The sequence below is a fragment of the Schistocerca americana genome, chromosome 7 (assembly GCF_021461395.2).
Source record: "Schistocerca americana isolate TAMUIC-IGC-003095 chromosome 7, iqSchAmer2.1, whole genome shotgun sequence".
Taxonomy (NCBI): domain Eukaryota; kingdom Metazoa; phylum Arthropoda; class Insecta; order Orthoptera; family Acrididae; genus Schistocerca; species Schistocerca americana.
The window spans coordinates 290,921,365-291,065,543 of NC_060125.1; the positions used below are offsets into that span (position 1 = coordinate 290,921,365).

Genomic DNA, 144,179 nt, shown 5'->3' on the forward strand with positions numbered 1-144,179 from the left:
CTCTGCTTAGTAAGGTAACGAGCCTTAGCATGGAGACACTTAAAAGCGAGGAGGGTGGTCTGTGAAGGGTGTCACTTAGATAGAAACACACGCCATTGATAAGGGTGTGGAATCATTAGATCTGAATGTATTGTCCTCAGTACCCCAGTACACTTGATTTAGGGACTTCTAGAATTAATAGGAGAGGTGCAAAATACAAACAAGAGTAACATGCTTCATCGCAATTTCTTTAAATGTGGAATAATTGGAGAGCTCTGGTACTTCCCAATGACTGCTGACAAGCATAGGTGAGGAAACAAGAGACGTGAAGATGATAGCGATACCGAACCTACCCTCTGTCAGTAACTGTAAGGCGGCTTGTGAAGTGCTGGTTTAGATGTACAGAGTGGTCCATTACATGTAACAAATATGTCTAACATTTAAGATAGTAAAATATTAAAGATCTGACCCTACTATTGTGACAACGGATATGGCAACAGTTCTCACATGAAATGGAGTGTGATTGCCACCTAACTGCAACGTCATTGCCTGGAAAGGAGAATAATGTCTCTGCATTTACCATCCATTTTTCACCTTTCCGAGTCGGTGAAGAACAATGATAGATACCAGCAACCTCATTTTGGGGGAACATTAAGTGACAAGTGTGTGGATCCATGAACAGAAGCACAACAATGAAAATACGAGACATGCGATCGATACATTTCACGGACAGTTCTGTGAAGAGCCACCAAGTTGTCAGCCTTTGAGCACGTGGGAGAAGAAAGCTTTTCACCTACAATTTGCTTTTGATACCCCTTGCTCTTGTTGTTTATCAGCCAAAATGGAAACGTGCTGAAGTCAGTATGTCAATAACTTGTGTGAAGTACCTGTTGCATGTGATCAAAAAGTAAGTCCCAAATGTAGAAACAAATTCTATTTCCAATTTCTTGGCACAGTTAGTGCTGAAGTAGAGTACTGTAGGACCAGTAGGAGTCAAAGCTTACAATAAGAAAAATTTTCAAGCCTGGCAAAACTGAATTAAATGCAAACACTGAAATATTACAAATCTGCTGGTCGTTCACTAGATTGCTGGCATGTCATCTTATGGATGGACACATTGCTGGATCTAGGATGAGAATGTTGGCTGAGACAGCAGTGACAGCATCATGCCAGAGGGAACTGATTGGAGAAACGCAAAATCACTCTGCCTGCTCCAGGGAGCTCACCGAGTGATTTGGCAGCTCACAGCGTGTACACCAGCCTAAGTACAGCTCTTGGTGCCACTATACAGTCCGTCTAGTTTCCTGTCACACGTCCAGCACAGAAAAGAAGTCCGCGGGACTCGGAATACCTACTAGGGCTTTGGCCGCCATCTGTTTGCCGTGTACAGCAAGGCAGCTCTCTACTGTTGGCTATAAGAAAGCTAGCTGCCCACGTACTGTGGAACTTCAATTTTACATCCTCTGATTTAATGTTTTTCACATTTCTATGCCATAAATTCGTAGCCCCTGTGAAAACCCGTAAAATCAATTCTAAGAATTACCTGATTTTATGTTTCTTCCTCATAAGATTTACTCAGTTCTACGTCCTTACTTGACATCTCATTCGATTTTGGCCCATTTTCTTCCTAATGACATTTGATGTGACTGAATGAGTTGTAAGTGGCACTAAAGACAGATGGTTTGCACCATGGGTGGCAGCTGAGTTAAGGGAACATTTTAGGCTGTTGTGAAGAGGGGAGATGTGAGAGAGGAAATGCTATCTTAATCCACGAGTAGCACTGTCAACAGACTCTGCAACATTTAGCTTCATCGTGCAAGCGTGATGGGTCGAGTAGGTTTCATACTACTTTTTGCAGGAACTGACATGATCATAGAGCCAGCACTGTGAGGGCGACCAGGAATGAGGCTATCTATTTGTCGATCGCTACAGTGTGAAGTTGATGTTCATGGATGTCTTAGTCATAGGAAAATCACAGTTGCAGCAAGTACTCTTTAGGGGAATATGTGTCTGTATGCACAACATGTGAAATATTTGTGACGTGAAATATTTGTGACATGGAAGGATGTCAATGAATTGCTCGTTGTTTACTGGCAGCAATTTAAGCTGTAATCTTAAGTTACTGCCCAACGACACACTGAAATCACAACACATTTGGAAATAAACAGCCAAATATTTATTTCATCCTTTATCCTCTAATCAGACAGAAAAGTTAAATAACATCAAATATTGCAGAACATACTGTATTACAACCACAACAAAGTTTCAGAATGTAAAAACAACACTGGTAAGAGTGGAAGGAGAAAGAAAAAAGAAAAAAAAATAGCATGCAGAAAGTTGTGAACGTGTAATCCCAAACTCAGCTAACTACGATGTTATCCATTACACTGCATCTTACTCATCTGAATTTTGTATTGTGCATTAGCTGTCATAAAATCTCTTGAAGTCTTATGTCACGTATTTTATTAATTGATATTTAATGGTAAGAGTGACTTATCTATAATATAGTTCACTCCACCCATGGTCTAGGGATAGTGTCTGATTAGTAATCAACATGTCCTCCGTTCAGGGTTCAAAACCCGACACCACTTAAATTTTGATTAATAATCAGCACTGGCGGCGGAAGACTTCCGGCATAAAAAGTCACCATGATTCTTGTCAGAGAGGGCAGAGGAGCAGACAGAGGTTCAGACCACTCTCTTGTCCTTGGGGTAGGAAACTGCCTCTAAAGGCAAAACAATGAGCAATGATCAATGGCATGAGGATGCAGAAGGCAATGGAAACCACTGCAGGAAATGAAAATAACATGTATCCACAGGACATGTGGCCTGTAATTGAGGAAGTGTGATGACGATCACTCCATTGGCAACCGACTCCAGAATAGTCCCCCATTTGGATCTCTGGGAGGGGACGGATAAAGGGGAAATGACCAGGAGTAGAAGACTCAGTAACCAACTAAAAGATACTGTTTAAGTTCTCAGGAAATGCAGGGAAGCTAAGAAAATGGCTGCACAAAAAATGTGAAGAAATCAAAAAGGATATAGAGGTGATAACATTAAGAGTGGAACAGTAATTCTACTGTTGGATGCAGAGGAGAGCAGATAGGTGGAAAGAGTACATAGAAGGCCCCTATGAGGAAGATTTGTCTGATGGGATAGTAGAAGAAACAGGAGTCGATTGAGAGGAGATAGGGGATCCAAAGAGAGCTTTCGAAGACTTAAGATCTAAATCAGAAGGGATACATAACATTCACTTAGAATTTCTAAAATCGTTGAGGGGAAGTGGTAACAAATTTACTATTCTTGTTGGTATGTAGAACGTACGAGTCTGGCGACATACCACCTGACTCTTAGAGAAATATCATCCACACAATTCTGAAGACTGCAAAAGCTGACAAGTAAGAGAGTTATCACACAGTCAGCTTAACAGTTCATGCATCCAAGTTGCTAACAATAATAATATACAGAAGAATGGAAAAGAAAATTGAGAATGTGTTAGTGGTGATCAGTTTGGCTTCAGGAAAGGTTAAGGCACCAGAGAGGCAATTCTGACATTGCAGTTGATAATGGAAGCAAGACTAAAGAAACATGAACACACCTTCATATGATTTGTCGACCTGGAAAAAGTGTTTGACAACCTAAAATTCTAAGGAAAATAGCAGTAAGATATAGGGAGAGATGGGTAATGTAAAATATGTACGAGAGCCAAGAGGGAATAACAAGAGTGGACAGCCAAGAACAGAGTGCTCAGATGAGAAAGGGTGCAAAACAGGGATGCAATCTTTCGCCCCTACTTATTATTCAATCTATATATCTAAGAGGCAATGATGGAAATAAAAGAAAGGTTCAGAAATGTAATTAAAATTCAAGTTGAAATGACATCAATGATACAATTTGCTGATGACATTGCTACCCTGAGAAAAGTTAAGAAGAATTATATGACATACTGAAGGGAATGAACAGTCTAATGAGTACAGAATATGGATTGAGAGTAAATCAAAGAAAGATGAAGGTAATGATAAGTACTGAAATATCGACTGCCAATTACAGCTGTGTATGTTCATATTATGGAGCTTTTAATGTATTCCTCGATTTGGCATTGCCTTTCATGTTGCCTTAAGTCTGGACCGCACAAAAACGTAAAATAGTGGTGCCACTGTAACTTGGGTGAATTGTAGGTTTCTGGCAGAGTAAGCATAAGCCAATGATATTGCAGTGTTCACTCTCTAAGTCGATCGAAAAGTGTGCTGCAGAACTTAATTAAAAGAAGCACAATGGAACTCTGCACAAAAACAAATTTAGGCCTACCAGCATTCTGACCAATGGAAATCAGTGCACTAACGGATGATGACTTGAACACCTGGAGGTGTATCAAGTTGTGCAAGGATAATGATGATCAATATATGGACTTCTAGACAAAGAACTAAGGGTTATTCAAGTTAAAATAAAATAATCTTACATGAAACGGGACTTTCTGTCCATCTTGTAGATGGAGGTTTTTGGTTCTTTGTGTGTGTGTGTGTGTGTGTGTGTGTGTGTGTGTGTGTGTGTGTGTGTGTGTGTCTCCATTATTAAACCCCTGCACTATATACGTGAGTTACTATCTATACTTGTCTCATTGCAAAAATTTACAACAGAATAACCATTTGTCATAATAAGTTACATTCGATACCGTTATGTAGGTTAGTGTTACTAGATTTTTTAAGACCGCTTACATTAGTAAACCTCAACTTGTGCTCCCTTCACAGCTCTGAGAATGTTGAGGCAGTATTCCAGTTCCCACCACGTGTTTCGTAACATGCGTTCTGTCACAGTGCCCACAGCAGCTTGTATCCTATAGCCTTCAGTTTGTCAATGTCAGCAACTGGTGTGATGAATACTCTGTCCTTGATATAACCCGAGAAAAAAAGTCAAGGAGCGTAATGTCTCCAGAGTGAGGTGGCCAGGGTGTTGGATTGTTCCTTCCAATCCATCGATACGAACATTACTCCCGTCCCCAGAAATAACGCCCCTTGACTTTTTTTTTATGGGGCTATATCAAGGACAGAGTCTTTGTCATACCAGTTGCTGACATCGACGAACTGAAGGCTAGGATACAAGCTGCTGCAGGTACTGTGACAGAATACACGTTACGAAACACCTGACGGGAACTGGAACACTGCCTCAACATTCTCTGGGCTACCAAGGGAGCACACGCTGAGGTTTACTAACTTAAGTGGTCTTTTAAAAAAAAAACTAACCTATGTAACAGCTTCAAATGTAAATTATTATATCAAACGGTTATTCTGTAATAAATTGTTAGAATTGGGACAAGTTTTTGTGCTCACTCTGTACTTCTGTTTTGTCTCGAAAACCAGGGGCAATAAATGCAGGGAAGTGTTGCACTGTACTGCATGGCAGCCAGAGCAACTCCTCGACCAAAATATCAACAGAAAGGTGAACGAAACACACTGACTGCATTATAAAAATTCCAAATTCAATATTATCAGGTTTCTTTTCAAGGGATCATCAATTATTTTCGTTTTCATTTAAAGGATTTAAAGCAATGTGTATGGGAAAAATTTCATCAGAAAATCATCTTTCCAAATCCCATTCCTTTTTTTCTAGAACACTGACCTACTGAATTGTGAGCAAAAATTATAAATGATGTAAGTGTGAAGCATGTATCAAATCCATGTTGGGAATAAATATTATTTTGTATTGCTTCACAGTAACAATTATCGTAAAACATAAAAAGCTACTATTTCCTGGTTTATTACAATTAATTTGCTCCATCTGCAGTTTATGTAGAAATGCCTGCTTTAGGTAACTCAATTCTAGATCACGTTCAGTGAACCTGAAATAGTGGGAATGATTATGGAAGTGACAGTAGTAAATTGTTAAGTTTATAATTTATGCAACTGTAACTTAGAATTACCAGTCATGGAGACAAAATGCACAAGACAGCATCATTATACTTAAATTTCTTCTTGTTTTATTGTCCAACTTGAAATGGGAACAGGCATTAAGCTAAAAAATTCAGTAACAACAAAAATGTTGACCATTGTTTGCAACAAATAAAGTGAACACAGCACAACATGTATTACAAGGTAGCAAACTCAAGTTTTTTTATTCGTAGGTCATTAAGGTTTCATTCCATTACCACACTTGTTTTATAGTTGTTAATAATGATTACATTCACAAATCCAGAGAGGACAAAATTACAACTCACTGCATCATGTAACGAATAGTTAAGCACCAGTGTTTGAAGAGTGGATGCACTGAAACTCGAATGTAGTCTTTTTAATAGAAAACTGGATTGTACGGTCTGTGCTGTAGCATTTCTTTCTGGTAACTCTGGCATCTCTGGAGCCAGACTCGGACAAACAACACAATTATAACTACTATGTTTATTATGTTTTGTTGCGTCACTGCCCAAATTCAACAACGAAAACTGTTCATGCAACACGATGTAGTCAGACAATGACAATCTGATATAACACAGAAAGCATATTGTTATTATTATTATTATTATTATTATTATTATTATTATTATTATTATTATTATTATTAATGTTGTTATGCTTGTTCAGACAGTCTCCTTCAAACTTTAGCATTACTTTCTTATGCTGAAACTTTAGTCTTGAATGAGTTGTAGCACAATAGCAGAGTTTTATAATATTCAGTAGATCTTACTCATGTAGATATATATACATAATGACCATTATCTACAATGTATCCACAGAATGAACTGAAAATATGATCAATGGAATGAAATTAATTGAAATGTGTCAGTGAATATACATTCCTGCAACTACACACTACATTTCTGAGAACACCAACAGAAGGTATTACAAGACGAGACAATTCAAATTCACATATGATCAACAGAAAAGTTCACTATTACACATACATACTCATCCACATGAGAACATTTATTTACAAAATATCTCTCCAAAACATAACTTTATATAATGATAATTTAGTAGTACCGAATTAGATAAAACTGAAAAAATAGGTGGAGAGGTACAAGAGAAAACAGGAATTTATGTTACATACATACACTTTGAGGATTCATACAGTAAGATTATACATACATAACAAAACTGTTAACTGAATATAGAACATGCAGGAATTTCCACAGACTCCATCTTCACCTCAGCACGACTCTCAGGAGGTGGTGTTTCTTCAAGCGTCTCATTGAATGACAGGTAATGACGAGGTAGTCTTAAAGGATTGTAGCCTTGTAATTCTAAAAGAAAATCTTCCTGTTCATGTGATGCCTGCTGAGAAAAACACGAATAAGTACTTTTAACACACTGCAATGTTGCCAAATAGAAATTGGATATTGTTTCTTACCATTTGTTTTTTACCCGGATACTTTCGAACTCTACCTGATGGTGGGTAATTAATTCTTGCTACATTCCTCAAGACATCCGATCTCTCTGCCATTGGTGATGTCGTAACAAGTTTTGACAACTGATCTATTGTTTTGTTGAAGAACTCCACCGTTTCTTTATTAAGTTGCTTCCCAGGCAGACCACAAAACATATAATATAAGGTTTCATACAGACTTCTGGGAAAACAAAAACAACCAATAGAGAATGTTAGTGATACAATGCACAAAGCAACTGTCACATTAACTATCAAGAACACTTTTCCATTAGCATGAAAACTCTAAAGCCATCAAGTACTGAAGCTGTAACATGATGCTACTTAAAGACACAGAACCAAGGAACAAATTAATAATATTTATTTCTGCTTTTATATTGCCAAAGTCAAGAACGTATTATGGCTCCAGTTAAACTGCGTATTTAACTGAATGTAGGGCTACAAAAGAATACAGGTGACAAGATACTGACAGCTACAAACCTCTGTTTCCAAAGCTTGCATAATCAACTGAGCTGCCATAACAATGTAATAACAGAGAAAAAAGCTATAATTACCAGAACTCAGGAAACAAAACTTTGAGCTCTATGGCCAATGGGGAGGAATGTAACAGAAGTGGAATGGGTAAATTTGAAACATGGGATGGTGAAACCAGCAGAGAACAAACTACACAGAAACTTGGGACCTGGTAGAAATCCTTGGATGGCACACAATATACTGAATTTGATCGATTACAGAAGATGATATAAAAATGCAGCAAAAGAGCAGCAAAATCGGAAAGGTGGATCACAAGAAAGTGCAAAATGGCATACCTATTTGGAACTGTTAAAGAGCTAATGCAAGTGATATGGTCCTACTCAAGTCTGGATTTATCGTTAAGTAGGAATGGGAGTGGGAGGGCTAGGCCAAGTTCAGGGGGATCGAGCAATACAGGCTCCAACTGTGATAGCGAAAGGCGCGCCTCAGAATAGGCAACTCTCTCAAGCCAAATACAGGGTACAAGATCACGATTGGGTGCGGAACATTGGAAACCAATGTCGGCCCTGATGCTGACTATAAATACCGACGTTTCTTGTCTTCCCAAACCTTAAGTTGGAAGAATATATATATAAAAGGATATACCAAAATTATGGTCACTACACAATCAATACCCAGAATTATTTTACCTTTTAAATATTAACAGACATAGATAAAGGACTACAACAAAATAATCGTTGAAGCAACAAGTAGCAGGTGTTACTAACAACCGTAATACTTAGTCGCCAGACCTGCTGCGACCCAGCATACACATACATTAAAAATAAGGAAGTTTAAACAATACGGAAACAAGATGGCGCTATGGTTGGCCTGCTAGATGGCACTGCCATAGGTCAAACGGATATCAACTGCGTTTTTTTTTTTAAATAGGAACCCCCATTTTTTATTACATATTCGTGTAGTACGTAAAGAAATATGAATGTTTTAGTTGGACCACTTTTTTAGCTTTGTGATAGATGGCGCTGTAATAGTCACAAACGTGTAAGTACATGGTATCACGTAACATTCTGTCAGTACGAACGGCATTTGCTTCGTGATACATTACCCATGTTAAAGTGGAGTGTTTACCAATTGCGGAAAATATCGATATCGTGTTGATGTATGGCTATTCTGATCAAAATGCCCAACGGGCGTGTGCCATGTACACTGCTCGGTATCCTGGATGACATTATCCAAGTGTCCGGACCGTTCGCTGCATTAGTTACATTATTTAAGGAAACAGGAAGTGTTCACCCACATGTGAAACATCAACCATGACATGCAACAAATGATGATGCCCAAGTAGGTGTTTTAGCTGCTGTTGCGGCTGATCCGCACATCAATAGCAGACAAATTGCACGAGAATCCGGAATCTCAAAAATGTCGGTGTTGAGAATGCTACATCAACATCGATTGCACCCGTATCATATTTCTGTGCTCCAGGAATTGCATGGCGACGACTTTGTACGTCGTGTACAGTTCTGACACTGGCCACAAGGGAAATTAAAGGACGATGACAGATTTTTTGCACATGTTCTGTTCAGTGATGAAGCACCATTCATCAACAACGCTAACGTAAACCGGCATAATATGCACTATTGGGCAACGGAAAATCCACAATAGCTGCGACAAGTTGAACATCAGCGACCTTGGCGGGTTAATGTATGGTGCGGCATTATGGGAGGAAGGATAATTAGCCCCCATTTTATCAATGGCAGTCTAAATGGTGCAATGTATGCTGATTTCCTACGTAATGTTCTACCGATGTTACTACAAGATGTTTCCTGCACGACAGAATGGCGATGTACTTCCAACATGATGTATGTCCTGCCCATAGCTCACGTGCGGTTGAAGTGGTATTGAATAGCATATTTCATGACAGGTGGATTGGTCGCCGAAGCACCATACCATGGCCCGCACATTCACCGGATTTCTTTCTGTGGGGAAAGTTGAAGGATATTTGCTATCGTGATCGCCTGACAACATGCGTCAGCGCATTGTCAATGCATGTGCGAACATTAAGGAAGATGAACTACTTGCTGTTGAGAGGAATGTCGTTACACATACTGCCAAATGCACTGAGGTTGACGGACATCAATATGAGCATTTATTGCATTAATGTGGTATTTACAGGTAATCACACTGTAACAGCATGCGTTCTCAGAAATGATAAGTCTACAAAGGTACATGTATCACATTGGAACAACGGAAATAAAATGTTCAAACGTACCTACGTTCTGTATTTTAATTTAAAAAACCTACCTGTTACCAACTGTTCCTCTAAAATTGTAAGCCATATGTTTGTGACTATTACAGCGTCATCAATCACAAATAAAAAAAAGTGGCCCAACTAAAACATTCATATTTCTTTACGTACTACACATATATGTGATAAAAAATGGGGGTTCATGCAGTTGATATCTGTCTGACCTATGGCAACGCCATCTGGCAGACCAACCATAACGCCATGTGGTTTCCCCCTTGAAGCTAGACAAGTTTCGTTTGACACTTATTTCGTGATATATTTGGCCCGGTCACGATCAATGGACCAGCCAATAATCACAGAGCAATGACGTATTTGGTTATAACAGTAATTTCATTGAACACTCAACGTCACTCTGTCTGAAGGCTCCTCTCTTGTTGCTTGCCGTTAAACTGTCATTCAACGGTGCACGTTTACAACTACAGGAAAATTCGGGGGACACTACACGAAAGCCACGACATGAACCTGCAGATGCGAACTTACAAATCAAGCTGACAATATACAGGGTGTTACAAAAAGGTACGGTCAAACTTTCAGGAAACACTCCTCACACACAAAGGAAGAAAATATGTTATGTGGACATGTGTCCGGAAACGCTTACTTTCCACGTTAGAAGTCATTTTATTACTTCTCTTCAAATCACATTAATCATGGAATGGAAACACACAGCAACAGAACGTACCAGCGTGACTTCAAACACTTTGTTACAGGAAATGTTCAAAATGTCCATCATTAGCGAGGATACATGCGTCCACCCTCCATCGCATGGAATCCCTGATGCGCTGATGCAGCCCTGGAGAATGGCGTATTGTATCACAGCTGTCCACAATACGAGCACGAAGAGTCTCTACGTTTGGTACCAGAGTTGCGTAGACAAGAGCTTTCAGATGCCCCCATAAATGAAAGTCTAGAGGGTTGAGGTCAGGAGAGCGTGGAGACCATGGAATTGGTCCGCCTCTACCAATCCGTCGGTCACCGAATCTGTTGTTGAGAAGCGTACGAACACTTCGACTGAAATGTGCAGGAGCTCCATCCTGCATGAACCACATGTTGTGTCGTACTTGTTAAGGCACATGTTCTAGCAGCACAGGTAGAGTATCCCGTATGAAATCATGATAACTTGCTCCATTGAGCGTAGGTGGAAGAACGAAACTAAAATGAGCTCTAACATGGAAATTAAGTGTTTCCGGACACATGTCCACACAACATCTTTTCTTTATTTGTGCGTGAGGAATGTTTCCTGACCTGGGGGTTGGTGAGGCCAATTTTCAGGGCGTCAAAGGTGGCTTGTTCGCTCTCTCCCCAAATAAAGCTCACCCCTTTCTTGGGTAAGTTGTTAAATAGGGCAGCCTGCTGAGTGAAATTTGGGACAATCTTCCTGAAATAATTGGCCATCCCAATGAAACTTGCAACGCCCTTCTTACTGGTGTGTAGGGGAAAAGGTAGTAATTTTGCCAAGTTATTAATAATCACAGAGCAATGATGTATTTGGTTGTAACAGTAATTTCAACTGTACGCTCATTGAACACTCAACGTTGCTCTGTTGAAAGGCTCCTCTTGTTGCTTGCGTTAAACAAATTGTCATTCAACAGTCTACGTTAACAACAACAGGAAAATTTGGGGAACACTACAAGAAAGCCGCAAGATGTGAACTTGCGTATCAAGTTAACAATATACCATTTCACGGTGAACACACACATGCAACCACAGGCAGATTCAAACTGTCCTATGGTGAGCCGGTGCAACCTTGCGGGCAGCAAAATAAATAGCAAACAACCGCCACATACTAGCAACCAATGCAGCCATCCATGGGGGCCACCTCAGACCAACTGCCCGTACACTAGTACGTCCTCTCTCTCCGAAAGCCGCCAGCAATCACATGCTAAGCACCGTGACCCCCCCCCCCCCCCCTCTCATGATGCACCAGAGGAAGGAGAACACAGTTCTGCAAGGTTTAAAAACTATCAAGAGGAAAGATGTATGCCATCTATATGAAAAATAAAGACAAATGTGAACATAAAGAAGTCAGATGGCAACCCAGTAGACACAAAAAAGGCTTAAATAATATAACAAGGACTATCAGTTATTGACAAAATTATTTAATTGGACAGATCAAAAATCTACTCATCAAGTGGCAGCAGAAGGCACACATAAAAGACGGTTGTATTTGCCTAGCTTTCGGAGCCACTTGCTGCTCCTTCAGACAGAAGAGTTGAAGGGAAAGGAAAATGGGGTGAAGGGGAAGGGCTGGAGAGGTCTAGGAAAGGGGGTAGATTTCGGAAAAGTGACCCAGAACTGCGGGCCAGGGGAGTATTACTGTATGGGATGAGGAGGAACGAATTATTGTTGGGGACTGCATCAGACGAGATTTGAAAACCTGTGAGCTTAAAAGTGGAAGACAGGGCTATATGCAGACAGAGATTATTGCTTTAAACATCATGCACGAGTTAATAAGAGTGAAAAGCTAAGTGCATTGTACATAACAGAGGTGGGAGGGGGCAATGAAAAATAGACGGGAAAGACAATGAAAGAGGTAGAAAACTAAAACAGAGTGACGCAAGTAGTTGAACAGTGAAGAAATGTTGAGACAGAAGAAATTAACGTAAATTAAGGCCAGGTGGGTGGTGAGAACCAAGGACATGTTGTAGTGTTAGATCCCACCTGGGGAGTTCTGAGAAACTGGTGTCTGGGGAAGAATCCAGACAATGTGTTTGGGGAAACAGCTGTGGAGGTCACAAATGTTACGTTGTAGAGCATGCTCTGCAACTGGATATTGAGAGTTGCCAGTATACACCCTCTGCCTATACCCATTCATCCTAACTGGTATTTTGGTGGTAGTCATGCCGACGTAAAAAAAAAAAAATGGTTCAAATGGCTCCGAGCACTATGGGACTTAACATCTGAGGTCATCAGTCCCCTAGAACTTAGAACTACTTAAACCTAACTAACTTAAGGGCATTACACACATCCATGCTCGATGCAGGATTCGAACCTGCGACCGTAGCGGTCGCGCAGTTCCAGACTGAAGCACCTAGAACCGCTCGGCCACACCGGCCGGTGCCGATGTAGAAGGCCGAACAGTATTTACGTAACAGCTGGTATATGACGTGTTGCTTCGCAGGTGGCTTTCCCTTTCATAGTATATGTTTTGCCACTTACAGGGCTGTTATCAGTTGTGGTGGGAGGGTGCACAGGGTAAGACTTGCTGTGGGGAAGGTCATAGGCCTAGGAGCCATAGGGTAAGGGATGGGTGTAGAAGGAGCATAGGGTCCGACAACAAGATTGCGGAGATTGGGAAGGGCGACAGAAAGCTATTCTAGGTGTGGTGGGCAAAATTTCAGGTATAATGGATCTCATTTCAGAGCATGATTTTACCAAGTCATGGCCTTGTTGAAGTCGCTGATTAATACATTCCAGACCAGGATAACACTGAGTCATCAGTGGTGTGCTCCGACGTTGTTTTTTGGAGAGATTTGCAGTACCAGGACTGGATGTGAAGGCCCAGGAAATATGCATTTTAAGTAGGCTGGTGGGGTAACCATGTGCAGTGAAGTCTGAAGTGAGAATCTTAGAGTCTGCATCCAAACAAATACATTTGCCTCAGATGCCAAGGCTCTATGGGAGGGAACATTTGATATGGAAAGGACGGCAACTGTCAAAATGTTAGTACTGCTGTTTGTTGATAGGTTTAACGTGAATGGAAGTGTGTTGCTGGCCTTTGGTGAGGATGAGAACAACATCAAGTAAAGCGGTATGGGATTCGGAATAGGACCATGTGAAATTTAATTGGGAGAAGGTATTCAGAGATTCCAGGAATTTTAGCACATCAGCCTCACCATGAGCCCATATGGTACATATGTTATCAATGTATCTAAACCAAACCAGGGTTTGAAGGCTTATGAATCCCAGGAAAGCACCCTCCAAGTGACCCATGAAAAGGATGGCATAGGAAGGAGCCATCCTGGTTCCCACTGTCGTACCTCTGACCTGCTTATATGTACGCCACTCTAAGGTAAAGTAGTTGTTGGTAAGTATAAAATTTATTAACGTGAGTAGGAAGGTTCTTATAGGTTTGAAATCAGGTGGGTAGTGACTGGGGAAATGTTCAGCAGTAGACATACTATGTACTTGGGGGATGTTGATAAAGAGGGAGGCGACATCAATAGCGACAAGCAAGGTGTGTAGTGGGAGTGGGATGGCCACAGATTTCAGATGATCTAGGAAATGGTTGGTTGGTTGGTTTGGGTTGAAGGGACCAAACAGCAAGGTCATCAGTCCCTTGTTTCAAATGTGGTCCATTCCGATAGTGTGATATCTCAGTGAAGTCAGAATGATAAAAGGGAAAAGGCTAAAAAATGTTAAAAGGTAGTCATGTTGTCAATGGTCAAACAAAATGAGGTAAGTCAGCAAGAGAGAGAACCCAATGCTATGATAGAAGCAGGAAATATCCCAACTCTGAAGCAGCAGAAGCAAGACCACCTCCGACTTAAAAGGTGCGATCGCTAGAATGTAGAAGTGCTTATGGGAAAAGGAGACTAACCAATCCTAAAAAATGATAAAAACAGAGTAAAAGGGGGAGAAAAGAAGAACGCGGTCAGGGAGGGGAGTCGGTAATCTCCAAATATTGCTTACAGTGAGAGATACGCCAACACTCACTGCCCTGCCCAAACACCAGAGTGAGATTAAAAACCTTAAAACAGAGAATAAAAACCACTTTCCCAGAGGAATCCGAGAACCAGGTCAACCATCTGGGAATTGTCAGCCAAATCACAGGTAAAGTGTGGGGGAGCCAAAAGAAGGGGGCATTCAACCAAAATGTGGGCTACTGACTGGAAGGCTCCACAACCACAAAGTGGGGGGTGGCTCATCACACAAAAGAAAACCATGGGTCAGCCTGGTATGGCCAATGCGGAGACGACACAGTGTGGTCGAGGCCTTTCGGGAGAGGCGAAAGGAAGAACGCCATGGGCCCGTTGTCACCTTAATCGCACGAAGTTTATTAGACAAGGAAGTAGCCTCCCAAGAGTTGGCCCATGGGTGTGCAAAGTGGGACTTGATGTGAAGCTGTAAATCTGCTGCAGGAGGGGTTACAGAAAACGGGGGGTAAGTGACTGCTCCCCCTGGCAAACAATCAGCGAGCTCATTACCCGGGATACCCGCATGGCCAGGGACCCAGAGGAAGTCAACGGAACAAGCAACACAGTGAATATCAGCGAGATGGTCATGGATGGCAGAGACCAAGGGATGGCGCGAAAAACACTGGTCAATAGCCAGAAGACCACTCATTGAGTCTGTGCATAACAAAACGCGGTTGTGTTGGGACTGTTTAATAAAGGTAAGGGCCTGGGAAATTGCCATCAATTCTGCAATAAACACCCCACATTTAAGTGGCAGCAGATGATTTTCAGTTCGAACAGAGGACGTGAAGGCATATCCCACATGATCAGCAGATTTAGAGCCATCAGAGTAAAAAACAACAGCATCCTGAAACTCCCATAAAATTCAACGGAAAAAGGAACGGAACACCATCAGGGGGATGGAATCTTTCGGACCTTGGTGGAGATCCATCCTAATTCGAGGCCGAGGAACTAAGCAAGGGTGGGTGGAGGGGAGGGAGTGACGAAGACAGGACAAAGAAGGAAGCTGAAAATCACGGCAAAGAGACGCAAGGCGCAGCCCAACTGGTAAACCCGCCCGAGGGCGGGAATCAGGTGGGCAACGTCCATGGTCTTGGAACAGGATAGAATAGGAAGGATGAGTGGGAGAGGAACGGACAGAGAGCGCATAAGACACCAGAAGCTGGGACCACCGAACAGAAAGAGGGGGGCAGATTCCACCTTCAACCAGGAGACTATCAACAGGGCTAGTAGGGAAGGCACCGGTGACCAAACGGATACCACGATGGTGGACTGGATCCAGAACGTGCAGTGTGGAAGGAGCAGCCAAACCATAAACTTGACAACCATAGTCCAAGCGAGACAGAACTAGAGCACGATGAAGACAGAGAAGGAGGGAGCGGTCCGCACCCCAAGAGGCGTGGGCAAGGAAGCGAACGACATTGAATTCACGGAAACATCCTGCCTTCAGGAGTCTGATATGGGGCAGCCAAGTGAGCTTGTTGTCGAAAAGAAGACCCAGGGAACGAAACTGTGGGACCACAGGCAATTGTTGTGCATCGAGATAGAGCTCTGGATCAGGGTGGATCGTAGTACGGCGACAGAAGTGGACCACTCGCGATTTTAAAGGAGAGAATTGAAACCCGTGTGAGAGGGTCCATGCAGAGGCATGCTGTATAGCTCCCTGGAGCTGCCGCTCTGCAGAGGGCATCGAAGAGGAACTAACCCAAATGCAGAAATCATCCACATACAGGGCAGGGGCGACCAAAGGACCGACATAGGCCACAAGTCCATCGATAGCAATGAGGAGAAGGACACTCAAGACAGAGCCCTGTGGGATGCCAGTCTTCTGGGTCTGTGGAGAACTAAAATCAGTACTATGAATGACCGATGGAACAGGAACTGGAGGACAAAAGTCAGGAGTGCGCCCCAAAGACCCCACTGATGAAGTGTAAGTAAGATGTGATGGCACCAGGCCGTGTCATAAGCATTGCATAGGTCAAAAAATACTGCAACCAAATGGCGGCGCTGGGAAAAAGCCTGCCGAACTGCGGATTCCAAGTGAAGTAAATGATCGATTGAAGACCGTCCCTCTCGGAAGCCACACTGGTAAGGGCACAATAGATCCCGAGATTCGAGGACCCAATTGAGCCGATGGGCTACCATCCGTTCAAGTAACTTGCAAACAACATTTGTCCGACTAATTGGCCGATATCGGTCAACATATGGGGGATTCTTACCAGGTTTAAGGACAGGAACCACAATGCTATCCCTCCACTGAAAAGGGAAGTCACCCTGGAGCCAAATACGGCTAAACACCCGGAGAAGACGTTGCCGTTGTGGAGCACTGAGATGTTGAAGCAGTTGGTTATGAATGGAATCTGGGCCAGGGGCCGTATCATGAGAAGAAGATAGAGCAGAAAGAAATTCCCATTCAGTAAAAGGTTCGTTGTAAGATTCTGACTGACAAGGGGTAAAACATAAGGTTGAAGCTTCGGCCCGCTGTTTCTGGCGAAGGAAAGCAGCCGGATAGGAGGCCGATGCTGATGCCATTGCAAAATGGGTCACAAGATGTTCCGCAAGAACTAACGGGTCCGTACAAAGGCCATCTAGGAGGTAAAGGCCTGGGAGGGTGGACTGCCGATGGAAACCTTGGAGAGAGCGAAGTGTAGCCCATACCCGTGACATAGGGACAATAGAACCAAGGGAAGAAACAAATCATTCCCAACATATCCGTTTGCTCTGTTTGATTAAATAACAGGCTTTAGCACGAAGGTGTTTAAAAGTAATAAGGCTGGCAAAGGATGGGTGCCTCTTAAGGTGTTGCAAAGCTCAACGGCGATTACGGATGGCAATGGCAATGGCCGTACTTCACCACGGGACTTGCCGGCGACGAAATGGTCAAGATGAGCGCAGTACAGCAAGGCTAGCAGTGTGAACAATCGCGTCAGACCCGTCACGTAGGACGTCATCAATACAACCCAACAAAGAGGGAGAAAACACGACCTGTGCGGTGTATAGAGGCCAATCGGCGCGTTGTAAAGACCAACGAGGTAACCTGTCCATCAGGGAGTGGTAAGAAAGAGAGAGAATCAACAGGAAATGATCACAAAGGTCATCGTGTAGCGACCAGTGTAATGAAGGGAGGAAGGGGGAAGAAAGAGAAAGATCAATGGCAGAAAAGGTACCATGACCGGCACTGAAATGAGTAAGGGAGCCATCATTAAGAAGGCACAAGTCGTGGTGTGTAATAAACTGATCTAAGAGAAGGCCTCGTCTAGATGGAAATGCACTGCCCCACAAGGGATGATGAGCATTAAAATCCCCAAGAAGGAGGAAGTTGCCGAAGAAGGGCAGTTAAGGCAGCAGGTGTAAGAGCCCTGTCTAGAGGGAGATAAAGATTGCAAACCGTGACCTCAGAGTCCAGGTGGACCCTAACAGCAACCACTTCCAATGTAGTTTGAAGAGGAATCCACGTGCTAGCAATGTCTGTACGGACCAATGTACAAACGCCACCAGAAGCCCGCAGAGGTCCGACCCGATTTCGACAGAAAACACGGAACCCACGGAGGGTCGGGGAGTGAGCATCAGTAAAATGAGATTCCTGGGGAACCACACAAGCTGCAGAGTAAAACGAAATAAGGGATTTCAATTCCGGAAGGTGATGGTAGTATCCATTACAATTCCATTGGATAACCACAGAATGATGATTTAAATGGGGGCTGAACAGGCTAAAGCCAGTCGTACCGCCGGGTCACCACCCGTCACCGACAAGGAGGGAGCGACATCCATGAACGGCAGGTCAGAATCTGGTTCTGAAGCCGGGGATGGGACCTCTGGTGACACCAGAGGCTCTTTGTCCCGGCACTTATGATTCTTCTTCTTTTCAGGTTGAGATCGAGGAGGGCTGTGTGGCATAAAGGAGCCAGCAGCAGCAAGATCCGGAACAGAAAGAGATCGGGCGACCTGGGGGCCGACAGGCCGCAGTTTTCGCGGTCGTCGCGTGGCAGCAGACCTTTGGCCTGGAAGATGCCGGGAAGGGGCATCCCGGGAGGGGCGCCCTTGACCGGCAGATGCCGAAGGAGTGGAACATTTCTCCGGCTGGGGAGGGGGAGCAGTGCCCGGAGAAGGTGTGGGAGTTGTAGGGGAGGGGTGGAGGAGAGGGGAGGAAGGGGTGAAGAAGTAACTAAAGCATAACTAGACATCACGGACATGGGGTGAAGATGTGTATACTTCTTACGAGCCTCTGTGTAGGTTAAACGATCAAGGGACTTATACTCCTGTATCTTCTTTTCCTTCTTATATACTGGGCAATCTGGTGAACGTGGAGAATGATTGCCATGACAATTAACACACACACAGGAGGGGGAACACAGGGACTCCCCTCATGGAGTGGACATCCACAGTCACCACAGAAAGGGGCCTGCGAACAGTGAGAAGACGTGTCCAAAACGCAAGTACTTAAAACACCGCAGAGGAGGTGGGATGTACAGCTTCACATCACATCGATAAACCATAATCTTTACTTTCTCAGGGAGGGTATGTGGTGTCACTGCCAGACACCACACTTGCTAGGTGGTAGTTTTAAATCGGCCGCGGTCCATTAGTACATGTCGGACCCTCGTGTCGCCACTGTGTGATCGCAGACCGAGCGCCACCACAAGGCAGGTTTCGAGATACGGGATAGCACTCGGCCCAGTTGTACGGACGACTTTGCTAGCGACTACATGGATGAAGCATTGCTCATTAGCCGAGCCAATAGTTAGAATAGCCTTCAGCTAAGTCAATGGCTACGACCTAGCAAGGCGCCATTAGTAACATTGCATGTATCTAAAGAGTCTCATTGTATCGCCAAAATCTCCAGATGTACCAAAAGGATGGATTAAAGTTAAGTATTCCCGAAGCTACGTACTTTTCTTTATAGCCTTCATTACGTATCCTGTTTCAGACCTCACGCATCCAGGCTTTAGCTTAGCGCGTGCCTTTCGGCTTCCTCTCATTGTGTCTAGGCTGTCTTGCCTAGACACAACAGGGTATCCCCTTCAAAGGCCAGGATAAAGGCACCAGTATCAATGTGATTGTCCTTAGGACCCTTCTGAACACGCCGAACAAAGTGAACACCCCACCGTCTGAGATTGTCCCGAAGTTCCTCATCAGTTTGAAGGATGAGGTCCCTGTGAAAAATCACACCTTGAACCATATTTAGAGACTGGTGGGGGGTAATGGACACAGGAATGGTGCCAAGATGGGTACAAGCACGAAGGGCCGCAGACTGGGCAGCTGAAGCAGTTTTGATCAGCAACGAAGCCAAGCGCATCTTGCTCAGGGAGTCCACTTCGCCAAACTTGTCTTCAATGTGCCCCACAAAGAATAAAGGTTTGGTATTGGTGAAAGTATCCCCATCAGTCCTGGTGCAAACTAGATAGGGGGGAAAGGCTTTGCCCCTAGCCGACTGGCCTGACCCTCTTCCCAGGGGGTAGCCATGGAAAGGAAGGCTGAAGGGGCAGGAGAAGCAGCACTAGAAGCATCAGTTCCACGCAGAGACGGCCGCAAAAGAACGGCCAGAGTTCTGGACCCGTATGCGTTTCATTTGCATAGCGTCCGCCCTGATACCACCCACTTCGATCAGGGGCTCTCCTCACTGGCGCCACCCAGCCACAGCAAGGGCCATCTGGCACAGCGGCCATTGCTGGGAGTTCTGATGCTCCAGGATGACGAGCAACCATTCCAAGGCTTGCATGAGGTGGTCACAGCTCAGGTATCAGAAGTGTGATCCCTGTGTGTTCAGGGGGCTCAACCAAAAGGGTACATAGCGACCCCACCACACGGGCTGGCTACCGTGCTGGCTATGCACCCTAGCATCAGACAACAACATGAAAGAAAAGGTGGCATGAACTAGGAGGGCACACGTCGGAGGCACTAGGTAAGGTGCTCTTCCCCAAATGGCTCACACTAAGGAAGAGAAATTTAGTAATGGAGGTCAAACCCCAGAAGGGGACCAGGGAGCGCCAAAAGGAGGTGATTACGCAACAAAGCTAAACTGCAAAACCAACAGAACCAGGAGGATAGCAGGGGCCATCATAAGCAAGGACAGCACGAGAGGGAGAGGAGAGGGCGAGGGGGAAGGAGCAAGGAGGGGAATGGGAAGGAAATGCAGCCCTGGAAAGAAGGAAGGCTGCAATAGCTCGGGGCCCCGTGCTCGCCACGCACGTATCCACAAAAGAGTTGTGGACCCCCCCCCCCCCCCCCCCCGGGGGAGGGGGGGGGGGGGGAGGTTGGTATCTTTTATGTAGGAGAAGAGTCTTTGTACTATGAGTTGTGGGTGTTGATCAACTAAGGCAGATACACGTTCGGTGGGTGCTTTGAAACCAGCAACTATGGGACGACCAGTATTAACGGATTTGTGGATCTTAGTAAGAAGGTAAAAGATGGGGGTTCGTGGTTTGGGTGGGGTGAGAAGTTTTACGGATTGAAGTGTTGATCCTTGTGAGGGGCCTGAGGTTTTAAGGAGGGACTGCAGGTCAGTTTTAACCACAGCGATGGGATCTTGATGGCAGACGCTGTATGTAGTGCCGTAGTCCTTCACTCATATACCCCTTTCGATCACGTACTATAGTGGTAGATCCTTTGTCTGCTGGGAGGATAATGATGGAGTCATCAGATTTTAGGGAACATAGTGCCTGGAGTTCTGCAGAAGACAGGTTGTATGGACCTGAGGAAGGGTTGTGAAGCAATGCTGGATGTGAGCAATTCTTCGAAAGAATAATTTTGAGGTGGTAGTTGTGGAAGAAGTTGGGATTGTGGTCTGAACTGTTAAATACAGAGTTCAATGTCAGGTTCGCTGTTAGAAAGGTTTTGGGATCGAGTTGCAAAGTGATATTTCCAATGGATATTACGTGAGAAGGAAAGTAGGTCCTTCACCAAAGCTATATGATCAAATGTAGGTTTAGGGCTGCAAGTTGTTTGCTTTGTTTTGCTTTAGAGTGCAGAAACATCTGGGGTCGTAAGAGTCCCAGTCAAAATTATACAACAGGAAGACAGAGGAGTTAAACAACGACTATAGGTCAGTCCCAATTGCCAAAAGAGAAGACAGCTAAAAACGGGTGTGGAGAAAGGGCTAAAGAGACATCTTACAGAAATGGAGGTCCAAAACTAAAAATTAAATGGCCTTAGCCATATTTCTTTGTCGGATAAAAAGTAAAACGCAGTTGACATCCTTCACGTCGTTTGCTAAAATAGCCAATAACTCAGATGGCAAACCCGAGGAGGAACGTGAACGGTTAAAAAAATGGGCATTCCATCAGGAACTGGCTGACAGTTAAAACTTGGGTGCAATGTGGACGAAGTGGTAGGGTAGCGCCACTTATCAAGTGACGATGGCTAAGAAGGCAATGCCCAATATGCAACCTAGTTAAAATGAACTCCTCCCGGCGAGAGGGCCAAGCCACTGGGAGAGGCTTAATGAGCCAGAGCTTATTCCCATGAAGGGAGGACCATTGGCGATGCCAAAGAGATACTATTTCCTGACAGACAGCAACACAGATATCATTGGAGGGAATATAGGAACTAGCAGGCTGAGGTACGAGGACTGCAGCCTTGGCAGCAGCGTCAGCAGCCTTGTTTCCTGGCAGACTTACATGACCAGGAACCCACATAAACGGTACAGTAGCCCCAGCAAGAGGGAGCAAGTGACAGTTTTCCTGGATCCGTTACACTAAGGGATGGGCGTGTACAGCGTACATAGACTTTAAAGGGTGATGAGCGAGTCTGAGCAGAGGACACAATGGAAAAAACTGTGTCGCGAGATGTACCCCCATGCTCTGATACAGGGCGAAGAGCTCAGGTGTAAATACTGACAAGGGAACCTCCCCATCGCACCCCCCTCAGATTTAGTTATAAGTTGGCACAATGGATAGGCCTTGAAAAACTGAACACAGATCAATTGAGAAAACAGGAAGAAGTTGTGTGGAACTGTGAAAAAAATAAGCAAAATATACAAACTGAGTAGTTCATGGGAAGATATCCAATATCAAGGACATTTGGAACGCAGGAGCGCTGTGGTCTCGTGGCAACGTGAGCAGCTGCGGAACGAAAGGTCCTTGGTTCAAATCTCCCATAGAGTGAAAATTTTAATTTTTTATTTTCAGTTTATGTGACAAACTCTTATGTTTTCATCACTTTTTTGGGAGTGATTATCACATCCACAAGAAAACCTAAATCGGGCAGGGTAGAAGAATCTTTGTACCCATTCGCCAAGTGTACAAGTTAGGTGGGTCAACAATATATTCCTGTCATGTGACGCACATGCCATCACCAGTGTCGTATAGAATATATCAGACATGTTTTCCTGTGGAGGAATCGGTTGACCTATGACCTTGCGATTAAATGTTTTCGGTTCCCATTGGAGAGGCACGTCCTTTCGTCTACTAATCGCACGGTTTTGCGATGCGGTCACAAAACAAAGACACTAAACTTATTACAGTGAACAGAGACGTCAGTGAACGAACGGACAGATAATAACTATGCAAAAATAAAGAAAGTAAAATTTTCACTCGAGGGAAGACTTGAACCAGGGACCTCTCGTTCTGCAGCTGCTCACGTTACCACTGGACCACGCCGCTCCTGCGCTTACATTGTCATGATGTTGCCTATGTGGTCCATGGACTACTCAGTTTGTATATTTTGCTTATTTTTTCACAGTTCCACACAACTTCTTCCTGTTTTCTCAATTGATCTGCGTTCAGTTTATCAAGGCCTATCCACTGTGCCAACTTATAACTAAATCTGAGGGGGGTGCGATGGGGAGGTTCCCTTGTGAGCAGTGTGCCGAAGTTGATAGCGAAAGACACAGGCACCAATGACAAAGGCACATCTGACCGCACAGTCTGCCCGTTACCCATCAGTGTACACAAAGGTATTATTGCGAAGTTCCATGCAAAGGTTGTGAAACTGAAGGCAACAGAGCGTGGCTGGAATTGTGTCCTTAGGAAGTGAATGAAGGTCAAGGTTAACATGGGCCGGTTCACGAAGCCAAGGTGGTGAAGGGTTCAGACCCACCAGGAAAGTTGCAGGTAGTGTGAAGTTAAGTCGCCATAACAAGTGCCGAAAATGGACTCCAGGAGGTAACAAAGAAGATGGACATGCCCCATACTGGTGATCAAAGGAATCATCGAAGAAGAAGGCATATGATGGGTAGCCACGCATGGCAGACATACAGCATGCATACTTGCTGAGGAGAAAGTCACGGCGATAGGACAGTGATAGTTCAGGAGCTTCAGCATACAGACTCAACCGCGCTAGTGTAAAAGGTGTCAGTGGCCAAATGGATACCACAATGGTGGATAGTGTTTGGACGGCATAAGAGGGATGGATGTGCAGACGCATAAACAAAGCACCCATAGTCAAGTTCTGAATGAACAAGCGACCAGTACAAATGGAGAAGTGTGTTTCGATCGGCACCCCCAGGAAGCACCATTGAGGACACATAGGACATTGAAGAACAGCGTACAGCAGGCTTACAGGTAGACACGTGGGAAGACCAAGAGCGTATCCTATTGAGCATGAGCCACAGGAATTTCGTAGTTTCGACAAATGGAAGGGCAACAGGCCCAAGATGTAGAGATGGGGGAGAAACCATTTGCACAGCCAGAAATTCATACAGACAGTTTTGCCAGTGGAAAAATGAAAGCCATTGTCAATGTTCCAAGAGGAAAGACGATCAAGACATTGCTGAAGACGCTGTTCAGTGTGACACATCTGCAGAGAACTGCAATAGACAGCAAAATCGTCAACAAAAAAGGAGACTGAGATGCCTGGTGGTAGACAGGCCAGTATCAGGTTAATGGTGATAGCAAAGAGGACAACGCTCAGGACGGAATGCTGAGGCACACCGTTTTCTGAAAAGGCAGAACCCATACGCACCCTGAAAACTCTGTCTTTTAAAAATTCCTGAAGGAAACAGGGCAGACGGCCATGGAAGCCCCACATGTAAAGAGTACAGACGATAACAGTTCTCCAGCAGATGTCACAGGCCTTCTCCAAATCGAAAAACACGGTCACAGTCTCTGATTTCTGCAGAAAACCGCTCATGACATGGTTGGACAAAGTAACGAGATGATCAACTGCAGAACGCCACGCTCAAAATCCACACTACGCATTCATTAGTAAACTGCAAGACTTGAGCCACCATACCAGCCGGGGCATGAATCATGTGATCCATCACCTTGCACACACAGCTGGTGAGAGAGATGGGGCAGTAGCTAAAAGGAAGGTTTTTCTCCTTACCAAGTTTAGGAACGAGTATGACAGTGGCTTCATGCCAAAGTCCAGGAAATGTCCTTCTGCCCAGATACAGTTGTATGTACTAAGTAGAAAGAGCTTGCCTGCAAGAGAAAGGTGTTGCAACATCTGCATGTGGACAATGTCTGGCCCTGGGAGGAAGGATCGAGATCTACTGAGAGCATGGTCTAGTTTCCTTATAGTAAAGGCGGCATTGTAGCACTCACAATTCTGAGAAGAGAAGGGTGATAGTGGGAAGAGCTCGAAACTTCCACAAAACGGCGGCCCAATGTGTTGGGGCCAGCAATAGGGTCTACGATAATATCGTCTGCTACTGTCAGGCTAGAAATTGGCGAATAGATCTTGGTCCCTGAGAGCCATCGGAAATTGGCGCACACAAGAGGAAGGGGTGGAACTGTTAAAAGAATTAGCGAATGAAACCCAGCTAGCTTGTTTGCTATCCCGAAGAATATGACAACACTTTGCATGCATCTGTTTCTAATGAATGCCATTTGCCATCGTAGGATGGTGGTTAAAAGCACGGAGAGCATGAGAGTGCGAATTGAGTCGCAGCATGCCTCAGTCCACCAAGTGACTGGGACACAGCGTGGTACAGACGAAGTGCGAGGAATGAAATGTTCTGCAGCAGTAAGGATAACGTTTGTGACATATTACACCTGGTCATCACAACTGGGGAAATCTCATTTTTCGAAGGTCGCCAGGGAGAAGTAAAGCCATCAGACAGCCTTAGTAAGCTGCCATTTGGGTGTGTACGCAGGTGAAGTATGTCAGCATGTGGGAAATGGTTGCTAATGTAGGCATCAGAAAGAATGGACCACTCAAGACGATGGGCAAGCTGGGCAGTGCCGAAGGATTGGTCCAAATGTGAATAGCTGTGCGAGGAGTCAGTAAAAAAAGTGAGTGCTCCAGTGCTAAGGCAGAAAAGGTCAAGTAGATTAAGAAGATCAGCCAAGAGTTTCTGGGAAAACCCCAAAGGGGGATGATGTGCATTAAAGTCACCGAGTAGCAGAAATGGAGGGGGGGGGGGGGCGGCATAGCTGCTCATTAAGCTGAATTAAGTCTGCCCTAGTGACACTGAATGATGAAACGATATAACTGGTAGAGAGGGAAAAAGTCAGGTGGGGAAGGAAACGTCTAACTGCAACAGCGTGAAGACGAATAGTCAGGGAGATGGGTTGACTATGAATGTCATCCTGTGTGAGCAGCATGACATCCCCACGAGATGGAATGCCGACCTCATTGGGAAGGCCAAAACGAACCGGGAAGAAATGTGAAAGCTCAAAGCAGTCATGAGGGCGCAATTTTGTTTCCAGAAGAAGAGTCACTGCTACAGGGCACAGAAGCAGGAGGATCTTGCTCCACAGAAGCATTGGCTTGCTTGTGCGGTCAGTCTGTGGAGTCCAACGCTGAAAAATGGTTGGTGGTTCGTACTGCCGACACTGAGGCCGACCAGGCTAAGGTATCATGTGGCAACACCGTCGAAGAGGATCTTCGAGTTAGCGAAGGAGACGTCCGTTTGCCTTTGGTGGTCTCCTTTGAGCCTTTCCGATTAGAGGAAGACTCGGGTGTCATTTGGCTGGAGGGGCGGAGGAAGCCTTCATGGGCGTACTCCTTCCGACCTTTCCAGCCTACCAGTTGTGTAGCTGGTGGCTTCGCTCCTTGAGGCAAGAGTCTGATGGCTCAGTGTCGGCAGTGCGAACCACCAACCATTTTTCAGCGTTGGACTCCACAGACTGACCGCACAAGCAAGCCAATGCTTCTGTGGAGCAACTTGATATTGGGTGAGTTCACAACCTCAGAGCTGAATTTGAGGTCACATATCTGCATGGCCACGTCCTTCATGCAGTGAAGGGTAACTAGAACAGAACTAAAGGTGCCAGATGGAATAATCAGGGTTTGCGACTACCCAATAACTTGGTAAGGCACTTTTTCCTTTACCCGGATCTCTTGGACAGCCCGCTCATCAAGGTACATGGGACGATCCCGAGAGGAGGGGGCATGGCCGCCATTGCGGTTGATACAGTAGGAGAAGGAGGCAGACAATCGTCATCGTGCACATCCCTCCCACAGTTTAAACATTTGGCTGGGTGTCAACAAGATATTCTAGTGTGGTTGAAGTGACGACACTGGTAGCTGTGCATCGGGTTTGGAATGTATGGCTGGATTGTGATAATTTCAAAGCCTGCTTTAATCTTGAACGGAAGTAACACTATCAAACGTGAGAAAAAGATTGCGGGTGGGCACTACGAAGGAATCTATCTTTTTCATCACCTGATGGACGGCAATGACACCCTCATCAGAGAGGTAAGATCGGATTTCAGCCTCGGTTAGACCGTCGAGCAGCCTAGTGTGAGTAACACTATGGGAAGAATTTGAAGTTCTATGGGCCTTGAAACGAACGGGGTAGTCGTGGAGAAGTGAGGCGCAAGCAGTTGTTGTGCTTGAGAATCAGAAGTAGTCTCCAAAAGCAAAGTGCCATCCCATAAATGAGAGCAGGATTTCACAGGATTGGCAATTGCATCAACACCTTTCTAAATAATAAACAGACTTCCCATGGTGAAGGACTGACTGTCTTCAGTGCTTGAGACCACGAGGAACCATGGTGCAGGGGGAAGGGTCTCTGAATCATTAGCGTCTTTACATTTATGTTTCGTAGACGCTGATTGTGAAGATGATTGGCTCATTGCGAGAAAATCCCCCATGATTGCCATCATCTCCAATGGTGCGCTCCTCCTAACTGGGGGACCCCTTCACAAGGGGGCGCACCCGAGTCAGGTGATCGTTCAGACCTAAAGCAAAAGCAAAAGCAAAAGCAAAGAAAAGAAAAGGGAGCGAAAAACGTTGGTGAGATCGTTCTTATGTCAGCGACAGACAATGCAGAACATTGCCAGTAACATCCTGGATGTGTTCCCCAAGGGAGAGGCATAAATAATAGCAAGAGGGTAGATATGCAGCACGGCAGGGAGAAGATGCTGCAAAGATTGGGCCCCTGTGGTAGCCAAGCACGAACCCACCAGAGTGGCGAGCCCCCTGCGGGGGAGGGGGCTCATGATGAGGCAGACCTAAAATTCCTGGAATCTCTGAATACCTTTCCCCATTAAATTTCACATGGCCCTGTTCTGAATCCCAAGTCACTTTCCTTGATGGTTATCTCATCCTCACTGAAGGCCAGCAACACACTTCTGTCCACATTAAAGCTACCAACAAACAACAGTACTTATATTTTGACAGTTGCCGTCCTTCCCGTGTCAAACATTCCCTCCCACACAGCCTTGCCATCCAAGGCAAACATATCTGTTCGGATGCAGATCTTTAGAGCAATACACCACCATTCTCACTTCAGCCTTCACTGCATGAAAGTATCCCACCAGCCTAGTTGAAAAGCAGTTTTCCAGGGCCAACACATCCAATCCTGGTACTGCTAAACCCTCCAAATAACAACTTCTGAGCGCACCATTGGTGACTCCGTATTATCCTGGTCTGGAATGTGTTAATCAGCTACTTCGACAAGGCCAAGACTTCCTAAAATCGTGCCGCGAAATGAGATCCATTCTATCTGAAATTTTGCCCACCATACCTGGAACAGCTTGCCTCACCTTTCCAATCTCTGCAATATTCTTGTCAGACCCTACGCTCCTTCTGCACCAATTTCACTACCCTATGGCTCCTACCCCCGTTGCTGTCCTCACTGAAAGACTTGCCCTATGCACCCTCTTACCACCACCTTTAACAGCCCTGTAATTGGCAAAACATATACTATCAAGCAAAGGGCCACCTGCGAAACAACACATCATTTGCCAGCTGGTGTGTAAACACTGTTCAGCCTTCTACATTGACATGACTACCACCAAATTATCACTTAGGATGAATGGGCATAGGCAAAGGGTGTATAATGCCAACTCTTAATATCCTGTTGCAGAGCATGCTCTACAACGTAACATCTGTGACCTCCGCAACTGTTTCACCACACACATCACCCTTGACTTTAATTTACGTTAATTTCTTCCATCTCAGCATTTCTTCACTGTAACTATTCTTTGCTTCACTCCATTTTAGTTTTCTACATCTTTCACTGTCTTCCCATCTATTTTTCTGCCACCACCCCTCCCACCTCTATTACAGCTTTTCACCCACCTCTGTTACAGCTTTTCACTCTTATGAATTCATGCTTGATGTTTAAGCAGTAATTTTTGTCTGTGTGTCACCCTGTCTTCCCCCTTTAAGCTCTCAGATTTTCAAATCTCTTCCAATGTAGTCCCCAACACTCAGTCTTTCCTTCTCATTCCTACGTTAAGTCTCCTGTGACCTGAGGTCCTGGCTGACTTTACCAGAACCTACGCCCTTTCCTAGTCCTCTTCAGTCCCTTCCTTCCCCTTCAACTCTTCTGCCCGAGGAAGGAGCCACTGGCTCTGAAAGCTTGGCAATTACGACAGTCTTATGTGTGTGTTCCGCCACCGTTTGGTGAGTAGATTTTTTATCTGTCCAATTAAATAAATAAGGCTGAAAGGTGGAAGAAATATACAAAAAAAGCTATGAACAGGAAAGGAAGACAATATTGTAGGAAAGGAAAAGGAATTAGATGAAGATGAGATGGAAGATACAATACTGTGAAAGTAATTTGCTTTTTAACACTGCCATAGAGGTTTCAGAAAACAGTTAGAATTTTTTGATTTTGTTTTGTAGTTTTCTTTTTTTTATAATTAGACTCTAATTTGCAAAGTTAATGATATCCAGTAAATATACACAAATGCTTGGTGCATCAATGTTCTAAGCAACAATGAGTTTTCATGTAAAAATAATGTTCACGGTAAAAACAAGCTGTGCACAGCAATATGTAATGAATGATTGCTGAGTATGTGCAGATAATTTATGAAGCACAGTATACGAATGGAATTTTTTAGAAGAAATACAATATTTCACCACATGAAAAACATCAAATATGTTCATCAGAAAAGTGGTAATTATGGCAGAATAAGAAGTTAATATTACATGAAAATGTTAAAAAATATATGAAAGTCTCTTATAAAACTTTGTTGAAAATTGAGGTACAGAAATTTTCATTGTAGTTACAAAGTTAAATACTATAAATACAGCTAACAGCAACCAGTTGATTTATTGAAGTAAGTGTGTATTCCAAAACCAGTTTCCAAACCTTTTCTGTCTTGTCTTGCAGACTTGCTAGCGGACATACAGTCTTGAAAATAACACTCTTAGATCTCAAAATCCCCGAGAGATTAGTTGGTTTATTACAAATACTTTGTTAATGACACTCTTATCCTGTTTAATGGAACAACAGAAGAAATAGAATGCCTAGCAGGAGAACTTAATTGATTACAACAAAAAATTGAATTCACTGTAAAACATGGAACTCGTTATTGATGGTAGGGATGTAAGAAGATTTAAAAAAAGGCTGTAAAAGCAGCAGCAAAATGGGAATCCAGAGATCTAAAAAGTGAAGTCAGAAAGAAAGTACAAATGACAAATCAGGAATTGTTAGACAACTACTGCAAGGTTCTAAAAAATAAAAAGAGGAAAGATGGATGCCATATGAAATATACAAAAGTGCTATATACTGGAAATGAAGAGAATACTGTAGGAAAGCATGTTCATACACGAATCATTTACGAACAATCGACAGAATCTGGTTTCACTAATACTCCAGACCATGTTAATGTAAAGTTTATGTTCATATAAATATCTGCAATTCTCTGCAAATATTGTAACTTTAATTTGTTTTATTTTTGGACATTCAAGCTAAAATTGGTTCTGATCGAAGTTTTGTCCATACACTGACTGTATCATATGCTAACAAAAACAGTATGTTATATCTTTGTGTTAAGATCTTTGTAACGAGCACCAGTTGTACACCACATGCTGAATGCTGGCTAAGCTTGATGGTAGGGATGTAAGAAGATTTTAAAAAAGGCTGTAAAAGAAGCAGCAAAATGGGAATCCAGATGTCTGGCTAACCAGCGAAAAGTGGGTTACTGAAACAAACTGGCAAGCACAGTGGAAGCTGCCAAGTGGATAGTGATTAAAAAAATCCGAGCATACTATCACACTAAGTACAGAACTCATTTCTGGATAAAAAATCACCATCTAAACATAAGTCATTGTGAAACATCAAAACATTTTTTTATCTTCTTGCCACTGAGCCAGTACCCACCACTATGCAATGGAATCATCATTCAACTTCCTGCACACTAACTGACCATTTCGATGAATGTTACAAAGCTTACATGAAGGCTTACAATACGACACTAAAAGCTGCAAAATTTGTGGGTAACATGACTGCTCTGTTACTGAACAATGGCACATGGCAGATAACTGACAAAGAAACAGGAAAATCTTCAGACAGTAATAGCAGATGTCTGAAGATCAAAGTAAACAAAAAAAAAATAGTTTACACAGTAGTTTGTAGTACTTTAAACAAATATTTTACCAACCTATGCAGACACTGACACAAAATAACAAAAATGATCCTATGCAAGCACTGCACCTGCTTAAAAATGAGCAAGATCCCATCACTAATTCATGTTATTTGTATCCTACAACAGAGCAGGAGACAGAAAGTTATAAAGAAATTTGAAAACTTCCCAATCAAATGAGCTATCAAAATTTTAAAGTTAATAACAAATGAAATGGCCATACCACTTCACTCCCCACTTAATTCATGTTCACCGAATAATATTTTTTCAGATAAAAAAAAAAAAACAACAACAACAACAGAGAGTCTTACAACTACACAAAATGAAGATCCAATGTGCTTTACCAACTACAGACCAACTTACGGCCCATTTTCTCAGAAGTTCTTAAAAAAAATTACATTTATATCAAATATTGGAAAAAATGGCATATTAAATGGTTTGTTTTGTTTTAGGGCACAAAAACAGATAGGGTCATGTGTGCCCAAGTCACAACTGTAGGACACGAAGAGAAAATAGAAGTTGAAATGACTACTCGTTGTGTCCGACTGACGGAAGGAAAGGCAGCTAAAGACAGGGACTTAAGAGAAGGGACCATAAAATACACCATAGAGAAATAGAGGTCCTGAACTAAAGATTAAATTTCCTTCGCCATATTGCTATGACAGATAAAAAGTACAATGTGGTTGACAGCCTGCACATCATTTGCTAAAACCGCCAGTAACTCAGATAGCGAACATAAATGAGAACGTAAGTGGTTAAAAAAGGGTATTTTGCCAAGAAATGGTAAACATTCAGATGTTCAGGGCAATGAACACATAATGGAGGGGGAGCACCACTTAACAAATGGTGATGGCTAAAAAGACAGTGCCCAATATGCAACCTATCTAAAATGATCTCCTAGTAGTGAGAGGGCCAAGAGGAGGTCGTCCAAGCCGATGGGAGAGCCTTAATTCCCTGGAGCTTGTTCCCATGAAGGGAGGACCACCGGTGGTGATGCCAAAGTGACACTGCCTGCTGAGAGGCGGTGAAACAGATCATCAGAGGGGGTGGAAGAAATAGCAGGTCGAGGTATGAGGACTGCATCCTTGGCAACAACATCAGCAGTCTCATTTCCCATCAGACTGACGTGACCAGGAACCCACCTAAACATCACACTGACTCCATCAAGAGTGAGCACGTGACAGCTTTCCTGTACCCATTGCACTAAGGGATGGACAGTGTACAGCACACAGAGGCTCTGATGGGCAATGAGAGAGCCACAGCAGACGATGCAAATGGAAAGCCTGTGTTGCCAGATGTACTGCGTGGCCTTGTGCAGGGTGAAGAGCTCTGCTATAAATACCAAGCAGTGTTCCAGAAGCTGATACCGATAAACATTGGTGCCAATTGTGAAGGCACCCCTGACACCACGGTCAGTCTGAGAGCCATCAGATACTATCGCAAAGTTCTGTACAAAGGTCATGAAACTTACAGCAATAGGGTGTGCCAGGAGTAGTAGCTTTAGGAAGCTAATCAAGGCAGAGGTGTACATGAGTTGCCGCACGAGGCACACCCATCGGGAAAGTGTCAGGAAACAAAGTTAAGCTGCCGGAGCAAGAACTTCAGCCGGTAATGGAGAAGAGGTAGTGCCCCATACTGGTGATCAAAGAAGTCATCAAGAATGGAGGTGTAGGATGGGTAGCCAGGCAGGGCAGACAAGCGGCATGTGTATCTGCCGAGGAGAAAGTCATGGCTGTTTGACAGCGGTCCTTCGTCTGCAGGTGTCTTAGGCTTTCTCCAAACTGAAGAACATGGCCACAGTAGGGTATTTCTGCAAAAAATCATTCATGACATGGGCTGACAAGGTGATGGTCGGGGCATGAATCATACGTTCCCATCACCTTGCACACAGTTGGTCAAAGAAATTTGGAAGTAACTAAAAGAAACATGTCTGCCCTTGCAAGGCTTAGGTATAGGAATGACAGTGGCTTCACACCATCATCAGGGAAATGTGCCCTCTGCCCAGATGTGAGAGTATGATCTAGCTCCTTGATCGTAAACATGGCATTGTAACACTCACGATTTTGAGACTAAGGGGGTATCGCCGAAGTCTCCTCCACTTGTTTCTCATGGAGCACGGCAGGGTGATAGTGGGTGGAGCACGAAATGCCTGCAAAGTAGTGGCCTCAGTTGTTGGAGGTATCAGTAGGGTCCACTATGGCACGATCTGCTACTGTCAAGCTGGAAATTGGGCAACGGACCTTGGTCCCAGACAGCCGTTCGAGGCTGGTCCACATGGCGGAAAATAGTGTGGAACAGAACTAGGAAAGGAAATCCAGCTAGCTTTTCTGCTAGCCCGAAGAATGCGACGACACTAAGCATGCAACTATTTGTAACGAATGCAGTTTGCCACTGTAGATTATGGCTAAACACGCGGAGAGCACTTCTCCGCACACAAATTGCACCACGGCAGACTTCAGCCCACCAAAGGACCAGGACACAATGCACCACGTCAAAGAGGAAGTGTGAGAAATGCAATGTTCTGCGGTGGTAATGATAATGTTTGCAAGATATTCTATCTGGTCATCACAACCGGGGAAATGTTTTTCATCGAAGGCCTCCAGGAAGGAGTAAAGCCTCCAGTCGGCATTAGAAAGCTGCCGTTTGGGTGTGCAAATAAGGGGGATAGGAATCACCAATTGGGTAGCACACGCGGAATGGTCGCTTAAGTACGTGTCAGAATGGACCACTCGAGATCATGGGCAAGCTGAGCAGTGAACAAGGCGAGGTCCAAATGGGAGTATGTGTGGGTGGAATCAGAAAAGAACGTGGGTGTTCCCGTGTTAAGGCAGATGAGATTAAGGTGATTGAGAATGTCAGCCAAGATGGTATCTCTCTGACAGGTTCTGGGGAAGTGTGTTGCCCAACAAGCTGGAACACGTCTGCTCTGATGACAGTGAATGACAGAGGGATACGAGCGGTACAAAGGGAAAAGGTCAAGTAAAGAAGGAGAATGTCGACTGCAACAGCTTTGAGCCCAGTAGTCAGGGAGATGGGTTGACTATTAATGGCATCCCGGAAGAGCAGCACAAATCCCTATGCTGGCCTCGGGGGAAGGTCAAAGCAGACTGGGAAGAAATGTGAGAGCTCAAAGCAGTCATGCAGCTCAGAGCAGTCATTAGTCCTCTTTGTGGGCACTGGAGGAGAATCCTAACGAGCAAAATGGAGGAGGGAGAAAATTAATGGGTGTCATCTCTGTGGCTGCAGAGAGACAGCCTTCGAAGACTCGCTGCTACAGGGTGCAGATAATGGAGGATCCTGCACCACAAGATCTACAGTGGCATCGGCATTCTCCTTGTGCCGATCTGCAGAGTCCAGGGCAGAAAAACAGTTAGCAGTGCGTGCCATTGACACAGAGATCGGCTGGGCAAGGGTGTCACTTGGCGACACTGCCAAAGAGGGTCTCCAGGTCAGCAAAGCGGAAGAACGTTTGACTTCTTGGAGCCTTTCCAGCTGGCACAGAAAGACTCAGATGTTTGTTGGCCAGAGGAAAGTAGGAAGTCTTCGCGTGAGATTCCTTCTGTCCTTCCTGGCCCATCAGTTGTATACCAGGTGACTTCACCCCTTGAGGTGAAAGTTTGGTGGCTTGTTGCACAGCTGGAGGAGGATACGGGGATGATAGCATGACACTGGGCGATTTCACAACCGCAGTGCTGAATTTGATGGCACATATCTGTTTGACCACATCCTTCATGGAGTGAGATGTCGCAAGAACATTACTGTAAGTGCTAGATTGTAGAGGGTTTCTGACTAGCCAACAACTTGCAAGCGACCGGGTAAGGCACTTTTTCCTTCACACACATCTGTACAGCCTGCTCATCGAGATACATGGCACAATCTCGGGAGACGGCGACATGCTCACCACTGGAGTTGATATAGCAGGGAGAAGGAGCTGGACATTCGCCTTCATGGACAGGTTAAACATTTGGCTTGGTGTTGACAGGACATTCGAGTGGGATTGTAATGATGACACTGGTAGTAGTGCATGAGGTTCAGAATGTACGATCGAACTGTGGTAGCTTCACTGCTTCCTTTGATCTTCGACAGATGCACCACTCTATCAAAAATGAGAAAAAGAGTGCTTGTAGGCACTAAGGATGCACCTACTTTTTTTGTCACCCAATGGGCTGCAATTACACACTTATCAGAGGGGTCCATTGAGCAGCCTAGTATAAATAACACCACGGGAAGAATTCAGTGAACAACACATGCCATGTCAGTGCTCTTGGAAGAGAGTTGTGGTGGTACCATGGCTCTGGTGTTGTTCCCGTGTAGTTACTTGCAAAGACAGATAAAAAACAACACACACATCGAGATTTGAGCAGTGATTAAGTACTTCATAAAGAACGGTATGAAAGAAAAGAACATTCATGCCGATTTCCAGATACTAGATATTGATGGTGAAAAAGATGACAGGACCATTGCAAGAAAATTCCTCATGATTGCCAGCATCTCCGATAGCGGGCTCGTTCAAACTGGGGTCCCCTAACAGAAGGGGGCACACCCGCCTTAGGTGACTGTTCACACCACAGGTCACACCTCCGTAACAGGTGACAGAGGGACCAATCAACAACTTGGGAAGGTTGCAGCTCAAGCAATCACCCCTCCCTGGGCCAGGCCTACACCAGGGGGTATGTGCAAACCCTACCCGTCACTCCAGGACTGGGAATTACGCCTTACCCTGTCACCTATTGTGCATCAGACGTGTGGGCTGGCCTTTCAGATAGGGGAAAAAAGATGAACGAAGAACAGTGAAGAGATGTTCTGATATCAGCTACTGAATATGCAGAACATACTTCCAAAACATCCCAGACATGTTCCCCAAGGGAGGGGGAAAAGACTAGCAAGAGGATAGACATGCAGCTTGGACGGCAAAAGATGTTGCAAAGGCTGGAGGGCCATGGTAGCCATGCACGAATCCACCAAAGAGTGGCGAGCCCCATGGGGGGTATTAAATGGTGAGCAATTTGGATTCCAAAAAAGAAAATCAACAGTTTCAGCAGCATTTGGATGTATACCTATTATCTCAGAGGGATTAGATCAAAGCCCAAATCCTCTTGGCCCATTTCGCGACTTGCCGAAAATTTTTTACCTTTCTGACCATGACTTTTGATAAGGAAACTATCAACTATGGAATTAAGGGAACAGCTCTTGGTGTAATTAAATTGTACCAGCAAAATAGAGAAAAACCAGCAGACGTACAATTTGAAAGAAAGAAATATTTAATAGAATTTCAAGAAGTCACAGGACACTAGCAAAGCAATATATTGGTGAGCCGTGCACGGCTCGTGTTTATGCCATTTATTATTTGTCATCTTCTATTACAGTACTGCCTCCTCGTTTTCTTATTCCATTTACTGACGTCACTAACTTCCTGTCTTACTTGCCCATGAGCACCAGCAGCAGCACGTATCGAGAAGTGCCCTGTTGCACCATCTCTGGAGCGATCGATAGTATTTCCGGATCATCGTGTGTGTCAGTTAGTTGGAGACGAACCAGCAGAGCAGTTGGGACGCAGCAGCAGAGAAGTCGGGAACAGAGCGACAGTGAGGTGCGGACAGCCAGTGCTCGCCGACTGCTGGTGACACACATGAACTGATGGAGGGAGGTTGGAGCGGGATGACCGTTGGTTGGTCGTCTCGTGGGCCGACGTATATTTGCTCCTTTCACCATTTCTGGGCCTGGGGAGTTGGTCAGTTGGCGTGAAGCAGTGAGGAAATCTCCGTGGGGCAAGTTTTGGCCGAGGCCGCTGGCGACGTCAATGTGTGATCAGAGTGTGTGGTGCTGTTCACATCGCTACGAGGTCCGTGGCTCACCAGCCCTGGATACGAAAGTTAAGTTTTGGCTTAATCTACAAGTAAGTCACAGCTGCTCACATTGTGTCATTTGGATTTCGTTGTTGGCTGTTGGTACATTCCCACGAGCAACAAGGAGTCTTTTCGAGTTGGCAAATTTTAGCTACCTTCTGGTGGAGTTTAACTGTAATTGGTAATTTTGAATTGAAGTGCACCGGTGGAATCTTCTGCCTTGTGGCCTTTAACGTTTCGGTTACCTGCCCTGGTCGTTGACGTAAATTTAAACAGTGTACTTCCTCATCGTGTTGTTACCATCCAGCACGGTGTGTAGTTTGACAGCTCAATGTATAATTAGTTGTAGGCGCCAATACTTTCAACATTGTTCTATTGAACTCTCTGTTGTGTGCTGGTTGGATGAAGTGGAAGTTATCTTGCCAGTGGGTCTGCTGACTGTCTGTCTGTCTGTCTGTCTGTCGGGTTGTCGTCGAATCAAGAATGGTTGGGCCGAGTGCTTGTCTCACCTAAGTGAGCATTAGTGTTTGAATTCCAGGCTGACCCTCAGTAACTTCTGAGCACCATTGTGTGTACTGCCTTTTCTTATTTGTTCTTGTTGTTTGTATTTGTATGCTTTTATTATGTTTAAATTAAGGTCCTTTTGTCCCTGAAGGCATAAGATTGTTTGGGCCTTCAGCCTAATTAAAGAACTGATTTAAGATGAGGCCTTCTTAATTTTAAATTTCTGATTTTGGTTTGGGTTTTAAGTTATTGGCTTTCAGCCGATTTTTAATTAAAGTGGTCTTGCCCTTAAGGCATGAGATTGTAGGGCGTATTCAGCCGGTTATTAAGTTTCGAAACTTAATTAATTAATTAATTAATTTTTTTTTCCTTAGCTCTTGTAATGTTTGGTCGAATAAATATAGTTCTAAGTTCAAGTGTAACTGACAGCCGCTTATTTTGGCCTCTTCCAGAAGTCAAACTACCTGTCCTGTTCTGCGGGTTTGTCAGGGCGTCTGATTTGGGACCCCCATTGTTTTTGATATACAGGGTGATTATAATTAAACTTTCAAACCCGTGTAGAAATAACACCACTGGTCAGAATGGTGTCAAATTGCAGCATAATATTGTCGGAGAAGGGGGAAAATGTACGGCAGAAGAAAAATAAATAGTTACTAAATGTAGCAACAGATGGCATTGTAAGCATCATAATTTAATAGTGGTCGACTTCAAATGACAAATCATACAACAATGCCTAAGGTGTACATCTGATGTTAAACTTTCTTACTCAGTGTGCACGAGTGTACAGGTGTGATACTGTTACTTACGTAAGCACATCTACCACAGCAAGTCATATATATATCAGATGGGAAACATCAGTTTTTAACTGTCCCGAGGCCAAAAACCGCATAAAAGGCATCAATCACATTGGTTTTTAATTGTCCTGAGGCCAAAAACCACATAAAAAGCAACAATCGAAACCAAATCGGATTATTAATTTCCGTGTGACTGGCGCAAAACATTTTCAATATGCTGTCCACTGTTTACTGCAACACGATGAAACCAAGAAACAGCACGTTCAACTGATTGACGTGTTTCCGGGGTCACGTTCAGAATGTTCACGTTCAGAATGTGCTGCACAACGGTGATAAGTTTGCAGTCTAAACACTGAACAGAACATCTTTCAGATAGCCCCACAGCCAGAAGTCACACGGATTAAGATCAGGTGATCGGGATGGCCAGGCTGTAGGAAAATGGCAGCTGTTAATTCTAGCATTTCCGAAATAGCGCTTCAGCAGCTGCTTAACTGTATTTGCAATGTGGGGAGGTGCACCATCTTGCATAAAAGTGCTGTTGGAGAGTTGGAATAACGTGGTTGCGCAAAAGACACTTATCAGTGACAGTACAGATAACAGGGCCACAAGCACCTGTCTTTTCGAAAAAATATCCCCTGCGATGAATGATGCCATAAACCCGCACCACACCGTGACCTTTTCAGGATGAATTTGTACTGGTTGATTTGTGTGTGGATTTTCCTTTGCCCATATTCGACGTTTCTGTGTATTGACATATCTTGTCAGATGGAAGTGGGCTTCGTCTGTCCACAAAATTTTCCACAGCTAATCACTTTCCACTTCCATGTGAGCAAGAAATTATAAAGCAAAGGTCTATCTTGCTGGCAGGTGAACAGGAAGCAACAGGTGCACATGGGTAATTTTTAATGGATAGCAAAGAAGGATGTTTCGTAGGATTTTATGCGCCATGCTCAGGTATGTCCAATGTTCAGGCAATTCTCCATGCACTACATGTTTGCAAACCACCACTTGTCTCCTCCAGCATTGCTGTGGCCACTGCTTCCACTGATGTCTAATCACTTTGTTCCCTTCCACTACCAGGCTGCACACCAAAAAACACGTCTCTTAGAATTTACAAAACATTTTCTCCAGACCTACGGCAGTCATCGGACAAACGACTTTGTTCAAACCCTCCAATGTCCGGAACTTCTGCAGAGCGACGTGTGCAGTGGTCATTCTTGTAACACAGCTTTACAAGCAGACCATGATACTCCATTGTGACAGTTATGGTGAACATCGCAGACGCGAAAGAAGGAAAAGCCATGGACCCGGCATGTTTGTACCAACTTCAGTGGGTCATGCACATGACAGGTGTTTTCATCTACATATTCTGACACACACAGCACCACCTATTGATCAATTTTCAAACTTTTTTTTTTCCCTTTGGCCATACATTTCCCCCTTCTCCAATAATATTCCATTGCAATTTGACGTCATGCTGAACAGTTGTGGTATTTCTACAGCATTTTGAAAGTTTTAACTTTCATCATAACCACCCTGTATGTAAATGACTTATCTCTTTACATTGAAAACGATTGATTGATTGCCTGATTGAGAGGGTTTGTGTGACCAAACGGCGAGGTCATCAGTTCCGTGATTCCGAAGTGAGTCACAGAAGGAACAGGGCCTGCCAAAAGTGGATGAATCCAGTCAGGGAGTCAAATTATAAAATAATGAACATTAAACACACACAGCAAAAGCATAAAAGGTGAGACCAAATCTAAAAACTGGAAGAAAAGGGGGAGGGAGGCGATCGTGGGGTCACACACCGAGAAGGCTGCGAAAGATGTCCCAACCACAACCAACCTGCCCCTGCTCCGAGACTAAAGGTGAACATTACATCTGTAAATAAAAACTACTTTCACGGAGGAAACCGAGAACCACCTGAACCATCTATGGATCATCTGCTAATATTAAATTTACGGAATTGTGAAGACTATACTTAACACGAAGGGCCGAAAGAAGGGGAAATTCCACCAATATGAGATATCGTCAGTGTGACTCCACATTGTGGGGGTGGGTCCTTCCTTAGGAGGAAACAATGGGTGAGGCAGGTATGACCAATGTGTAAACAGCATAAAACAGAGAACTCCTTAGGAGAGAAGCAGAAGGGAAAGTGCCAAACTGCAGTAGACTCCTTGATTGTGCAGAGCTGATTACTATGAGCAGTAGCACTCCAGATGCCATTTCACTTTTGGGCAAGGAGGGATTTGATGTTTATCTTCATATCCATAGCTGGAATCATGAAAAGAAATGGGGGAGGGGGGGGGGGGGGGGGGTAAGTATCTGCTTCGCTAGCCAAACAGTCAGCCAGTTCATTCCCTGGGATGCCCACATGGCTTGGGACCCAGAAAAATACAGCTGAGTATGCGGCATGCTCTAGGACAGAGAGAAGGTCATGAGTAGCAGAAGCCGAAGGATGCCGAGGATAGCATTGGTCAATAGCCTGCAGGCTGCTCACTGAGTCAGTACGAACTGAAACACTGTAGAGGGAGGCCTGAGAAACGAAATGTTGGGCTCTGTGAATGGCTAGCAGCTCTGCTGTGAACACACTACATGATCCCGGCAATAAATTGTTTTCAAAGCCAGTAGGAGATGTGAAAGCATATCCCACCTTATCGATAGTCTTAGAATCACCAGCGTGAAAGATGGTGGCACCCTGGAACTCTGCAAGGATGGCACAGACAAGATGCCGGAAAACCATAGGAGGGACAGAGACACTAGGACCCTGGAATAGATCAGTCCTAATCTGTGGTCTAGGCACCATGGGGGGGGGGGGGGGGGGGGGTGTATGGGAGCCAAGACACGGGGTGCAGTCCAATGAGTGGAGATGGAGATCTCGACAGAGGGAAGTGAGACGCATGCCAAACGGCAATCTCAACTGTGGGCGGATGTTAGGAGGGAGACATCCCTCAATGGCAAAGAGCACAGGGTACACAGGATGGTCATGGAATTGGCAATTCTGTGAGAAACAAGGAGTTGGCTCTGTCGGATGTGCAGAGGGGGAATCCCTGGTTCTGTGAGGAGACTGTCAACAGGACTAGTGCGAAAGGCACAAATAGCCAGACGCACCCCATGATGATGGACAGGGTCAAGGAGTTTCTAAGTGGAAAGAGCTGCTGAACCACAGACCTGACTACCATAATCTAGTCTGGACAAGACCGGAGCACGGTAATGATGGAGAAGAGTGGAATGATCTGCAACCCAAGATGTGTGGGCCAGGAGGCGAAGAGCATTAAGCTTCCGCGCACACGCACGCACACACACACACACACACACACACACACACACACACACACACACACACACACACACAGTCTTCAGGTGGCAAATGTGGGGCAACGATGTCAGCTTCTTATCAAAAATAATGCCCAAGAAATAGGACTGTGCTACAACATTGAGGAGCTGGTTAACTAAATGAAGTTCTGGATCAGGATGTACTGTGGGTCGATGAAAAAACGCATAACCCATATTTTGGAGGGAGAAAACAAGAAGCCATGGGCAACAGCCCATGCAGAGGCCCATCAGATGGTGCCTTGGAGCTGGTGCTCAGCAGATGCCGCCGAGTGGGAGCTGCACCAGATGCACAAATCGTTGACGTACAACGCCAGGGTAACCAGGGGCCTAACAGAGGTCACAAGCCCATTGATGGCAATGAGGAAGAGTGTGACCCTTAGCACGGAATCCTGTGGGATATCCTTCTCCCGAATCTGAGGGGTGCTTAGTGAAGTGCCAACTTGAACACGTAAAAACTCGCGGATAAAAATCGAAAGGGGACCACAGAAGTCCCAGTCACGGAGGGTAACTAAAATGTGATGGCACCAAGCCATGTCATATGCCTTATGTAGATCAAAGAAGACCACGACAAGGTGGCAGCGATGAGTAAAAGCCTGTCGGATGGCTGATTCTAACTGGAGTAAATGGTCAGTTGGAGAGTGTCCTGCCTGAAAGCCACACTAACACGGGAATGAAAGCCCCCAAGAGTGAGTACCCAACATAATCTGAAACTGACCATCCTTTCGAGCAGTTTATGAAGTACATCCGTCAAGCTAACTGGGCGGTAGTTGTCTGGAGATGTTGGGTTTTTTCCAGGCTTAAGGATGGGGATGACTATAGGGTCATTCCATGTCAGTTCAACCAGGGGCTCCAGCTCATAGTCTCAGATTTGATTGAAATTCAGTACACTAATTCTACCATGTGTACAAAGTATTAGCTTCCCCTGCCAATTAGTTCCAGAATTATGACTTGTGAAAGAAAGTGGCATGACCTGGAAATTGCAACCTGCATCTGGCAGTCTATCTTCAGACCCAACTTCAGGTCTTAATAACTTAGGAGCTATTCCACAAAGTCCAGTGAAATTTTTACAAACCAGTAACACCCATTTAGAGAACACCCTCCATGAATCAAAACACCCACAACATATTCTGAGGGAAAATAAAAAATTCCAAAATGTGATTTTAAAAATGTAATACGTTAAAAGGTACATATGCCTTCTATGCCAAATATAATTCACTAAAAAGGGTACAAATTTTTTTTTGGTAAGCTTGGTATGGCCTAAACACACACAGAACTCATCATGTCCATATCATCACAAAAGCAGAGTTACACGCACACAAAAATACAAAAATTTGAAAAATTACCTGAAAAACATTGACTTTCGAAGTGTGGTAGCACAAAATGGACAAGTGGTATCCAAGCCAAATTTCACAGACTGCGTAAGTAGACAATGATATATATCTCAAAATTTTAGCATGTTATTGCAAGACATTTGTGTAGAATGGAAGTTAACAGATGTATTTAGTGATGTGGCCATTGTCCCACAACACAATTTTGTAAAAACGTATCTTAAATTGTTCTGCCTCTTCTTACCCTCTCCCACAACTGTTTAATCACTAAGCAACAACATATAGACAGATTAACCCAACCTATCATTAATGTTTACTGCACCTTAACTGCTAAAAGCCAGTCAATTGTGCTTCGAACAGAATTTCTCCCACACTTTAGCTACTGCTCTGTATATCGAGTGGCAAACTGTACTGTCTTCTTGACACTGTGGTAGGAACTGGAACTGTCATAAGAATATGTTCAAAAGGAATCCAACACCTGTCTGCCAAACGTGGACAATGAAATGATCTTGCTGGTCCTGCTGGTGCCATGAAGTTCACAAATACATCACCTTCTGCTTCACAGAACTCTGCAACACATCCCAAGTACCATTTGTCGTCATAAACAGCAATAACATAGCAACCTGGTTGTATGTTGCTGCTTTTGCTTCTGAATCCTGAGTCAGACACACTGTGAAGACACATGCTGTGCATGAACCTATAGTTATAACCGGACAGTCTGCTCATCTGCACATTGCTAGAGTCCGCTGGAGAGAAGTGATGATGGCTCCTTGTGCCTGCAACAGTTTTAATGTGTTCTAGTCTTCTTTTTAGCAACTCGACTGATTTCACCTCATCTTTCGAAACATAGAATGATTGTATGTCATAGGTATTTTACTGTACCCACGTAAGTAACTGTAGACGTGTGAGAACGTGACCTTCTGTAGGGTGCTGCAGACTAGCTTGTGATGCCATGCGCTTAATGGTAGCACCAATACCATCACATACATTTTTAACATGACTTGTTGCGAAAAAATTCCATTCTGCGTGAATCTGAAAATCATGGTAATGCACGCATAAATTTTTGAGATTTTTCACAGTTTTTGTACTGACTAGCTGCCCCATCACTGAAGTATTTCGCAAAATGTATGTGAGGCAGCTCGTTTTTCACATATGCCACGACAGTGTGAATGTGGGCATGAACTGCAATGGCATCATGAATTAAACAGTCACTAAAAATGCTCAGGTTCATGACAGACACATCACCTGATTCACCTCTGTAGTAAATCGCAAATGGTTGGAGAGTTGCTTGACTGTTGTCCCATTGATATCCTTGGATGGCATCCTGAACTATAAACGCATAATTTTCAGGAAAGTCTAGTATTTCATATTGTTTCAAATTATCCTTACAAAACTGGGGATAAGTCGATTGTGCTGTTGCTGTGAAGCTGTGTGTGGTCAGTTTGTCCGTTTTTTGACAACACATTTCAACAAAATCATCCACTGTACTTTGCTTTGTTTCAAGACTTGTGCGATCCATGTGTGTCCATTGTTTATAAGAAACAAGTTCATCGTCATCCATAAGGAGTTCACCATAGTTTGTTATTCATGTGTTCTGCAAGACTTGCCTTACCAGGACACTTTTCACACCTGCATATCATGCACTGGTAGGAACTGACGTCACACACTAGCAGCTCCATTGCACCTTTGTAATCCAGACCAGAATCCTTTACAGCAGCAAACATCAGCTTAGCATTATGATGGGTCTCACATACACAAACACTGTGTGTGCCCCCTGCACTTACAGGCACAACCCATTTTAGCCAAAGATTGAAAAAAGATGATAAACCTACTTCGGTATTGGGATACTTTTCCTTGAATTCTACACATAGTTCTGATATGTTGCATAGCAGCTGTCTTTTTTGCATCTGTACACGAACATTTCCTATTTTCACCGTTACACAGTCTCTTTTTTTCCAGGCATTATTCGGCTGTAGTCATTATTTTCATAAAACTCCGACACTAGCACCTTTATTTCTGAACTCAATTGCTTACCTGGAGCCTGCTGAAATTGTGGAAGCACTCCTTGGGTTGCTTTTAATTTCCTAGCTTGCTTTACCATATATGTAAAAACATTGAATTCCTTTGCAGTGTAGTCAATAGACCAGCTGGAAGGTGCAAGGGTAAGAATAGATACTTTTTTCTGGCGTGTGGATACAGCACATTTTTCTTTCAAATCATGCACAATTTTGTCCAAATCAGATAATTTCTGGCACGATTTCTGTTCCTTTGGAGCAGATAGTTCTTCCTCTTCCACTATTAGTGTGTCAGCTACTTTGTGTTTTAATTCCATTTGAGCTTATTGTACTTTTCTTCTACCATAGCTAGGCCTGTCTCTCTTCCCAACTTTGTGTGTCTTCATGGGAGACAAACCAAGAGCAGTCACTGAAGTATTTAATTGCTCATCCACTGTGGTTGTAGGTGGCTGATACTCTTCGTCACTGTCACGTAAATTATCAGAATATTCTTCATTTTTTAGCACCTGGAACATAACTTTTGTCCTGGTTTCATGTTAAGTCTCATGCACTGATTCACTTTCAATACTGATTTTATATCAATTTCTCTGAGGCTACACTTCACTGTCTTCTTATGAATCCGAAATGGATCAAAACAACTTCTTTGTAGGAAAGAATACTTACCCAGAAACACTTTCATATGATGATAACAACCACTAAAGTTTCCTGGAACTGTACTTCTTGTGCCCACAGGGTGTATCCCGGATCTCCATAGGAACAAATCTTGGTCCAATTCATCCAGATCATGCAGTACGAAGCAAATTCCACATTTTGTTCCATATGTTGTTTTATGACATTCAGATGCTTGTGCTCTACCAATACTGCAACTTGTTTGAACAAAAGCACCACTAGTACACTATTCTGCCTCCATACTGACTTTCCACAACAGTACTGACCAGTCTGAACTAGAATCTTAAAAACATGAGTAACCTGTAATTGTTGCTTGTTTCATTTGTTGTTCTTGCCTAACAATGACTCATTCTGTCCCTGAAAACTACCATTGTTTAACTGTCTGTTGCCTAATGGTTCCCAACAATTGCTGTAGCTTTATCTGAAACAAGCTGTCTGCATCATCACTATTACTTGCTAAACCATGTTAAAAGAAACATAACCGAATATATTTCTGTCAACTTTTACTGTACACAAATGCCTTGCAATAACAAGTTGAAATTTTGCCGTATATTATATTATGGTCTACTTATGCAGTGTGTGAAATTGGGCTTGGATATCACTTGTCCCTTATGTGCTACCACACTTAGAAAATCCGTGTTTTTCAGGTAATTTTTCAAGTTTTTATATTTTCGTGTGCATGTAACTCTGTTTGTGTGACATATGGGCAAGATGAATTCTGTGTATGTTTAGGCCACATTAAGCTTACCACAAAAAAATTTATACTCTTTTAGAGTGAATTATATTTGGCATAGAGGGCACTTACAATATGTACCTTTTAACGTATTACTTTTTTTAATCACATTTTGGAATTTTTTATTTTCCCATCTGAAATATGTTGTTGGTGTTTTGATTCATAGAGTGTGTTCTCTAAGTGGATGTTACTGGGTTGTAAAAATGTCACTGGACTGTGCGGAGTAGTTCCAAAGTTATTAAGACCTGAAGTTGGGTCTGGAGATAGATTGTCAGATGCGGGTTGCAATTTCCGGGTCACGCCACCTTCTTTCACAAGCCATAATTCTGGAAGTAATTTGCAGGGGAACTTAAAATTTTGTACGTGAGTGTTCCACAGTTGGTAGCATTGGTGTGCTAAATGTCAGCCAAATCTGAGACTATCAGCTGGAACATTTTCTCAAAATGGTTGAATTGACATGGAATGACCCTATACTACTTTACCATTGTGACAGAGAAGCCCCCGCGAGCCAAATGTGGTTGAAGATCCCGAGGAGCTGTTGCCTCTGGGGAACATTCAAGTGTTGGATCATCTGGTTGTGGATGTAATCTGGTCCTGGCACTGTGTCCCCTGAAGAGCTAAGAGCCTGCACCAACTCCCATTCAGTGAAGGGTGCATTATAGGGCTCAACGTGGTTTGGCACGAAACAGAGGGTGGCCTGTTCAACTCTGCGTTTCTGCTGGAGAAAGATAGTAGGGTAGGAAGAGGACGAGATGCCCACAAAGTGTGTCACGAGGTGTTGTGCGAGGACCAATGGATCAGTACAAAGAGCATTGTGGAGGTTCAGACTCTGGACAGTTGACTGTTAAAGAGTGGCCCTGAAGGCTACAGAGTTTGGACCAAACCCGCGATGAAGAGGCAAACGTCCCCAGGGAGGAAACACAGCGCTCCCAGCATTCCTGTTTACTCTGCTTAATAAGGTAATGAGCCTTAGCATAGAGACGCTTAGAAGGGAGGAGGTTGTTCTGTGAAGGGTGTCGCTTAAATTGCTGCAGCGCCCTTCGGCAATCCTGGACAGTGACCGCAACTGTAACATCCTTGATCCACCACAGTACCGGTCGACAACGAGGGGGCCTGTGGATTGGGAGACATCAGTGCCAGCAGCTTGACGAATAGTGGTAGAGACACCTTGCACAACAACATCAATGAAATTCGAGAGGGAGGTGTCTAAGTTCACAGCAGACGTATATGAAGGTCAACTGGCCCTGCGGAGTGCCCAGCATGCACTGGCGGCAAACAGGAATAATGGAATCACCGAAAAGTGGTCACTGTCACAAAGGTCATCACGGGATGATGAATATAGGAAAGGGAAGAGGGCAGGGAAGGAGATCGTGAGATCGACAGCAGAGAAAGTGCCATGAGCAGCACTGAAGTGGGTATGGGAACAATCACTGACGGGAGACAAATCAAGGTCCGTGGTAAGTTGGTCAATTAGGATATGCCTACCCATTGAAATGACACTCCCCCACAGTGGATGGTGGGCATTGAAGTTCCCAAGAAGGAGAAACGGGGGCAGGAGCTGCTGGATTAAGGTAGACAGTTCAAGGTAAGGATGAGCCTACCTGGAGGGAGGCAGACACTGAAAATGTTGATTGCAGGAGTCTTTTGCACTCTAACCACTATCACCTCCAAGTTTGTATGTAGAGGACCGAGTCACTAATGACATCAGAGTGAACCGAAGTGCAGACTCCACCAGATGCTGCCCTGGGGCCAGCACAGTTCCGACTGAATGCCCGATAACCATGAAACTGGTCATCACGGACATGCATTTCTTGAAGAGCAAGACAGAAGGCAGAATAGGAGGAGACAAGACGTTGCATTTCCGGTTGGTGATGATAGTATCTGTTGCAATTCCACTGGATGATCATGTGACGAGAGTACAAGGTAGACACGAACAAGCCAAGAAGGAGATCAGGTCACTTGGTCAGTAGTTGTCACTGACAAGGATGGGGTGACATCCATAAATAAGATGTAAGACTCAGGGGAGATGGCACCACTCGGGGCACCTTGTCTTTGGATTTATGTTTCTTCTTCTTTTTCTGAGGTGGAGGAGGACAGGCACAGGGGGAGTGCAGACTTCTCCTAGATCATGAACGGAAAGAGAGCAGGTGACCTTGAGGTGTACGGATGGTGCGTCTCATGGCCAAGTGGTGGTACGAGTCTTCTGGCCTCAGAGACACCAGGGAGAGGGGTCCCGCGTGGGAGCCTGTTCACGGGCAGAAGCTGAAGAAGGGGGGCACTTCTTCGGCCAGGGAGGGCGAGCGGCTCCCTGACGGGAGGTCGTAGGAAATTCAGGGGAGGGGGGAGCGGTGGTAAGGACAAGGGAGGAGGAAATGAAGTAACATAGGCAAAAGTTCAAGATAATGAGACTGGATGGTGTCTCCCATACTTTTGGCAAGCCTCAACGTAAGACAGGCGATCCAGGGACTTGTCTTCTTTTCTCTTCTTTTTCTCTCTTGTAAGCCGGGCAATCCGGCGAGTGAGGGGAGTGGCGGTCAGCACAATTGATGCACACAGGTGGCAGAACACAGACTTCCCTCATGGAGTGGGTGGCCAGTCACCAAGCAAAAGGCCCACCATACAGCAGGAAGACATATGCCGAAAAAGTAAGCACCGAAAGCACCGCGTAGGTGGAGGGACGTACGGCTTCATGTCACATCTGTAGCACATAACCTTGACCTTCTCTGGGAGGATATCCCCCTCGAAAGCCAGAATGAAGGTGCCAGTATCAGTGTGGTTGTCTTTGCGACCCTTCTGCACAAGTCGAACCAAATGAACACCAAAGCACTCCAGATTAGCCAGGAATTCCTAATCAGTTTGCAGGATGAGGTCCCTATGAAAAATTACTCCCTGGACCATATTCAAGGATTGGTGAGGAGTGATAGACACCTGGACATTGACAAGACAATCGCAGGCATGAAGAACTGCAGACTGCGTGGTGAAGGAGCATTGATCAATAGGGAGCCCTACCACATCTTACTAAGATAGTGCACTTCACCTAACATGTCCTCGATATTTTCCATGAAAAACAATGGCTTTGTGGCAGTGAATGTGTCCCCATCCATCCTAGTACAGACGAGGTAGCGGGGAAAGGGTTTCATCCCAAGACAGTGAGTCTGGCCCTCCCCCATGATGTAGCCAGGGAAGGGAAGGTTGCCGGGTCATAGAAAGCAGCATTCGATGATCCTTCACCATTTGAAGAGACTGCCATTTAAGAATGGTCAGATTTTTGCAGCTTGATACACTTCATGTGCCAAGCATCCGCCCTGATACCACCATACCAATAACTCCGATCAGGGGCTCTCCCCATGGGCGCCACCCAGCCACAGCAAGGGCCTTATGGCATGGTGGCCGTTGCCAGGAGTCCCAATGCTCCAAGAAGATAAGCAACCACTCCTTGGCACATGGGGAGGGAACAGCTCAGGTATCAGTAGTGTGATCCCTGTGTTGTCAGGTGGCTCAGCCATATGGGTACGTAACAGCACCACCACATGGACTGACTATACGTGCTTGTGACCTAGCAGTCCAGAAGGAAGCTACAGTGGGGAAAGGAGAGGAATCCACTCTGTAGACGCTAGGAAGGGAGTTCTTGCTCACATGGCTCACACTAAAAACTGGAAATTTTGAAGTGGAGGTCAAACCTCAAGTGGGGGCCTAAATAAATCGAAACACCGAGAGAGGAGAAGGAGGTGGCAACAGGGAAGGAGCGAGGATAGGAAGGGAGGGCAGAGTAAAGGAAATGTAGTCAGGGAAGGAAGACTTGGCTGCAATAGCTCGGCGTCCTGTGTGTGTAGCCAGGTAACATTGACAACTGCTGATATTTTGATATGTACACACTCAATCATTTTTGAGTCAAAATAGTATCATGAAAGCAATGGACAAGGGAATTTAAAACTTTGCTTTGCAGTATGCTCTCACAGGCCTGCCCCCCCCCCCCCCCCCCCGCCTCCCCCCTCTGCAGAGTCAGTCAGACAGTGACAACCATCAGCCTGTAGATACAAGTCAGTCCAAGTCTGAGTTTCTATAAATAGTACGTCTCAACATACCATCTACCTTCCTCCTGCCCAGTACAGCAATGAAAGCAAGGCAGCCATCTTTTTCCACATGCATCACGAAATGAATATCCTGGCGGATTGCATTCAGGGGTTCTAAAAAAGTCATTCAAAGTCTCACTCCAATGAGGCCAAACAACAAAAGTAATTTCTACATTTCAACTCTAATCAAGGCGACAAAGAAATACAAATGAAGAGAGAAAGACCACATCGAAGCTTACTAGACCATCAGTCATTTAAACGGTTTCTCTCAAACTGACGAAAGAAATCCATCTCATTCTGAATGTGGTGCTCACACCGACCTGCTATTGGGCTCAACAGAGTACCAGGAGGTCTTTAAGAACTCGGCAGATTTCTTACGCCAATTGAAGGGAATGCGTCTTAATTACTCTGATATTCAAGCAAGTTTTGAGGTTGCGTTTGGGATTTAATTAATGAACCTATTTTGACATGTGTGCCTTCCATTAACCATCAACAGATTGATGGGAAGGCCGTTGTTACCAACCAGATGTAAAAGCTTGAAACCGGAATTTGGTTGCAATAATTACATGTCTGTTGTTTGAAACTGAAACAATATTTTATTCAAAATAATCTCCATTGCTATTTATACATTTTTCTTAACTCTCTGGCAGGCTATGAATGCCACACCAAAAAAGCAGTTTTTCTTTTGATTTGAACCAGTCAGCTAGACATTTTCGTACATTTTCATATGAACTGAACCGTTGTTCAGTGACAGCGTGTCCCAGTGATGCAAATGATAATCGGACGGAGCCAAGTCTGGAGAGTAAGCCACATACCCTAGTGTTTCCAAACTGAACGCCTCAATTGTTTCCCTGACACATTTTGCTGTGTGTGATGGGGCGTTATCATGGAGCAATATAACTGTGTTGCCTTTTTCCATATTCCGGTCTTTTTCACGTAATGCTCGATTTAACTCTATCATTTGCTGTTGGTAGTGATCAGTGCGAACGGTTACACTAGGTTTTAGTATCTCGTAATAGATGAAACCCTTCTGGTCCCACCAAACACAGAGCATTGTCTTCTTTCCAAAGTGATTTGGTCTTGCAGTGGATGTTGTTGGTTTGCTTGGATTCACTCATGATTTACGATGCTTAGGATCCATTTTTCATCACCTGCCACTATTCAATGGAGAAACACCTTTCTTTTGTATATTGCGAGCAGCATTTCGCAAATGGTCTTTCGAGTTGCTTGCTGTCTTCCATTCAATTCATTTTCCCACTTCCTGCACCTCTCCCATAGCTTTCAACCAAAGTGAAAAGGCTTTCAGCATCAGACCCAACTGTTATGCGAGTTCCTGTTGAGTTTGAAAATCATCTCCTACCAATAAGGCCTGCAATTCGTTGTCTTCAAACTTTTTCGATGGTTTCCCATGCTCGTAACTTCTCACATCAAAATCACTAGTTTTGAAATTTTCGGAACACTCAAAACACTGTGTTTTCCCAAGAGCATGTTTGCTGAAAGCTTCGACAAGCATTCTATGCAATTCTGCAGTAGTTTTCTTCAAATGATAACAGAGAACCAATGCTGTCCACAAATCGTGGTTTGTAGACACAAAACTTGACACGTTTACAGATTTGAAACTTTTTTTTTTCGTTTTTTTTTTGTTTTAGGGCGCAAAACTGCTATGGTCATTAGCGCCCGGTCTGTGACTTAGGAAACAGTAAAAAACCGAAAATGGAAACCAGCAGCAATGGGAACGAAGGTCATAAAATTGGAGAAACTAAAAGCAGAAGGAAGGCTTAAAAATCCACTACAGAAAGGGGTTGGTTGTCCCCAAAAAAAGCTTCAAATGACTGACGTCATCTCATTGGCATTAATAAACTCGAGAACGCGATCGGCCGAGCCCGTGTCATCTGCTAAAATTGACGATATATCAGGCGACAGCTGTAGACGGGCGCGTAATGAATTAAGATAGGGGCACTCAATTAATAGGTGTCATACCGTCCACAGCTGAGAGCAGTGGGGACAGAGTGGGGGAGGATCGCCGCTTAAAAGATGTCGATGGCTAAAAAGACAGTGCCCTATCCGGAGTCTAGTTAAAATTACCTCCTCCTGACGACGCGTTCGAGAGGAAGAGGTCCAAGCACAAGGAAGAGCTTTCACTTCCTGCAATTTATTATGGGGGAAGTATCGAGCAATGTGCGTGCCATAAATGAACAACACGACGACATAAAATGCTCCATACATCGGCAAGGGGAATTGATTGAATAGCTGGCCGAAGAAGAGAGACTGCAGCCTTGGCTGCAATATCGGCCGCCTCATTGCCACAGATACCAACGTGTCCCGGGAGCCAGAGGAACGCCACCGAGACGCCCCCCCAGGTGGAGCAAGCGCAGACAGTCCTGAATCCAGTGGACCAGAGGGTGCACAGGGTAAAGAGCTTGGAGACTGAGGAGAGAGCTGAGAGAATCGGAGCACATAAGGTACTGCATCCGCTGATGGCGGCGGATGTAGTGGACAGCCTGGAGAACAGTGTAAAGCTCCACAGTATAAACCGAACACTGGTCGGGAAGCCGAAAGTGATTTGGGGTGTCGCCAACAATATAGCCACACCCTACACCTAACGATGTTTTCGAGCCGTCAGTGTAAATAAATGTGGCGTCCGTCATTTGTGCACATAGAGCAGCAAATTCCCGATGATAAACAAGTGAAGGGGTACAGGGGTACCATCCTTGGGAAATCGACAAAGGTCACGGAGCAGGCAGATCCGGGGACGGAGCCAAGGCAGTGCTGTACCCCAAGTTGTCAAGAAGGTTTAGGAAAGCGGAAGGAAAGAGAATGGAGCAGTTGACGGAAGCGGACTCCCGGTGGTAGTAGGGAGGAGGAGTGGCCTGCATACCCTACATCAAAGGAGACGTCGAAAAAAATGTCATGGGCTGGATTAGCAGGCATGGAAGACAGATGGCTAGCATAATGACTCAGAAGGACTGCTCGCCGATTGGACAGCGGAGGTTCAGCAGTCTCAGCATAAAGGCTTTCCATAGGGCTGGTGTAAAAAGCTCCAGACACTAAACGTAATCCACGGTGGTGGATGGTGTCGAGACGCCAAAGAATAGACGGCCGAGCAGAGGAGTAGACTATTACTCCATAGTCCAATTTCGAGCGCACTAAGGCGCGATTGAGGCGGAGAAGGACCACTCAGTCTGCTCCCCAGGAGGTACCATTCAGGACACGGAGGGTGTTGAGGGATCGCAGACAGCGAGCCGAAAGATAGGAAACGTGGGAGGACCAGCACAGTTTTCTGTCAAATGTAAGACCCAAGAATTTAGCGACGTCTGAAAACGGAAGGTTGACAGGACCTAGATGTAAGGAGGGCGGAAGAAACTCCTTACGTCGCCAAAAATTAACACAAACGATCTTACTGGGAGAAAAACGGAAGCCGGTTTCGATGCTCCAAGAGTGGAGGCGATCGAGACATCCTTGAAGACGTCGTTCAAGAAGGCTGGTCCGTTGAGAGCTGTAGTACATCGCAAAATCGTCCACAAAGAGGGAGCCAGAGACATCGGGAAGGAGACAATCCATAATTGGATTTATGGCAATGGCAAACAGTACAACACTCAGCACGGAGCCCTGGGGTACCCCGTTTTCTTGGGAGAAAGTACAGGAGAGAGTAGTGTTCACCCGCACTCTAAATGTGCGCTCTGCCATAAATTCGCGAAGAAAAAGGGGCAGTTGACCTCGAAAGCCCCAAGAGAACAGTGCGCAGAGGATGCCTGTCCTCCAACAGGTATCGTATGCTCTCTCCAGATCAAAAAATATTGCTACTGTTTGGCATTTCCGGAGAAAATTGTTCATGATGTAAGTGGAGAGAGCAACAAGATGGTCAACTGCAGAACGATGCTTTCGGAATCCGCATTGGGCAGGTGTTAAAAGACTGCGGGATTCCAGCCACCAAGCTAAACGGTAATTCACCATACGCTCCAAAACCTTACAGACACTACTCGTGAGAGAAATGGGGCGATCGCTGGAGAGGAGATGTTTGTCCTTTCCAGGTTTCGGAACAGGAACGATGATAGCTTCCCGCCATCGTCTGGGAAAAGTACTGTCGGTCCAAATTCGATTATAAAGGCGAAGGAGGTAACGCAGACTATGGGTTGATAAATGCAGCAACATTTGGACGTGGATACCATCCGGTCCTGGGGAGGAGGAGCGAGAAGAAGAGAGTGCATGTTGGAGTTCCCGCATGGAGATAACAGTATTGGAGCTTTCGCGATTTTGAGAGGAGAAAGCAAGAGGTCACACTTCCGCTGCACGTTTCTTCGGGAGGAATGCTAGTGGGTAATTTGAAGAGCTCGAAATCTCAGCAAAGTGCTGACCCAATGAGTTAGAAATTGCGACGGGGTCCACTAATGTATCATGCGCGACGGTGAGCCCAGAGACCGGGGAGAAACTAGGCGAGCCTGAAAACCGTCGAAGCCGACTCCAAACTTCCGAGGAGGGAGTGAAGGTGTTAAATGTGCTAATAAAGAATTTCCAGCTTGCCTTCTTGCTATCGGGGATGACACGACGGCATCGCGCACGGAACTGCTTATAGCGGATACAGTTGGCCAAAGTAGGATGGTGGCGGAAAACACGGAGAGCACGTCGCTGCTCACGTATTGCGTCACGGCATGCCTCGTTCCACCAAGGAACTGGAGGGGCGCCAGGGCAATTCGGAGATGCGTGGTACTGAACGTTCCGCAGCTGTAAGAAGAATGTCGGTAATGTGTGTGACCTCATCTTCGACGCTGGGAAAGTGACGGTCATCGAAAGTCGCTAGAGACGAAAAAAGTGTCCAATCGGCTTGGGCAAACTTCCCGCGTCGCAGGCGCATATATGGCAGTTGAGGCTGCAGTCTAAGGACACATGGAAAGTGGTCACTCGAGAGTGTATCATCAAGGGCAAACCACTCGAAGCGCCGAGCTAGCGGAACAGTACCGACCGCAAGGTCCAAATGAGATAAATTTGTCGTGGAGGCAGACAAAAATGTAGGGACCCCAGTGTTGAGGCAAACTAGATCCGCTTAGTGGGAGACGTCTAGCAATAGTGAGCCACGTGGACAAGGATGTGGAGATCCCCGAAGCGGGTGATGGGCATTGAAGTCCCCAACCAGCAAATAGGGGGGTGGAAGATGACCAAGAAGATGAAGGAGATCAGCTCGAGCCATTGGTGTGGACGATGGAATGTATACAGTACAAAGAGAGAACAAGTATCCAGAAAGGGAAAGACGGACGGCGACAGCTTGGAAGGAAGTGTTTAAGTGGATTGGGTGATAATGGAGAGTATCATGGATAAGAATCATGAGTCTTCCATGGGCTGGAGTGCCTTCAACAGAGGGGAGATCATATCGGACGGACTGAAAATGAGGGAGAACAAAGCGGTCATGGGGACGCAGCTTTGTTTTCTGAAGACAGAAAATGACCGGCGAGTAGGATCATAAGAGGATCGACAATTCATCCCGATTGGCTCGAACGCCGCGAATATTCCAGTGGATAATGGACATAGGGTGAACAGAAAATGGAGGAATGTGACCAAGGTTGCTGTTAACTCAACGACTGCTCAGAGCTTGCGACCGACAGCATGGAATGGCATTCAGCCGAAGGCAGAAGATCCTGATCCATAGGTTGTTCAGGAGCAGCTCCTGCCACCAGCGATCGGCCGGTTGATTGGCCGCCAGCAGTGCGCCTCAGCGACACGGAAGACGGCCGTGGGCGATTTCCTCCACGTGGTGCTGTAGATGGGACACACCTTGGCGGAGAAGGAGATGAACTGGTTTCTTTGTAGCCTTCTTGAAAGTATGATGTTTAGATGGAGGAGGAACCGATGGTTGCGAAGTTGGGGTACGTAAAAAATCTTCACGAGTATGCTCTTTTTTTGAAGTCTTGGTGTCTGACTTTTGGGCTCGAGATTTAGCAGAACCCGACGAAGGGTGAGCCAGAGAGTGGGCAGGCGAAAGTGGCGAGGTTGAACGGGCGATCTTTGCGCTGGCCGATCTGACGACTGTGGCACTAAATGCGAGGTCGCAAGTCTGCGTGGCCGCCTCCTTTGTTGGCCGAGGAGAAGCAAGGACAGTGCTGTATTTTCCTGTCTGAGGCACGGTGGGCTGTCGACTGGCGAATAATTTTCGAGCAGCAAAGGTCGACACCTTTTCCTTCACTCTGATTTCCTGGATGAGCTTTTCGTCTTTAAAAACGGGGCAATCTCGAGAGGAAGCAGCGTGGTCACCCATACAGTTGATGCAGCGAGGGGATGGAGGTGGACAAGCACCCTCATGGGCACCCTTGCCACACGTAACACACTTGGCCGGATTGGAACAGGACTGGCTGGTGTGATTGAACCGCTGACACCGATAGCAACGCGTAGGGTTTGGGACGTAAGTGCGAACGGAAATTATCTCATAGCCTGCTTTGATTTTCGATGGGATTTGAACTTTGTCAAATGTCAAGAAGACAGTGCGGGTTGGAATGATGTTCGTGTCAACCCTTTTCATAACTCTATGAACAGCCGTTACGCCCTGGTCAGACAGGAATTTCGTCGTCAGACAATCCATCGAGGGAGCGTGTATAAACGACTCCACACGAGGAATTTAAGGTACGGTGCGGTTCCACCCGGACAGGGAAGGTGTGGAGAAGTGAAGTACACAGCATTTTTGTGCCTGGAGGGCACTGACCATTTGTAACAACAAGGTGCCATTCCGTAATCTGGAACAAGACTTTACAGAACCTGCAATTGCGTTGACACCTTTCTGGATAATGAAAGGGTTGACCGTGGAGAAGTCGTGACCTTCATCAGACCGAGAAACAACAAGGAACTGTGGCAACGGGGGAAGAACTGTCTGTGGCTGAGACTCAATGAACTTACGCTTGTGAGCGGACATAGTGGAAGGTGAGGAAACCATTGCGGAAGAACCCCCATGATTACCGGCGTCTCCGATGGCGCGCTCCTCCCTTGTGGGGGCCCTCTCTGAGGTGATTGTTCACACCTCAGGTCACACCTCCCGACAAACTGACGGAGGGACCAATCGGCACTTTCGAAAGGTATCAGCTCGGGTAATCACTCCTCCCTGGGCCTGGCCGTTACCAGGGGGTGCGTACGTGTCCTACCTGTCTACCCGGGGCGGGGAATTACGCGTTACCCCGTCACCGGCTACGCACAAAAATGCGTGGGTCGACCTTCAGACACGCACAGGGAGGAAGAAAGAGAAAGGGAAAAACAAAGAAAGGGAAAGGAAAGAAGAGAGGTCTCAAACGCCGCAGCAGAGAAAAGGGTAAAGAGAAGAGGTAAGGAAAAGAGAAGGACAAAGGAGGGATGAAGACATACAAGCAGAGAAGGCGAAGAATGCGTTAAATTGACAAGCGTCCGTCTCCAGACGTAGGCACAAACCATACTCCCAGAGGGGGAGAAAGGGAAGGAAAGAGGCGGAGGTGAGGGGAGGGGGGGCGAAGATGGGGGCTAGGGAAGGACGCGGAAAAGGAAGGTATGCAGCCCGGAAAGGAAGGAGGGCCATATTAGCTCGGGGTCCCATGCTCGCTACGCACGTATCCACAAAAGAGTTGTGGACCCCCTGGGGGGAGATTTGAAACAGATACAATGTACGGAACTTTGGTTACTGTCCGTCGACATTCGTCGCAAGTTGTTACAAGAACCGAATGACACTGCAGACGCGGTCTCATGGACCCCACACTGTCAGCTAGCACAATCTATAGGGAAATTCCGGCTTAATACCTTTACACCTGCATTATTGCCAATTTGTCTATGGAAGACTTCAAGGTATGTTAGAGAGTAGGCGGAGCCTTTCAAACCTGTGTGTGTTTCGAGATACGCAGACAATACTTGGCAGTGAGAATATGTATGACATTTTACAACAGCTGAATTCAATCCACCTGAATATTCGTTTCACGGTGGATGTGGAAATGGAAGGTTGCTTTCCATTCCCTGATGTGTTGGACAAGAGGAAGATTGATGGTGTACTGTGGCATACCTTTTATAGGAAGCCTAGTCACACAGTTACACTGATTTGCCAGTTATCATCTGGGTTGGCAAGAACAAGTCCTTCGTACCTTGAGAGAGAGGGAGAGAGAGAGAGAGAGAGAGAGAGAGAGAGAGAGAGAGAGAGAGAGAGAGAGAGAGAGAGAGAGAGAGAGAGAGAGGGGGGGGGGGGGGGAGGGGGGGAGGACTTCAGCAAGATCTGGAACAGAAGAGAGCAGGTGACCTTGGGACGCAGAGACTCTGGGTCCCCCAGTCTAAGTGTGGCAGGGAGGAAGCCCCGTGAGCGGTCCCTTAGTTGGCAGATGCCAAAGAAGAGGGCACTTCTTCAGCTGGGTAGTGTAAATGGCACCCACAAGTGACAGTCTGGGAATCACAAGAGTGGGAGTAGAGGATGGGGGGGGGGGGGGTTGCAGGACTGGCTGGTTGGTTGGTTTGTGGGGTTGGAGGGACCAGGCTACAGAGGCCATCTGTACCTTATTCCATGACCAAGAAACACCCACAAGGAAGAAAAACAAGCAACGGAGATGACAAGGAACGACACAGAACAAGACAGACATAGACAAAGACCAGAAAAGAGAAATTAAAAGCACACTAAAGTGTTACAGTGGTTGGCCGATCATGGAAACAAAAACAACAAAAGGAAAAGCCAACCACCAAAAGAGACATTAAAAACCTCAATCTAAAACCGTAGGCCAAAGGCAAGACTCAACACAAAAAAAGACACAAACCCTCAAATCGAGCGATAAAAGCCCTCGGGTGGAAACAACTCTAAACTAAGCCTGCGATTGCAGTGTCATCTGTTAAAAGTGCTGGGAGCGTATCAGGCAGGGCAAACGTCTGCCTGAGCACAGTTAAAAGCGGACAGGCCAACAGGATGTGGACCACTGTCAACGCTGATCCACAGTGAGGCAGAGGTGGGTTCTTGCGGCGCAATAAATGACCATGCGTCAGCCTGGTGTGGCCAATGTATAGCCAGCAGAGAGCAACTGATTCCTTGCGAGAGGCTTGCAAGGAGGAGCGCGACACACCTGTAGTCTCCTTACTGACCTGAAGATTGTTTGGGGAAGGCAGGGAGCGCCATTCATCACTCCAAGTACCAAGGACTTTTTGCCGCAATACTGACTGGAGATCACATTCCAGAAGGCCAATCTCCAGGGCCGGTGCACTGATAGCCTGCTTGGCCTGCGTGTCATAACATTCATTACCCAGGATGGTGACATGACCTGGGGTCCACACAAAAAAACACAGAGCGGCCACAACGGGCAGGAGTATGTATGGACTCCTAGATAGCCTTCACCAGACTAGAATGAGGAAAACACTGGTTGATAGCTCGGCAACCATTCAGGGAGTCACGAGAGATAACGAAGGACTCACCTGAGCAGGAGCGGATATACTCTAGGGCGCGAGAGATGGCGACACGCTCTGCAGTGAAAACATTGCAGCCATCCAGCAATGAGCATTGTTCAGATCGATCCACAAGAGTAAAAGCATAACCAACTCGACCAGCAACCATCAAACCATCGGTATAGACTACAACAGAGCCGGGAAACTCGACAAGGGTGGAAGGAAAGCGTCGGTGGAGGGCCTCAGGAGGGACCGAGTCTTTTGAGCCTTTTGCCAAATCCAGCTTAAGGTATGGGCGGAGCACACAGAACAGGGGTATATGTAGATTGGCCCGGAAAAGAGGTGGGAGAGGGAAAAACTCAAGCCCAGAGAGAAGAGACCACATGCAAATTGACCAGGGCTGCCATTCCGGAAGATGGATGACCGAGTTGGGGAGCAGGAAACGGTAATTGGGATGCCTGGGAAAGCTACAAACATGCGCAGCATAAGCAGCCAGAAGTTGTTGGCGCCAGGTCCACAACAGAGGGACACCAGCCTCCACAAGTAGGCTGGCGACAGGGCTCATGCCAAAAGCTCCAGTGGCGAGTCGGATCCTGCAGTGAAGGATGGGGTCAAGCAACCGCAATGCGGAAGGCAATGCCAAACTATAAGCCGGGCTCCCATAATCAAGACTGGACTGAATCAATTCGTGATACAGCCGGAGAAGGGTACACCAATCGGCACCCCAGCTAGTGCGACTCAAGCAGCAAAGAGTGTTAACATGGCGCCAGCACATTTGTTTAAGCTGCCGAATATGAGGGAGCCAAGTCAACTGGGCATCAAAAAGTAAGCCAAAAACCGATGCGCCTCCACCATGGCAAGAGGTTCGCTGTCAAGATAAAGCTGTGGTTCAGGGTGAACAGTGCGATGCCGGCAGAAATGCATGACCCAAGTCTTGGCAGCCAAGAACTGGAAGCCGTGCATGACAGCCCAAGACTGCGCCCTGCAGATAGCACCCTGTACCTGCCATTCAGCAACCGCAATGCCAGTGGAGCTATAGTACAGGCAAAAGTCATCAGCATACAAAGAAGCCGATATGGACGTTCCCACAGCTGCAGCTAGCCCACCGATAACTAAAAAGAGGCAGCCACTAAAGACAGAGCCTTGCGGGACCCCATTCTCCTGGACTCGATAGGAACTATGGGAGGGACTGACTTGCACGCAGAAGGAACGAAATGACAGAAGATTTTGAAAAATCGGGAGCGGGCCCCTAAGACCCCACCCATGAAGCATATGGAGGGATGTGATGTTGCCATGTTGTATCGTACGGCTTCCACATGTCAAAAAATACGGCAACCAGATGCTGATGGTGGGCAAAGGCCGTATGGATGGCAGACTTCAGGAAGATCAGATTATCGGTGGCAGAGCGGCCCTTATGGAACCCACTCTGAGACCAAGCCAGAAGGCCCCGAGACTCTAGTAGCCAACTCAACCTCTGGATCACCATGCATTCGAGCAACTTGCACTGAACGATGGTAAGGCTAATGGGAGGTGGGGGGGGGGGGGGGGGGGGTGTAGCTCTACACCACCGGTGGGTTCTTGCCAGGTTACAACACAAGTATGATGATGATGCTTTCCCGCCGTTTTGATGGGGACTCACCTTCAACCCAGATAAAGTTGAAAAGGTCTAGGAGGTGTTGCTGGCTGTCCACCAAGAGGTGTTTAAGCATCTAATAGTGGACATGATCCAGCCTATGAACCATATCAGGGCAAGCGGCTAGTGCACTTTGGAATTCCCACTCAATGAGTGGAGCACTGTACTATTCTGGGTGGTGTGTATGGAGTGAAAGGCTCCGCTGTTCCAATCGCTCTTTCAGGAAGCGGAAGGCCAGCAGGTAATTCATAGAAGCGGAACTTTGAGCGTAATGCTCTGCTAGGAGTTCTGCAATCATGTCCGATTCAGTACAGACTGCCTGATCTTGGTCCAAACCTGCGATGGAGAGGTACGGATACTAATGGTGGAGACATATGTTTCCCAGCACTCCTGCTCCTGTCGGCGAATAAGGCACAGGCTTGGGCATGGAGCCACTTAAAGGTAATGAGGTGTTCAAGTCCTGGGCGCTGCTTATGACGTTGAAGGGCCCGCCTGCAATCTCTAATCGCCTCAGCAATCTCCGGTGATCACCAAGGCACAGTCCTCTGCCGAGGGGACCTGGAAGAACAGGGAATTACAGATTCCGTTGCAGAAATGATGCCGGTGGTTATTGTGTGAACCACCACGTCAATGGCATCATAAGAAAAAGGCTCAATAGTGGCAACGGAGGCAAACAAGTCTCAGTTAGCCTTATTCAAAGCCCATCTGGAGAGGTGCCCACAAGAGTGATGCTACGAAAGCAACAGAAAGATGGGAAAGTGGGATGGATGGTGAAAGGCCAGGGCTGCAGACCATAAGGTCATTGGCTGGGTACGTGCCATGCTCCACATTGAAATGCGTGGGGGGCACCACTATTTAAGAGAGAAAGGTCGAGCTGTGCCAACAAGTTCTCAATGGCAGCACCTCGGCCTGTTGCCACCAATCCACCCCACAGAGGGTTATGGGCTTTAAAGTCATCCAGTAACAGAAAAGGTGGAGGCAGTTGGGCAATCAGCGCAGCCAATAAATGCTGTGGGGCACCACCATCTGGTGGAAGAGGGATACCGCAGACGGTAACAGCCTGTGACGTCCGCACCGTAACAGCGACAGCCTCTAAAGGCTGTTTGCAGAGGCTTACACTCTGCTGTGAAGAGAGTTAAGGACTTAGATGCAGGCTCCACAAGATACTCTCTCATAAGATGCCCGATTCTTATACTAGTCCCGATAGCCACAGAGGGTGGGGCGGTTTGCAATGCCGGAAACTAAGTTTCCTGGAGAGCAATGCAAAAGAAAGGGTGAAGGCTGAGAAGTTGTCGGAGCTCAGCAAGGTGGTGGAAAAAACTGCTGCAATTCCACTGAAGAATGACATCGTCCGCAGCCAAAAACGGCGTGAAGGGACTCAGGAGGCAGATTATGGTGCTGGGTCATCTACTGCCAGTGAAGAGAACCTGAATCAAGGACCACTGAGCCTGAGGTAGAGGCGAGATTCAGGTTGTAAGGGGACGCCAAAATCAGCAAATCGTCCTCAGACGCAGAGTTGGGAAGGACAGGTGGCACAGAGGCAACCGGAACCTCTTCCTTCTTACACAGCTTTGCCTTCTTCTTCTTCTTCTCCTCCTCCTCCTCCTCCTCCTCCTCCTCCTCCCCTGCTGCTTCTTAGGAGCAACATGGGAGGGAGTCACAGAAGGAGGGTCAGGGACAGACTAAGAGCAGGAAGCTCTTCGATCTGCTGCTCATGGCTCCTTGAGCCACTGATTGACGTCAGCTGTCGGGCTGGAGGGTGCCTGCAGGGACAGCCGTTGCCAACAGGGCAACGAAGTCACAGCGTATGATGCAGTCATTGGAATAGGATAAAGGCGTTCTTATTTCCTCTTTGCATCTTAATAGGCGAGCTTGTCCAGGGTTTTGATTTCCATTATTCTCCGCTCCTTATGGAGAACAGGGCAGTAAGGCGAGCAGGGGCAATGGCGCTTCCCACAGTTGACCCAAGTGGGAGGAGGCACACACAGAGCGCCCAGGTGCAGAGGACGACCGCAATCCTGGCAGGTGGCACTGGATGACGTGTGGTCAATCCTCCAGCGCTTGAGGAGGGACGTAAGGTTTCACACTGCAACGGCAAACCATCACCTTGACCTTTGGGGGTAACGAGTCACCCTCAAAAGCCAACATGAAGGCACCAGTAGCAGCCCTGTTATCTTTGGGTCCTATGGTCACGCACCGGATGAAGTGGACACCGCATCGCTCCAAGTTGGCGCGTAGCTCCTCATCCGACTGCAAAAGGAGGTCACGATGGAAAATAATACTGTGGACCATGTTAAGGCTTCTACGAAGTGTAATCGAGTCAGGGATGTCACCCAGCTTGTCACAGGCAAACAGTGCCCTCAACTGGGCTGGGGAGGCCGCCTGGATCAAAATTGACCCGCTACACATTTTAGATAATGCCGCCACTTCCCCAAACCTATGTTCAAGATGGTCAACAAAAAAACTGGGGCTTCGTTGCCTGAAAGGTCTCCTCACCAGTCCTGCTGCAAACGAGGTACTGAGGTGAATATGGCTCTTGAGACCTGGTCATCCAACGGTCCTTCCAAGGCATAGCCATGGAGGGGAAGATCGGGAACCATAGGTCGCAGCATCGAAATCATTCATGACACACATTGAGACTGCTGGGGCCAAGCGACCACCAGCCTGATTTGATTTAACCTGTTTCATTGCGGGTCATCCGCCCTGATGCCACCCAGTCCGACCAGGGGCTCTCCCCACAGGTGCCATCCAGCCTCAGCGAAGGCCACCTGGTGGGATGGCCATTGTCGGGAGTCCTGGTCCCCCAGAAGGATGGGCACCTACTCCTTGGCATATGCGGGGAGGTCTCAGCTCTGGCATCAGCAGTGCAATTCCTGCCTGTGTTGTCAGGGGGCTACCACCAAGAGGGTAAATGACAACCCCACCATGACCAACTGGCTACCGCACTGGATGTCGGGTGCTGAAATGGTCCAGAATTGTCATGGCCGCGAAGGATGGTATGGCGTAGGAGATGAGAAGTAGGCAACCCATAAGACGTTGGGTGCAAAACCCACTACATGACAATAAGTAGTATGCAAGATCTTGGGGCATGATGGAAAAAAAAAAGGGGGAGAGAGAGAGAGAGAGAGAACCACGTAAGGCATCCTTCCCCAAATGGCAAGCACTAGCAACAGAAATTTGGAAAGCATGGAGGTCAAACCCGAGAGGGGACCATTGCAGAAAAGCCGAAATGTTGGAGACTCCGTTTAGTTGGCTCTTACAACAGGCAGGAATACCACAGGCCAATTCTAACCCCCGAACCCGCAGGAGGAGGGGGGGGGGGGGGCAGGACTGAGTTTAGGAGGAGGGAGAAAGGACATAACAGACAAAGTTAGATGCAACAGACACGGGGTGAAGACTGTCATATTTCTCATGAGCCTAAGTGTAGGCTTAACAACCAAGGGACTTACACTCTAATATCTTCTTTTCCTTCTGATAAACCGGGCAATCTGAAGAGTGTGGAGAGTGATGATTGTGACAAAGCACACAGGCAGCACAACACAGCAGCTCCCCTCAAGGAGTAGGTGTCCACATTCACTGCATAGAATGTCTACGGTACAGTGGTAAGCCACGTGCCCACAATGCGAACACTGAAAACCAACACCTAATGGGTGGCAGGATGTACAGCTCCATGAGACATAGATAACTGACAACTCTGATCTCTGGGACACTTCCACTGAAATGCCAAAGGGCACCAGGATTGATGCAATTGTCATTACAACCTTTGTGAATACTCCAAACAAACTGAACATCTTGCAATTCCAGATTGACTCCAAGTTCCTCATCATTTGAAGGATGATATTCCTGTGAAACATAACACCCTGAGCCAATATTCAAAGAGTGGTGAGGAGTAATGGACACAACAGCGTCACCAAGACGGCCACAGACATGAATGGATACAGATTGGGCTCCTGAGGAAGTTTTGATCATCAGTGAACCCAATCTTACTCAGAGTCCACTTCACCCAATTTGCTTTCAATAGTTTTTGCAAAAAATAATGGCTTGATTGTGGTGAAAGTGTACCTGTCAGTCCTGGTGCAGACTAGGTAGCGGGGAAAGGCTTCCACTCCAAGCTGGCAAGCCTGGCTCTCCTCCCAAGGGGCAGCCAGGGAAGGAAACGTTGCAGTATCATAAGACGCAGCATTTAAAGATCCATTCCCAAATAAAGAGATGAATGTAAGAGAATAGTCAGCTTTTGGAAGCTTAATACTTTTCATACAAAGGATCTGCCATGATACCATCCACTTTGATCAGGGGCTCTCCCTGTGGGTGTCACCTAATCAGCCGTCAGACAGCTGCCACTGCTGGGGGTTCTGGTGCTCCAAGATGACAATCAACAACTCCTAGGTACACACGGGATAGTAGAGAGAGAGAGAGAGAGAGAGAGAGAGAGAGAGAGAGAATTAATCTTTCCGGTACTGTTGTACATGTACTTTTTTGGATTCCGTTGCACAGATGACTGACAAAGTTTTGCCTTGAAAAAGGCAAGGCATGCACCTGTTGAAGTATCGGCGGATGTTGACTGCATTCTTGCAAGTTATTTGAACATCGTGTAAGCCAGGAGAAACACAGGTCTTACATAAAACAACACTGTTTATGAAAACTGGATGTAAATGTAGTTCGAAATGAAGTTCTTGGAGCTCACTATTTATATATGTTTACTGGGGAAAGTCCATATTACTACTAAAATGGTTCAAATGGCTCTGAGCACTATGGGACTTAACATCTGAGGTCATCAGTCCCCTAGGACTTAGAACTACTTAAACCTAACTAACCTAAGGACATCACACACATCCAGGCCCAAGGCAGGATTCAAACCTGCAACCATAGATATTAATACCAGAACAAGCTATATTTGTTCCAGCAAACATTAAACTACTATTTCCAGATGATGCTATGTGAATGGCACGCGTCTATTACTGTAATGCTATCACAATCTATGAAACAGAAATATGGGGTCAGTTGTGTGATGCAAAACAGATATTCACACTGCGAATAGTAACCATCAGACAAAAATGAAGACACACATCACCATTTAAAAAAAAAAGCATGAAGTTAAGGAGTTCCACACAAGATAACACAGCTAATCTCTCAAGTAGTACTGCTTAATACGGCACTGTAACTATACAACTATTTTTCCTCTTCATATTTCAAGTATCAGCCTGAATGAGAAATTTAAGCAAACGATAAATAATTGCTTATAGTAAATCCTTTCTATTCAGTTAATGAATAAATAGTAAACAGAGAAAACTGGAAATAGGTATATAGTGTAATACAATTAAAATTTGTATAGACAGATAGGTCGTAATTTCAATGTGTGTTCTTAGGGGTATGGAAATAAAATGTGTGTAGGTAAATACAAAATGTGGAATTGTGTATGATGCTACAGTATTTAAAAATGATATCCTAAGTTAATTAAGAAGTATGTGATTATGATTGTCTAAATTTTACATTGCAAATGTGTACTTGTATCTGGTCCATGTTTGTACATCCAAAGCTAATAATTTATTAATTAATTTAACAACAACCAATTTTGGTGACTCTCCATCCAGAATAATGCGCTATGTCCTCACTACCATGAAATTCTCAACCAAGTCTAAAATTCTGCCTAATACCCCATATCACTGCACTTATGTTAAGAAATGCTGGTGTGGTACCACATCAAATGCTTCAGTAATATGAATATGGCTCTCACTACACCAGAAGAAATGTCCCCTATAAAATCAATAACTTCTATAATTAAACAGCAACAAAGCTAACTAAAGGGTGTGCTTCTGAGTAACAAACGAAGTATTCTTTGCAACCACTCATTTATCAATGGGACATTTCCCAAATGGTTGAAATATGCTGATGTTAAGCCTCTGTTTAAGGAAGAAAAGACAGGAATACTGTTAAACTCCCATTCAATTTCACTTTTGCCAGCAATCTTGAAAATTTTACAAAAGGTAATACATTATTGGTTTCTTAACAATCTGGCAAAAAAAATATATTGTTACAGTCACACCTGAGATTTCTAAAGGGTTCTGGTATTGAGAAGGGCGTCTACGTAAAGCAAGAATAAACTTAATTCATTACACACAGTAAATTAAGGAAAAAACTTAATTCATTGGACACACTAAATCACAATATCTTTTAAGTAGCTTAGAATACTAAAACGTAACAGAAAAAATTACGTAGTCATGGAAAAGATGGATTGCTGCTCACCACATAGATTAGATTAGATTTACTTTCATTCCAATTGACCCTTAGTGAGGAGGTCTTCCAGGATGAAGAACATGTCCGAAAAACAACAATACATGATAAATATTTACAACTAAAACGAATAAGCTAATGTACCATTCCACAAGTCCCAGGTGGAATGATCGTCATTTTTCAATGAACGCTATAGGAAAGAATCATTTTACAAATACTAATGCACTGAATTTAAAATAAAAAAGTTTTTTATGTATTTATAAGGTAATAAATGTGTAATACAACTACTATAATACTTATTTACAATGAACACATTACTGCACTGAAATGGTGCAGAAGTTAGATTGTACTTACACACACACACACACACACACACACACACACACACACACACACAAAAACTAAGTGACTTTAAAGCCTTGTGAAGATTATTCTTATTTCTAGTATTGATTCCATTAATTGAGCTGTTGGTTTGAAAAAGTGATATTTTTAATGACAAATTTCATTAAGGAGTAAATATATTGAGAAGCAGTAGTTAGTATCCCTAGTTCCCTGAACAGGCTTCTGAAGGATGTTCTTGAGTTCACACCACATATAACTCTTACTGCAAGTTTTTTGCCCGGCAAACTTTAGCTTGGCTTGATGAATTACCTCAAAAAATAATCCCATATGACATTATGGAATGAAAGTAAGCATAGTATGCCAGCTTTTTCCTTTTTATATCCCATATGTCTGACAATTCGCATTGCAAATAGAGACCTGTTAAGACACTTCAGCGGTTCTGTGGTGTGCTCCTCCCAGTTGGATTTATTATCAAGCTGTAATCCCAAGAATTTAACACTGTCCACTTCTTCTATCTGCTTATCATATGTTAGGCATATACTCATGGGACACCCCTCACAAGTTCTGAACCGCATGTAGTGTGTTTTTCTCAAAGTTTAGTGACAAAGAATCGGCTAGGAACCAGTGATTAATGTCCACAAATATATTATTAGCTGATCTTTCTAAGACTACACTTGATTTGCTATTTATTGCAATGTTTGTATCATCGGCAAACAAAACTTACATGGCATCTGGTAATGTTACTGATGGAAGAAAGGGTAAGGGCCCAAAATGGAACCTTGTGGGACCCCACATGCAATTAGTTCCCAGTTGGATGATACATGTCTCTTTCCTAATAAAACCCTTTGTTTTCTGCCAGAGATATAAGATTTGAACCATTTTGCAGCATTTCCTGTTACATTGTAATATTCTAATTTCCTTAAAAGGATTTTGTGATTTACACAGTCAAATGCCTTTGACAGATCACAAAATATACCAGTTGCCTGCAATTTTTTGTCTAATGAATTAAGCACATTTTCATTTTCACTGTAAGTGCAGACGACCTTCTCAATATCAGAACCCTTTAGAAATCCAAACTGTGACTTTGATGGTATGTTAATTGAGATAAGATGGTTATAAAGCCGATTGCACATTACTTTTTCTAAAATTTTTGAGAATGCTGGCAACAGTGAAATTGGATGGAAATTTGATGCTATTTCTTTATCTCCCTTCTTAAACAGTGGCTTAACTTCAGCATATTTCAACCATTCAGGAAATATTCCACTGATAAACGACTGGTTACACAGATAGCTTAATATGTTACTTAGCTCATTAATTAACTTTGTTGATATTTCATCATACCCACTAGATGGTTTTGATTTTAAAGATTCTATGGTTGGTTGAGGTTTAAGGGACCAAACAGCAAGGTCATCAGTCCCTTGTTTCAAATATGCGCCATTCCGCTAATGGGACAACTCAGTAAAGTCAGAACAATAAAACGGAAAAAGGGAAAAAATGTAAAAAGGCAGGCATGTTGTCATTGGTGAAAAACAAAATGAGGGAAGTCGGCAAGAGAACGAACCCAACACTATGCTGAAGCAGCATAGGCAAGACCACCTGTGACTTAAAAGGTACAACTGCTATAATGTAGAAAGTACGTATGGGAATAGAAAGACTAACGAAGCCCCGGAGGAAACCGAGAACCAGAGAGACCATCCGGGAATCGTCAGCCAACATCAAAGGTAAAGTGTGGGGGAGCCTGTACTTAGCACGCAGAGCCAAAAGAAGGGGGCATTCAACCAAAATGTGGGCTACTGACTGGAAGGCTCCACAACCACATAGCGGGGGCGGCTCATCACGCAAAAGAAAACCATTAGTCAACGAGTATGGCCAATGCGGAGACAACACAGTATGGTTGAGTCCTTTCGGGAGATGCGAAAGGAAGAACGCCATGGGCCTGGTGTCACCTTAATTGCACGAAGTTTATTAGACAGGGGAGTAGCCTCCCAAGAATTGGCCCATGACTGTGCGAAGTGGGATTTGATGTGAAGCCGTAAATCCGCTGCAGGAGGGGCTACAGAAAACGGGGGTAAGTAACTGCTCCCCCAGCCAAACGATCAGCGAGCTCATTACCCGGGATACCCACATGGCCAGGGACCCAAAGGACGTCAATAGAACAAGCAGCACGGTGAATATCAGCGAGATGGTCATGGATGGCAGAGACCAAGGGATGGCGCGAAAAACACTGGTCAATAGCAAGAAGGCCACTCATCGAGTCCGTGCATAACAAAACGCGGTTGTGTTGGGACTGTTTAATAAAGGTAAGGGCCTGGGAAATTGCCATCAATTCCGCAGTAAACACCCCACATGTAGGTGGCAGCAGATGACTTTCCATTCCAACAGAGGACGTGAAGGCATACCCAACACGATCAGCAGATTTAGAGCCATCAGTGTAAAAAACAACAGCATCCCGAGACGCCCATAAAATTTGGCGGAAAAAGGAACGGAACACCACCGGGGGGATGGAATCTTTCGGACCGCGGCGGAGATCCATCCGAAGTCGAGGCCGAGGAACTAACCAAGGAGGGGTGGAGGGGAGGGAGCGAGGAAGACAGGACAAAGAAGGAAGCTGAAAATCACGGCAAAGAGACGCAAGGCGCAGCCCAACCGGTAAACCCGCCCGAGGGAGGGAGTCGAGTGGGCGACGTCCATGGTCTGGGAACAGGATAGGATAGGAAGGATGAGTGGGAGAGGAACGGATAGTGAGTGCGTAAGACACCAGAAGCTGGGACCGCCGAACAGAAGGGGGGGGGGGGGGGGGGGGAATCCCAGCTTCAACCAGGAGACTATCAACAGGGCTAGTAGGGAAGGCACTGGTGGCCAAACGGATACCACGATGGTGGACTGGATCCAGAACGTGCAGTGTGGAAGGAGCAGCTGAACCATAAACTTGACAACCATAGTCGAAGCGAGACAGAACTAAAGCACGATAAAGACGGAGGAGGAGGGAACGGTCCGCACCCCAAGAGGAGTGGGCAAGGAAGCGAACGACATTGAATTCACGGAAACATCCTACCTTCAGGAGTCTGATATGGGGCAGCCAAGTGACCTTGTTGTCGAAAAGAAGACCCAGGGAACGAAACTGTGTAACCACAGGCAATCGTTGTGCAGCGAGATAGAGCTCTGGATCAGGGTGGATCGTAGTACGGCGACAGAAGTGGACCACTCGCGATTTTAAAGGAGAGAATTGAAACCCGTGTGAGAGGGTCCACGCAGAGGCACGCCATATAGCGACCTGGAGCTGCCGCTCTGCAGATGCCAACGAGGAGGAACTAACCCAAATGCAGAAATCATCCACATACAGGGCAGGGGCGACCAAGGGACCGACAGAGGCTACAAGTCCATCGATAGCAATGAGGAAAAGAAGGACACTCAATACAGAACCCTGTGGGATGCCTGTCTCCTGGGTCCGTGGAGAACTAAAAGCAGTACCAACTCGAACTCTGAATGACCGATGGATCAGGAACTGGGGGCAAAAATCGGGAGTGGGCCCCGAAGACCCCACTGATGAAGGGTAAGTAAAATGTGATGGCGCCAGGCCGTGTCATAGGCCTTGCGAAGGTCAAAAAACACTGCAACCAAATGGCGGCGCTGGGAAAAAGCCTGCCGAACTGCGGATTCCAAGTGAAGTAAATGATCGATTGAAGACCGTCCCTCTCGAAAGCCACACTGGTAAGGCGACAATAGATCCCGCGATTCGAGGACCCAATTGAGCCGACGTGCTACCATCCGTTCAAGTAACTTACAAACAACATTGGCCAAACTAATTGGCCGATAGCTGTCAACAGATAGGGGGTTCTTACCAGGCTTAAGGACAGGAACCACAATGCTATCCCTCCACTGAGAAGGGAAGTCACCCTGGAGCCAGATACGGTTAAACACCCGAAGATGATGTTGCCGTTGTGGAGCACTGAGATGTTGAAGCAGTTGGTTATGAATGGAATCTGGGCCAGGGGCCGTATCATGAGAAGATAGAGCAGAAAGAAATTCCCATTCAGTAAAAGGTTCGTTGTAAGATTCTGACTCACAAGGCATGAAACATAAGGTGGAAGCTTCAGCCAGCTGTTTTTGATGAAGGAAAGCAGCTGGATAGGAGGCTGACGCTGACGCCACTGCAAAATGGGTCGCAAGATGTTCTGCAAGTACTAATGGGTCCGTACAAATGCCATCTGGGAGATGAAGGCCTGGGAGGGTGGACTGCCGATGGAAACCTTGGAGAGAACGAAGTGTAGCCCATACCCATGACAGAGGGACAGTAGAACCAAGGGAAGAAATGAATCGTTCCCAACATACCCGCTTACCCTGTTTGATTAAATAACGGGCTTTAGCACGGAGGCGTTTAAAGGTAGTAAGGCTGGCTACGGATGGGTGCCTCTTAAAGTGTTGCAAAGCTCGACGGCGATGACGGATGGCAATGGCAATGGCCGTACTGCACCACGGGACTTGCCGACGACGAAATGGTCCAGCTGAGTGCGGGACAGCAAGGCTAGCAGCGCGAACAATCGCGTCAGACACGTCACGTAGGACGTCATCAATACAACCCGACAAAGAGGGAGAAAACTCGACCTGTGCAGTGTATAGAGGCCAATCGGCGCAGTGGAAAGACCAAAGAGGTAACCTGTCCCTCGGGAAGCAGGAAGGGAGCCTGATAATCAACGGGAAACGGTCACTATCACAAAGGTCGTCGTGTGGTGACCAGTGTAATGAAGGTAGGAGAGAGGGAGAAGAAAGAGAAAGATCAATGGCAGAAAAGGTACCATGACCGGCACTGAAATGAGTAGGGGAGCCATCATTAAGAAGGCACAGGTCATGGTCTGCAATAAATTGGTCTATAAGAAGACCTCGTCTAGATGGAAAGGCACTGCCCCACAAAGGATGATGAGCATTAAAATCCCCAAGGAGGAGGAAGGGAGGAGGAAGTTGCTGAAGAAGGGTGGTTAAGGCAGCAGGTGTAAGAGTCCTGTCAGGAGGGAGATAAAGATTGCAAACTGTGACTGCAGAGTCTAAGTGGACCCTAACAGCAACCGCTTCCAATGTAGTTTGGAGAGGAATCCACGTGCTAGCAATGCCTGTACGGACCAACGTACAAACGCCACCAGAAGCCCGTATGGGTCCGGCCCAATTTCGATAGAAAACACAGAACCCACGGAGGGTCGGTGAGTGAGCATCAGTAAAATGAGATTCCTGGAGGACCACACAAGCTGCAGAGTAGGACGAAAGAAGGGATTTCAATTCTGGAAGGTGACAATAGTATCCATTACAATTCCATTGGAGAACCACAGAACGATGGTTTAAATGAGGGCTGAACACGCAAAATTCAGTCATACCGCCGGGTCCCCACCCGTCACCGAAAAGGAGGGGGCGACATCCATGAACGGCAGGTCAGAATCTGGTTGTGAAGCCGGGGATGGGACCTCTGGTGACACCAGAGGCTCTTGGTCCCGGCACTTATGTTTCTTCTTCTTTTCAGGCTGAGATCGAGGAGGGCTGTGTGGCATAAAGGAGCCAGCTGCATCAAGATCAGGAACAGAAAGAGACCGGGCGACCTGGGGGCCGACAGACCGCGGCTCTCGCGGTCGTCGCGCGGCAGCAGACCTTTGACCTGGAAGGTGCCGGGAAGGGGCATCCCGGGAGAGGCGCCCCTGACCGGCAGACGCCGAAGGAGTGGGACACTTCTCCGGCTGGGGAGGGGGAGCAGCGCCCATAGGAGAAGGTGTGGGAGCCGCAGGGGAGGGGGGGAGGAGAGGGGTCCAGGATGGGGGTAAGGAAGGGGGAGGAAGGGGTGAAGATGTAACCAAGGCGTAACTAGATGTCATGGACACAGGGTGCAGTTGTGCATATTTCTTACGGGCCTCTGTGTAGGTTAAACGATCGAGGGACTTATACTCCTGTATCTTTTTTTCTTTCTTATATACTGGGCAATTTGGTGAACATGGAGAATGACTACCATGACAATTTACACATACAGGAGGGGGAACACAGGGACTCCCCTCACAGAGTGGACGTCCACTGTCACCACAGAGAGGGGCCTGGGAACAGCGAGAAGACATGTGGCCAAAACGCAAGCACTTAAAACACCTCATAGGAGGTGGGATGTACGGCTTCACATCACAGTGATAGACCATAATCTTAACTTTCTCAGGGAGGGTATCCCCTTCAAAGGCCAGGATAAAGGCACCAGCATCAATACGATTATCCTTAGGACCCTTCTGAACACGCCGAACAAAGTGGACACCCCGCCGTCCGAGATTGTCCCGAAGTTCCTCATCAATCTGAAGGATGAGGTCCCTGTGAAAAATCACACCTTGTACCATATTTAGAGACTGGTGAGGGGTAATGGACACAGGAATTGTGCCAAGATGGGTAAAAGCACGAAGGGCCGCAGATTAGGCAGCTGAAGCAGTTTCTATCAGCAACGAACCCGACCGCATCTTGCTCAGGGAGTCCACTTCGCCAAACTTGTCTTCAATGTGTTCCACAAAGAATAAAGGTTTGACACTGGTGAAAGTATCTCCATCAGTCCTGGTGCAAACTAGATAACGGGTGAAAGGTTTTGCCCATAGACGACGGGCCTGACCCTCTTCCCAGGGAGTAGCCATGGAAGGGAAGGCCAAAGGGGCAAGAGAAGCAGCACTTGAGGAATCAGTTCCACGCAGAGAGACGGCCGCAGAAGAACGGCCAGAGTTTTGGACCCGTATGCGTTTCATCTGCATAGCGTCCGCCCTGATACCACCCACTCCGATCAGGGGCTCTCCTCACGGGCGCCACCCAGCCACAGCAAGGGCCGTCTGGCACGGCGGCCATTGCCGGGAGTTCCGATGCTCCAGGATGACGAGCAACCACTCCAAGGCATGCATGAGGAGGTCACAGCTCAGGTATCAGAAGTGTGAACCCTGTGTGTTCAGGGGGCTCAACCAAAAGAGTACATACTGAACCCACCACACGGGCTGGCTACCGTGCTGGCTATGCACCCTAGCATCAGACAACGACGTAAAAGAAAAGGTGGAATGTACTAGGGGGGCGCACGTCGGAGACACTAGGTAAGGTGCTCTTCCCCAAATGGCTCACACTACGGATGAGAAATTTTGTAATGGAGGTCAAACCCCAGAGGGGGGCCAAGGAATGCCAAAAGGAGGAGATGATTACGCAACAAAGCCGGAGTGTAAAACCAACAGAACCAGGAGGATAGCGGGGGCCAACATAAGCAAGGACACCAATAGAGGGAGAGGAGAGGGCGAGGGGAAAGGAACATGGAGGGGAAAGGAGGGGAAGGGAAAGGAAATGCAGTCCTGGAGAGAAAGAAGGCTGCAATGGCTCGAGGCCCTGTGCTCGCCACGCACGTATCCACAAAAGAGTTGTGGACCCCCTGGGGGGAAAGATTTTATGATGGATATTATTTCTGCTAGGGTAGTAAGGGTCAAATTAATATTATGAAAGTTATTTGAAATGTCTGGTCTGAGGTATTCCATAGCAGCATCTACCAAACCTGACAACCCCATCTTTTCAGTAACAGTTATAAAATGTTTGTTAAAAAGTTCTGCAACATTATACACATCTGTCACCAATGTATCATTTACTCTTAATGCTATTTGTCCCTCTTCATGTCTGGTTCTATCGGTCTCCTCCTTCACTATATCCTATATTGTCTTTTTTTGTTATCTGCTATGACTATCTTTTCCTTTTAATATATTTGCTTTGATGTCCATATTACAGTCTTTAATATTTTGCAGTATTTCTTGTAATGTGCTATAAAAACAACATCGGAACTATTTCGGATTGACAGATACAGTTTTCTTTTTGTTTTACAAGATACCCCTATTCCTTGAGTAACCCATGACTTCTCTGTAAACATTGCTCTAACCTCGGTAAGTTTAGGGAGAAAACAGTGTTCGAATAAGGTAAGCACTTTATTAGCAAAAGTGTTATATTTTTCCATTCATGCCATGAGCACTGTAAACATAAGTCTAGTTAATGTCTCTGAGGAGTGTCCTAAAATAATCAATTGAAATCACCAGCAACCACTATTTCTTTGTTTTTGGTTGTTAAATGAGCCAGTACAGCTTCAAGGTGGTTTAAGAATAGATTTAAGTTACCTGCAGGTGCTCGATATACACTTAATATTATGAAGGATTTTTTGTGAAATTCTACTTCTGTTGCACATGCTTCCATATGCTGTTCTAGGCAAAATTTATGAATGTCTATGTTCTTGAATATATGACAGTTCCTGATGAAGATGGCAACTCCTCCTTTCTCCATTTCTGATCTACAAAAGTGAGATGCTAACCTAAACCCTGTAACACTTAAAAGTTCTATACCAGTGGTCACATGATGTTCTGAGAGGCAGATTATGCCAGCTGGGTTTGAAGACTAATTCATCTATGCAGATAGTTAATTCATTAAGTTTATTTCTCAGTCCTCGAATATTTTGATGCAATAAAGATCGCTGACATTTCACACTGACTGAGTTAAAATTGGGTAGATTTAAAATATCTGCTGACTGTTGAAAATTCTTAACCAATAGCTGTTTATGCTGATGTAATAAGCTAGAATTATGTTTTTTGGTTTCTTTCTCAAACTCAATGTTTGTCTCAGTTCTAACCTCTCTTAAAATTTGGTTTCTTTCTGTCCTCCCTACCCTAAAAAAGGGTCTTTTCTGAACCCTATAACCACTGGTATTTTACCACTCATGACAGTGCCTCCCCCTTTAACTTTCCTGCTATTTTCCCCAGCCAATTTACCCTTCCCCTTCCTGTTGAGGAGGAGGCCATGCCTAGTATAATCCCACCTATTGAGAGAATCAACAGGAACCACAACAATGTGTGACCCTGCACCCGACATAAGCAGCCGTTCCAGGTCCAAATTAACTCTCTTGACAGAAGAATTCAAATGAGATTGGTCATGGCGCCCAAGAACAAATACAAATTCAACACTAGTATGCTTCGATGCTGATGCAATCTTTGCCAGGTGAAGCACTATACTGTACCCAGGATTTCTGTCAATACTGTTACCTGCCCCACCCACTATAACCACGGTGTCTTCCTTAGCGAAATTTCTGCAAAGTGATCCTAAAGCCTCTGTCACCAACTCCAGACCAGCACTAGGTTTAAAAAAATTGGTGACCTGGTAATCTGATCCTAGTTCATCCTGCAAAAGTTGGCCAACACCTCTTCCATGGGAACTACCTAACAACAACACCACCTTCTTTCTCTTTACTGGTTTCCCTACATTCTAACTTTTCAATTTGCTGCTGAAAATTTGTTGTGCCCTGTCTACACCCGCAACTGCTTGAGGCTTACCTCCTAACTGAAGCAACAGGTCAAATCTATTTTCCACATTCACCACGAAGCTATCAGACAAAATTCTATGCCTGTTCCTCCTGTTGCCACTTCCCACCTCTCTTTACCCTTCTCCCTCCTTTACCTGTCAACATCTCCCCTGGCCTTGTCTAACTCAGCCTGAAGGGTGGCAATTTTCCCTTCCTGTTCTAGTATCTTCCTATCTATACTACAAATCCTACAAGAACACTGATGAGTCTTATTTACTTCCCCTATTCCCACACCACTACAGTCACCCACAGGGAAAAAACTACGGCACCCATCACACCAAAGCCCTGACCTAACAATTCTACGGCCCAGTCAGGCACTTTTCACTCATGATAAATGTAATAGTTTATTAAGAATAAGTCAGTTAAACTACAGATACGGGGTCACTGATAGGCACAACAAAATGACTCAAGTCAGCAAGCAACAAACTTACAGCATGCTTGAATAACTGCGAGTCAGCAACTTCTGTTAATTACTACAATGAAAAACCACACAAATTTTACTTTTTTATTCACTCTATGATCAATTTTGGGCTTCAGCCCAGAACTAGTAATCGAAAGAATAAAAATAGTATAATTTGCAACTTTGGATTTGTTTTTTGTTGTACCTACAGAAGCAAGCTTTTGGCCAAAACACCATCTTGCAAATTAGACAAAAAACACACACACACACACACACACACACACACACACACACACACACACACACACACGGGGCTACTGTCTCTGGCTGCCAAGGTGCCATACTGCGAGCAGCTGCACATCTTGGGAGAAGCAATCTGGGGTGGTGGGGGTAAAGAGGAGGCTGGGGTGGGGGTTGGTGAGAGGGGACAGCAGGTTAGTGAGAGGGGATGGTAAAGTGCTACTTGTGGGAGCGTACAGGAAGAAGGTGGAGAGATTGTAGGGCAGCTATGATGAAGTCGTGACGTTAGTAATTGGATGGAATAAAAGGGGGTGGGGGAGGGGGCAGAAAAGGAGAGAAGTAAAAATAGTGGGGTTGCAGTGTTTGGATAGAGGGTTGTGTAGTACTGGAGTGTGAACAGGAAAGGTGAGACGCGGGCGAAGGGTAACAACGAATGAGGGTTGAGGTCAGGAGGGTTACATGGAACGTAACATATATCTAATGACTGTGTCACAGCATGTGCCATTTGGATCTTTCCTACTAACACCACCTATTCTCAGTGGTGCAGTTAGGTATTCTCCCTGCAATGTATCATATGTTCCCGTAACCCTCCTGACCTCAGCTTTCATTAGTCATTGTCCTTCACCCACCTGCCCCCTTTCTCTGTTTCCACGGCAGACCTAGACAACCCTCTATTCCACCAACAAACCCACAATATTATTACTTCTCTCTTTTTCCACCCCCCCCCCCCCACCCCCCACCTCCGCATCTAACCTCCCAGCTGCACCTAGCTGTCCTATTCTTTCTCCATCTCATCCCTGTATGCTCCCACAAGCAGCACTTTACCACCCCCCGATGCTGCAGCCGCCTCTTTACTGCCATCACACAGAGTGTTTCTCCCATCATCATGAGCAGCTGCTCCCGTCTGGCCTGGGGGCAGCGAAAGACAATGGTCATGTGTGTGCAAGTTGCATTTGCGAGAGTGAGTGTGTTTTCTAATTCTGGAGCAGGCCTTTGGCCTGAAGTTTACTTATTTGATAGTCTACAACAATGTAGGAAAAGACATTGCTACATACCGAAAAGAAGACACATCAATCTGCAGACAAGCACAATTAAAAAGTCACTTACAGAAGGCTTTTGGCTACAGCCTTCAACAGTGAAAGAGAAACACACACCATTCATACACACAAGCACATCTCATGCGCACGCAACCACCGACTATGGCAGCTAAGGCCAGAATACAGCCATCACGTGGAATGGCAGCAGGAATTTGGAGGGGTCGGGTTAGGGATAGTAGCATGCCGGTGGGAGGACAGAACAACACTGTCTGGTGGAGCATGCAGGAACAAGAATGCCAACAAGCACTGATCAGGAGATTGCAGGGTCAGAAGGTGGAGCAAAAAGGGGAGGAGTGAGGAAAGATGCGTGGTTGTGTGGGCAGACAGTGGCAAAGAACAAGGCTGAGAGATGAAAATGGGGAGGAGTTGATAGGAGAGAGGCTTGGGTGGAGAGTGTGTGGACAGTATGTTACCACAGGTTTAGAGGGGGATAATTATGGGAGCGGAGAATGTGTTGTACAGGGTAACTTTGATCTGCGCAGTTCAGAAAAACTGGTGGTGATGGGACCTGCATCCACAAGGATCACTTCACTTGGCATTTGTTTAATAACCATTAGCATATTTGTTTTTCTTTGAAAATTTTTTGGCTATTGTGGATTTTCGGTCTTCTGACAAGTTCTACATCCTCACTGATCTTCTCGCTATGGATCTATTGGTACAAAAAGAGTAATCTGATCTTCGAAGTCAAGAGATACTGCATTCTGTTGGATTTCCTTGAACCATAGTGTTCTGTATGTTATGTGTGAAAAGTGCAAGTTAACGTCTGAGAAAGGAAAGAAATAACAACAACAATAATAATAATAGCGGATTTAAAGGGTCTGAACATTCATGTTTTCTAAATGTTTGCATAGAGTATATCTCAGGTGCGGCAAAATTTCCTAGGGGATGCAAGAAACCACCTAGAAACTACATCCAGACCTGCTATCTTACCAGTCCTAATCATTAATCTGAAAGACAGATTCAATCCAGCTCAGAGTTGTCTCTTCGTGTCCCAAAGGCGAGATAATGCACTTGCCTATCCATGAGGGTAATGTTTGCTTTGCATGGAGGAAGCCATTTTATGTGAGATACATTATTACATTTGATCTCAAAATACGTTACGGAACTCTACAACACAAGTCAACGAGACAGGATGCTAGTTTTATATGTCACATCTATGCTTCTTGTAGATGGGTGTGGCCTGTGCTTTCTGTGATCACTGGGCAGTCTAGTGATGTAAAATGGCTGGGCACTTACAAGTTGGGACAAATGCCCAAGATAAATGCATGGGCAAATGCTCAAAATTAATAAATTCTCAGGCATTTATGCATTTTAATGATAAATTGATAAGTGGCACTCATAAAAAAATTAAACTGCTATTTTATTTTGGCAAACGTGTTTCGCGACACTGCTTTTGTAGTGGTTGGTGAACCAAGTTGGAAAAGGTGCTTGACTGTTAGGGAGAGTTCCTAGTGGAAATAAATTGGACTTTAAACATAACTATACATTTTTAATGAGGTCCATTCTTGGGGTAGTACACAATAAAAAAAGAAAACTAAACTAAAGTTTAATGTAATGCTTGAAATAAAGTTAACTAAGTACGCAGCCTGAAGACATTTTTACTTATACTATACTACAGAAAAAAGTTCCACCATAATGATTTTAATTAGGGATGACTCATATTTCAATTCCCATTCCCTGAGTAGAAGAATTGCCAATTCTCTAGGACTCTGCTAGTAGCCTATAGGAATGTAACCATTACTGTATGTTGGGCATCAATTCCTTATTATCAGATCATTTTTATGTTGGTATTCTCACTTTATCTTCACAGTAGTGCAGTCGTATGAAAGTAGATAAAGAAAGGAGCAGTATAGCAAACTAGTTCATCTCAAATGTCAATACATCTGACAAAGCATTTTTTGGTCTTTCACTCAAAACAGTTTAACATTTAAGAATACATTTAATACTACACAGCTGTTTAGCACTGTGTGTGTGTGTGTAAGAGAGTGAGTGAGTGAGAGAGAGACTGGTGAAATAAAAAAATATTGTAAATAAGCAGCTGTGAGTAACACACCCCTTCTCTTTTCCTTTGGGTCTTAGTAATAAAGGCAATGAATGACACTCGTATGTTCACATTTGCTAACTCTGGACATCACCCTGGGTTATTTACCAATGTCTGGAGTTGAAAGAACTTCAGCCATTCACCACAAAGCGCCCAGTTAAAATATTATTGGTGTATTACAACCCTTTCTAAAATTTCTAATTTGTGTTACCACAATCCTAGGGAAGGTTCTTGTTCTAATTCAGTTTACTAGAAGACATTGTGTCTTTACTGCTGTCCACTCGTTTGAAAGAGAGGTAATACGTAAAAGAAAGTTTGCTATTTGTACTCACTTGAAGTCAACTCCTTTACAACTCTTTGGGTCTGGATGCTCCTCAAATTTTGAAATATACAGAAATGCTCTTGCTATTGGTAAAGCCTTTATTTCAGTATAACCAGGTGGTTCTGCAGCATGAAAACGCTGAAGCCACTGATCAATAGCTTCATCTGTAACAGCAGACTTTATTTTCTTGTGTTTACAACACACTGCAAAACTTTTGTTTTTCTTTGAATATGCGTCTGAGCGTTTTTCCATTAAGTAACGCGCATTCTTACTACAGTGACTAATAAATAACTTAATGCTCTCTTCACTTTTCGTTTGGACTTCTCTCTGTATAGCTGTTACATTTAAACATCCATGTTTCTTAAGTGCCTTCAGAAAACGAGATTTTTCTTCTGTTGTCCACGTTCCTTTCTGTGGATCGTAGTCGCGTTGCGGTTTTATTATTTTCCGTTTGTGGCGTGTCATATTAGTCTCAGGAACCACCTGAAATAGCATTCACGCATTTATTAACGAAAAACGGTTTCTTGAGAATTAACTAACGCCAGTAACATTCAGATGGAAGATGAAGTATATGAGCACATAACTCGACTTTTCGCCTGTAAGCATACTGCAATGATTATGACAACATAATCTTTTCAAGATTTTAAAGCTCCTATTTCTAAATATATTTCTAGTATTAGGTAACAGTTCTGAGGCGTAACTTAACACATGTACGGCAGACCAAAGAATGATTAAAGCAGAAATTGATGTCACGATGAACATAACACCTGCTGAGGAATCCCTGCAGCTCAGTTTATCTGCGACGGTTTTAAACTTCAACTCCTATACTTGGTTGTAGTTTAGTTAACGTAAACAAATAACACTGCGTAAGTATACATTTAACACAAAAGCTTTAATATCAATAGTAGTATGTATACTAACATCCTCCCTACTTGATTGCTGACATCCTTCGCTTTCTTCCATATTTATAACTCTAAGCCGTTATCTGACTACAGTACAGACCACACATTCCTTCAACTCTTTAAATGTTTATATGTTTCCATAGATGTACCGTTTTACGAGTACTCGCTATGCGCATCTCTGACGAACATGGTGCCAACCGTTCAAAGTAAAAGCACAGTCTAACATAACAGTCGCGACACTCACTGCTGTAAAAGTTGTTGCCGTTTGACAGATGGAGCGACACTAGCGCTCCAAGCGGCAGGTAAGGTGAACGTCAGACGCGTTGTAAGCATAATGTTTGTTTACATCCATTACCTACGTAATTTCCGAATTATTCGAGTTATTTTCTTGCCTTCAAGAGTTTGTTTAGTATCGGAACGCATATATGTTTCTATTAATGATTCTAAAATAAGCGCAAGTATGGACAAAAACCATGAATAGAGTGGCAAGCTACAACACATTCGTGAAGAAACACTTGTGACATTGGACAGAATTGCTGCTTACCACGTTGATATCAAAAGAATATAAACACACAGATTCACATGTAAGAAGCACAGACATGTACCTCTACATGCAAAAGCGATCGACAGCTCGTTTATCGTTCTGTAGGCCTACTGTGTGTGTCACTGTTGTCGCCTGTTGCCACAAGTACGACCTTCATCTTTATATGCCAAATAGTGGCAGAAATATGCTGAAAACATTATAATGAGCTGATTACATTACATTTCACGAAAAACCAAATATTTGAGTAATTTTCAAACAATCTGTCTGTTGGCACTTTCCTTGCCCCGTAATAGTTTCGCTCGATCTGCACATTCTGACACTTCACACGCTTTTGTAAGACATGACCAGCTGCACTTAATCTAACCACTTTATCGTCAAAGCACGTCTGTGGTGACGATTCGCACGAATCTGGCACTGATACATGGAGAGCTGAACTGGCTGCTTCTGTGTCATACGACTGTTTTACAGCTTTAGATTGACTGTCGAATCTTTGTGGCAGTTTCCTCTTCATCTTCAGTTGAGGTGGCTTATTTAGGATGTCAAACAGTGTGGGTACTGCATTCCACACGAGTTTGTTATTGTCTGCGTTTATGAACTGGTTTTCTTCGAAATGTAGCGGACAAAACCTAACATTATTATGCGGGTAAACTGGGTCTTTCTTCATAAGGTCTTCTCGTCTGCTATTAACAAGCCATTTTCTGCTCCTAAAACGATACATTCATCATTTATACACATACAGTTTGCAAGTGAATCCTGACGATACAGTTTAGTAACATGATGGTATATACGTCTCAGGATCCTTAGGAAACCTAAAAAGAGACAGCTGTGGTGTCTTCCTCCTGTTGTTGCTGCAATTTATTGCGCTACAAACGCTCCCGATGGTATAAACCATTGTATAAATCAAAATACTCAATCACTATTCGCTTTCACGATCGCGCCGAACTCACAGTTCAACCTACCAGCCGCTTGGGGCGCTGCTGGCGCTGTAGGCAACAAAATCGAGGCGAAGTGTCGTGACTGTTATGTTAGACTGTGGTAAAAGCCTGGTCACACGCAACGATCAGTCTGCGCAAATGGACACATCATACGTGCGCAGACAGATCGTTGCCTGTGATCTGGAGATTTGCGCACATTTATCAGTTCGAATAACCCTTACGAGGGTACGATAAATCATTTTTGATGTTGCTTCTTCGTGTTTTATATTCCTTGATTCTTCGAGATCACCCAAGCCGGAGACTTAAACGAGACAACCTCGCGCCGCGCATCTGTCAAATAAACGGCCGGCTTCCTAGAACGGAGCACGCTTAAAATAAAAGTGCTGTTCCAGCCGTCATCAGTAAAATTTTGCTCCAAATACACATCAGAGTCTTTTAGTTTTCTGACACAATCATCCACAAAACTTTCACTGCATGATTACATATCGCCGTAGAATGTTTTCTAGCTGTAACCATTGAGTTATTTTCAAGTTTAGAGGCACTATCCATATCAAATCGCGAGAGCTTTCAATGTTATTGCCAACACACACTTGAATACACATGCAACTGCAGTGGCAGCTCGTGAATTTGCATTCTGGGCGTTCACAAACTTTTAGATTCAGATAAATATGAGAGTGTGAAATCGTCTAATGTACAACTGTTTCAAGAAGTTTATACAACTACATCCCTTGCCAATAATGATAACAATAGTAATAATAATAATAATAATAATAATAATATTTTAATTGAATCGACTGTGGGTTCTTTGTGAAACATTGTAAATTAAATAAGCATACACTGTTTTTTGCCTCGTTTCACAGATTTTATTGTTGTTACTGCACAGCCTAGGTTTCCGGTTATAAGCCTATTTTAAAGAATGTTATTGATTCCCAAAGATGACAATGCACAGATAAACATTTGAATCAGTAATGTACTTGAAAATGGGCTTATAAACCGAAACCTAGGTTGTGCAGTAACAACAATAAAATATGTGAAACAAGGCATTTTTTTTGGGCAAATGTACAATATCCCTAACAGGTGAACTCATGAATTTACTTGTGGGGTGAAAGTCAGATATTCTTACGCTGCATCCACACAACAACTTGTGCTAACTGTACACTTCCTTGTTAAATGTTCACTTGTAGTCACGCTTATTTGATTTCATCACTCTCCCAGTTAAAGGATCTGTTGTCGGCCTTCGTTCCTTTGCGGTACACCGATAAGCGGTACAAAATATTAAATCGCTCGCCGACAAGTGGAACACAAAACAAAGCAAAATGGAAATCGTAAAACTTTAAATTATTGAAAATATCAGGCACAGACTCTGAAAATGAGCGTGTAATTAACTGTCAGAACGGTAATTTGCAATGAAACGAAATGATAACGAAGCAGAAGACTCTATGACTGTGTAGAATCCATGTAGCAACGTAATTGTTCTTCTACACGCTGGTGCAAGAAACCAAAAAGACCGGCGTTAGTAGACACTCTCTCTGTTCTAGACTTGAAGAAACGCACGCTACGGTGGCCATCTGGCATTGTAAGTTATGAATTTTTTAATAATATATGGTAATTTATCATAATTGTGTATTTTTCTTTCATGTGTATAGTGGCCTTCATGCAGAAGTAAAAATATTATTATCAAGGTTTTCAGTATACTGGATAAACAACAAGAACGACGAACAATCGATCATTCTTGGCAGACATCTTGCATAGGAATAATTTCATTGCGGTCTGTCATCAACGGACGATTTAAAAGACTTGCATCATAATAAGTAAAGAAGAGAAAATGCATAAATTAATTTATTTCGTATTAGAGTAAAAATTAAGAACATTTAGTTCATTACAGATATTGGCCACTTCTCGGCAAATAAAGGTTATCCTGTTTAAAAAAGGAAACACTTTCTTTAATTCAAAGGTTTCCTTTAATTAAATTTTGCTTTGTTTAAGATATCCTGCAGTAATATTTTAATGTGATAACACGAAATATAATCCCCGAGATTACGTTTACGTTTTTGTCTCTATGAATGCTCCACATAGACAGCAACTCACGCATTCCTATATTAACAAGGCGGTGTGTCGCATGCTGTTAAATAATCAGAGCTCAGAGAACTATTTTACAAAAGTATAGCTTCACAATATAGCTCTCTTGTGCTCACTCTCCCAAATAAGTGCTCTATTCACGCTCTTGCCAGGCATAAATACGATCAAAGTTAGGTGTTGAGGATACAGGGTACTTTTCCAGCTCAATATTATATAAAAATCAACAACTATTTCCTTCAGGCACTGTTTATAATGTATACGTTTTTCCACCTATTATGTTTATTACAAGGATAAAAAATATCATATCTTACATTTTAATTTTTATAGTTTTTTCCTAATAAAATATTTTTTTTCTACAATTTAGTTAATTCTGCAATAAAGCTTTGGTCTACTACATAAGTATAGACTATTGCAAGTTACAGAAAAAAATTAGAGCAATGCTTTATAAACTTCAGGAAATATTTGTACCTGAACTCTGAAAAATACAACTTGCGGGAAATTGTGAATGAAGATATGAGTCCAATTAAACTGTCCCTCACAACATTCATGGAGAATAGTCTTCATCCTGCAGCATTTCGTCGCCTTCAAGCTTCCTCTTGGTATACCTTTTAGCACTTCTTGCTTCATTGGTAAGTTGAAGAGCGAATCTTTCAGCTTCATGCACCTGTTGTCAGTCACATGCAAGCAGTTGATCTTCCATATTAGAGCCACATTATATGCCTAATTTACCCAGGACTTCCAACCTTTCTATCACTCCATCATTGAAACATATCACTGCATTTTGTACACCAACTTTTGATGTATTTAGTCCTACAAAAACATTCTTGGGTAATCTTTCCCATATGCAATCGTTGAAACTTTCATCTGTATTCTGAGTGCCCCTATGAAGACATTTACTAAGCAAAACAGGGTCAATCAGGTCTCTAAAAACTGGTTTTATTTCATTCATAACAGGCTCTGGAAGAGAATACTTATGTGGTATATTTGACCACTTTCTTTTGCTTTTTGGTAACCACATCAAGAATCTGCTCCTTTAGGGCAAAGTCTGTGAGCAGGTTTCTCATCTGTGGACAACTTACGAAAGTAGGTGGCCCTTACAGCTTTTCTCATTGCTGTAACATCATTCAGAGGTGCAGGTCGTCTAATGGCCAGTCCATAATAACTCTGAAGAAGGTCTATTTCAGTTTCTGTCAATATGCCTCGCCCAGACAGAGATTTTCCATCAGCAACTTTCCTTTCATTTCTGTTCATAGCTTCCTTAATCTAGCATCCATTCTCATTTGCACATGTTCACAATATTCCACTTTTGTTACCAAGGTATCACCATAAACATTGGAGTCATTAATTGTATTGAAAGCTTTAGAGTCCCCATCACTTAGGTACTTCTCAGATGTAACGTTATGAATAGGCACCAACCTCTGAAATATTTTTAGAGCTCCATCACATTCCATACCTCCACTGTAACCATCATAATTCTTAGAACACTGATATTCAATATGTCCTTCAGTGTTACCGTGGCAGGTGTGGCAGAACTCAGATAAGCACTCAACATCAACAACTTTTCCATTCTCCAGAGAAGTAGCACTTACAACACCATTCAAGGAACGATGTCCTCGACGTTGCAATGTCCCATCAAGTGCAACAGCAATGGCCCTGGTTCCATTAATATTTACAGTTTCTTCTACTGCAAGTTTCATAGATGCTTTAGACACAAAAGTCAAAGCACCTAAAACAGGGTGTATACGTGGACAAGGAAAAAAAATTCCCAGATTTCTTGGTTAAAAATACACTTTCTCCCGGGTGACAGTATATTTTTCCTTATCGATCCTTTGAATGGTTATGGTTTTATATACGAGTGTACAATTTCCTGGCACTTTAGAAAACGAAACTTCGATGCGCTTTTGTAAGCTGTTCGTAGCTCATGTCACGTGATCTCGCCAGCCGATAACAGCGGATATTCACAGCACAGGAAACGTGATGTAGTCAGCCAACAGCAACATCACTTAAGTAGCACGAACACACAAACAGGGAAAGTTAATAGTTTAAATTAATATATATAGTGTAGCTACAAGAAAAGCAGAGCTTTCACGTATAATATTGTTCTCAAGCTGCAAGAGAAGCTAGGCTTTCGCATATACTTTTCATCTTTTTTGCGCGTGTCACACTTTAAGATATATCACACAAATGTGCCAGTAAAATTTTTAATAATGACATAAATGTCTGATCTTTAGGGTTCAAAATTCTTCTAAATGGCTCGTCATCCAAGTGTTGATTCTTAAATGAGAGTCAAACGCTCTGTGATTAAATAAATTCATGGTACATTCTTGCACATAGTTCAACTTACGTAAAAGGATATTTACTTTGAAAGTAACGCTTTTCAAACCACTATTCGCAATATTTCCCGGTACGTTTCAGCAGTTGCCAGAGAGCGCAGATAACAGGCCACACTGGGCTTGGGTAGCTATCATGGTGTACAAAGCCCGTATGCACATACGTATAAAACATTGAAAGATCATACATTATGTCATAAAAGAAACAAGACATCAGAGGATACTGCAAGAGTATCGGAATTTCGTAAACCATATTAAAATGTGCACATTTAAAGTGCGCACTTAAAGTGCACATTCGTATCTCCAGATTCTCAATGAAGTAGACCTCGAGCTGATATTAAGCTTTTCAGTGTGGTTTTGGGGATGTAAATTTTCTTGGAGCACCAGTACTGTATTATGTCATGTTTGGTTCTTTATTATGGCATAATGCCATACATGCTGGAAAATGAAAACGTGCACTTGAAATGCAGCAAACGGTTGAAACTAGCCAGTGCTGTGGAATTAAACATTTCGTTTCAAATACATTGACTGCCTCTGCAGAAAACTTCATTGTTCTGCAAGGCGATTAATGCTTGACTATCAGAAAGGTGGAAATAAAATAAAATCTGAGAGTAATGACATATTTTTGCCTTGCGTAATTATGTGAATGTGTTTTAATTCACTTGATAGCTCCCGGCCACAGATATCCGTTTTGTTTTCATTTGACGTGAGAGTAAACGAAGGGGAAACAGCAAAACCACTAAATGTAAACATGGGTCATGTGGAGACTACCCACTATAACTCAGACTGCTCTGTGCATCAGCCCCAGATCTACGACATTTGCGAACCGGGTCAATACTAAAAAAAATCGAATTTTCAAAGTATGTTCTTCTTGTAGCGCACATCTTTCTGAAAAGTCTGAAATATAAAACATATGTATTCGAGGAAACGTAAGACATATTATTTGGTCTTAAGTATGCCAAAGTGCAGTGCCATGCCTCTTCATTAAGCGTTTTTCTACTGCACGTCCAAACTATATTCAGGAGGGTGGAAATTGAAATGTCCTGTAGTGCCTCTCCCTCACCCAGTCAGCCGGTTTGACAGCCTGCCCCTCTTTAAAAAAAATCTCGCAATTAATAGCGGATGGGATTATTTATAATCGAGAGAACAAGAACTCTTCAGAAAATTGAACTCTTTATTGCCTATTAGTTAATAACTTGCTGTTTTGTGTGGCATAAAATTAGATATAGGATATATAAAACCAATACTGACAAGAGAGAAGCAAGAAATTACACATTTTTTCAAACCTTAGCTCGTAGCATTTCTCTCTCTCTCTAATCTTGCTACAGCTTTACATAGCGTACTTTTCTTTCTGCAAACGAATCTATTACCTCATCAAAGTTATTCAACCGTTTCGCTACATGAAAAATCGAAATGTCGTTATCTAATACTGAAAAAGCTGTTAATACAAATAATACCCAAGACTGATGTGGTTTCTCGATCTGATTTCGTCAATTTTGTCACTGTCTACTAGATAAAATAAAACAGGCCTTTCTAATATGGTAGCAATTTTGTAACACACCAAGTAAACGAGACTTTTGGAACAAATGGCTATTTTTATAATGCGACAGAATATAATCCACGAAGTACCAATAACAAATGCCTATGAGGCCTACTACAAGCAAAAAGCTTTATGTTAGGAAATACTTTCACATTTCATTCATACGCACCAGCTTCTGAAGTATGAGATCGAACAGTAGTATTACGAAATTTTTATATAAATTTGGAATCGTCTTATTCTTCCATAATTTGTGTGATGTCCCCATTTCTTCTCTTTCCTCGTTCTAACAATGTCATCACCAATTCTGTGGCTATCGCTGCCATTGTCAAAATTTGTTCGCCGATTAACTTCACTAACCCTGCCAGAATCACAAGTTTAGTTATCCCGCAATTATTTTCCGGTTAGGTGTTATTACGTGTTTGAACAACACCTTTTCCGCGCTACTTCCAAAATAGAACTTAAGCGGCTGCTAGCCAGGGACTGTACTACTGGTCGTAACAGTGCAGCGATCTGGCCAAAAAGTTTCTGTCAAAATTTCATTTTTTTGGATACACCGAGAAGATAATACGTAATCTTTCTCACCTGTTATACCTGTCAGTCGTTTATTTCCATTCTGGTAGTCGGAATCTATGGATTTTGCTAGTAATTATAACACAATCAACCACATAATCAGACAGCGATTGGCATTCATCCTTTCGGCTTTACTCTCTCAGCTCGTATAGTCCCGTCCCCTTTTGTCTGCGGAAAGTTTATTTCTACATGCAACGAGGACTCTCCTGGCAGAGACATCACGTAAACTATGCATGCATTCAAAATTCAACTTATGATTCATTCAGAAATCAACTTAAAATGTGTTCAAAAATGTTCAAAAACCAACAGGGAAGCGTTTCAAAATCATATGAATAATCGATAGACAAAATTGCGCTGGATGCTAGGCCCTTTGTGAAACAAGTTTTTTTCCTCAAGAATATGAATTTGGCGCCCCCTTTTCCCGATAGCACCTAGCTGCTTGCTGCGAATTCTTGCACAGCCAACAGCCACATTCCTGTAGCCAGAAGCGGGAGAATATACTACTCAAACGCGACTCAGTTGCGAAATCTCATGAGCCCGCTCGTAACTGCTAAAACAAATCTAATATAAAACCATTTGACACATTTTGCTGTTGGCAGACGCTTGCATGAGCACTGTGTGTCGTCGTTTTATATGGCGCATTTCCTTTAAGTTATTCCTTTAAGTTATTTTCGTTTTTTTCTCTTATTTATGTTTTATTGTTGAAGTATTATTCTGCAGTAGTGGGATACAGTAATATCCTTTATTAGAGCACCGGTTCTTACCAGTCAAAATTACAAAAATTTAACTGAAAACTAGAACAGTGAAAAATTCCCGGAATTCTAAAAATATCCCGTGTTTTCCCCAGTTTTCTCCTGGATGAAAAAATTCCCGGTTTTTTCCCGGATCTCCTGGTTGTCCCGGGTCGTATACACCCTATAAAAGTATTTTTATGCACTTGCTGAACCTATTGGAAGGAGGAAGCTGAACCTATTGGGAGGAGGAGGAAGGTCCATCAAATCACAAAACATTTGAGCAGCCTTTTTTCCTTTTCCTATTGCACGCATTGCATACACTAACTTCAAATTCACATCATATGAATTATGCACAATGTTCCAAGTCATTTTTGAGGTAGATTTATTGCGGGATCTACACAGAACAACTAATTTTGACACTAAACCCTTCCTGCTACTTTGTTGTTCAGTTCTTTCCAGATGGCATAAACCATCACATTGTTTACATTTCGCCACTTCCTTTATCAAAGAAGATAAGATGTACACATCATCAACAACAAATCAACTACAAACAGCGTCATTGTAAACACAAAAATCTGAATCACCAGGAGGTGTGCACTGTGGGAGTTTCTTTCCTGAAGAACTGATACATAGGCTATTTTCAACAGAGTGGCTCCTTTGTTTGAAAAGTAGTTACCACGGAATTTCCTTTAATTGAATTTCTTGGTATGTGGCATAGTTCGTATTTATTGCTCACTAAAGGATATGTACTTCCACAAATATATGTAGCACTTGGGTAACAAATATTAACACGTGAACAAAGTACTTCAGCAGAAAAAAAATAAATACTAGCAAAGATAATCATTTACAGACACTAGAAACATGCACTGTTACCGACAGATACAATGTATCATACGTATAATCAATGGAAACAGAAAGTTCACAGTTCTTTTCGAAATAACACTGGTTTCTGTACCAGAAATAAAGGGGATGTGGCGGCATACAACACTGTAACTTTAAAATTAGGTTTATATAGGTCATTTTTCATTTGAAACCCTATAATGTATATATCAATGTAATCAGGAAAGACTATAGAATTTAATAAAGTCATAAAGAATTTCGATTTTTCCACCATTTATAAGTACCCTGTTTCCTTAAGTTTTTCTTTCACTCTTTTCGTCACATTCGTTGAGGACACCATAAGTATATTTGAGACGGTGTCCGGACCTTGGCGGTAGTGCTACAGTGGGTGACTTTTCCTGCTAATTTACATTTCTGTTCCCAGAATGAGGTTATCAGACTGCAGTGGACTGTGTGCAGATATGAAACTTCCTGGCATATTAAGGTTGTGTACCAGACCGAGACTCGAACTCAGGACGTTTCCCTTTTGTGGGCAAGTGCTCTACCAGCTGAGTTCCCCAAGTATGACTCATGATCTGCCCTCATAGTTTTACTTTTCTGTTAGCATTTAAAATAGATTCAACATACGTCATGTTTAAATCGCACACAAAAGCCGATTCCCACACAGTAACCAACCAACTCCAAACACAAGGTGCCATTTCTGGAAATGATTAAACTCAAGTAGTTATGTCGACCAACATGGTCACTTGACTAAAATACAAATAAGGCGCTGAGACCCATAAGGGCCTAAAGCTCACCCCATCGATCCCACATTTAAGTGAATATCAGAGAAACCAGTGATACAGTTTTTTGTGAATTTTAATATATACAATGTGAGCCTACAGCACAGATAAACCTGACTCACCATACGATCAACAGATTTCAGAAGCATGAATAACTGCTACAATCTTACATTCAGCAGCGATTTGCTTTAGGCCCTTATGATTCTCAGTGCCTCAAATGGATTACTGAATGATAAAATTCAAAACAACACAATATAACTCGTTCTGAAACTCACAAAATAGGTTTACTGTCTAATTTTACTATAGTATATAATGAGTGAATTAGCATATCTGAGGAGTGTACCATCATCTAAAAGGATTTGTGCCGAGCAACAGGGATAAAAGTATGCTGCAGTGTGCTACCGCCTGGAGTCACTGGTGTAAACTTCAAGGGTTAGCTGTGCACATCATGAACCATGCACGCTGTGTATCAAATCTGTATGTATTTGGCCCATAAGGCAATTGCGCAATTGTGTCATGCAAGATGTGCATGAGCAAAAGCTCCTTGAACCATGCTGTACCGACGGTGTGCTCATGACCATGATGCCAAGTTTCATGGAGTCCAGATGAGCAGCAGTGCAGTAGATTTAAGTGCCCCATCTTTCAGACTGCAGCATCTATGTTACTAATAAATCCACTCAGTGTCAAAAGTTATGGTGTTCACATGCTCTGTGGTTTTACACAACAACTGTCTCTATGCAACTGTCAGTCTCTACACTAACTTGAATTATGGATGCCTTCCACTGATATCCTATAGAAACATATAGACCCGTTGAGTACAGCATGGCACCACACATCACTTCACACAATTCTACCTATGTTTTCACACAAGTCTGTAAAACTTTTAATAACACCTTCTGCAAGCCATTCTTCATTTCTCTTAAGATCTTCCTCTTGCTTTCGTCTTCTTTCATCTGGATCATTTCTAGAGTCAGACATGGTGCTTAAATAATGCGCTACACTGGCGAAAATTCTTGGTATTGTGCTGTCTCCTAATTTTGGTCAAGCTCTTTGCGTTTTTAGCATATCTTTAAATGTATCAAAATTTATTACATCCCCTTCTTCGATATGCTTAGCACAGACCACAAATCTCATGGAAGATGACCAGTCCTTCCTTGGAATGGCATTTAACCATACACAGAACATATCTGTATCTGCTGGGAAGCAGAACACTGTGATATAACTTTTAGTGACACTGGATCGTTAACTGCTTGACCATCCCGGGACACAACACTTGTCTGTCATTTGAAAAATATCATTAAATTAATGGCAATGCGCAATTCGTGTAGATAACAAAGGACACTGTCCTAGTATGTTTATTATGTGGCTCCACTCACTTCATTATATTTACATTTCGTTTCTATAAAAACATAGTCAGAAAACAGACCAGCGATCTTTCGATGTCTAGAGAAAAAGTTTATGTAACAAAAGTAGCAGATATAACAGCAACTGAATCCAAACATTCACAATGGACACGGAACTGCATCAGTTCAGTAGGCCATCTTCATAGTCTTGCCACTTCTCAAAATTCCGGCTTGTGTAAAGTGGGTTAGAGTGTCGTTACTTTTCTTTGTGGGTCCATTTCTTTCCTTTTGCAGGGTCGTTTCTTGAAATCCTGCAGTTTACGTTTCTTTTCTGAAAAGATTTCTTTTATCTATTATGTCCATTATAATTCCCCCTGTGAATACTTTTGTAGTAAACAATCCTCAAGGGTACAACCTAATAGAATGCTCATCTGTAAACCAGGAACTATTGTGAACAGAAAACTAATAAATATAAAATATAAATGCATTGAAGCAGATAATTCATTAAGGGAACAAGCTGTAAGACACGCGATGCATAGGAATTAAAAGGAGAAGACAGGCAGATCTTAAATACTTTTGCCAATACCAAAGCAGAATAACATGAGAAACATTGCCAGAAATAATAACACTCAGACCATCTAAATCGGCATATTGTGCAGCATATTCAACGAAAGGTTCCACTGCTTCATTACTCTCTTCAAAACAGATAAAGGAATTAACCGACACCACGACACAACAGTACTTACATAAGGGCTACTACAGTGCTAGACACAGTATTATCATTATTATTAGAATGTTTAGAAACAAAGAAGCAGTGTCAGCCTGAAGTCGTCCAGTTGCCACCAGTTCAGAAGTAAGCAGTGCAGCAATGAAGTGATTTACTTACAATAAGTGTAGGGCACACATATGAACTTGTTTCATTTTAAATGGGTTTGTAATGCGCAGGTCAAGCAAGTGCCACAATGGAGAGGAGTAATGCAGGTTCAAAAATGGTTCAAATGGCTCTGAGCATTATGGGAATTAACTTCTGATGTCATCAGTCCCCTAGAACTTAGAACTACTTAAACTTAACTAACCCAAGGACATCACACACATCCATGCCCGAGGCAGGATTCGAACCTTCGACCGTAGCGGTCGCGCGGCTCCAGACTGTAGCGCCTACAACCACTCGGCGACTCCAGCCGGCGGTAATGCAGGGGTCCTATGTTTTGTAACAAGTGTGTGCCCTCACTGTGGATAGTTAGCTTTCTTTTCTGAGAAAGTGTTGTGGGTAGGACTCGCAATGCACCAGGAATTCCTTTATCATTCATTCTAAAACACCCACATACACACAAAAAACTAAATATCAACTATTTTTCATCATTTTAAGAATAAAATTGCTCCAAGAAAAGTATTTCATTTTGTAGTTTAGTTATGTGCTAACGTTGGTGATAGTATGGGGGGGGGGACAATAGATGGCATAGGGGGAGGAAGAGGATACTAGCTAATCCCTGATTGCTCTCAGGGGCAATGGTCTAAGAAAGCTTGGGAACCACTGCACTAGACAGTCAGAATTATTAGAATCTCCAGCTGCAACCACAAGAGTAATGAAGCTAAGAAGGAACATGCCTCTCACACTCCAAGAGGCTTTTATGTATCCTTCATTGCAGAGGAGGAGGGTATAGCAGAGGATTAGAATCCGACACCACAGATGCATGTGCTCAGTGCAGTTACCCTGATACCAAATCAGTGCAGTTAACCTGGTAACCCAATAAATCTAAAAATGGCGCATATTTAAGCAAATATAAATATCAAGCAATTTTCTACAAGAATATAAGAGGGTCTGAAAATAAAATAGATCAGTTAGTAATGAATCTAAATGATACTGAATCTGAAAACCAAACCACACATTATACGTTGAACCAAACACCATGTCACTAGTGGAATGCACGTGTTGTGCATTGACAGATTCAGTGTAGCATCTCATTGTTGCAGATCAGCCTCAGAGAAAGGTCAATTAGTGCTTTATTCTAGAAATTATGTAGTATTTTAAAGCCCTAGACGTAAGTAATTTTTGTAATGAGCAAGAATTTTAAGTGTGTGGTGCAGAAATGACAGCAAATAGTGCATCAGTTATCATATTATCAATTTGCAGAGCATCTGGGAATCTTATTCAAACAGAGTGAAGCAGTCTTCTCCAAATAATTCAAAAAATGTTTCAATCATATTAATAGGTGACTTTAATGTAAATTTCTTGGGGAAAGCATTAACAGTTCTTACAGTTCAGTGTAAGCAATAGATTTTCCCACTAGGGTAACTGACCATCATAAATAAAGAAACAACGGAGACATACAGACAGGAACTTCAGCTATTAACTGGTCTGAAGAGTGTATATATATATAAAATTTGATAGCTTTATTCAGGCTCCAAGTCTTTCTGAGGATGTGTTTCCAAAGAAAGAAGACAAGAGAAATGTAACAGTACATTGAAGCCATGGATTACTCAGGACATGCAAATCTCAAGTAAAACGATAAGTAAATTTTATGCATTAGCTAGAATGTCTAATAGTTCTACTATGACAAGGCAGCATAAAGTGAAATCAAAATATTAAAGAAGGTGCTACAAAAAGCCAACTATGTGTGCTTAGAAGAGGTAATTGATAAGTCTAATAACAAAATGAAGATCATTTGGAAATATAAGAAAAGTGAGATGGGGAATAGTTCTGCTGCCAAAGAAACAAATAGTTTAAGAAATGGATGCAACAAATGGATGACCCTCAAATGGTGACTAATATTTTCAACAATCGCTTCATGACACGTTACGAATCCAGTAGCATGCTTGGGTTCTGTAAATAAAGCCAACAAAATGATGATTTGCATGTTCTCAAACTGATGATGAATGAAATAAAAAAAAAATGATTTAGCCTTTAAGAAGTAAAAATTGTGATGGTGTTGGTAATATTTCCAGTAAATTATTAAAATACTGCCATACAGAAATAAGTGAAGTCTTCTGCCTTATTTATAATACGTCACTTGAGGAAGGAGTAGTTGCTGACAGATTAAAATATGGACTCATACTGTCAATTCATAAAGAGGAAGAAAAGACAGACACTACAAACTATCGACCAATTTCACTACTCTCAGTTTTTTCTAAGTGCTGGAAAAATGAATGCAAAGTGGAGTGGTTATGCATCTTAGTAAATACAACATCCTCAGCAACAGATATACCGAGCGAGGTGGCGCAGTGGTTAGACACTGGACTCGCATTCGGAAGGACGACGGTTCAATCCCGCGTCCGGCCATCCTGATTTAGGTTTTCCGTGATTTCCCTAAATCAATCCAGGCAAATGCCGGGATGGTTCCTCTGAAAGGGCACGGCCGACTTCCTTACCCATCCTTCCCTAATCCGATGAGACCGATGACCACGCTGTCTGGTCTCCTTCCCCCAACCAACCAACCAGCAACAGATAGTTTGGTTTTCAGAAAGATGTATCAACAGAAGATGCAATACATGCGTTTCTTGACAATGTGTTGGAATTCAAAAATGACAGTATTATGACAGCTGGAATATTTTGAGACCTGAGAAACGCTTTTGACACTATCACCCACTATGTTCACCTGAATAAAGCCAAAGCCTTAGGAATGAGTGGAATCCTACTTGTATGGCAAAAAGCAGAAAGTAATCATGGAAAGAACATACAGTGGCAATGTCTCTCCAGACTGTGGTTCATTTGCCAATGGAGAGCCTCAAGGCTCAGTATTAGGCCCTTTGCTTTTTCTAATATTTGTAAACGATTTGCCACTGTGAACAGAACACTGTAAGGTCACCATGTTTGCTGATGACACCACCATATCGCTTGACAATTCTTCAGTAAATGTATTAAGTGAAATAATAAATTAAGTATTTGCATATGTGGCAAACTGGTTTGAAATTAATGGTCTTTCAGTCAATCTAAAAAAGACAAATTATGTTCTTTTCTCTTCTAATTCTAATGTGCAGACGAAATAAATCTAAAAATGGGTGAGCATGAGGTCTCAAGGGTTGAGTCCTCTAGGGTTTGGCATCTGTATACAGACAGTAAACTGAAGTGGGACTACTATATTGAAGCCTAGTGCAAAATATTAAGTACAGCAATATTTTATTTAATAATTATATCTGATAGCAGTGAGATGAGCACAAATAAAAATGGCATACTTTGGCTATGTTCATACACTCATGACCTACATTTTTCCCTGGTGTGCTTTCTTACTCAAAACCAATCATTCATACCATAATTACAACACTCAGAGGAAACTTGATATCGACTATGATCCCAAAAAAATAGTGTGCTGCAGAAGGAGGTTCTGTACAGCGGTTCTGTACAGCAGCACCAAGATTTTTAATGCCCCCCCCCCCCCATTCACAAATTAAAGATCTTATTGAAAACATACCTAAGTTTAAATAAAAATTAAGGTATTTACTTCTAGATGGACGCCATTATAGTATGGATGAATTTCTTAGTCACAATGCATAATATAATTCCTAGTCTATGTGCAGCACAACAAATTTAGGTACATCTGTGGAGAATGTATGCTAGCTCACATGTTAAACTACTCATAAGTTTCTGTTACTCACATATTATTTACGTTTTTAATATCATAAAATCAATATAATTGTGTACTAAGCAATAACTTGTAAATATTTAGTCATTCTGTATCCTGTGAACTGATCACATAAGGATCTACAGAACTCAATACAAACAGAAATTTTCATCTGTCTGTCAATTTCAGTGAGCCATGTGGATTTGGATTTGTAGCTGTTAGTAAGTTTCAAAACTGGGGAGACAGGGCGGGGATCACCGATATTTATATATATGTATATATATGTGGTGTGTGTTCTTTTCGGCATCTCCATTGATTTAAATCAGTGCCTACTCACAGCTAATGTCTGTAACTCCTTTGGGTCTTCATTCATAATGGCTGCTGAATCAAAATGGTGTCTGTTCTTTCAGACACATCTGGAGAGCAGACACCACATACGATTAATGAAGTGAGGATGGTGAATAATCTCTTCTGAGCAGATGCACACCAGGCTCGAACTCTTACAGGAATTGACAAAATGCTGCGAGTAATAAAGGTAATGGGTGAAGGGTACTACATTCATAGTGCGTGGATAAGTTGAGATTTGAGTCTCGTGAGAGGCAAGATAGGGTAATCTGTGCAGTTATGATGGCAACTGTGTCCAGATGGCTCAGTCGTCAGAGCATCTGCATAGTAAGCAGTAGACCTGCTTTCAGACTCCACTCCAGCACAAATCTTCAACTTCCCCCATTGATTTAAATTGACGCCCACTCACAGCCAATGTCTTTAATTCCTTCATGTCATAGTAATTGGTATTTGTATGGAGTTTTTTTTAAAATAATATTTTATTCCTCGTTTGTCTGCTTGTTTCTGTAGTTCTGTGAATTGTTCTCTGGCACTACACAGTGAGTTAGTAATTAACGACAGGTCAGCTGCAAAATCTAGACAATTTATTCTGGTTCAATCTGGGTTTCTTCCTAGTGAGATACCCTTAGTATTAATGCATTTCCTCCACTGTCTCCCTGTCTTCTTTAATGTGAGGTTGAAAAGCAGAGGTGATAAACATATCCTTGTCTCACTGCTAATTTCATTTCTAAACGTCTTTAAAGTTCCCCTCATAAATTTTACTTTTGATGTTGTGTTTGTTATAGTTCCTCTAATTATTTCTGTTATTTTATTGTCAAGTCTGAATTCCTTTATAATGCTGATTTATGTATATCTATCGATTGAGTCATATGCCTTTTTAAAATCTACAGAGTTATCACACATTTCACGTTCGTGACTTTTCTAATTTCTTCTTCTTTCGTTTTGCCCAACTTAGGACCACGTTAATTCGCTTCAGCTTCGTTTCTTCTTCTGGTCTTTCTTCATCTCCAATATTCTTTCATTCTCATATTTTGCGGTCGTCTTGGTTCTCCTGTCCAAGATGATTTGTTGTAGGTCTCGTTCTGGTCTCAAAAGATTTGAAGGCCTGAATTTTTTAAATTGAAAATCACCCTGTTGTATATATCTGGATCCTGTATTCTCATTTCTTCCAGATCTCTTTGTATCTCTTGGATCCATCGTACTTTGGTTTTCTTGTTCATCAGAAATTGTGTGATTCACTGTGTTAACCTCCCTTGGTCCATTCTGAGGATGTGTCCAAAGAACATGCTCCTTCTTTTCCTGATGACGTCAGAAATTTTTTCTATTTTTGTATAAAGTTCCTGGTTGGCTCGGTTTCTAAATTGACCATCTTCTGTTCTTCAAAGTTTTAATATTCTCCTGAGAATCTTTCATTCTTTCATTCCTCTTGATCACTCCGATTCTTGCTAAGTTGAGAGTTTCTGCTGCGTATAATGCTTCAGGGCAGATCACTGTTTGGTAATGTTTCAGTTTGGCATTTATCGAAATATTCTTCTTATTGCAGATGTTGATAGTTTATATGCTAAAATCATTTTGTTTATTCGTGCTCCCATTGCTTCTTGTTCGGTCAGTCCAATGTCTATCTATTCTCCAAGGTATTTGAACCCCTCCACCTTTTGAATTTTCCGTCCTTCTATTGTCAACCACGTAGGAGCTGTAGTGATGTTTGTCATATATTGTGTCTTCTCGATAGAGATCTGTAGGCCTGCTTTAGCTGTCCATCTCTGTAGTTCTGTGATTTGGTTAGCTGCGAATGCTAGGCAATCTACCCTTACTCCTTTATTCTTACACCCAAGTCGTATTCCACCCAGTCCATACATTCCTTGTCGCCACTCTCTGATCACCTTATCGAGGACACAATTACAGAGCAAGCACTCCCAGTTTTAATCTTAAAGGCCTCTGGCAGCTTTCCTCTGAATTTGATCTTGGATGTTGTAGTGCTTAGGGTCTGTTTAACCAGGTCACAGAACAGTTTATTGCCTATGGAATTACAGGCTTCCTTGAAGTCTATGAATGTAAGCACAAACTTTTTGTTCCTGTTTTTGATAAGCGATTATCAGTTTTAGGTTCAGCATCTGTTCTGCGCATTACCTCCCCTTTCTGATGCCTCCTTGGTACTCATCAATTTGTTGATTTACTTGTTCTCCCACTCTATTTATCAGTGCCTTTGAGAATATCTTATAGGTCACAGGTATTAAGGAAATTCCCCTGGAGTTCCCAGGATCCGTCTTATTGCCTTTCTTGTGTATAGGAAGTATTAGTGCCAAAGTTCAACCTTCTGGGAGTTGCTCTTCTTCCCACATTTTTCATATAATTTGTGTTAGTTCTATGATCACATTCTCGTTCGCATACTTTTAGAGTTCTGCGATGATCCCGTCTTCCCCAGGGGCTTTGTTATTTTTCAAGGTTCTTATAATGTTCTTCCGATTCAAATGCTGCTTCATCTGTATGTCTTGTTTCTTGTAATGCAGTTACAATGATCTTGTGCTTGGCCAAAGTATCAGTAAGAGTTCTCAATTTTCCAGTTTTGAGGAGTGAGTTAATATTGAAGGTAGCAAAGTATAACACTTTCTTACTTTTCAATCTCTTGCATGCTGTTGCGAGCTCCTCAGAATCCGTTGGCTCACTAACACTGTCATTGACAACGGTGGATTGGTTACCACGTGGGGTAGTGCTTTCTATAAGCGAACTTGCCATCATGCTGAACACCTATGCATTGGCAGGCTTACAACTGGGGTAGTTAGTCTCAGAGGTTCCTTGAAATGTGACGTGGCTTTTCTTTCATGGCTTATTTGAGTGACAAAACTCCTTTATCTGGGCTTAGGAATGGCAGCAGCACTTTCAGGTTACTCAATCCACCTGTTAGTACTGCAGGTGGAGTCTTCCCCATTTCTATTATGTTATTCAAATTTAACAATTGCTCTGCACAAGACTTTCCATTTCTGAATCCTGCTTGATATTCTCCTAAATGTCGTTCAAGTATTCCTTCAGCTTTAAAAGTGCCATGGAGGAGGTCTTACATGTTACTGGCAAGAGGGAGATTTCTGTATAGTTGACAGGATTAGTTTTCTTTCCATTATTATATAGTGGATGGTAAGATGTTTGTTGTCCAATTTTCATTAATGATTTCTGTTAGACGTAGAATAATGTTGTCACTAGAGCGTTTCCACAATTCAGTAGCTATATTGTCTTCTCCTTGATGCTTTGTTATTTTTAAGATGTTTCATGATTTCTCTGATTTCCTCTATTGTCGGTGGTTCTGAGTCTGGTTGTATTTGGATTACATTACCAAAACAAAATTCTTCTTTTAGCAGATCACAGTTGTGTAGTTCTTTGAAGTAGTCCAGAAGTACTCTGCACTGCTTGGTGTTATTATATGCAATCTTCTGTATTTTTGGAACTGTAAACTGTAAGTTTTGTGGTGTGTACTTCTTTTAACTAATTTTGAATGTTTTATAAATCTCTATTGTGTTGTTCTTCTAGAAATATGCCTCAATTGACGTTAGCTGATTGTTTATACGTTGTACTTTGATCTTTTTGAGAACTTTTGATGCCTACTTCCTTGTTTCTGTAAAATTTTCCCTGTTCTTATAATTTTTAATTGTATTCCAGGTATTCCAAGTTCATTATCTCTATTTAACTACCTCATCACAATCTTTTCACAAGGTGTGTTCCTATTTCTTGTTAAGAGGCTAATTTCTTCTGTAGTCTGAATAATGCGTTTATGAAGTTGTTCCCAATACTTAGGTACTTTGTATTCCATCTCTATTATCAAGGTGTCTACGTAGACAAGGAAAAAAAAATCCCGGATTTTTCCCGGATTTCCCGGTTAAAAATACACTTTCTCCCGGTCGAAAATACAATTTTTCCGTGTTAAGTGACCGTATACTATTCCTTGGCACTGTAAAACTCATCAATCCTTTAATTGTTTATGGTTTTAAATACCGAAGTAGAATTTCCCGCCACTTTAGAAAACGAAACTCAGGGGAAAAGAAACACGTTTTGAAACATCTTTGATGTGCAGCAATATGTACGCTGAATATTTTCGTATTACGAAGGTATAAATTCGAATTCCACCAAATACCGCATGTTACTTTCTGAAGCAATGAAATCGAGATTGCGATGCGCTTTTGTAAGCCACTCATCACTCATGTTACGTGATCTCGCCAGCTGATGACAGCATAGGACACGTGATGTAATCAGCCAATAGCAAGATCACTCTCAAGCAGCGCGAGAACACAAATAATAAAAGTTAATGGTTTAAATTAATATACATAGCATTCACATATAATATTGGTCTCCAAGATTAATAAGCTGGAAGAGAAGCTAAGCTTCCACATATAATGTTGATCTTTTCTGTGTGTGATACACTTTAATATACATCATACAAATGTGCCGGTAAAATTTTTAATAACGACGTAAATGTGTGATCTTCTGAGCTCGAAATTCTTCTAAATGGCCGTCCTCAAAGAGTTGATTTTTAAATGAGAGTCAAAAGCTTTGTTATTTAAGAAATTTATCGTACATTCTCGCACATAGTTCATCTTGCGTAAAAGGAAATTTGCTTTTAATGTATGTAACGCTTTTCAAACCACCGTTCGAAATATTTTCCAGCTACCTGTTAGAAATACCGTAATTTTGTTTCAGCCGTTGCAAGAGAGCGCCAGATAAAAGTCGTCACCGCGAGATGACGCAGGAAGGCCATATGTTCGTACGTGTAAAACATTAAAAGATCTTACATTAGGTCATAAAAGAAACAAGACATCAAAGGATACTTCAAGAGCATCGGAATTTCGTGAACCATACTAAAATGCATAATTCGGCTTAAAGTGCACATTCATATGTCCAGATTCGGATGCAAATTTTCTTGGAGTACCAGTATTGTATTATCTCATGTTTGGTTCTTTATTATGGCATTATGCACTTGTAATCAGCGAACAGTTGAAACCAGCCAACAATGTGAAATTAAACAGTTCGTTTCAAATAAACTGACTGCCTCAGCAGAAAAGATTAATAAAAGCCAAATCTCTTTAGCAAACCGACAAAAATAACTTCATTGTTCTGCAAGGCGATTAATGCTTGACTGTCAGAAAGGTGGAAATAAAATCTGAAACTAATGACATATTTTAGCCATCCGTAATTATGAGAACGTATTTTAATTCATCTGATATCTCCCGGTCACAAAAATCCGTTTTATCATTTAACGTGAGAGCAATAAACGAAGAGGAAACAACAAAATCACTGAACGTACACACAGATCACGTGGAGACGACCCACATCGCCATCACAACTCAGACTGCTCTGTGCGTCAGGCCCGGATCTACGATATTTCCGAACAGACGCAAGAAGCGGGAGAAGATACTACTCATACGCGACTCAACTACGCATGCACAAGAGCCCGCCAGCAACTGCTCAAAGGAGTCTAATTTAAACAGTTGTGACGTCACGCTCATCGGAGGCAATTTGTTGTTATGAAGCATTGCATAGTCTTCCAAAAGTCTTTGATACATTTTGCTGTTGGCGGACGCTTGTATGAGAACTGTGTTTTGTTGTTGTATACGGCGCATTTCCTTACCAACTTAAGTTTATTTTACGTTTTTTTTTCTCTCGTTCATGTTTCGTTGCTGCAGTGTTATTCTGCAGTAGCGGGGTACAGTAATATCCTTTGTTAGAGTATTTGTTCTTCCCAATCAAAATCAGAAAAATTTAACTGAAAACTAAAACAATGAAATATTCCCGGAATTGTAAACAATTCCTGGGTTGTTCCCGGTTTTCTCCCGGATGAAAAAAGTCCCGGGTTTTTCCCGGATCTCCCGGTCGTCCCTGGTCGTATACAACCTGATTATGTAATCATTTTCTCTAGATAACACTTTTTGGTTTGGTATTGGTACTTTTTTCTAAATACTGGTCTAACTTCGAATTTAATAAGAGATAGGCATTGGTCTGAATATAAACTGACACTCTTAACAGCTTTTACATTGAGTGCCCCCAGTGCACAGTGTGCACAGTTTGTGAAGGTATGATATGCATGCTAACCAGAAAGTTGCAAGTTGGAGATCTGAGTAAGATTGCTCAAATCTGTCAGCACCAACCACATCTGTGTAGACAAATCATAGCATGTGAACAGATCACTGCAAATCTCGTGCATGAAACGCACTACATTCAGCTGTTTGCTCAAATTGGTTCAAATGGCTCTGAATACTATGGGACATAACACCTGAGGTCATCAGTCCCCTAGAACTTAGAATCACTTAAACCTAACTAACATAAGGACATCACACACATCCAAGCTCGAGGCAGGATTCGAACCTGCGACCGTAGCAGCAGCGCGGTTCCGGAGTGAAGCGCCTAGGACCGCTCGGCCACAACGGCCGGCAGCTGTTTGATCTATTTAGTGTTTCTCATCAGTGTGTGTAGAGAGAACTTTAAAATGGCATGTAGAGCAGAGACTTTTCTTTAGCCTACCACAAAGTGCGCAGTAGGAACGACTGTTACCCTGTCCAACCTTTCTGATAAAGAGAGTGTCATAATAAGAAACATTTCAAACTATGAACAAAGTTGCGAATCAATTTATATATCCGTAACGTCAATCACATTAATATTCAGAAAGTCGATGAAATTAATCGTTAATTAAACCATATCAAACTAATTTTCCCTGGCAATCAAATAACCAGAGGACCTTTGCTTCATGCGGGCGGGGTAATTTTCCTAGTAATTTGCTATATGGCTTCTTTGCGGCGGAGGGACAACAGTCTGTCCCACCCTTTTCGCCGAATTGCCGCTACTCCAGGGAACTCAACTTCCGACTCGTGAGTCCAGACCTTGCGGGCTGGAATAAATTTTAACCGTCACTACAGTTAGGTTGGCTACGGACCCCCTTTCTGTGTGGACGCTTAATGGGTTGCGATCCTCTCGGTAACAAAACTGCGAGAGAGGCTCTCACGTTCACAGTTGCTGGCAGTTATTAGTTGGAATCGGTCTGTGAACTTCATTAGTTCAGAAGCTGCCGCCATTTGTATGACTTTGCGCTTCCTTCCCCTTCTCAGTAGCACCCATGTAGCTTACAAATCCGGTTAGAACTGCTTCGTATTAAGGTAATCCAACCATGATCTTTTCGGTGGTGAATCGTCACAAATACGTTTGCATATACACTATGTGACCAAAAGTACCCGGATACCTGGCTGAAAATGACTTACAAGTTCGTGGGACCATCCATCGGTAATGGTGGCATTCAGTATGGCGTTGGCCCATCCTAGGCCTTGTTGACAGCTTTCACTCTCGTAGGCATACGTTCAATCAGGTGCTGGATGGTTTCTTGGGGAATGGCAGTCCATTCTTCATGGAGTCCTGCGCTGAGGAGAGGTATCGATGTCGGTCGGTGAGACCTGGAACAAAGTCGGCGTTCCAAAACATCCTAAAGTTGTTCGATAGGATTCAGGTAAGGAGTCTGTGTAGGCCAGTCCATTACAGGGATGTCATTGTCATGTAACCACTCCGCCACAGGTCCTGCGTTATGAACAGGTGCTCCATCGTGTTGAAAGATGCAATCGTCATCCCCGAACTGCTTTCATCAGTGAGAAGCAAGAAGGTGCTTAAAACATCAATGTAGGCTTGTGCCGTGATAGTGCCACGCAAGACAACAAGTGATGCAAGCCCCCTTAAGGCAAAACATGATCACACTATAACAAACACCACCGCCTCCGAATTTTACTGTTGGCACTACACACGTTTACCGGGAATTCGCCATACCCACATCCTGCCATCCGATCGCCACATTGCGTAGCGTGATTCGTCACTCCACACAACGTTTTCCCACTGTTTAATCGTCCAATATTTACGGTCCTTACACCGAGCGAGGCGTCGTTTCGGCATTTACCGGCGTGATGTGCCGCTCGACTACGAAATCCAAGTTTTCTCACCTCCAGCCTAAGTGTCATAGTACTTGCAGAGGATCTTGATGCAGTTTGGAATTCCTGTTTGAAGGTATGGATAGATGTCTGCCTACTATACATTACGACAATCTCAACTGTCGGCGGTCTCTGTCAGTCAACAGACGAGGTCGGCCAGTACGCTTAAGTTGTACGTGTCCCTTCACGTTTCCACTTCACTATCACATCGGAAACAGCGGACCTAGGGATGTTTAGGAATGTGGAAATCTTGAATACACGCGTATGACACAAGTGGCACCCTAACATCTGACCACGTTCGAAGTCCGTGAGTTCCGCGGAGCGTCCCATTCTGCTATCACGATGTCTAATGACTACTGATGTCGCTGATATGGAGTACCTGGCAGTACAATGCCCCTAATATGAAAAACGTAAGTTTCTGGGGGTGTCCGGATACTTTTAATCATACAGTATTGGTGGGGTACGAGTGACATAGTCAACCGTGCTTACAAGACAACTTCGTACTGGCCCTGCCTGGGCATCAGTCTATTGATCTCGTGAATAATAATAATTACAATTTATCTCTCAGCGCTCTGTCTCTCTCTCTTATCAAGGTCTAGACAAGTAAAAAGACGCTCGTTTATATTGCATAATATTTACATTTGTCTTGTCCTGTAGCAAGACATTTTTTGTGTCAGGTTTGTGCTAATACTGTGTGTGTAGTATCCTATACTTTATTTGTAACAGGTTACCTCGCGTTTCCCTGTGTTTGTTTATAGAAATGTACGCAATATTTCACCATATCTGCAGTATTCCGCTATTGCCTCCTATAATTCTTTGGTTAATAATCAGAGACCACTGCAAGATGAGATCTAATTTCGATACTGGCCAGAGTCATAAGAGTGGAAGATTAACAGGTAAGGTTAAAAGTATCTTTCATTTGGGAACCGGAAGTCACGCAACAATTTTAATTTCTACTGCCCATGCCACATTCATTCTTTTAAAAGAGAGCCGGCAGAAGCTGCAACAGGCAGATACACGCCAGTGTTCTTTGGAGTTCACTGCTGAACCTACTGAAATGTGCAGGTGTCTCTAATGCCTGTGGAACATTAAGAGCAAGGAGTACAGCGATCGAGATAGAAGGTAGTTGCTTGTAATTCTTTAATATACGAGGGTTGGAACTTAAATAGTGGCAAAGATTTATTTACAACCGATACAAAAGTGTTACGTGTTTGCACCTGTTACTGTCCTTCAAAGTAGTCACCAACGTTGTGTAGAACCTGTTGCCAGCAATGTGGAAGGCGTAGTATACCGTTAGCAGAGCCTGTTCTATTGATGGTGCGAATGGGGCGGTCTACTGTATGCCGAATCTCTGGAACAGTTCTGAGGCGAATGCCACGAAGTGGTCCCTTCATCTTCGGAATCAAATCAAAGTCACAAGGACTTAAGTCCGGCTATTATGATGGATGGTACAGTACTTCCCAGTCCCATCGACCGAACAGAGCAGCTACAGCTTGTGCTGTGTGCGCCCGCGCATTGTCGTGCAAAATGATGGGTGGGTTGCGCATAACGCGTCGCCGCTTCTTTCGCAAAGCGGGTCGCAGATGATGCTCCAAAAACGAAAAGTAATACTGTGCATTGACAGCCTGCGGTAGAAGAACGTAACGCGTTAGGTTAACACCATCACAGTCGTACACGAGAATCACCATAACTTGGGGACATTGCCGGCGAGTGGGCATTGGTTCAAATAATAAATAAGAGAAGTTGAAAATTTGTGTTGGACGGGATCCGAAACCGGGCCTCCTTCTTATTAGGCAGACGCTCTGGACACTTAAAAAAAAAATAATGGCCTCCTTCCTCTGCTTCAAATGGCTCTGAGCACTATGGGTCTTCACATCTGAGGTCATCAGTCCCCTAGAACTTAGAACTACTTAAACCTAACTAACCTAAGGACATCACACACATCCATGCCCAAGGCAGGATTCGAACCTGCGACCGTAGCAGTCGCGCGGATCCGGACTGAAGCCACCGAGGCCGGCCATCCGCTTCAGCCCTTTCTTACGCTCACCATTAGTGTCTGCTGTGGCGTGGCTTCTTCGCCATTATTATTCCTTTTTCTATAACAGAAGTGTCTTGAAAGAAGTAATAAATGATTTCTTTTTGACATAAAGAATAATGCCATTTTGTAATGATAAACGTAAACGTCTTCTTCTTGAGTAAAAAGTTGCACGTATAATTATGAATCAAACAAAATTCTCCATTTCTTGAAAATAAAAGAGGAATTTCCTCTTAATATATATATATATATATATATATATATATATATATATATATATATATCTTGAAAAGGTTGATAATATACTTTTACAACACTCTCACTGGATGTAAGAAACAGCTAAAACCAAAGTCTTCTTGTTACTCCCTGAAACGAAGGAGCTTGTTTTCGTTGTCCGTTCGTTCGGAGCTTACTTGAAATTGTTTAATCACTGAATACTTAGTTGAAACCCTGCCCGGCTAACCGTGCAGTCTAACACTCTGCTCCCCGAGCGGGAAGGCGGATTAGTGTCAGGGTCCGGTGTGCAGGCCAGCTTGTGGATGGTTTTTATGGAGGTTTTTCATCTATCTCGGCGAATGAGGGCTGGTTCCCCTTATACCGCCTCAGTTACACTATGTCGGCGATTGCGCTCCGCAAACACTGTCTCCCCATACGCATGCATCATAATTACTCTACTACACAAGCAATGGGGTTACAAAAATGGTTCAAATGCCTCTGAGCACTATGGGACTTAATATCGGAGGTCATCAGTCCCCTAGAACTTATAACTACTTAAACCTAACTAACCTAAGGACATCACACACATCCATGCCCGAGACAGGATTTGAACCTGCGACTGTAGCAGTAGCACGGTTCCGGACTGAAGTGCCTAGAACCGCTCGGCCACCGCATTGGGGTTACACTCGTCTGGAATGAGACGTTCCTGGGGGGGGGGGAGAGGGTGTCCACTGGGGGCCGAAACGCACAATAGGCCTGGGTTTGGTGTGAGGCAGCGGTGAGGTGGGTGGACTGCTGTGGCCTGTTGTGAACCACTGAGATCTACGGTGGAACGAAGCCTCTCCATCGTTTCTAGGTCCCCGGTTTAATACAAAATACACTTCGTTGAAGATTTTGCTATCATAATGTCTAACATATTCCCATGTTCTAAGAGTAGTGCAGGTAAGGTTTCATTTTAAAATGTTCATATTCAGTATAAACAGCAGTAGTCGGTGGGAGTCGCTGTTCGATTTTGAATGGTGTAAGCAATTGTGTGGCCTAGCACCTAGATAGCAGCATTGTTTTTTGTTCGTGGTAATGTAACTTCTGTGGCCACGGACGTTTTGTCTTGTCAAGGTGTATAAGAGGACAAGAACAAAAATCCCGCATTTTTCCCGGATTTGTCGCTTAAAAATACACTTTCTCCCAGACGAAAACACACTATTTCGTGTTAAGTGACAGTATATTTTCCCTCGGAACTGTAAAACTTATCAATCCTTTGAATGGGTATGGTTTTATACATTAGAATTTCCCAGCAATTTAGAAAACGAAACTCAGGGTAAAGTAAACACGCTTTGGAAAGATCTTTGATCTGCAGCACCATGTACGCTGCATATTTTCGTAATACGAAAGTATAAATTCGAAATCCACCAAACACCGTATATTACATTCCGAAGCATTGAAATCGAAATTGCGATGCACTTTTGTAAGCCACTCATAGCTCATGTCACGTGATCTCGCCAGCCGATGAGTGTGTGTTGTAATCAGCCAATAGCAACACCACTGTTAAGTAGTGCGAACACACAAACAGGACAGTTAATTGTTTAAATTAATATACATAGTGTTGCTACAAGAAAATCAAAGCTTTCACATATAATATTGGTCTCGCAGATTAATAAGCTGCAAGATACGCCAAGCTTTCACATATAATTGATCTTTTGCGCATGTTACACTTTAAGATACATCATAAATATGTGCCAGTAAAATTTTTAATAACGACATAAATGTCTGATCTGGGCTCGAAATTCTTCTGAATGGCTCGTCATCAAAGAGTTGGTTTTTAAATGAAAGTCAAACGCTCTGTGATATAATAAATTCATCGTACAATCTCGCACATAGTTCATCTTGCTTAAAAGGAAATTTACTTTGAAAGTAACCCTTTTCAAACCATCATTCACAATATTCATCCCGCGATCTGTTAGAAATAGCTTCGTTTCAGCAGTTGCCAGAGAGCACCAGATAACAGGCGTCACCGCGCTTGCGCAGCAATGATGACGTAGGAAGCCCATCTGTTCGTACTTGTAAAACATTACAAGATTTGTCCGCCCCTGGTAGGTGAGTGGTCAGCGCGACGGATGTCATACCTAAAGGCCCGTGTTCGATTCCCGTCTGAGTCGGAGATTTTCTTCGCTCAGGGACGGGGTGTTGTGTTGTCCTTATCATCATCATTTCATCCCCATCGACACTCATGTCGCCGAAGCGGCGCCATCTCGAAAGACTTGCACCAGGCGAACGGTATACCCGACGCGAGGCCCTAGCCACATGGCATTTCCATTTCCATTAAAAGGTCTTACATTATGTCATAAAAGAAACAAGACATCAAATGATACTCCAAGAGCATCGGAATTTCGTGAAGCGTACTAAAATGCAAAATTCGGCTTAAAGTGCACATTCGTTATGTCCAGATTCCCAATGAAGTAGGCCTCGACCTGATATTAAGCTTTTCATTGTGTTTTTCGGGATGTAAGAATGGGCAAAAATAACTTCATTGTCCTGCGTGATAATTAATGCTCGACTGTTAGAAAGGTGGAACTAAAATAAGATCTGAAACTAATAACAAATTTTAACCTTCCGTAATTATGTTACTGTATTTTAATTCACATGATAGCTCCCCGGCCACAGAAATCCGTTTTGTTTTCATTTGACGTGAGGACAGTAAACGAAGAGGAAACAGCAAAATCATTAAATGTTAACACGGGTCACGTGGAGACTACCAACCTCGACACTATAACTCAGAGTGCTCTGAGCATCAGCCTCGAATCTACAATATTTCCGAACTGGGACAATACTAGATAGTGGCCTTCCCCCCCCCCCCCCCCTCCCACCCCTTCCCCCTCCCTCTATCGTTTGAGGTAAGACGTGAAAAGTTTAAAATTCTATTTTTCAAATAATATTCATTTTGTAAAGCACATCTTTCTGAAGAGTCTGATACATTTTAAAATACATGTTCGAGGAATGTATGACATGTTATTTGGTCTTAAGTGTGAAAAGTGCAGTGCCACGCCTCTTCACATAGCATTCTATCGCACGTCACTGTATTTCGCTCAGTGTATATTTCGTAATGGATGCTATTAAACTATATTCAGGACAGTGGAAATTAAAATGTCCTACGGTGCCTCTCCTGATCCCAGTCGGCCGGTTTGACATCCTGCCCCATTTTATTTTTAAAAAAATTTGCAATTAAGAGTGATGGGATTATTTGTAACCGCGAGAAGAAAAACTCTTCAAAAAATCTGTTCCCTTTATTGCCTATTAGCTAATAACTTGCTGTTTTGTGTGACATAAAATTAAATATAGGATGCATAAAACCATTTAAAAAAAGTTACGGAAGTCAGTATACATTTCTTCAATGCTTAGGTCCTAGAATTTTTTTCCCCCTCTAATCTTGCTATAGCTTAACATGGCGTGCTTTCCTTTCTGCGAAAGAAGTTCGTCAAACATTTTACTACATCAGTCAAAATTTCGTTGTCTAACACTGAAAAAAATTGTTAATACAAATAGTACCCAAGACTGGTGTGGTTTCTCGATCTGATTACGTATATTTTGTCACTGTCTGCTAGATAAAATAGGCCTTTCTAATATTGCAGCTATTGTAACTGCCCTGTTATTTTATAACACGATAGAATATAATTCACGAAGTACTAATATCAAATGCCTATTAGGCTTATTACAAGCAGAGAGCTTTACGTTAGGAAATAATTTCACGTTTCATTCATACGCTCCTGTTTCTCATGCATGAGATCGGAAAGCAGCAGTACGAAATTTTTATATAAATTTGGAATCGTTATATTCTTCCATAATTTCTTCTCCTTCCTCAGGCAATCTTGTCATCACTAATTCTGTAACTATTCCTGCCAATGTCAAAAAACGTGGGCCTCTGTGGCCGAGCGGTTCTAGGCACTTCAGTCCTGAACCACGCTGCTGCTACGGTCGCAGGTTCGAATCTTGTCTCTGGCATAGATGTTTGTGATGTCCTTAGGTTTAAGTAGCTGTAAGTCATGGGGGCTGATAACCTCAGATGTTAAGTCCCGTAGTGCTTAGAGCCATTTGAACCATTTTGAACCAATGTCAAAACGCGTTTTCCGATTAACTTCACTAACCCTGCCAGAATCACTGGTCTAGTTACCCTGCGATTATTCTCCGGTTAGGCGTTATTACGTGCTCGTAAAACGCATCTTCCGCGGTACTTCCAGAATAGAACTTAGGCGTTTGTTAGCCGGGGACTGTACAACTGGTCCTCGCTAGTGTTGCGATCTGGCCAAAAATTTTCTATCAAAATTTCATTTTCTTAGATACACCGAGGAGATAATACTTAATCTTTCTTACCTGTTATTCCTGTTAGCCGTTTATTTCCACTATGGTAGTCTGAATCTATGGATTGCGCTAGTAATTATAACAACGCTGATCATTCACAAAACCAGTCAACCACATAAAGTGATTGGCATTCATCCGTTCGGCTTTATTCCTCTCAGCTCATATAGACCCGTCCGCTTTTGCCTGCAGGAAAGTTTATTTCTAGATGCGACGAAGACTGCTCTGACAGAAACATCACGTACACTATGCACCCATTCAAAAATCAACTTACGACTCATTCAGAAACCAACTTAGAATGCGTTCAAAAAAGTTAAAAAACCAACAGGGATGCGTTTCCAAATTGTACTAATAATTGACAGACCAACGTGCGAACGTGCGCTGGATGCAAGGCGCTTTGTGAAACAATGTCCTCCCCCGCCCCCCCCCCCCCTCATTCCAAATTCTGGCTACTGCGCATGCCTGAATCTGGCAGCTTGGCGCGCCAGGTAAAATTTTTCTGGTAGTATCCAACAGCTTGCTGCGACTGCTTATACAGCCGTCGGCCACATTTCTGTAGGTAGAAGTGGAAGAAGGTACAACTCATACTCGACTCAACTGCGCATGTGAATGAGCCCACTCGTTACTGCTCAAGCGAATCTAATGTCAATTTGTTGTTATGAAGCATTACATAGTCTTCGTAAAGCCTTTGGCACATTTTGCTGTTGGCAGCCGCGTGTATGAGTACTGTGTTTTGTTGCATATGGCGCATTTCCTTTGCAGTTTTAAGTTTTATTCTCATTTTTTCTCTCGTTCATGTTTTATTGCTGTAGTATTATTCTGCAGTAGCGGGACACAGAAATATCCTTTGTTAGAGTATCGGTTCGTACCATGTCACAATTACAAAAAATTTAAATTAAAATTAAAATTTCTAACAAATTCCTGGGTTTTTACCGCATCTCCCGGTTGTCGCGGGTCGTATGCACCCTGCTTGTCTATGTGTTTTTCGGCTGAGCGATCGATAATTGCCAGTCTCCTGGATAAAAGATCAGTAATTTGTTTAGCAGGCCCAAATGTGGGTCGACGAATTAAAGCGTCGACAAAGCCATACGTAGGATAGGTAGGAGAAGCCGACAGATGGGTTTTGTGCAGCTTGTTGTTAGTAAGTATCTTATCACTGGCCGCCATGTACCACGTGGACTTGCCAACACTAGGCAGGATGTCACTGAACATGTTTCTGCAATTAATGTACCATTTGTAATGCGGCCGTTCCTATTCCACTGGGTTTCTTCCGCTAGTTCTTTTCAGGAAGTTACAAACTACCTTATTCGTCAGGCCAGCGGAACTTGAATGGGGACAGTCTTTATAGATGTAACTGAACTTTAAACAATACCCTTTTACGTATGGAAACTTTCGAGGAATCATTGATACATCAGGGGGAGGTTCAGGCCGACTTGGGCTCCATGTGTCTAATCAGATCCTGGCTGTGTTGTTTTTAGGGGTCCTAAGAGACATCCTGAAGCGGTTAATTAAGAGGACAGTACTTTGCGTTCTTGCATCGAGCAAATTGAGACCTCAGTTCGTCTGTAGCAAGACCAGGGTCCCAACATCCTCAAGCGATTGATTAAGACGACAGTACTTTGCGTTCTTGCATCGAGTAAACTAAGACCTCCGTTGGTGTATAGCAAGACCAGGGTCTCAAAAGCTGGTACACAAAGCAGCCTTAAATGCAATTCCACGAGGGTCAAGGAAGGAATACACCCCTGCTGGACGACAGAGTATGAAACACTAATGGAGGAATTTGAGAAGAGTGGTGACACCGAGACTACGGACCAACTGATAAACGCTATGAATGAGGAGCGAAGAAGCAGAGGGAAAGAGGCAATGGAAAATCTAGATTTGACCAATTCTAGCAGAAGGAGCTGGGATTTGTTGAGGAAATTAGGCGGTGCTACAGTATCTCAGAGACCATCTCTTGGCACAAGTGCTTCTGAAATTTCAGCTGTCCTGAAACACACTTCTATAATCCAACTAAAGGCATGTGAAAAGATAAAGGTTTCCAAAAACCTGAACAATTTATCAGTCAATAATCCAACCAACATGGACATTGTGAAAGAAGTGGAGACAGAAGAGATTAACCAGGCTCTGAAGCTAATGAAGAAAGGAAAAGCAGCTGGACCTGACGAGATCCTACCAGAATTCTTGAAGGAATTGGGAACTCTAGGAAGAAGATGGCTCGCCAAACTCTGTACCGAATGTATCCGTAAGGGTGCTCTTCCCAAGATCTGGAAAGAAGCAAAAGTCATCGCTGTGCTCGAAATCTGGAAAGACTGGAGTTAACCCAAAGAACTACAGACCAATATCCCTGCTACGCACCTCCTATAAATTATTCGAGAGAATATTACTGAGTAGATTAACTCCGTAAATTGACGCCAGTCTTCCAACATACCAAGCCGGTTTTCGAGCAAACAGAAATTGTTGCGATCAAGTGCTGTCCCTTACAACCTACATAGAGAAAGGCTTCCAAAACAAGATGAAAAGTGAACTGGTTCTTATAGATCTTACATAAAAAAAAATGGCTCTGAGCACTATGGCACTTAAATGCTGTGGTCATCAGTCCCCTAGAACTTAGAACTACTTAAACCTAACTAACCTAAGGACATCACAAACACCCATGCCCGAGGCAGGATTCGAACCTGCGACCGCAGCGGTCGCGGGGTTCCAGACTGTAGCGCCTGATCCGCTCGGCCACTCCGGCCGGCCGATTTTACATCAGTTTACGATACAGTGTGGATCGAAGGGCTGTTGTTCAAGTTAACTAGAATCATCAAATGCAAACAGACCTACACACTACTCAAGAAGATGTTAACAGGCAGGAAAATCAAAGTCTCACTTCATAGCACCAACAGCAAGAGCGTGGCTATGAATAATGGTCTGCCACAGGGCACGGCGCTAGCACCTGTGCTCTTCAAACTGCATACTGTATAGCTGACATGCCAGAAACCAAATCACGTAAATTTGCATACGCTGACGACCTGGCCTTCGCGTATCAAAATAAAAATATTAACGATTTCGACGAAACAATGAGTGCAGACCTGGAAGTCCTGAACACATGTTACTCCAAGTGGCACCTACATCCAAACCCCAACAAAACAACCAGCACAATAATGCACCTTAACAACAGAGAACCAGATAGAAAATTACAGCTTTCTATGGTAGGGCAGCAAATCAGACACGAGAATAAGCCTAAATACTAGGGTTTAAAACTAGATTGCACTCTAACTTACAACGCACACCTAGAAGACACAAAACAGAAACTGAAATCCCGCAATGCTATCCTTTCGAAACTCGCTGGAACGACATGGGGATGTGGGGTGAGCACTTTGAGGGCATCAGCACTAGCTCTTGTCTACAGCGTAGCTGAATTCTGCTCACCAGTCTGGACGAGAAGTGCACACGTAGATAAAGCGGGCGTCAAACTGAGGGAGACAATGCGAATTATCTCGGGAACACTGAGAGCCACTCCCTGTGCCTGGCTCTCAGTTCTGGCCAACATATGAGCCCCCTGAAATCAGGCGATCACAGCTAGCCCTAAGAACATACCAAAAAATCCTAGACAACCCGGACCCTCCTATCCACGAAGATCCAACACCTACAAACAGGCTTAAATCCAGGACAGCTTTCTGGAAAATCGACGAAGAGCTTCAAGGCTACAACTCAAAAACAAACTGGAATGAACTATGGGCTGCATGTGCACACAAGAACTGCAATTTGGTGGACGACCACAACAAGAAGATTGAAGGACTCAATCTCCCAAGGTAACTGTGGGCAACTTTGAACCGCCTAAGGACAGGTGTCGGCAGATGCAAGCAACTACTGAAGAAATGGGGACTGTCAGACAGCTCTGAATGTGAGTGTGGTGAAATCCAAACAATGGACCATTTACTCGCGTTTGAAGTGTGCGGATATGATGGTGATTTGAAAGACGTACACAGACTCAGTGACTCGGCCTTAAAGTGGCTTGCGAGTATTTGTAATATTGTATAGGATTGATTATAAGAGCACCTGTAGAGAGTATTGTTACCATAGGTGTTTTGTATATGCCGAACGAGTAAATAGGGTCTCAAAGCCGATCTTGATGATGTTATTCCTCATCACAAACTAACAAAAGGCTTTCTGAATACTGGAAAGTACAGGGGATGCCGCAGGAAGGAACTAGATTTGTCAGCAACTGTAAGTTTAATGGATTGAATTTTTTGCAGTATATTAAGTTGCTTGTACCCGTACTGCCCTAACCTGGTTTATCATGTCTGCGCAGTTCCTGGTGTTCAACCTGGCTTGGTCTGTGTCCAGGTGTGTACCCAGTTACGTGAGATTAGTGCTGGTGCAGCACCAATCCATGTCCTTAACATTGCGGACGCCCATTACATCTACATCTACATCTACATCGATACTCCGCAAGCCACCTGACGGTGCGTGGCGGAGGTACTTTGAGTACCTCTATCGGTTCTCCCTTCTATTCCAGTCTCGTATTGTTCGTGGAAAGAAAGATTGTCGGTATGCCTGTGCGTGGGCTCTAAACTCTCTGATTTTATCCTCAAGGTCTTTTCGCGTGATATGCGTAGGAGGGAGCAATATACTGCTTGACTCCTCGGTGAAGCTATGTTCTCGAAACTTCAACAAAAGCCCGTACCGAGCTACGGAGCGTCTCTCCTGCAGAGTCTTCCACTGGAGTTTAGCATCTCCGTAAAGCTTTTGCGATTACTAAATGATCCTGTAACGAAGCGCGCAACTCTTCGCTGGATCTTCTCTCTCTCTTCCATCAGCCCTATCTGGTATGGATCCCACACTGGTAAGCAATATTCAAGCAGTGGGCGAACAAGTGTACCGTAACCTACATCCTTTGTCTTCAGATTGCATTTCCTTAGGATTCTTCCAATGAATCTCAGTCTGGCATCTGCATTACCAACGATCAACTTTATACGTACATTCCATTTTAAATCACTCCTACACTCCTAATGCCTACTCCCAGATAATTTATGGAATTAACTGTGTCGAACTCACTCCATAATTTACAGAATCCTATAGTGACTGCCGCGAGGGTGTTGAAACTCAAATGCCCCGAAGAAAGCTGTTTATAGCCGAAATTTAGATACGGAAGAGCAATAAAAAAAAAACGGGATTGCGACTTATTGCTGTGTGCCTCTCCTTCCTTACGGCCTACATTCGCTCTGCAGAACAGTTCCTTATGAAATATGTCGTGTGGATAGGGCCTTGCCAGCCGAAGTTGCCGAGCGGTTCTATGCGCTACAGTCTGGAGCCGCGCGATTGCTACGGTCGCAGGTTCGAATCCTGCCTCGGGCATGAATGTGTGTGATGTCCTTAGGTTAGTTAGGTTTAAGTAGTTCTAAGTTCTAGGGGACTGATGACCTCAGATGTTTAAGTCCCATAGTGCTCAGAGCCATTTAAACCATTTTTTGATAGGGTCTCCCGTCGGCTAGACCGGTCGCCTGGTGCAAGTCTTTTTAGGTGACGCCACTTCGGCGACTTGGGTGAAGAGATGATGATGAGGAGCGCAACACAACAACCAGTCCGCGAGCGGAGAAAATCTCTGACCCAGCCGGGAATCGAACCCGGGCCCTTAGCATGACAGTCCGTCGCGTTGACCACTCAGGTATCGGAGCGGACCGGAATCGAAGTTGATCAAGATGGATTGCCGTCAATGGGCACATTCCTATGAGAGCTGCCAACGGAGCAAGATTGGTAGGTAGGTCTCGTTGCTGTTAGCGGCAACTGACACTCAAATGGTGAGTTTTATGCCTGTGGACCTGGTAAGACTGCTATCAGGCTCTGGCCAGCACAGTTACATATTGAGCATCATAGTCTGATCAACACGCTGGCCAGAGGCCATTCCAAACATTGCTATGACAGCTGAAACAGTGGCCAGAGCAACGACCATGAAATGGATCACGAGATCTGGATGCGCCAAACTGTAGCAGCTGATTATGGGAGGCCACTCAAGTCTAAGTTTTCCCAAGATCTCCTACGTATTATGGCTGCAGCCATATCGGAACCACCAGCTACCACCCTGCGAGGAACAGGATGATAGAAAGGTTACACTGAACCTTCAAAGTGGCTCTAACATGCAGCGGTGGCCAGCGGATATGGCTAACAACAATGGTTCAAGAGGACCTGCAGTTCCACAGCACAACTGGTACATGGGGAATAATTACGACTTCCCACGTAGTTATTTCCACGAAGCCACAGCTTCTTCTAACTACATATGCCACGACAGAGCGCAGTCAGCAACTACAAAGAAGGATGGCACAATTACATCTCATGGTACCTCCGAAATATGGAGGTACAACAGTCTTTGTACACAAGGAACTTCAGACAATATGACGGGTCTGACTGAGAGAATGTTTGTATTGTCTCTTAAGGCCACCATAAAGCGGACATTACAAGGTTCTCCATAGAGGTGTTCACACCTACAAAATAGAATGGAATGATAAATAAGAGACGGTGTTAACTGAATGTCTCAAACCAGCACACATGGAGGAGTCAAATACGATCCAGCCATCCACGGCCACAGAATCAACGTCCACCAGGATGGAAAGAACACGCAACCGTCCCTCTCACGAGATCACAGATTCAAACGAACAGGAAGAAGCTTTGAGATCATTAAACCGAATTTATGGAGGCTACAGTCACCATCACCACCACGACCAGCGATGGTCACACGAGCTGGCAAAATGGTAAAATATCAGTTCTCTAACATTCCTGGTTTCAAAAAAAGGGAGAAAGGGAGGAGAAGGGGGTGCTATAGCGACGTCGGCAATCAATTCACCGATTGTACATAGACAAATCTGATTCAGTATGTGATATCTTTAGTCTTTCACTGCTTAAGTCAAAGATTGAAAAGCGTAAATTGAAAGTGCAGTAAATGTGTGATGTTCTAAACACTCTCGCCTCTTTCAGTGTACAGTCATTATCGACGAAACAGAAACAAAAAAACTACACTATCTCCACGAAAAAATTGAAATTACGCTACTGCTGTGTTCCACACGACCGATATGATGAGGGGCATTGTCTGTACACTCCAAATAGTAGGCACAATTCAACCACAATAGTGGCATCACTATAAAATCCCCAGTACCATAAGTGTTCGCGAACCGCCATAGTTCTACTCTCACGCCTGCCAATGGAAAACTCCAGCTAAGAGTATCAATGATTCTGCATCATAAAACCTGGAAACAAAAGACTTATCCCGAAAAAGACGTATTCTATCTTCCCAGGTCTTCCACAGACCTGTCAGTGTGCCCAAGAAGCCTCTGGATGTGTTACTATAAAATAAAGTGACTACAAGAACAAACCCTAAAATACGGCTAGTCGTGCATGCCCACCAACCACAATAAATAATATAGAAACATGGTATATAAGAATGAGAAAGAAGTGATCGGAAAGTCAGAATTACGCACTTGCCAATGCTCTGAGACTAACGGATCTAATGGCGGGCTTAACATTTTTTATCGAAAACAAGAGAGTTGATACCCTCACACCTAGCGAAAAAAATTGGTTTGATTTATCTATCTGTTCATATAGCGATCATCTCACGGTGATATAGGGCTTATCATCACAATAAAATGAAAATAAATAGATCAAAACATCCCGGTATTTCCCTGGAATGATTTAAGAAAACCAACGAAAACCTAAATCTGGCTGGCCAAATAAATGAAATATCATCCTCCTGAATATGTCAGTGCCTTAACAAATGTACTGCCTCATTCCGTTGCACCCTATTGCAATTTTCTTTGACTTAATAACAATTTTCTCCAAATAACGTATAAAACATTGTTTGGCACTTTTCAGTGCACCCACTAAAGGGCACCCGCTGGTGACTTCCGAACCACAAACGTTTGCTATGCCGCTTTCACTACTTCCAGTCTGTTAGAGAAACTGACTCCAGCCCCGTAAACATGTAAGTATGCCCCATGCATGTCTTCATTTTCTCGTCTCAGTCTGCATGAAAAATTGATTCAGCATCCCACCATGACGAGTGAAAGAAAAATGACAAGACATAACTATCGAGTACTATAGATCTTAACACATAGTTTTCTGGTTAAAGCTTTACGGTGTGATAATGTAATGTGACGGGGGTTTGTAGCTATCCCCCTTCATTATAAATCACTACTCTAAGTCCTCTAACTAATCTTTAATTGAGTAATATGCATTACTTATGAAGAATGTTTTAGCTACCTTTGAGAAAGATGTACTTCAGTAATCTTTTACACCTCCTCAGACAACTGGTTATACAGTTTTATTCCCTAACAGAAAAAGCTGTTTAGAGTTTTTCCTTTGTTGCTCAGTAGTAAGTCCAAACTGAGTCTTTTTCCATGATTATGTACTCAGCTAGAAGTGAAATTAGTTTTTACCTAATTTGCGCAATAGATTGCTACGTGTACTCACTTGTTACAGTAAGCATGACCAGTTCTTTAAACAGTTCTTTTCTGTGAGCCCGAAAACTAGCTGTTTTTCTTACAGCCCCTTTCTGCAGTTTAAATAGCGTCCATGCTTTGTGCCTTCAATCCAAAGAAATGTTTTATGCTTTCGATCAAAGACAAGAATCTCACACCTAAGACTGAATCTACATAGGAACAGAATGTCAACACAAGACATTAGCAGTTACAAAATGATGCCAGAATCCTAAAAGTGTAACAGTATAGAGAGATACAGAGACAGTTTTTATGGCTGTTCGATTTCAACTATTATCGACAATCATCTAATGTTTTATCTCGGCAGCCCACTGCGAGTGGATGTGATCTCTCTTTCTCTCCTGCTTTACCTGTGCTAGAGTACGGAAGTGTCTACATGGCCATCAGTGGTTCTATGTGTTAAGTGGTCTTTTCGTAGTATTATATATCTAGCCTCAGGTAGAATGAGGAGCAATAAATGTGCAGCACACTTCAACCGAGGCCAAGAAGCCTAGGAATACACAAAACGTTAGGAAGAAGAAAGTGCTGCTGCTAGGAATTAGCCATGGGTGAGGTGTAGGCCGTCAGTTACAGGAAAGTTTAGGGGTAGCGTACCAGGCCACCAGTATCTTCAAGCCAAATGCAGGGCTAAGTCATGTGATAGAGGACTTAGGGTCTTTATATAAGGATTTTACAAAAGAGGACCATTTGGTGATAGTGGGTGGGGTGGGAAACACTTTGGACAGGGATGGTGCATGTAACATAGATGGTGACCTGGACAAGGTAGCTTCCCTGACTCATGGCACCAACGCACACTTTGTTGAGCTGTTCCAGCGTCATGATCGGCCACACCTTGATGGAGCTGTGAGGCGAATCAATGTGGGTTTAGGGATGGCTCTGAGGTCAGCCAACTTTGCTCATGTTTCTGTGGTGCCTGTCGGGACTATCAACAAATGGGGTTTCACTGGGCATGGCCTACAGCTAAACAGGACTGGTATGGGAAGATTGGTACAGTTGACTCATTAAAGTATAGGGGGTGGATCTCGGGCCACACGTGGTCAAATACTTGTTGTCACAGGTAGGAGAAGTAGATCTTTTTTAGGATAAATCCAGACAACAGGTTCCTCTGCCTAAAGTGTATCTCCAGCAGTTTAAAAAACACTTAAACAACCACTCACAAGACAGATTTTAACATTTCAAATATCACACATACCAGATGTCGCAAAGAAAAACAAACCATTGGAAAGAGTAACATCAAAACATTCAATCAGTAAAAAATAAAATACAACTATTAGAAGTTGAGCTCCAATCTTTGAACTGCACAGTAGTTTTTATTACTGAGCACTGCTGTAGAAACAGAAATCCAACATGTAGTATTATCATTGTATGAAATGGCACACTCTTACTGCAGAACTGCTTCAAAGGGTGGAATATCATGCATTTATATCAGAGAAGGAACACAGTTCAAATTAAGACATGACCTCAGTACAGAAAGTGAAGACAAACGCTTTGAAATATCAGCTAGTGAATTAACAGTGCTTGATATCACCAAGAAATTAATCGTTTTGTGTGTGTATATATCTACCAGTGGTAGATTAACAGAAGTTCTAGATAAAGTGTCAAGTACAAAAGTCAGCATAATTCTGTGGGGACATTAACATCAACACTAATATCATAAATCAATCCAGCAGACCCTCATAAATATCCTTCAAAGTTTTGGCATATCCCTATTGGTCAATAGTGCAACAAGGATTACTACAATGACTTCAACAATAATTTAGCATGTGGCCACAAATATGGATAGGGAAAAATGTGATGTAGCTGTAAGAGATCTCGGACTATCAGACCATCTTTGTCAAATAACAACAGTAAAATAAGGCTTCAAATCATTCCCTAAACTACAAGCCTACAAACGACATCTATTGGAAATCAAAAGAAAAGATTTTTAAAAAGAACTAGCAAAACAAAGCTGGGATTAAGTGTATAAGGAAACCAATGTGAGTATGAAATTCTATAAATTCTCCACATTGTTTAAATTGAAATTTTAAAAGGCATTTACAAAAGTATGCATGTCTGTATCAACATCTCACACAAACAGATGGATAACAACAGATACAGAAAGTCCTCCCAAACACTTAAATACCTCAGTTCCATGAAAAATAGCCGCAATGATTCAGAATTCTGAAATTTCTATCATAGATACAAAAAGATCTTTAGGAAGGTGCTGATTGCTGTGAAAAAGTCATTTAATGACAAAATAATATATAATGCAGAGAATAAAAGCAAAGCAGTCTAGGATATAAAAAAAGGAAACAGGGAGAGGAAATGAAATGCAGAATAACATACTGCTAAGGGAGGGGGATAAGGTAATAAACGATCCACAACACTTAGCAAATGGGCATTTTTCAAGTATTGCAGAGAAGTTACAGCAAAAATTCCCCACAACAAATATAACACCTGTGAATAATATTACACTTAATACAATGATGTTATTTCCAACCACAGCAAATGAAGTCAATAAAACTGTTCAAAAACTATAAAATAAAAAGTCAGTAGGCTTAGATGAAGTACCAATGTGTCTACTAAAACAATGCATGGTGATTATACAAGGCCCCTTAGCAAATATAATAAATGAATCCTTCATGTCAGGGACATTTTCAGGGCAGTTAAAACAGGCAAGAGTTGTACCTCTGCTTAAGAAAGGTAATGCAGAAGATGTAGAAAATTACTGGCTAATTTCCCTGCTGTCACCATTCTCAATAATAGTAGATGCAATTATGAAAGACAGATTAATGAATTACTTGAATAAATATAATCTTTTAAGCGAATCACAGTTTGCATTCCAAAGTGGCAAATATACGGAGTCAGCTGTAGTAGAATTCACAAAAGTTGTACTTGATGCTCTTGACAAAGATGAGTGTGTCACAGGCATATTTTGGATCTTTCTAAAGCCTTTGATACAGTCGACCACAAGATTCTACTAAATAAATTAGAAGCATTAGGAATGATAGGGGTAGCTAATGACTGGTTGAGATCACACCTAGAAGATGGGGTACAAAGAGTTGAGATAGCACATACTTCAAACAGATCTAAACATTTAGTAAAATACTTATCAGAACCAAAATACATTAATATAAAGGTTCCGCAAGGTAGCATATTAGAACCAATACTATTCCTGATATACATCAATGACTTTCCCAGTAGGGTTACTCATGGTGAAACAATTCTCTTCACTGATGACAGCAATATCATAGCCACTGAGAAAACAAGAGAACTCCTCGCAGAGAAATCAAATGAAACTATCAAGGAAGTTTACAATTGGTCAATAACCAATAAAGTGACATTGAACATAAAGAAAACTAATTTCATGAATTTCAGTTTGAAGAGATAAAAATGACAATGTTAAATTAAATATAGATGGCACCTCTATAGACTGTGTAACAAATCCAAAATTTCTAAGAATGAATATTGATTCTCAGTTGAAGTGGTGTGAACACACAAAGGTACTTGCAAACAGAATGTCATCAGCATGTTATTCCCTTAGAATCCTATCATCAGCTGTAGCATGCAGTGTCTTTTAGTTACATACTATTCATGTGTACACTCAATTCTTAGCTATGGCATTCTCTTTGGGGAACAAAAGCACAAAATATGAACACAATTTTCAAACTCCAGTAAAGAGCCAAAAGAATAATAACCAAAAACAGTAGTTAAGCTCATCATAAAGATCTGTTCAAAACATTGAGGATTTTAACTGCACTATGTGAATACATTTACCAATCAGTTGTACACATCAAAAATAACATCGGTAATTACTTCATAAACAGCTCTGTCCGTGACAATGGAACAAGAGCTTGACTCAACTTACATTTACCAAGAAAAAATAAACATAAAACTCAAAACAGCATTTTCTACCAAGGAATAAAACTGTACAATAAATTACCAAAAGAGATTAAAGAAATTGCAAAAATACACTTATTTAAAAATGCAGCTAAAAAGTACCTGTTATACTATACATTTTATATATTGAAGGATTACTTAGATAAAACAGAGTAGGGGTTTGGTAAGAAAATGATAGACAAATAAATAATAATAATAATGATTATAAAACATCCACCATTCCAAATAACACCTTCACATTGTTTTTTCTTCCTTCTTTTTTTCCTTTTCTATAAATACTTACCCCCAAGCTATGCATAGCACAACACTAACACCTCTTCCCCTTTCTGAGCTCAACATCTTATTCGTTATAGACAGATTCTGAAGCAGTTTTTCAGGATAGCAAATGGGAAGTTGTGGCCCAGAGATCACTGGTGTGTGTGTGTGTGTGTGTGTGTGTGTGTGTGTGTGTGCGTGTGTGTTTGTGTGTATAGAGAGTGAAGTGTTACAAAACAATGTGTGTATAGTGTGTGCAGTGGCTGATAGTGAGATATGAGTGAATAGTGTGGCATTGCATTATTTAATAACTTATTTGTAAAAAAAAAGTATTGTATACCAGGAGTAAATCTAATGACTGTCTCCAACTAGAGGTCTGTAAATGTATGTGTGTACGAATTAGCTTGTTTTAAATTGGTCTAAACTTGCAGATACTTTGACGTGTGCTATATCCCTGTAAAAAGAGATCCACGGATGAAAAATGCTGCTACTACTACTACTTACAAGCGGCCATGATGGCAGCTTCTGTACAAGGATTAACGTTTTCCCTACAAGAGATAAATTTTTGATTAGAAGCGATGTGGTACATTTCGACGTATAAGTCTTTTCATTGTAACCATTACTGAATGTCCTTCAGTAAAAAAATTTATGTTCTTTGTGCTATGTGTTTCCTATAAATAAGAAATAATACGAGTGTAACCTGCCTTCATGATACGAGATCCAAGCCTATTCCGCGCACAGGGCCAAAATATTTAATTGTACATGAGTATACATGTAAAATACCACGGTACAATGTAGATCGCACTGTAAACCTCATTTTCTTGTAGTAGTAAAATATATTATTGTACTTCTCGTACACAAAACCTTTATTATCTTCCTGTTCCATGAAGAAAGAGTGGTACGCTCATACAAAAGCTGGATCGGAGACGAGGAAGACCACAGGGAAATCGAACGGCAGATGCAGAATTAAAATGTATTTGTAGAAATTAAGACGACTTCTAAAGAGGGACCTCAATAAAACAGTCAGTCCATTCCTTATACTAACTCCCACTTATCCAGACTTCGCATGAATTGCAACACTCGTCACAGTAAAGAAATAGAAATGCTTTTTCACTCAAAAATCTCGTCTTTCTACTTCCAATCTTCGGATTATTAAAGTAACTGGTTTCATTGCTGCCTTCTTTATTGGCGTAGGGCATTGATTCGGTAGATTGGAGTTTGTCTTCTACAAGCCCCGCTCTCACTGTTGTAGACTGCTTTGTAGTTTGATATCCATTAATCTGCTGTTACACAATTTTTTACACTTTTGTGTGTTACCTTCCTGCGTGTGTGGATTAAGGAATTATTGTTTCAAAAATGTTTGTTACTACGCACTCTCGTGCAGAGATAAATGATAGAGATGCGGACGCACAACTTACTGAAGTTGAAAATAATCAGCCTGCTGAAATTATCACTGCAAATAAAGATGACATTCTGATAGGCAGATTGAGCAGCACGAAATATCAGAGGAGTAACTTCAGGTTCCTCTGAAAGTTAATCCAGTTAACCAAATGGATTTGTCGTTGAAAGAATTGCAGAATCTAACGCTCATTGTGGCGGAAGTCGAAAAATCTCATACCGAAACTACGTAATACAATGGGTAAACGAGTCGCGGCAAATCAAGGTAAGCTTCCTGACAGCCATACCAAACTGTATTCCACTCTTACGAGTATTACAGCAGCGTAGTCTGGGAGAAAAAAAACCATCCACAGATATTTCCTGTACCGGACTATCTAAACAAATTAAACAGTTAACAGATGAATAGCAACAGTTTATCGCTCAGCAACAGCAGCATACTGTGTTTTCGCCGAAATTGTGTAGCGGGTAACTCAAGAAAAAGAATCCATTATCACGGGAATGAAGAGGGGAAATGCACCTCTTGCCAGAGAGACACGGGCAGTAATGTTTAAAGGAAGGACATGACTACTTTACTGAACGTGTAAAATATAAATTATCGGAAGTCCATAAATCCGCAGAGAAAGCGATATTGACATAGCTCAGTTTGGTTGTACAAGAAATGATGTAGATTAAGCAAGACATGCATAAAATCAAGGATGAGTTATAATCAAATGGTTCAAATGGCTCTGAGCACTATGGTACTTAACTTCTGAGGTCATCAGTCCCCTAGAACTTAGAACTACTTAAACCTAACTAACCTAAGGATATCACACACATCCAAGCTCGAGGCAGAATTCGAACCTGTGACGGTATCGGTCACGCGGTTCCAGACTGTAGCACCTAGAACCGCACGGCCACTCCGGCCGGCTGGCCACTCCGGCCGGCTGAGTTATAATCACTTGATTCATTATCGACTGATAAGCGGAGCGTAAATAATGGCATGAGCTGTGCATCAGTACCATACGCCGGATTATGTTGACAGACAGAAAATTGCAGCGAAATGCGGGAAGATCTGCAGCGGATAGGCACTTGGTGCAGGGAGTGGCAAGTGACCCTTAATATAGACAAATGTAATGTATTGCGAATATATAGAAAGAAGGATCCTTTATTGTATGATTATATGATAGCAGAACAAACACTGGTAGCAGTTACTTGTGTAAAATATCTGGGAGTATGCGTACGGAACGATTTGAAGTGGAATGATGATATAAAATTAATTGTTGGTAAAGCGGATGTCAGGTTGAGATTCACTGGGAGAGTCCTTAGAAAATGTAGTCCATCAACAAAGGAGGTTGGCTTACAAAACACTCGTTAGACTTATATTTGAGTATTGCTCATCAGTGTGGGATCCGTACCAGGTCGGGTTGACAGAGGAGATAGAGAAGATCCAAAGAAGAGGGGCGCGTTTCGTCACACGGTTATTTGGTAAGCGTGATAGCGTTACGGAGATGTTTAGCAAACTCAAGTGGCAGACTCTGTAACAGAGGCGCTCCGCATCGTGGTGTAGCTTGCTGTCCAGGTTTCGGGAGGGTGCGTTTCTGGATGAGGTATCGAATATATTGCTCTCCCCTACTTATACCTCCCGAGGAGATAACAAATGTAAAATTAGAGAGATTCGAGCGCGCACGGAGGCTTTCCGGCAGTCGTTCTTCCCGCGAAATATACGCGACTGGAACAGGAAAGGGAGGTAATGACAGTGGCAGGTAAAGTGGCCTCCTCCACACACCGTTGGGTGGCTTGCGGAGTATAAATGTAGATGTAGATGTAGAAACTGCCTCTGCCCCTACAAATAACGTAGTGTACAGACTCAATACGCAGCATATACTAGTAAATTGGTTATTGTAGGGGAACATTCCGTGGAGCAGACAGTTTAACGTATTTTTAACTGACAAAAGAATCGTTTCACTCTGTTGCTTATATAAGGGCTTTCCGTGGTTTACTGCCACTAACTTGGAATGAATAACAATGCATCTGTTTTGTCAGCAGACATATCCAGCGATATCCGTAATTATGGGCCACAGAAGCTGTGGTACAATGCCATATATACAACGAACTCGATCTAACTGATCTGGCCAAGAATTGGGATGACGAATCAAAGAAAGTCTACGAAAACAAATCTTCAACCCTGACACATTTAAGAGAGACAGGCTAGTGTCAGGAAGTTTTTCGAAAATTACGTAAACTAAAAGAAATACTGGGGCAAGTCAATATCTGACAGAGGTATCATACACATCAAATGATTTCGCAATTGCGAATAAACACTACCATCAGCTATATAATGGAATGACGACACTGAAAAGTTGTACCGCACCGGGACTGTAATCCGGATTTCTCGCTTATCTTAAGGGGTCGCCTTACCATTTGGCTATCCGTACACGACTCCCGGCCACACCCAAACTTCCACAAACTGTCAAGCATGTGTCTACGACCTGTACTCGTACATCCATTATGCATATTCCCATACAGGTCACACGTTGTACTTTGAAGTAGCTTGCCCGCTATCGGCAGATAAATACGATATTGCAGTGCCTGTATTGTTCTGATTACAATGCAAAGTTCCTTTCGACTTGCATGCATGTCCAAATGAACAGGCTCTGCGGCAACCACACCCGTTACGAAACACATCAAATGAACTCGCAATTGACAGTAAGGGCTCCCATCAGCTGTAGAATGGAATGACGAAAATGAAAATTTGTACCGGACCGGGACTCGAACCCAGATATCCAGCTTGTCGCGAGGGGTTACCTTACCAGTTGGCTACCGGTGCACTCTAAGGCACGGTTGTGCGGTGGTACTCGACTCGGGAGTTAGCCGGCTGGAATCCTCGTGGTGGACGAAGTATTGGTTGCCATTATTTGGCCGGCAAAGGGAGGAGAGGTTGTGGCGTAAACTTAATGATCACTAATGGCCTGGACTAAACTCAAAAACTTCCTGCTGTGTCTCATAAAATGAGTGCATGTACGATTGTGATCAATCGGAGGAGGAACGTTAAGTTCAGCAGCCTCCTCGATGGCTTCATGAGCAGTAGGCTATGTGTCGGCATTGGGTTTCACCCTCTCCCTCCCTTCCATCCATAACAACACAAAACCAACACAACATTGTGCAAACGTTCATTACAGTCATCCACACGCTACTTAAACAAGTTGGAGGAAGGAAATGGCAAACCAGCTCCACTGGGACCTTGCTTGAACAGCGATGCAGGATTCTTGAACCCGCTTTCCTACGCTCATTTCCTGCGTACGAGACTACCTTGATTTTAATAGCTAGGATATTCGGGATCTAAATACTTAAGAACACTTCATACTTACAAAGAAAGGAAGATTACATCTGAACAAACTCTGGGCATTAGTAATAAATATAGTAAAATGAAAGGAAGCTATCAATCGACTAGGTGACGAAAGTGCTTCATGTGTACACCATCCCAATAACAAGGATGTTCATGGGTGTTCGTCGTGAAAGTTCCGTCTGGGTGTATGTGTATTGCTAAGGACCAAAAACGTCACCCTCCCAGCCCCCATGTGAGATCTTCATAAAACTCAAGTGGTTATTGGTGTAACAAAACAGTTGCACGACAAAACACGCTCGCTCAACCTCACCCCTTCAAAATTCAAATAGTATTTAATGACAGTCAGCCACAAATTAAAAGTAGCATTTGCGTTATATTTCTTTCCATTTGATTATTGGGGTTTTCATCTACACTGTGTGGCCACTGATTCATAGTTGTTGGTAAAACTAGGAAGTCGTCGGCACTGGAATTACGCTTAACCTGTGCAATGTAAAAGGGTGTGGAACTCACTGAATAATCGATATTCAGCGGACTTCATTTCAATAATTTCATAATCACCACCGCAAATAAGCACCACATTTGAGATAGAAAGCCTCTATAATGCTTCGTCAGGAAACTCAGCTGATATTTACAGAGCAAGAGTGTTGTCTAATGAATGAAGTAATATCAGTTTTTTCACAGTCAACAGTGAGAGATGGATGAATGTGGCTGCCACTGAGGTAACAAGCGTCGTGGGATACCTTCTAATGTCGTTTCGGACCTCCTTTTGCAGCGCGTAATGCAGAAACTCCACGTGGCATGGGTTCAACAAGTGGTTGCACGCCCCCTGCAGAAATATTGAGCCATGCTGCCTCTATAGTCGTCCATAATTGCGAAAGTGTTGCCGGTGCAGGATTTTGTGCAAGAATTGACACCTCGATTACGTGCCATAAATCTCGTGCTCTCATACTGGAAACATCCCCCCAGGTTGTGGCTAACTCGTGTCTCCGTAATATTCTCTCTGCCAGAATTGCTAGTCTTGGATGGTTCGCAAGAGAGCTTCTGTGAAGTTTCGAAAATAGAAAACGAGGTAGCGGCGGAAATACAGCTCTGAGCAATAATCGCGAATCATGCTTGGGTAGCTCAGTCGGTAGCGCACTCGCCCCCGAAAGGCAAAGGTCACGATTTCGAGTCTCGGTCAGACAGACAGTTTTTTAAACTGACAGGACGTTTCATATCAGCGCACACTCTGCTGCAGAGTGAAAATTTCATTCAGTAAACAAGTTGCCAATTTACATAACCACCTACACACCTGCTGATTTACTGAGCAACAAAAAGAGGATATTGCTATAGACGAAAAGGGAAGAAATACATTCACTGCACTGAACACGCCAGAATGCGGAAGAAAACACGATACAAAGTTAGGACGATTTCGGCATACACTCTGGGGGAAACAATTTTGTTAAAATTACGTCCGAAATCTTCTGCTCTGCATAAATGTAATAGTAAATGGTAACTCCTTTACATCAGCCCATAGAAAATCAACATACTTTGTACCTAACCATGATAGTCATCTTTTGGCTTTTACAAGATCAGAGAAAATTAAGATCTAAAGAGATATTTACATAGTTAGTTTTCAAGGTGAGAATCATCGTAAGATGTTTACTACAGGTAAATTATGAAACGTTATGACGGATTTACGTTTTTGTACATGTAACTACATTCTACAAAAAGTCATTGATGTTGGTATACTAAGTATACTCGATTTGAAATATTACCTGTCCGAAAGACGAGTGTAATATAATGACTGTGTTTCCATTACTTTGTTGAGCATTGCAAGAAACGCACTTACGTTCCGAGACAGCAATCTCATATCAACTCTTTGTTTGGCTAGAAGCAAGATATCTATGTGAAAATAATTTATTTTTTCCATGATACTAATGTATAACAAATGTGGACATACTGAACAAACAATTCAACTGAATAACAGGCGATTCCTATGCTCTGAGAACAAGTGAAAATGAGGCATGAACTGTACTATCTTCAGTAACTATTATGATTTTACGTTGAAGAATAATATGAATTTAACTGTACATACAAGTTTATACGTTCTTCTATGCAGCTAATGCAGACTCAACTGCTATACGTCCATAAATACACGTGACATGAACTACTACGGCCAGATTTTATTAACATAAACATTTTACGTTGAAACAGTATTGTAAATGTATATATTTTCTTCTTCCTATGTTAAATTCATGCAAGAAGCTGAAATCCTACTTATGGTACTATTCAGAAGCTTAATGTAGAATAAGAAACTAGCAGTGTCTAGTGGACGAACGTTTTGGTAAAGTTAATTGTATGTACACTGGCCAGTGATACTCCATGTTTCAGCTTTTTTTTTTTTTGTTTTCACTTAGCTGGCGTGTGATTTAACCACGTTTTTGGTTTTTCTTGCTTTGTCGTGTGCATATGTTTTCTGAGTGATATAGGGCATGCCTTATGTCTTAATTTCAAATAGTGTTGCGCAGTTATCGTAATGACTATTCAGAAAACCATATCGCCCTAACTGCTACTTATTCGCCTTTTCCTGTTATAATGAGATACAAATTTGTAACGTTCAAGGCCAGATTCAAATATGCAAAGGAAAACTGTTAATGTTTCTAAGTAGAAAATGCAGGAAAAGTAAATCTGTTTGTTGCCGAGATCCGATGGGACAAAAATCTGAACTGTTATTGTGTCATGTAAAAACCTATGGCAAGCTACGGAGTGAAAGTACTACACAGGAACTTAAGTGAAAACTATGGTACACCATTTTGCTAGTATGTGTCTGTCGTGACGTGTTCGTGAAAGCAAAGTTTTGAAGTTAGGCAGGGTCGAGTATTAGGCGTAAGTTGCTACCTGTTAACTACGTCGCCTACACTCAATCCAAGGACAAACGTTTTGCTTACCTGAACTACAGTATTTCCGGTGAGAAGGTGACCACCTGTGGCCTATGGCGTCAGAAGCTGGGTACAAGTCTTCGTAGCGGCAACATGTTGCATTTATCACTTGGGATTCGAGAAGACGTTACGCACTCCACGGCTGCGCTCAACTCACTACTTCGCCGCGTGTGCATGTTCGCCGACAATTAGACTGCCCAGCTACGTCCCACAGACTTGATTGTCGAGCTCACTGCTGCGCAAGTAGAATTTCAAATAACGTAACGTGTCAATGAACGTAAAGACAATGAATAACATGGACGTAATACATACTGCGTGTCATGAACATTTGTAGTGAACTGAGGTGATAAAGACTGCGTTGTGATGCAAAGGAATCACAGAACTTACTTGGTTACGCCGCAAAGATATGTAGTAAACAAAATAAAGCAAATAAACGTTAAGAAAAGTCATGTCCCTTGGCAGAAAACTTAACAGATCTGGATATAAATACAAAACAAAAAAACATTTTTACTGTTTACCCTCAAAGATGATGTCGAGAAAGACAATTCTGTAACTTTATGTCTCACGTTTTTCTTTCAGTTCAAATATCGAGCTTTGTGCTGAGGCGTCACTGATTCTCTCGTGTGAGTGTTTCATAAGTCAGAAACCTGTTGAGCTCCTGAAGCGTACCTGAATGACATTCTGATCATTCTACAACGCCATGTGTCAGTCAGAATAGACAACTTCTTGCTTGTGTCCTACTTCTTCTTGTTTGGTTGTTACTTTCTGGGCTGATACGACTCGTCTCACGTGGTCTCTATGCTGACAACGGTTTTACGTCTATAGGCACATGATATACTACGATATAGAATCAGTGAAAAATCTAAAATTGGAGCCCTTACTCTTTATATAAGCTCTTATTTTAACCATGAAATGACTGTGTTTTGAGAACGCCAAACTAAAACGACACTACACGTTGCATGGTGTCTCCGATTTAGGCAATAAACTACGTCAACTCCATTCGAATGGACTGGGTACCCCTTCTTCAAAATTAGTTGCACTGTCGGCCATTCATTAGATAGAATAACGCGACAGTACTGTCTGTGAAACAAATGATGACACTAATTTCTTTAGCGAGAGATTTTACCCCTTTCGCAGAGGTGCTCTCTTTTTCTATCTTGTGGAAGACGCACGCTTCAATTAGGAGACGCGCAGTTTTTGCAAGCTTGTTTATTTTTTGATGATGTATACGTCAAAATGGAAAAATACTGTTTATAACATATTTATATTTACCTTGTTCTAACCATTTCTGCTTCTTTCAGAATCTGTATCACGAGACAACGTGGAAGTCTTGATACGGTGACGTGATTGATCGGCCGCCATTATAGCCACCTATATCCAAATTTGTATGATGAATCAAAGAACCTGTCTTCATTATCTTTTCATGATTTACAAAGCCCAGTTATGAGTTCTTAAATACATTTTTATGCACGCCAGCATCGGCGATTCAAACCGTTACTACTGATACACGGTCTAGGATTACCCTATGAAAGATTGTCCACGAAAACTAGCTACGCCGATCATTTTCTGTTCTTTCAAATGGTTCAAATGGCCCTGACCACTATGGAACTTAACATCTGAGGTCATTAGTCCCCTAGAACTTAGAACTTCTTAAACCTAACTAACCTAAGGACATCACACACATCAATGCCCGAGGCAGGATTCGAACGTGCGACCGTAGCAGCAGCGCGGTTCCGGACTGAAGCGCCTAGAACCGCTCGGGCACAGAGGCCGGCCGAAACTAGTTGTGGGCTAATGTAATTATTACAGAAAAAGTGGAAAATGCCACATTCTTTTAACCAATTCATTTCCGCGGGCCCACTTTGAAGGAAAAGAGAAAGATCATAAGTCAGGGGGTGCACTCTTTTCGCCGCTACTCTTCAACATATACATCGAAGATGCACTGATGGAAATGAAAGAAAGATTCAGGAGTGGGATTAAAATTCAGTATAAAAAAATATCAATGGTAACATTCGCTAATGACATTGCTGTTCTTGGTAAATATGAAGAATTGTCCGACCTGCCTAATGGAGAGGTGTACTGAGAACATACTACAGATTGAGAGTAAACTGAAGAAAGTCAAAAGTAATGAGGAGTACCAGAAATAATACTAGCATTAACATCAAAACAGGGCACCCCAAAATATGCGAAGTAAGGGAATTCTGCTACTTTGGAAGCAAAATAACACACGATGGGCGAAGCAAGAACAAAAAAAAAAAAAAAAAAAAACAGACCAGCAGAGGCAAAGAGGACATTTATCGCGAAAAGAAGTCTACTGATGTTAAACATACTGCATAATTTGAGGAGAAAAATTCTAAAAACTTACGCTCGAATCAGAGACTGTGGGGAAAACGGAAAAGAAGAGAATCGAAGCGTTTGAGATGTGATGATACGGAAGGATGCTCACAATGGCAGCAACTGATAAGATAAAAATAGAGGAAGTTCTCCACGGAACCGACTAATAGAGTAACATGTGGAAAACATTTACAAGAAGAAGGGACATGATTATAGGACACATGTTAAGACACAGAGGAGTTACTTAGGTAATACTGAGTGGCTGTAATTAACGTGTGGCTGTTCACGGAGCTTCAGTGTGGGTTGTAATTATCGTATTGCAGCGAAACTTGGTAGATACGATAAAGCATTAATGAGAGCCGATTTACCCTGGGAAAAATTAGTTCCAGTATCGACCACCAGGTGCAAATCTGGCGCTGTAGAGCACTTGGTCGATGACTCCGGTGTTCATATTGGACAAATTGCACTAGTCGCAGTTAATAATAAATTCAGAATTATGGTTGTCTCAACTGTTTAACCTTTTCTGCTCACGTGCCGTTCCTAACCGATTACGTGCAGAAACATTTCTATGCGTGTTTCTTGCATTCACAGCGTCAGATTTGCTCCCGTTGGCCAAAATTGGAGCAAATTTTTTCCAGTGAAAGTCAGTTCGGTATTAACGCATTACAATATCTACGAAGTTTCGCTGCCATACGGTAATTATAGCTCACACTGGACCTCTCTGAGTACCTACGATATAATGCTGTGCTCAAAATGTACATTTTCAGAAATTTCTTCCTCAAATTAATGCCTATGTTTGATGCCAGTAGATTTCTCTTATCCAGGAATGTCCTCTTGCCTGTGCTGGTCTGCTTTTTTTTGTTGTCCTTGCTTGGTCCATCACGGATTATTTTAATTCCAAGGTAGCAGAATTCCTTAACTTCGTCTATTTTGCGATCACCAGTTTTGATGTTAAGCTTTTTGTAATTCCCGTTTCGGAAAGATCTCATTCCTTTTGTCTTTTTCCGTTACTCTCAATCTAAACTCTGTACTCATTAGACTGTTCATTCCATTCAAAAGATCCTGTAATCTTCTTCGCTTTCACTGAGGACAACAATGTAATCAAGTGAATCTTATCATTGATATCCTACCAACCTGAATTTTAATCCCTTACTTAAATCCTTCCTTTTATATCCGTCACTGCTTCTTTGATGTATAGACTGAACATAGGAAGGAAAGACTACATCACTATCTTACAAAATTTACTGTCAAGCTGACAGTGCAATCTGCGGAATTGTGTGGATGATGTTGGCCCGGAAGTCTGATGGTATACCGCCAGTCCCATACATCCTATACACCAACATGAATAGTCGTTTTGTTGCCACTTCCCCAAACAATTTTAGTAATTCCGGTGGAATGTTATCTCATTTGATCTTAAATCTTCCGACGCTCTTTAAAATTTTGATTCTAGTACTGGATCCCCTATATCTTCCATATCGACTCCTGTTTCTTCTTCTATCACGTCATCACACAAATCCTACCGCTCATAGAGGCCTTCAATGTACTCTTTCCACTTATACCCTCTCTCCTTTGCATTTAATAGCGGAACTCCCGCTGCACTCTTAATGTTACCGCCTTTGTTTTGATTTCACCAAAGATTGTTTTGAATTTTCTACATGCTGGGTGTATCCTTCCAATAATCATTTCACTTTCTATTTCTTCGCACTTTTCATGCAGGCCTTTCGCCTTAGCTTCCCCGAACTTCCTATTTACTTCACTCCTAAGTGACCTGTATTTCTCTATTTCTGAATTTTCCTGAACCCTTTTTTTCGTAATTTTTACACTGACAACAGTAGTCTAGGTGTACATGCCGTCGTCGCAAGCAGAAGACGAAAAGATAGAGTCTATGAGAATACCGAACAGATAATTCTGTACGTAAAGGGAGATGAAAATCCAATAGTGGTTGGGGACTGTAATGCGGTTGTAGGCGAAGGAGTAGAAGACAAGGTTAGGGGAAAATGTGTTTTTGGTAGTAGGATGAGAGAGGACAAAAACTGAGTTCTGCAATAAATTGCAGATGATAATAGCGAATACTGTGATCAGGAATCACAAGAGGAGAAGGTATACTTGGAAAGGGCTGGGATATACAAGGTGTTTCCAGTTAGATTACATCATGGTCAGGCAGAGAACCGAAACCACGTATCGGATTCTAAGGCTTAGCCAGGATCAGATATAGACTCTGATCACAATTTGCAATGATGAAGAGTAAGCTAAAGCTTAAGAGACTAGTCAGGAAGAATCAGTACTCAAAGAAGTGGGATGGGGAAGTACCAAAGAATGAAGAGGTACGCTTGAAGTTCTCTGAGGCTATAAATACTGCGATAATAAATATGAATGTAGGCAGTTCAGTTGAAGAAGTTGCCTCTAAAAGGGGCAATCACAGAAGTTGGAGAGAAAAACGTGGGTACAAGGAAGGGAACTGTGAACAAAATGGTTCAAATGGCTCTGATCACTATGGAACTTAACTTCTGAGGTCATCAGTCCCCTAGAACTAAGAACTACTTAAACCTAACTAACCTAAGGACATCACACACATCCATGCCCGAGGCAGGATTCGAACCTGCGACCGTAGTGGTTGCGTGGTTCGACTGAAGCGCCTAGAACCGTTCGGCCACACTGGACGGCAGAACTGTGAAGAAACCATCGGCATCAGAAGAAATACTTCAGTCGATCGACGAAAGAAGGAATACAAAAATGCTCAGGGAAATACAGTAATACAAAAAAACGAGTGAGTTATGCATGAAATAAATACGAAGTGCAGAGAAACTAAACCGAAATGGCTTCATGAAAAATGCGAAGAAATCGACAAACCACTAAATATCAGAAGGATTGACTGAGCGTATAGAAAAGTAAAAACGAACCTTCGGTGAAATTAAGAGACGGGGGGTAACATTAAGAGTGCAACATGCATTCCACTGTTAAATGCAGAGGAGAAAGCGGATGGGTGGAAAGAGTACATTCAACGCCTGAATGAGGGGAAGACTAGTCTGACAACGCGGTAGAAGAAAAAACAATAGCCGACAGGGAAAAGACAGGGGATCCAGTGTTACAATCAGAATTTTCAAGAGCTTTGCAAGAATTGAAATCAAATAAACCAGAAGGGATAGTAAACATTCCATCGGAATTTCTGAAATCACTGGGGAAATGGCAACAAAACGACTATTCATGTTTGTGTGCAAAATGTGTGAGACTGGCCATCAGGCTTTCGGAAAAACATCATCTACGCAATTCCGTGGACAGCAAGAGCTGACAAGTGTGAGCATTATGGCACAACCAGCTTTACAGCTCATGCATCCATTTCGATGACAGGAATAATACATGGTGATTCATGAAGATATGCAAATATTTTAATATGTTATTCTACAATTAAAACTAAAGAAAGAAATTCATATAAACGTAAGTCCTCAAATGTTTAATTACGGAGTTACGGCTAATAAAAAATTTTGCCTGAAATTTAGCAACTTCGCTAATGTGAAGCCATGGCAAAGTGTACAAGGTTAAAGCAAAGTACGATTTCCATTTATTTTGTTGTTATTGGTCTGGTGAACCTCATAAAACATGTCTCACACATGTATTTGTAGTAGTTTTCCAGAACATCCAGAGAAGCAAAGAAGTAATTTCGTAAAATTTTTATTACCTACTTGACCCAATTTGTTTTTTAAATTCCATACAATTGCACAAAGTTTTCCACAGAGGTCGTAGAGCGCTCTTATTGATTACAAAGGCCAACGATGGAAAAACTTTTTTGCTGAAAATAACTTATTCTTATGTTTTTCAGGGTGGGAAATCCACATATGATACTTAAAAAACTGTATCACCCGCCATTTCTTCACATTTTACAGTTAAATTTATTAAATTAAGCGATTTTTTAAAGAATTTAACAGGTTTTATATAGTTAAAATAATTTAAAAAGGGGTGTAATGAATGTAGATGACGTTTGTAGCACTGCTGAAAAACATTTGCTGGCAAAAAAGGTCGATTCTAGTTTTGTGTTAACAGACGGCGTTTTGTTTACTGTTAACCTAACCTCACTTTCCCATGTCCTGTACATATGCTCAGTACAATCTCTAATCGTGGCTGTAAAAACCCTGCTGACAGTTTTTGCTGTATATGCGGTGAATTTGTGGTTAAAAAACACCAAAGAAACATTACAGACATTGTGAAAAAGGTTTATCTTCATACTTTGAATCTAAACGTGGTGATCAAGATAAATTTTGTGCGTCGCATAACGTATGTTGTGTGTGTTGAAGATCTGAGAAAATGGTCCAAAAAGGAGAAAAAGCCTTTAGATTTGCTGTTCCTATGATATGGAGGGACCCAAGAAATCATTCCGATGGTTACTACTTTTGCAGTGTTGATATTACTAGTCATAATTCGAAAAACAAGAAGATGATAAGCTGCCCTAACCTTCCATCCGCCATCCAACCAGTAGGGCATGGTGTAAATTTGCCAGTTCATGAACCACCAGATGATTTAAATTCTATTCCAATAGAAGTATTTTCTGATGCATAATGCGATTATATGAACCAGATGATGATGAATTCCATTGTAATACAGAAAGTCTAGAACCCAAATTGTATACTCAGACAGAGCTTAGCAATTTAGTTAGGGATCTGGGCTTAACGAAAAAAAAATCTGAATTGCTTGGCTCTAGATTAAAAGAAAAGAACTTGTTGGCAGTTGGAACCAGCATATACATGTATAGAAAGAGAGAGCAGCAATTTTCCAAGTTTTTTCAACAAGAAGGTTATTTAGTGTACTCCTCAGACATTCCTGGTCTGATGATGAGTTTGTTATCGAATACAAAAAGGAAGACTGGAGGCTGTTTGTTGATTCATCCAAAACTAGTTTAAAGGGTGTTTAATTACACAATGGTAACATGTATACATACATACCTGTTGGACATTCTGTACATATGAAAGAAAGCTGTAAAAACCTAGAAATAAAATAGGCTATTCTGCTCAAGGTTGGATGATATGTTGCGATCTAAAAATAACATGCATGCTCCTTGGTCAGCAAGGGGGCTTCACCAAATTTCCAAGTTTCTTGTGTGAATGGGACAGTAGCGTTAGGGATCAGGACTTGTGCAGAAATAACTGGCCTGTGCGGGAGTCTTTAAAATCTGGTGAGAAGAACATTCTACGCAAAAACATTGTAGATCCAAAAATCGTACTCCTACCACCTCTACATATAAAGTTAGGACTCATGAAACAGTCTGCAAAGGCTTTGCCTAAAGATGGACCATGTTATAAGTATCACTGCCAAAAGTTTCCACACCTTTCAGAAGCTAAACTAAAAGAAGGCGTCTTTGTCGGACCTGACATTAGAAAATTGATGTTTGATGTTAACTTTGAATCCACAAGGACTTTAAATGAGAAATAAGCATGGGTATCATTCAAGCAAGTCGTTACAAAGTTCTTAGCACATGAAAAAGGCCCAGAATATGTTTCTATTATAGCTACAATGTTGAAGAGTTTAAAAGTTTAAGATGTTTAATGAGCCTGAAAGTTCACTTTTTGAACAGTCACCTTGATTACTTCCTGGGCAATATGGGAGATGTTAGTGAGGAGCAAGGAGAGTGCTTTTACCAGGACTTTAAAGTGATGGAAAAAGCTACCAAGGTCGCTGGAACACCAACATGATGGGGGACTACTGTTGGTCACTTCACCGACAAGTTCAGCGAGAGACTGATCGTAGAAAAAGTTACACAAGAAAAGAGAGAAAGAAAAAAGAGAAAGAAAATATAAACCTGTTCCAGCTGACAAGTGAAACTTCTATTAACACGTATCATTGTTTTAAGTAGCATTAATTCCCCCGTTTACCGTATAGCATAGGAATTTTATATTATATAATAAAAAGCACATTGCTTGAAAACTAAAATAAATACAATATCGGCGTATTCCTCTGTCGTAAATTTGAAAGGCATCCCTATTTGATAACTGATCTACAAACTACAACAGATAGTACGTGGTTTCACTCAAGTACACTGTTGTTATCATGTGCATTTTCAACTTTTCGTGGCGTAATGAATAGACCTGCTCTGAAGAACGTCACGCGCTCGAAATATCAGTGGAAGAAATTTTATTTGCACGGCTGCATGCCCGAAAAAAAAGTAAAGAAACTTTCTTGTGTAATAATCTTTGCTTCTGTGGATGTTCTGGAAAACTGCTGCGGGTACACGTCTGGGACATATTTTATTAGATTTACCAGGCCAATATCAACAAAATAAATGGAAATCGTGCTTTACTTTAAACCTATTCAGTTTTGCGATGGCTTTATATTAGCGAAGTTGCTAAATTTCAGGCAAAATCTTTTATTACCTGTAATTTCGTAACTAAACATTTGCTGACCTATGTTTATATGATTTTTTTTCTTTAGTTTTACTTGTAGAATAACATATTAAAGTATCTGCATATCTTCGTGCATCACCCTGTATTCAGAAGAAAGGAATATAACTGAGGACCTGTTAGATGACTATCAGTTGGGCTTTAGGCAAGGTTGTGTACAGCTTCGTACACAACTATGAGGAGAGATGGGCTACAGAGAGGTGTGGCAACTGTCGTCATAGGAAAGCTGGATAGGAGCAGAAACGGTTAGCGACCAAGATAACAGAACAGATCATAAAATTTACTTGACGTGTATTTCTTTAAGCGAATGAAGACTATATATATACTAAGATGGTATCTGTTCTTTCGGACATGTCCGTAAGAACAGATACCATCTTAGTATATATATAGTTAAGGCTCAGTGGCCACTTGACCATCTTCTTCTTCTGTGCGAATGCACAAACAGTGCCCTAACTCTTACGGGAATCGGCAACGCGCCGCGAGTAATGAGTATAATGGGCGGGGGCGCTACGAATGTGGTGCGGGACAATACGTTGAGAATGTGGGTTTCACGGGAGGCGTGTCAGAGATAAATCCCTGCAGTCGCGCTGTCCTCTGTGTCCTCGGTGGCTCAAATGGACGCCGGCACGGTAGCTCAGCGTGTTCGGTCAGAGGGGTTAGCTGCCCTCTGTAATAAAAAAACTGAGTTAATGGATCAACGACGAACTGAAACGGGTGTCTTGCGACGTCCGCCCCGAGCAGATGAAACGAACGAAAACGAACAAAATGAGATTAAAACAAAACAAAAAATGGATAGAGCGTCTGCCATGTAAGCAGGAGATCCCGGGTTCGAGTCCCGGTCGGGGAACACATTTTTCATCTGTCCCCGTTGACGTATGTCAACGCCTGTAAGCAGCCAAGAATGTTCATTTCATTGTAATTTCGATTGAAGACTCATTGCAATTGTTTTAGCAAATAATAAAGTCCAGTTCTCAATGTAAACAAGGAAGACGATCGCTTTAACTAACACAGACGAGGGTGTCATAGTGAAGAGGCTCCAAGTGCAAGTGTGTCTATGTCACCGCCGTCGGCTGTCCTATATTGTGGAGGCAGAGGGGCTGCATAGTCCAGAGTTACTGGAGGTGTGGCGCAGCGGGCACACACCACTGGGTCCTCCAGGTCCCTGGCAAACTGCTATTAGCAGCAGATGGCAACTTGTAATTCCGTTTCTATAATTCTCGTGGGGTGGTATCGATATGTGACACCACCAAATGCACCAGAGAGGCTGTTCTGCACTTGATAATGGAAGCAAGACTGAAGAAAAATCATGATACGTTCATAGGATTTGTCAGCCTGGAAGAAGCGTTAGATAACGTAAAATGCCGCAAGATGTT

General features: G+C 43.0%; 1 protein-coding gene across 3 annotated transcripts; it reads right to left on the minus strand.

Moving 5' to 3' along the window:
* Nucleotides 1-6,060: 6,060 nt before the first annotated feature.
* Nucleotides 6,061-82,861, minus strand: LOC124622000. Of its 3 annotated transcripts, none has more exons than XM_047147548.1 (4): nt 82,709-82,861; nt 81,798-82,270; nt 7,317-7,533; nt 6,061-7,240 (listed from the first exon to the last, which is right to left on the minus strand). In XM_047147548.1, the coding sequence occupies exons 1-4, from the start codon at nt 82,748-82,750 to the stop codon at nt 7,067-7,069; spliced, it is 906 nt and encodes a 301-aa protein (XP_047003504.1). In that variant the 5' UTR covers nt 82,751-82,861; the 3' UTR covers nt 6,061-7,066. The 3 variants fall into 3 exon arrangements, with proteins under 3 accessions (XP_047003504.1, XP_047003503.1, XP_047003505.1); XM_047147547.1 differs by having other exon boundaries at nt 6,061-7,243; XM_047147549.1 differs by having other exon boundaries at nt 6,061-7,243; nt 82,720-82,851.
* Nucleotides 82,862-144,179: the final 61,318 nt, after the last annotated feature.

What these genes read in the sequence shown, in the direction of transcription:
- LOC124622000 (XM_047147547.1), bottom strand. Translation starts at nt 82,750, where the DNA reads ATGGAAGAAAGCGAAGGATGTCAGCAATCAAGTAGGGAGGAT. An exon ending in TGTAAAGGAGTTGACTTCAA is followed by an intron (nt 7,534 to 81,797) that starts GTGAGTACAAAT and finishes TTGTTTTCCCAG; the next exon opens with AAGTCTGTATGAAACCTTAT. An exon ending in ATCCGGGTAAAAAACAAATG is followed by an intron (nt 7,244 to 7,316) that starts GTAAGAAACAAT and finishes TGTTTTTCTCAG; the next exon opens with CAGGCATCACATGAACAGGA.